Genomic DNA, 144,179 nt, shown 5'->3' with positions numbered 1-144,179 from the left:
TGTCTTTGTTAAATTAGAATGAATGCTGCTCATTTCCCATCTGGTCCTCTTTGACATTACTTCCAGAATATATTCACAGCTCTTATTTGTACAGTACAAATGGCTGGCTGTAGTACCAACTTTACCTTTTATAGGCTGCTAAAATGTTGGTGCCAGATGACAAAATAACGTTCTACTTCTAGGAAGCATCTGTGGGCATTGCTTGCTCCAACAGCTTTCTTTTTTTCTTCTTCTTATTTTCTTTAAGTGTAACCATGTATGTGAAGTGAGTTTGTTGTCAAACCAAGTGAAAGTTGACGGCTTGACAGTCCTGGAGCCTGCAATCTTCCTGGAGCAGCAAGGATGCAGCAGGCTGATCAAGCGAAGTGCTATCAGCACTCTCATCTCTTCTGCACAGCCTTCCCCGAGGGCTGAAAGCACAGATATTTCTCCATCTGCAGCTGCTGGTTGGTGCCTTTGCTGACTGCTGTGCACAGGGATTTTGTGCTCTGGATCCCTGTGTGCTCCGGGTTGCCCTGAAAAATACCAATGCAACAGCAACTGAGCAGCTCTGAGCCAGCGCTCAATCTGGCACTGCTGACCTGAGCTGGTTTTCTGATTATTCCTAAATCTTCCCATCCATGAGTGTTTGTTTCTGGCAGTTTCCTTAGCAGGCTCCCCGTTCCAGCAGCCTCCTGCCCTCCGATGCGTTTCAGACCTACCTTGGTAAACAGAGTGTTGTGATCCGAAACACCCACGTTTTTCTGCCTGGAGTGACCAAGGGCTGCAGCGTCGCGCTGGGAATTCTCACCATAGCAACTACCAGCATTGACAGAATTTGGTACTCATTAAATAGGCTGTTTGTTTACCTCTGTGGCGGTGAGAGTAGACTACAACCAGCACTGAAACACTGCCAGCTGAACAATGCTGGGCTGCCATCGTAACTTCACGTGTGGAACACATAATTACTGTGTTCTGTAAATGAAACAGATATGGAAAGCCTGTGTGGGATGGGAGTGTTGAAGATGTAGGGTGACATGGTGTTATTATCAGAAGATCAGCAAGCGTGCTCGTCAGATGCTGCTACGTGATCTCGATGGATCCAGCAAAAAGTGAGTCCTGAGTCACGTCCCCTTGGCAGATGATCTAAATGATTGTGTTCACAGAGGTCAGTGCATGAAATTACCAAGCAGCAAATGCAGGGGGTGGGGAATAAATTATTAGTACCCCAGCAGAAAATTGTGAAGCTTGCAGATAGAAACTCAGAGCTCAGTGTCTCAGGGATCAAATGTGTGGGAGTGGTTTTTAAGATGGTTGTCAATGCCCAAAGTGCAGAACCACCTAACAGTGCAAAAGTGACTTTCAGAAAACATCCCCCATCACCCATGCAACCATTTTAGTTCCAGCAGTGTGGCATCTGCCAGCCTCTGGGCAACCCTGTGCTTCCAGTGGGACATTGCCCGCGGCAGAGCTGCTGCCAGCTCAGTTCAGCAAGGGATGCAGGTGATAAAAATAAGAGGAAACACCACAGTTGAACTCTTCTGCCCACCACAGAGCTACCCAGCCTCTATAGTACTGCCTCTATTGGGGTGATGGCTTTCAGCACCTTCGCAGGGGTGCTGCTGGGCACCCAACATGGCTTGGGTGGGAGTAGGTTGATTCTCAGCCTCAGCTCTCCAAGCCGTGAAGTCCCATGGGTCATAAATGTCCCTGTCACAAAACTTTCAGGCAGCCCTGTAAAATCAACTAATGAGTTCCCAGCACAGCCAAATCCATGGAGAAGGAGCATGTGCAGGCATGGCCAGGCACAGACAGGGAGCATTGAGCACTGAGCATCCAGCATCCCGTGGCAAACAGCTGGAGTTTCTGTCCAGCACCTGAATGCATTAACCAGTCTTCCACACATTCCCTGCATGCCTCCAATCTGGGTGGAATTCCTGCTTCCCCCTGCCTGCTGCCAGAGCACCACTGAGGTTTAGGAGATTGTTGGCAGTGAGGACCCCAATCCAGGCAGCAGCTGCAGCACGTGGCTGTAAGATGCTGAAAGAGGAAAGAGAAGTCCTGGAGCACACTCCTCATTTGGCATTCCCATTAAAGGGGCCAGGACTGCTGCTCAGGTTCCTGCCCCAGGCAGGGAGGGGGCAGGAGGTGGACTGAAGTCACTTTCTGTGGTCACCTAATTAGAGCATTTCAGAAGAGGGACAGGTCCAAACGCCATCCCCTCTGCCCCTTAGGGAGCACAACAGGTGTCCAGTCACAGCTGGCATGCTCAGCACTTTGTGCAGGCAGGGGCTTGTAGGAAGGAAGGGCAAAGGGGAGAAATACCTCTGAGACAAAGGTGAGACTGGGAGCCAGCCTCCATAGCTCTGCTGACTGGAAAAGGCTGAGGATTCTGCATGCTGTTATTAACACTTTTCCTCAGGTCTTACCTTAAACTAACCTTTCTCCCTTCCTTAGGCAATAATTTTTTCCTTTTTCTTTCCCTAACCTTAACAGCTTGTTAACAGTTCTCCCTTCTGTGCAGGTGCTAACCCTTCTTTTCTCTTACCTTGAGTAATTAGCAAAATTAAACTCCGTAGGATGTGCTCAGATATACCTAGATTGGAACTGCACCTTCTCTTTCAAACCCAAAGAAGGGATTTTAGAGCTCAAAACTTGCCTGTTTTCTCTAACCATGTGAACTTGTCTGATGAGGGTCACTATACTTTCATACAACCCTGGTCTTTCTTAATGGCAGGGAGAAGAAAGCCCTGTGCTCTTGTCCCTGTCCCCCCAAATCTTTCCACATCTGTTCAGTTTTAAATGCAGAAAGCTTTCCTTAGAGGTGCCTTGAGCATGGGCCTGGGAAGCTGTTTCCACTCCCCACCTCCTGGCACAGTTATACTTGTTTCATCATCACTGGAAAAAGGGATGGGGAGCACCACTGCATCCCAGCCTGGTGTGGATGCCCAGCTGGGGACCCTCAGTGGGTTTAGATCCTCAGCTGAGTGTGCCATGGTGGCAGCCAGGGAGTCTGACTCCCACAGCTGGCTCCTCCCTGCCAAAAGCAGCAAGGAGAGACCCCAGAAGGCAGTGGGGAATAAATGATACTGCAGCAATGGTTTCAGCTGCCAGGGCATTGGGAAGGCTTGTGCAGGCTGGGCCACCATGGCTTTGCTGTCACCACCCAGGGCACAGCTCTGAGCCCAGCTGATCTCACCCAGGCCCCGACTTTGATGTCAGGGGTACCACTGCAATTCACTTGGGCATCACAGCTTCAGTATTGCCTGCTTCTGGGTGCCCAACTTCAGGTGGCACAGATCTCATTTTCTGAGGTACCAAACTCTCCTCACTCCTGCTTCAATCAGAGCACAGCAGATGCACCAAACTAGAGCCTCCAGACTGGACAGAGAATGGGGATAGCAGCAGCAGCATGCCCAGAGGGGAGAGGTTATTGCTCTGTTTGAAAGGACAAGGATGGAGTGCAGTGAAGGTATGAAGATTAAGGGAATGCTAACGGTAGACAGGTAAATGGGTGATCAGATTAGAGGGAGAGAGAGCTGCAGGCCTTTGCATGTGGGGACAGGCAGAACTGTGGGGCAGCTGCTGGCCATGGGGCTCTTCATGTGGCTGCTGCTGCCTCTCACAGAGGTGGTGCTGTGCTTTGTTTCCAGGCTGCTCATGGCAGGTTGCTGTGTTGCTCTTGTTCCAACCCTACCACTTATGAGCAGGCACATTTCACATTTCAAAGTATTTTTTTACTGACTGTGATATAAGCAAGAGTATGACAAAATGTGGTCGTGAGTATTTCAGGGTGATCATAAGAACACCTTCAATAGCTAAAACTTCTTCAGTGTCAGACATTTGGTGGGGTTTGAAGATACAGAGGTGTTGAAAGATGGTTCCCTGACATTCAGTTCTGCAAGGAGAATGGTGATGGCATCTGTCAGGCTCTGATGGGGTGGTAATTCCCCAGTTTCCCAGGGGACTGATCAGTCATCCATGTGTGAGACTTCCTCCACACAGGATAAAATTGCAGGCCCTTAGAAAATCATCCCACATGAAAAAGGAGATTTAGAAAGTGTGTCTTTGCTTGAACAGTAAGCAATGTGCAAATTTAATTACATAAAACAGGAAAAAAATTGTGTGTGGGTCATGGTTTAACTCAGGACAATTGGATTTTGTACATTACTTAGGTAAGAGGGAAGATGTTTTTTCACTGGAGTATTTCTGCTTTCCTTCCACGTTTCTTGTGAACAGCAGTTCTCCAACTGCACTTCAAAACATTGAGGGGAGCAATTGAGGACAGTGTGGAGTTGAACATTGGAAGAAAACCGTCATTTTTTATCAATCTGTAGGGTGTCCCAACCTGAATCTTTTGCTGGACTCAAACCATCCCTGAACACCAGCAGTTTTTTCTGGTTACTGGCTTAGACTAACACCAATGGCTTTCCTGGGGCCCTGTCCAAAGCAGGGGCTGCTTTGGATTTCTTCATGGAGAGGGAATGACATGACTTGTGTACATTAACCCTTCTAGACCTTTCTTCCCTGGCCCCTGTGCTGGGCGGCCAGTGAGCCAGAGATTTGGAGCTGACCCTCTTCATTCCCATGCCCTGAGCTGTGGGACTGCTTGCACATCTACCTGCCCACTTTTAACATGCTCCTTCCCACTGTGAAGCTGCACATCCATCCTTTGGGGCTAAATTGAAGCTGGGTTTCAAGGGCAGCTAAGTCCAAACTAGACCTGAACCCTCAAATTTATCCTGGTTCAAATACCTGGGAGAAGACTTCTGTGAATTAGATAATAAGTCCCTTTGTTTCCCATTTCTGACTCATCCTCTTTTACTGCCTCATGTTTCCAGCAATGAATGAATCCAACTGCCAGTTCGGAGAATTATTTTTGTGGCAGAGCATGCCTGATGGAAGAGACACCCATTGCTATCCATTTCCATTAGCAGCCTGTCAATAGAAATTAAATTACATGAATAAGGCACTATCAGTGCCAACATCACTGCAGGAAAACATTAATTATCCTCATTTACATTAGTCAGTGCTACTGTCAAATAGACTCTTCTGTTGCTACCAAAGACATTTCCACAAATGATTGTTGCTGTCTGATAAACAGATTCACTTCAGGTCTGATAAACCTCACTGACTCATTTTTTTGGGCACTCACCATCACGTTTGGGGTCTGAATGGAGCAAATGCTCTGTGGGATCCTCTTCAAAATCCGGGTTGAACACTGGGCCTCTGAATCATATTCAGACACCAAAGAGGTGGGGCTTTGGGCTGTAAAAATAATAAACCCCCAACTAACTTATAACAGTCATAGCAAGTTTATTTTTGCTGCCTGCGCTCTGTCCCTTGGCTTCCGTCTTGGGACATCCTGGGAAGGCAGACTCTGCAAGCTGAGCTGGTTCAGAAAGCACTTAGGAGAGGTCAGGCATCTGATATGGGATTGTAAGCTCCCTTCCCAGGTCTGAATACTGGACAGAGCAATATTTATACTATTTCCAAGTCCTCCCACCACTGTGGAGGAAGCACTGTGACCTAATGGAGAAGGGTTGTTTCTCCAAGAGCTGTGCAGGTGTCAGCTCAGACTGAACCACACAAAAGGTAGAGCTGGTCAGTACAGGTGCCTCTGCCTGTGGTGGAAAGCAGAAATTAAGACAGCAGTCCTGGTGGTGAAAACTAGATGGACAAAGAAGGATGAATGAGGAAGAAGCAAAGAAAACACCAGAACATCTCTAAATCATGGCAATAACTTTCTAAGTAAGTTGCACTGCAGGGCTTGCTTTGCTGGCCACTGAGGTGACTGGGTTTCAGCATCACAAATATTTTATTCAGCTTTGCTGCAGGAGACAAAATGGCCTAATAGGAGGTGGGAATGGATGGAAATTACAATCAGCAGCAGCTTTTGCCAAGAGATAAGAAATGCCATTAGCTACTCTTCTCTGTGACAGACTGCTGCCACACTCTCTTCCCTGAGTGTTCAGGAGAGCATTTCATCCAGCCACCAGCACTGCCAGGGACCTGCTTGGTAAGCACAGACCTGCAAATTCACATCTGGAGTCCTGTGCTCTTGTGCTCAGGGTTTTTCTTTTAATCCATGTGCAAAAGTGGCACTGGTTCAGGCCTATACACTGAAAAGCACTATTTTCAGCGAGTGATGGTGAATAGAGAAATAACAGTAAAAGCAGCCTGAAATCTCTGGGTTATGGTAGGTTTTGAAATCCTATTCAGTGCTTTGGCTATATAGTATCTGGCACAAACTGCTGGTCACTGTAATAAGTCTTTAAATCTACTTTAAGTGCCTTTCCACTTCTTTTCTTCCTTTCACGAGGCTTGTGTTCAGCAGCCAAATGACTATAATGGGGATGTATTAAGCAATAAACAGTAGAGTCCAGGTAAAAAAGTTTAGCTGAGATAAAGCTGAGGCAGTATCCATGCAGTCAGTGCATGCACAGGCAAAAGCAAGAGCAGGAAATGTAGGATGCACCTTAAGAACACAGCACATGAAAGCAAAATATACCCCATACCCCTCCTGAGATTTAGAGTGAGGAAATGGAGATGTAAATAGCATCTATTTATTGGTCCTGTTGCAGCATGAGCAGTCCTGGGAGGGCAGGGATGGGCAGCAGTTTCCACCCTGGGTAGGAGATGCTGCGATGGGGCTGTGAAGCTCTGCTGGTCCATGGAGGGGCTGCTCCCTGCAGAGCCCAGCCTGATCCTGCTGGGTTTGCAGGCATCAACCTCCCACTCCATCTCTGTCTCCACCTTTCTGTCTATGGAGAGAGAGGTTTTTGGTGCATGTTCCATTGACCCTGATGCCTGGAAAGGTCTCTGTGGGAGACAATGGTGAGCAGCCCTCAAAGAAAGAGTGAGTTAAATCTGACTCACAGTGATTGCTTGAAACGTGCTCCCCAGTCACCTGCTACCTTGTACCGAGTGCCAGATTAATATAATGAACCCCTGATCCTTCACTTAATAGCTACACTGTGGCTCGAAAGCTGGGGACTCCTACACCATGTAAATTTGCCTGGATTTGATACGCCTACTGGTGACCTCCAGCCCTTTTAAAAATGGTTTTGCTCCTCAGAATAGAATGGATTTATTCTTTTTTTCCTTTTTTTTTTTTTTTCAGTGAGATAAATGGAACAGGACTCAGGTCCCTAATGTTATGTTAAACTGCATTGAATTAGCTGAAGCAGAAAAATCTCAACTCAGGTAAAATGTCAGGTATTTAGGATTTTTAAATGCTTATCTCTAGCTTTTCTTGAATGAGTTGCTTTGTTTCTTTGTTTGTTTTCTCACAGTAAATAAATTTTTACTCAATTTTCCAGATAATTAACCTTTCTGCTTCAAAGCCAAGGGTGAGGATGTGAGAGCTGATACTCCAAGGGAATCTCACCAGGTGGGACAAGTAAAATTAGAATCATAGAATAACAGAATTGTTTGGATTGGAAGGGACCTTAAAGTTCATCCTGTTTCAACCCCCCTGCCACGGGTGGAGACATCTGATTAGGAGCAATCAGATAAAAATAACGTGGCACCAGGAAAGACTGATAGTGCCAAAAGCAGAGAAGAAACTGTGGGTAATCTTACCTTGGCGTTCTTAAAGATCAGTGATTTAAAGAAGTCAACTGTGGTATGTGCTGAGACATCAAAACCAAAAATTCAAATTACTCATCACCTTAGGAAATGCATATTTACTTGAAAATAATCTCCTTAACTAAACTCAAAGACTTGTTTTCTTCAAGACCCTGTTCCATCTGGTCAAGACTACATTCAGCAGCTGGGGTGTCTCCCACGTGGCCACTATTCCTATGGCATGGTGAACAACTTGGTGTCCATGTGCCATGCACTCCTATTGTCCCACAGCCTGGGGAGAGGCAGCCAAATGGGGTGCAAGGGGAAAACCCTGCTCTGTGGCAGTGATAGAGGTGATTTCCTTCTGCTTTGCTCCTGCACATAAGGTGAATCCAGCTGTAAGGGAAGGTGGGAGACTCACATCCTGTGCTGTGCACCACTTCCCTCCTGCTCTCAGTCTTTGCACTCCAGGAGGGGCTGGGGGCTCACTGGGAGCACACAAGGCTCTGGGGGGCTCTTTCAGTGACTGCTGAAGAAAGCAGGTGGTGGGTTAGATGAGGGAGAACAGATGGTCTGAGGAGGGTGTTCAAACACCAGGCTGGAGAAATCATTTCTTCTCTGCACCTCCCTCATGCAAGCTGCACAAAGTATGTGGCAAACTACTCCCATGCAGTTTTTTGGTGTATTCCTCATTTTCTCTATGTCCAGCATGAGACACTCATTTATTTTTTTGTGATACCTTGCAACCACACTTTATAGCACATGAGTGCCTTCCATGTGGAGAGCCAAGGTGAAGTTGCTGGACATCAATGATCATTTGCTTTTTGCTCTCTTGTCTCTCCTGTCCCTTCATGGGTCTGCTGAACAGGCATGTACAGGTGCACCTGGGGTGGGAAGAGAGGGAAGAGGTGGGAGATATCCACTGATTTGTCTGTGCTTCAGCAGGGCTCTAAGGGCACAAGCTCTGCATTAAAACTTGTCTTCAGATGTCCCGAAGTCTGAGTGCTCACAGGCAGTGCGAAGTCTTTATGTTCAAACCGCAAAGTCTGCTTGGTGCTATGAAACATGGAACATTCAGAAATCTCAAGCTGAGCACTCTTAATAATTGGGAAAGTAGCAATTTTGAAATTAATGTCCTAGTTTCTCCTTTTTTCAGCTTTCCAAAAGAGGTAATGTCACCAGGTCTCTCAGGGAGTCATGCAGGTGGGCTTCTCACTGCTGCAACCTGCTCAGCTGCTGCAAAGAGCATTTGGTCTGAATGAGTCATGAAAATTGAGGTGTTGATGTAGCTGAAGACATCCTTAATGTTGCTGATTTACCTGTGCAGTACTTGGTTTTCCAGTCCTATTTATAGTTTCAAAGATATAAACAGTTCTTTACCAGTCCATGAGAACTTAGATGGGGTGGGGAGGGGGGGAGGGAAAGATCATCCTCAGACTGCAGTTTCATGGCTTGATGCTGGGATGGTTATTCATTGCCTCAGTTAAAGTTACTTGGAAGACTTTCTATCTTTAATGTGAGTTACATCTCAAATGAGACACAGCAGCATGGTGGGCTGAAAGCTTCTGCAGAAAGGAGATGGCAAACAGCCAGGATGGTGAGATGTCGAGTCCATTTGGCTACACCCACTTTTTATGTTGCTGTAACACTTGGAGACCTGGCTGTGGTCCTGCGCCTCGTTTTGCATAGTTCATGTTGGTTCTCCTCCTCTGTTGCACATTTGCATTGAGAACAGGTAATTGCATGGGAAATAGACGCTGGGCAAGAGACCAGGATGTGCTTTGGTTCTCAAAGGCTACCCAGAAAAAGTGAAGCATTTCTATGGATAAGCACATGCTAGACATCCCATCAGGAACATGTTTAATCAGTCAACAGTGACGACCCCCCCTAAAAATTGCCATTTGCCTTAGATAAGACATATCTCTCTGATAACCTCAGTATTTGCCTTATTCAAGATAATTCCCATAACAAGTACAATGAACTTGGTATTATTTGTTTAAGCAAAATTATTTATGAAGGGAATGGCTGGTGCAGTGACTCTCACACTCACAGGTGTTCTTGGGTCGGTGATGGTCACAGCCATGGCCAGCCTGGGGCAGCAAGCACAGCACCTCAGGGCTCTTTCCTGCCACTGCCCCTAGGAAGCTCACCCAGATACCTGCACAGCCCATCTTGCCACGGGGAGACTGAGCAAAGCTGCTGATATAATTTAAGTCAGTGTTTTCAGTGTTCTTTTTCAGTTTTCAGCCAAGGTCTTTCCTGGTTTCTAGGTGCCTTGGCATGTGTGGCCAGGAGAGGGTGGTGGGCTGGGAAGGGCAGGTGTGAGGATGTGGCTGAGTGCATTGTCTGAGGGATGTGGAGGTGGAGTAGAGCTCATGTGGATGGAAAGGACAAGGTTGAGTCCCCAGCCAGGGATGATGAGTTTTCCTTACCTGGTAAAGCAGAATGTTGTACGTAAGAGATAATTCTATGCAAGCCAAGAAATTGATAAAATACTACAGAAGGGAAATGGAAAAAAATTGCTACTGAGAGCAAGGTAATCTTTCACCATCAAGAAAATTTTTGCAAAAGAAACAGCAGAGATTTTAACTTTTTCACTGTAGTATGTATATATATATATGTATATATATATATGTAGGTGGATGGATGTGTGTGTGTCAATGCCAAATCCCCCAGCCCAAACCTGGTATGCTGACCACTTGATTGAACCTGTGAGGAACATTATACAGACCTACAGACCCAGGAATGACAAGGATTTTACAATGGGCATATACACACACAGGACCCTGAAGCCTAATAAGGAAACTCTTTACCATTTGTTTAAAGACGACATAATTTATGTTTTTCATCATCTCACAGGGATGAAACAGAGAAGGCTGTTTACTTTGATTTGTTGATGCAGCAATTTTAATCATACGGTATGGTATGTGGAGTCTATCTGGAAGAAAACACACCTTATTGATCGTGGGGTAACCAACCCAAAAGCCATGGCATGTAAAGAGGGAAACTGTGTAAATGAAACAGAGTACACCATTCTCACTCATATTATATACCAGAACCCTTTATGTGATGTTTGTGATTGAAAACACCTTGCATGACAGAAAAATGCAAAGGGAAGGTTTAAAATGTCAGATCTGAGTTGTGCCTTGAGGGCAGAAGGAGAGAGAGGTACCCACAGAGTCACCACATGCTGCACAGCTCCCAGAAGCCATGGGTTGAGGTTTGAGCTCTCAGGGGCAGGTAGCTGTGAAACCAGAGAAACAGTGAGGCAACTCCACGGAAAATCCGCAGTGATAAATTGTTTGCTCTTAATATAAGCAGGTTCATAAACTAATCTGATCCCTGAAGCTTGATAGAGACCAGATACCAGAAAGCACATTTTCAGCTGCAGAGCTGGCAGAAATCATACCTGGGATCTTGACCCAGGTGTAGCATTACATGGTGCTTCAGACAGGTTGGATTACTCACCACGTCCTCGCTAGGTTACCCAGTGTTGTCCTCTACAGTGAGGCTGCCAGAGCTAAAACAAGCTTTGATTTTGCCTTGGGTGTGCACAGTCTGTCTAATGGTGCTTTGGGAGCACAAGATAACAAGCAGAGCACCATTGGGCATGGGGCTGAGCATGGCCCATCACTGACACCAGCAGCACAGAGGTGGGCAGCCTGGACAAGCCCCTGGGATGGGGCTCTCTCTGCAGCTGTCCTGGCCAGAAGGTCCCCTTTGGCTGCAGAGTGGGTGCAGCAGTGATGCTGACCCCAGCTCGGCCACGCTGGAGGCTGGGTGGCCCCATGATTTCCCTCTGTGTCATCATCCCATCCTCCCCTCAGTCCCTGCAGCCGGGAGCTGACAGCCCCTCCTTTCGCTGCCGTATCCTCACATCTCCTCTTGTTTTCATTCCCAGTACACAAGCGCACTGATGGGCATAAGTGGGGAGAGCAGACCTTCAATTCTTCAAACTTTTTACAAGAAATGAGTGCACTTTGCCTAATATGGGCTGCTCCCTGGGCTCTTTGCTTACATCTGTAATTTTAAACAGAAGGAGTGGGTTTTGCTGGTGGCTTTTATTCCCTCCTTGTTCCCGTTTGTTTTACTGCAAGGAAAATGTAGCCACATCATCTTACTTCTTTGTGCAAAGGGTTTGCATTCAGGCAAGAGATGAGAAGTAACAATTTCAGTTTGATAGCACATTTTCATAGACCTGATAATCAAATAGTAGGTGTACGCTGAAAAAGCCTGATTCTGCCTTCAGTTCCTGAGCCAGGTCAAAGCAGGTAGACTAACTAAACCAGAGATCTAATTCAAACCTCTAGCTTTGTTTACACCAAGTACTTTTTTTTTAATCTGAATGTTCTTAACATGAATTGTTACTCTTTTTTTTTTTTTTTTTTTTGGTAATACTTGTCTTTTATGCTCACATTATGCAGCTGGGAATTTATTAGTATTGACAGTATCTCTTATCAGAACTTCTTGCATTGTGCCAAACATCTACTGAAGAATTTTGTAGAGACAGGAAAAGCAATTTCATCATGCAGGGACTCGTCCTGTAGCTTAACTTTTTATTAGAGGTCATGAAATCAAGATATCAAGCCACAAAGTGGTTAATGGCTAGAGCAGACTGAGAAAATCCTCTCCTTATCTCTTCCTGCCCTTTTCCAACTGAGATATTTTTCAATAAAATGGAGTTTTAGCTGCAGTGAAGCATTTTGGCTTTCCTCAGGAAAACCTAGGCTTTTTTATGGAATATAGAAACACTTTTTCCAGTTTCTTATAGCAAAAATGTCTCAGCAGAAATGTTTCGACTAAATTGACTAATAGCACTGTGCCTCTGTTCCTACCTATTACTAGAATATATTCCAGACAGAACTTGGAATTAAGTAGACAGCTATTAATACAACTCTTTTCAGCTTCTGAATTCTTATGTTCACGATTCCCTCTGAATTTTCTTTGTTCATGCAATAATCCTTCCTTCCCTGCTCAGTACATGCACTTTGTTTACCTTTGATGTTCATTTTGCACTGAAGTTGCCATATGTGAACAGCATAAATATCAAATGCTTTTCAGCATCTCGTCCCTCTGCTCCCTTGGTTTGTCAAGGTACCCAGGCTGTCATTATAAATACAAATATGACCTGCTGTTATGATAAACAGCAGCAGTAAAGGAACACCAGGCAGTGCAAGGGAGGGGAGGCCACCCTGTGTTGTCTCTTTTGGAGCCTTTGGAATCCTCAAGGTGATGCCTACATAGATGAGCATGGTGACCCAGGTATCAGCTTGGTACAGGGTGCCGTGACAACCTGCCTCTCTGAGATCATTAGCTCTGGCCATGCTGAGTTTCAGCCAAAAAATCTTTTCCCACTTCTCCCTCCCTGCAACTTGCACCATCCTCTTGGCCATGCTTCTGGAAGGGTACTGGAGTCTGGTGAGGACAATGTCAGAGATCAGAGTTGTTTGTGGGGAAAATGTGGGGGTTTTTGCTCCTTCCCTGTGTAATTTTCCAGATGGATCAGTTTCCTAGGCTGGCTCACAGACACGCTGCACGGGCAGGTATGTGTCAGGAGGGATTTTCCCCGGTGCTGGCGCAGGATGAGGTGTGGAGAAATGCAGGAATGTCAAGAACCAGCCATGCTGTTGAACAAGACCCCTCATCCCCACATCTTGGCCCAGGTGGCCAGAGCAGCCTCTGGTGAAATGGAACCCAAATGCCTCCAACAAGCTCTTGATTAAGCCATTATGTTTGTGATTAATTTCTTAAATATCTGCTTTCCTTCTTATGTTCTCTCAAGAGCCTCCCGCCCTGCAGTTGACTCACACGCGAGCAGGTGGTGCTGGCAGAGGTGGCACGTGCCAGTCCCTCCACCCCTGCCCCCATACCAAGCCCCAGAACTGCTCCTCCGGTATCTGGACTGTGGATTCTGCCCAGATCTGTCCTGCTGCTGGTGGGGTCAGGGAAATTACACCATGAAGTAGCTCACCGCATCCAAAGACCCATCTAAGTGGGGGAAAAAAAAGCAATTTTGCTGTTTGTTTTTCATCTCAATGGGGAAGAAAGGGGTTTGCAGTGCACAAGGTGGATTCTGGCATAAGAAATGAAAGTATTTTCTATCTGGAAACTTTCTCATTGTTTCTCTGATGCATCCATATTTCAGAAATCACTGTTTTCAGTGCTAAGTACTGCACAGACCAGGCAATGGCATCATGGCTGGGTGATCAGGGCAGGCCTGTGAACAAGCTGGTCAGCTGCACAGTGGGAATGAGAACTGTGTTTAACTGCAGCTGTTACACCACTGACAAATGAACCTGCTCTCCTCCCTGAGTCAGTCTTTCTGAAGGGAATGACAGGAGGGGCCAAACTCACACCATGCTGTAAAGAAATAATCACTGGAGCACTTGTTTGAAAATTGCACATCAAACATTGCCTGGGAGTAAAGTAATCCAGCAGCCTCAGTCCTCTGGGTAGAGCTCACCATGCCCCTAATCCAGGCATGGACACTAGAGCTGGACCTTGCTTTGCATTTATGGGAAGATCAAGCAGGAAGGAAGCCAAGGTAAGGAGATGCATTTCCTTGAGTCACGCATGGGTGAGACGATTTTCACTGCTTGGCTGCTACTGGATGTCTCCTCTGTCTTCTGGCAAAACCCTGCTGTGATTTAAGCCATGATTTGGGGAGCTGTGGGCTGTGCTGGAGAAGAGAAGGCACCTCTGTGTCTAATGCCCTTCTTTGATTGAAGTTCCCTTGGTGGCCCATAGGTCACATCCTGGTGCAGCAGCTCCATCCATCTGGAGAAGGCAAAGAAGGGTTGTGCAAGCAGCGAATGCTGCCGAAGCAGCTTCAGAATCACTCTGTACAGATCCTAGGTTCGGTCCACTGGGACCAAAATGGTACAACCCATTTATTTTGGGAACTATAGATCCTTCTTTTCTCCTGCAAGCCATTTGTCAGCCATGTTCTGCTCTCTCCGCTGCTAAAGGCCCTGCAGTGTGTAAGGGAGGGCCAAGACAAGCAGCCAGCCAGGCAGCAGCAAAAAATGTCACCACACAGCTCTGCAGTGGGGAGAGAAAGGGCACAGACACCTGTCTTCAAATCCTCACAAAACATTATTAAGCTCTTTTGGCAAAAAAAACATCATCAGGAAAGACGTTCCTACGCAGAGCTGAGGCAGGTCTGATCTCTGCGCTGGGACTGTGCTGAGCCAGCTGGTGGATCGATACAATTGCCAGACCCCTTCCTTGCTCGTCCTTAGCTTGGGAGAGCAGATGCAGCACCACTGAGCTCATTCCTGCTTTTTCTTCCATATTAGGTAGATCCCTAAGTGTCATGCCGTTCACAGAGCTCACATCATCTCCAGACAGCAGCAGATGGCACTCGGCGGCTTGTGTGGTGTCCACAACTCCTTAAGCCTGTTTCACCCTTCTGCAGGCTCCAGTTCCCTCTCCCAGCATTGTGCTCCATCACATCATCTCTTGGCAGTGCTACCACTGGATCTCGCCCTTTCTCCTTTTTCAAGATATCTGGGTGCCAGCAGTGCGTTATGGCTCCTCATCAGTGGGTTCCACTTGCATCAAGCTTCTGGCGCTGCGCAGGCTGAATCACTTTCCCGAAGAGGTGGCAGAAATATCTCTGCCTTCGCCAGTGGCCTCCCTGCGGCTTGTAGGAAACTTGGGGCTTTGTATCAAACTTGGGGCTTTGTATCAAACTTAGGACTTTGTATCAATCTTGAACCCTTGTATCAAACTTGAGGCCTTCTATCCAACTTGCGACCTTGTATCAAACTTGAGTCCTTGTATCAAACTTGAGGCCTTCTATCAAACTTGGGGCCTTCTATCAAACTTGAGGCCTTCTATCAAACTTGTGGCCTTGTATCAAAGGCCCCAAGAGTGCCCTCACAAGCACAGGCGTCAGCACCAAGGGAAATGATCCCATCTCATTGCAGGGGATGTCAAGGAGCAAAGCATGCCTGGGTCACATCATCCTGTTTTATTTGTGACAGGGGTTCATGGGGAAGCCCTGGGGCCCAGTCTGGAGTGGTGGGTCTGCATTTGTTGGGTGTCAGGGCTGCGATTGCTCAGGTTGCTCATTTGTTGGGTGTCAGGGCTGCAGTTGCTCAGGGCCATTCTGAGGGGGTGACCTGGGGTGGGACAAAGGGTGGGGACACGCCACAATGAGGGGCAGCTATTAGCAGCAGCAGCAGGCAGTGCTGCCCCTGTCCAGCCTGGGCGAGTGGAGTGCGCACACTGCTGGAGACTGAGCTGGATGAGAGCTGGAGCACAAACCTGAGCATCTGAGACATTCCCCTCTTGCATCCAGTGCCCAGTCCTTCGCAGGAGCTTCTTGGGCACACCACAGGGTGGCTGCATCTGTGGTGTATCTGTGGTGCCTGCCAGCTGCCTGGCTCCCTCTCCTATCTGCCCCTACATCCCTGAGGCTCCTATCCCCACTACCCCTCCTTCTATATCCTTCAGAGCCTTCCTCACCCCTTGTATCCCTTGTCCTGTAGGCTATGGCAGCCATCGTCTTCCTGGTCTGGTGCACAGCCTTATCCAGTACCCACAGGTGGTCAGGGATGGGCTGGAGAAGGAGACACATGGAGCAGCAGAGGACTCAGCTGATGCAGGAGCGGGAGCAGGTGACTTGGGAGCAGAGTGATGACTCCTGGGGAGCCACTCTCTGGGTTGCTTCTGCTGGAGTTGTGGTCCTGCTCTTGGTTCCGTGCTTTCTCCTTCAGAAAAGTAGCCATGAGGCAGAGAGCAGTGGCTAGGAGAAGAACTCCAGCAGCAACATGGACAAGACTGCAAATGATAAAGGAAACAATGCTGTGGCAGAGAAAGTCCTGGAGATGAGCCCTGGCACACAGAGCTGAGCTTGTGGGGGCTCATGCCTGATGAGGGACATCATATATTAGGGGTAAATATTAGGAGTAGTTAATATTTTAGTAGTTAATATGTAGACAATGCACTCATCCCTCACCAATAGATAAGTAGTTACTATGTAGTTAGGGGACGTATCCTCAGTAGGCATAGTTATTGCATTTATCCCTGCTTTCCTGTTTTCTCAATAAAACATAGTGTTCCAGAATCTGGATTGTGCAAGTACGTATTGTACTCCACCAGCCCTGTTGTGCTGAATTGGTTCTAATCAGAAATTCAACCTATTTGCATCCTGCCCATCGTATCTCACGTGATGAGCTGCAACTCAGGGGAGTTTAATTTGTGCTGCATTTCTCTATTGCATCAGTCACCCTATAGCCTCACCAGGGGTCTGGTGCCACCCAAGTGTGCATGCTGGATACAGAGATCAGGTGGCTATATCAGCAGTGGGATTTGCTGCTGCCCCTTTCCTCCAGATGCAGAAGAAGACTATTGATTCAGAGCTGATACAGCAGAGGAGCCTGTGGAAGGTAACATCAGGTAACTGTGCAAGGAGAAATAATTAGAAATTTTTTCAGGTATTTTATGCTTTCACTTTCCATCACAGAGCAGTCTTTGCAGCCAAGGGGAGAAGGTTCGCACTTAGCTGATAAAAATAAACAGTGTTCTCAGCTGCATTCCTGGATTTAATGTTTGCAGATCTGATATTCACTTGTGCTGCTCCGGCAAGTGTAAGTAGCCTCAAATACTAAATATTTACATAGTATGTGTCACGTGTAGACTGGGAGGAGGGAAAGCATCATCACTCCCTCTTACAGGGGAGTTAAGTGACTTTTCCACAATTGATATGGGCCCTAACAGGGCCTGAAATCCATCAGAGCTCTTGGGGCTCAGGGTTGCTCTCTTTCCCTGGGACTTTGGGAGCCATGCTTCTGGGAAATGGCGTCCCTTGAAAGGGATAAAGGAGCAATAGGGTGTTCTGCACAGGCAACTGGAGAAAGCTCCGGGTGCCCCATCAAAAAATCAGGCCCTTGTGTGCACTGTGATAGCATCAGTGAGATGATAGTACCAGGCGGCTGTACCTCATGCACGGCTTAATTTCACACAGGAGACAATGCCAGAGACTTTAAAGAAGCAGCTGCCCCCTAATTCCAAAAATCACCCAGACTTCTGAGAAAACTCATCTCTTCCAGCCTGAGCAGCAAACAAATTGTTGCTCTTTCAGTTGACAACAAGCCATAAATTATCCCGTTATAAAAGGGAACGGCAGCCAGAGGAGCTGTGCTCCAGCCAGCCAGCAGGCATTTTGTTTTAGCAGGGAAGGGCAAAACCCTTGTGTTTAAGGGAGATGCCTAACAGTTTACCCAAGGTGCCCAGTAGCCTGCTGGCTTCTATAGGTTCCTACAGTAAAGGTCGCATAGATGGCTTGGGAATAATGCATTCCCCTTGCTCATGTCAGGCAGATGGAGCTGAAAGTCTCTCAGGACTGGTTGTCTCCTGCATGTTTATTTTATTCAGTGGTGTCATGTCAGTGTGTCTGCCTAAATATAGCTTCTGTGAAGAGCATTTCTAAGTTTCCTGTTACAGTTTCACTCACAGTTACCTTACAGTAAATGGAGGAAAATCAATGTAATCTCAATTACACACTGCCTCTAAATGTGCCTTGCTGGAAATTCTGCCCGGATTGATTCTCCTGTCATGGAAACTACCTGCCCTCTCTTCCTTTCTCCCTCTTTATACCTCCTTTTCGTTGTAATAAACCACAATTTTATAATTTAAAACTCCCTCACTCTCCTTTCTCAGATGTGCCCTGCAGATAAGGCTTTCACAGGAACTGACAGTGCAGAAACCATGGGGTCCCTGGACAGAGCTGCAACTCTGAAGTTGAGATTAATTGACCCTGTGGCATTAGGACATGACAATTTCAGGAGCTTTGACAGAGTAAACTGAGCAGAGGGGTCAAATTCAAGGTAATCTCTGAATGGAAAACATAGAGATCCCTTCTTTGTCTTTTGCAGACAAGATGATCCTACAAGTAGCAAGAAAATGATTGATTAAAAATTTTTTTCCCTTTGCTGCAGTGTTTAAATACAGCTCATTTACCCGTCCCCACTGCCTTCCAGTAACATGTATCCACAGATACACAGAAAAACTACTATTATCAAATCCCTGCAGTGTCAGTGTCAGCCGGTCACCAGTAAACAATCACAGCTATAAAATGATCCAACAGATGTTATGCTAGAGATGAGTAGTCCAAAATAGAAAGTCTAAAAATACATCTGCAGGGCCAAATAGCACCCTTTTTTTATGCCATGCCCTGCCATTTTTGGCCCACAATTGGCACTTTGATTCCAAATGGAGGTGGTCCCACAGCTACCAGCACACTCTGGAATGGGGCAGGATAGAGGGATGCTGTCACATGGGTCCCTAACTGCAGTGATCACCCACAGACTACTCACTATCCTAAACAAGTTTATTGGAGATTTTATTATTATTATTATTATTATTATTCCCTCAAATATCCCTATAATCCAACAGTGGGGCTTTGCTGATGCAAACAGGCTCTCAGAAATGATGCACACTGCTATGTATTTTTAAAAACTCAGACCTGAGGTAGGATTTAATACCCAGCAGGGTTGTATTGATACGTGCAAAAAGCAAAGCACCAAAGCCTCAGCTGCTGCAACAAAGTGGAGTGGGGTTATGGCAGAGAGAGATCAAATCACCATAGGGGATGACACTACTGTGCTGTCCAACCCAGGACAGGGCTGGGGCTGGGTGTCCTGCATTCCCATCATGGGTCCCCAATTCCCCAGTCCAGCAGGGATGTTTCATCAGGAGGTTTTGGTTTTGTTTTGTTTTCACCTCTCGAGACTGAGCCAAAAGGACAGCACAGATCCCTCACGGGCTGAGCAGCTGCTTTGCATTACAATGTCTATTAAAGTCTGGAGATAAATGCAGGGTTATTCTCTGATCTTTTGAAAAGAGGGACCTTGAAGATGTGTCAGGAACATCCTCTCTGTTTAGAGAAGGGTGTTGCAGCCAGGGGGACCCCAAGGAGGGTCCCCACAAACCTGTGACCATCAGGTCTTAGGGAGCTTGTTCCTACAAGCAAGGAGCAGATGACACCAATAATATTGGCCTATCTGGGTACTATCTCGGGCTCTGATCCTATCAGACCTTGTGAGCCAAACAAGACAAGGCTACAGCAGCAGCTGGCTGGGAGATTTCCAGGAAAAAGAAACAAGCAAGCAGACTTTTCAAATCTGACCCTCTGCTCAGTTCAGGGTCCCTGCAAGGAGACTGGGACATGAGGCAGGATGGAGTATTAAAAGCCTCAAATGCAAGGTCAGTTCAAAGACCCCACACCCTGCCCAGATCTGCCACATCCCCTGAGCAGGAGGCAGCATTTCCCAGCCCTCATTTTGACAGCTCTCATTTCCCAGCTCTCTCTTTGGCTTTTTAAATGTTGTGTGTTTAGCTTGGGTCACCATCCAATGGAGGTGGATGGGCACATGTTCAGTGGGTCTGACCCACCAGGCACACTGCTCATGCCAGTGTGGCACAGCCATCAGCCATGCATCCATGGGGCTGCTACCCTGTGCTAGCTTACACTGAGAAAGCTTATAGGAGCTCTTCATGCTCATCCTTCCAGAGCAGGAGTCTGTTTGCTGCCTCTGTTGGCTGCTCCAGGATAGACAGAGAGCAGCCCTTCTGGCTTGCCCTGCCTGCTCGAACTGCTGGGTGAACTGTCCTACGAACTGTCCTACAAACTGTCCTGCAAACTGCCAGATGAACTGTCCCACAAACTGCAGAGCCGACTGTGGGGTGAACTGAGCCACGTGCCACGCATGTTTGCCCATTAGTCCATTTCTTGTCCATTTACCCGTTAGCCGTTTCCCTGGTTTTGTCTGGCTTTAGTCCATTTTTTGTCCATTTTTTATCCATTTTTGCTGCTTCCTAGGCTGCCCGTGCTCCCTGGGAACGTTTCAACCTCCCTTGGGTGCTCCCAGCACCACCTCCTCCTCGCCTGGTTCCCTGCAGGACCTGCAAGGCCTGGGGCTGTCCCCGAGCTGGGGAGTCCCTGGTGCAGCTCAGTCTAACCCTCAGCCACCGACTGAGATTGTCACTGTTCCTCTTCCCTCTCCATAGTGGTCAAAGACAACTCCCACATCCCCAGCAAGATGGGGATTAGATGAAGGCCAGAGGCTTAGCAGCTGTCTGCAGGCATTGCTCCAGAAAGTGCTGATTTCTCATTTCTCATAGACCATTTGATGTGATCATAGCATCCCTCCCTTCCCCACTGCCCTTCCCTGGTGGTGAACATGCTTGTGCCAGCTCAGATTCAGTGACTGAACCATGGGATGCCACCTCCTTGTGGCATTTATAGGAGCTACCAAAGACATGGAGGTGGCTTTGTAATGGAAACTAAACAAGAGGTCTTCTAAAACACACTTTCTGTAATGGTCCTGGCTCAGTCCTAGGACAGGCAATGGCCCTTTGGTTCTGCCTGGCACAGGCTTTACATGAGCTCTCCCTGTCCAAAGTGGATAGTGGGCTTTGGCTGCCTGCATCCCTCATCCAGCACCTTCTCAAGCTGGGGCACATAGCATTAGCTAAGATGCTCATACTCCTCGGTGAAAGAAAATAATAAAACCAGAACCAGTGTTAAGGGATGCCCAGCCTGTGTTTATTTTCTCCTGACATGCTCACACATCTCCAATTTTTCACAGATTAATTATTACTCCCTGTGTTGTGGCTTTTTTCAATTTTACAGAGACTTGAAGCTAAACTCATTTACACTAGAAAGAATGTTTCTTGCTTCAGCTTCCCGACATGGGTTAAAATCAATAACATTAAAGTTTATTTTAAACACTTTAGTTTAGCAAAGCAATTTTCTCAGCATTCCAGCCTGCTGTCAGTTTTTTCACTGCTATTTGCAATGCATTAGGTGTAGTAAAAGAGTGTTTCACAATCCCATCTGCTTTCAAAGACCTTTCTAACAAACCCTGCAATGAGGATATAATTCATGTGGTGACCTTGGTCAAAAACAAACACAGGCCCCAAGGTGCAGCATGTGCAAAGGGGTTGATACACTCACAGGTTTTGTTATAAAAGAGGTTTTATGTGTCACTGTCTTGCTGAAGCCTGCTGGCCTTGTGTACACCCAGCAGCATCACTGCTGCTGGCCAGGGAGCTATTCCTTTGGCTCATTTGGAAGTCCTGAAATACATTTTATGGTTTTAAATAAACCCCCTAGCCTGGGAAATGCCCGTGAGCTGATGTTTGCAAATTCATGATGCTGTTACCCTGTCAGTGGAATAAATGCATGTGCAATGCTGTTCAACAGCAGAACTTAAAAGGGATGATCAGACATTTTTGTGAGTGAGAAGGGTTTGAATGGGGCAAGGAGGGTGAATAAATTTGCCACAGATGACACAGCTCTGCAGGCAGGTTCCCTAAGCAGGGGGCAGTTGAGTTTTCCATGCTGCAGACCTGTCTGACTGGCACAGACCAGGCTTTAAGCAGCTGATTTAGAGCAGCTGCAGACTCAGCTGCTGTCATGGAGCATTGAGCCATACATGGACCAGGCTTGGGAATTTCCCTCCACCTCTGAAAACCAGGTCACCTCTTGGGTGCTGGCGGTAGCATTAAAAGTCTAATTTTAAGCTCCTGGCTGCAGTAAGCATCCCTATAAATGCTCAGTTTCTCTGCCAAGCTTCTGTAGGCTGGAGTGGAAATTTGCATCAGCAGGGCTTTACTGTCTGCACTCGGAATGGAAATAAGAAAAAAGACTCAGGAATATCATCTGGATGGAGCTACCTCTGAGAGGGCAACACAAGCAATAGAGAAAGAGTTAGTTAGTTTGGTTTTCAGTGCAGTTTTAGGGCCCAGTTTGCAACTTCTCCCATCTTTGCACCCTCCCCGTATGAACTGCTGGCAACTGCAGGCTGCCACCACACTGTCTGTCCCTTGGAGCCCCTGGAATAGTCCATGTTCAGCACCAGTTACATGTAGAAACAAAACTGGACCAGAAGGTAGTTGTGAGCTGCTTGAGATGCTGCTGGCTCTGTTGTCCCATCTCACATCTGCTGCACACAGGAAGGGAGATGGGGACTACAGAAAACTTGGCATTTTGTGGGAAGGAGGTGGGAGCCAGAAGGGATGGTGGAGGCTCAGAGGAAGGAGGGGACTGGATAATTGCCACCCTGTCCCCATGGTTCCACATACATAACTGATACTCTGGGATGACCCCTGGGTTATCTGAGGATGCAGATTAGCTAAGGACTTGTTTGAAAGGACAGTTCTTTTACAGTGGTGTGAGTTATCTGAGATCCAGACTATATGCATGAAAATACAATACTTGGAGCTCATCAATTCAAAGCATTGTGATGTGATAGTGAGATACATATTATAGGGCCTTAAATCATGTCTACAGCACTGATTACAAATTCACGTAGTCCTGTCTCAGCATGCACCAGGATCAGAGTCAGACCTGGAAAAGATTCTTTGGGGATGGACTATTCAAGTGCTCCAAATTCCTGCTCAGTCTCCGGGAGATGATACTGCTTAAGTGCTACCTTTATTTCCCCAGCTTTTCATCTTGGAGAAAGCCTGTGCCACCTGCAGAGAAGGTCCTGCAGATATTTGGGTCACACCAGTTACATCCAGCCAGTGCCACTGTCCTTACACAGGAGTACAGACACAGGCCAGCTGGCAGAGAGTCAAATCCTGGCCCTACAATAACTTGTGGCATAGGCCAGGGTTTCACCAGGCACATTCCTGCTCAACTTCATACCTTTTATCCTTGTTCATTAGAACTTAAAATCCAACTGAACAGACCACCCAGGCACTGGTCAGAGAAATGCATTATCCAGTGTCTGGAGGAACAAGGAGGTTTTCCATGTCCCTTTGTCCTGGGTCTCTTGCGCCCATTTACCAGGCAGAATCTGCTGTATTGTTAACTGCAGCACTAACTGCCCTCCAGTTGCTTGTTCCACATTTTATAGCATCTGGACTGCTCCTGCATTTGCTCTCACTCAGGGTCTTGTCTTGTGCCTTGCCAAGGATTGTGGAGGATGAACCTGCAAATGAGCTACCTGGTGTGAATGGGTGGGCTGGTTTCAGGGGATTTCTTCCTTTTTTTTCTTTTTTTTTAATATTGTCTTTATATTTGAATGGCAATATCAAACTTTTGCTGAAAGTTCTGGTGCAATATATCATATCCAAGGATGGGACCTCTGAGGCAACCATGCTGACAGAGGATCCAGAGGCAGCAGGTAAGGAAGGTGGTGTAGGCAGATGGAGAGAAGTTAAACATCTATCCTGACCCTTCCTCTGTATGAGCCAACACAGACCCTACACAGGGAATGCTTTCAGCAGTTGTGCTTTCCAGATTGTATTTCTAAAGGAGAGAAAAGCACTCAAATCTGTGACTTAAGGGCAAAAACTCTTCATCTCCTCAAGCCTCTCTGAAAAAAACTCTGAATGGTGTGAGGCCCAGTGCTGGTAATGCTCTTTTTAAATGAGCCTCACTTAAAGAAGCCCCGGTTGGTGCGCTGAAGATGACTTCAGATAGGGGAGCTAATTACCTTGCAATCCCCAGCTGTGAATATCAAACGCTGGAAAAAGCTTCTTGTTTTACCCAACTCTCCAACTCTACAGAGGAAATAATGGCCATGCACTGCTGGGGTAGCCTCAAGGCAGGGCTGCTGATAAGCAGCAGCAGCATTAGGCAGGCAAACAAAATCTTGAGGGGCCTCAGGGCAGGACTGCACTGGAAGCAGCCACTGACAGATGCTGGAGAGGTTTTCCTGCCTGGAAAAAGGTCCTGCAGGGAGCTCAGAGACAGGTACGGCTCTGGAAGGAGGAAAGAGTGGTTTCTCTGCACATTTCTATCCCCATGTCCTTTTTCTGGTAGGCTCTGTGGTCACAAGTCCTGGAAACACTGTGAGTACTCATTTTACTCAGCAGCAGATCTGGATTTTGGTGTTGACAGCTCTTAGTAAGCTGTTGTTCCCGAAGCTGGGCCAAAACAATCAAGGCAAAGAATAGTAATTCTATCTTTTTGTGTAGCGTAAGTCAACAGAGACCCCTCTCTGGAAACTACAGAGCTCAATTTATTTGCATCCAACCTGGTTTGGCCCTGATTTGGCAAATAAAACCATGTAATTTCCATCAGCGAGCTGCTGAAAATTCCCCTCTGCTTTCAGAGACCTTTTGAAGTGGGTATGCCTCATATTTCATAGAAAATTGATGAAACCTGAAAGGATTAAACCCCAGTTCTCTATCATTACAGAGTGGGACACCTGGACTTCTTTAGAGGGTGGCAGAAAATAGTTATATATAGTTTGAGATGATCAGAAATGCTACCATGGTTGGTAAAGTCACACACTTACTGCAGTCAAAGGTGTGGGGACAAAGCTGCACCAGGCTCAGGCTCCTCAGGCTGATGCCACTGAACCTGTGGCCATGTCTGTGCTGGGCTGGGGGGATTCAGCAGCCCCATGGTTGCCCCAGCCTAGGCACCTCCATTCTGCAGGAGCCACCCTGGTATATTCTTCACTGTGACAGCAGTGAGACACTGGCCCAGGTTGCCCAGAAAAGCTGTGGAAGCCCCATCCCTGGAAGTGCTCAAGGCCAGGTTGGACATGGCTTGGAGTAACCTGGTGTAGTGGAAGGTGTCCCTGCCCAAGGTAGGGGGGTTGGAACTGGTTGATCATGAAGGTCCCTTCCAACACAAACCATTCTAGGATTCTATGATGATATGAGGATGGAGGAAAGGCTTTTGTGCTGGATACTTATGGAGTTATGATCATTTCTGGGGCCCTCAGAGGTGGGGAGTGCTCTGTTTGTGTTGTGGCACAAATCCATCTCCTGGGCACGGCAGAGTGACAATGACAGAGAGCTGTGTGCCTCCAAGCACTTTCCACCCATCCCTGCTAGAGCAGACCCGACCTTTTGGGATGCTGTGTCTTCTGTAATGGTTTTCCTCAGTGCTGAAAAGCAGATTTTCAATGAACTCAGTACAAAAATGTCCCCTTAAGTGTGTACTAACACAGAACCCTCCGGGGAAAACACCTTCCTGAGAAAGGGCCTTGGTTTAGCTGTGTGGCAGCAAAGCTCCCACTGATGGCTGTGAGCAAAATTAAGAGCTTTTGGCTCATGCATCTATAATTAGACTAAGCAGAAGGGAAAATATTCCGTTATGACAACTTCAGAGTTGAAAGAAATAGGTCTGAGCAGATGTTGATTTGCAGGATAAACAAATTAATTCAATTCAATTTAGCCTCCTCTACTGTTACAGTCCTTTGTTCCTTGATTTAAAGCGTCAAATACAGCACTCACGCTGTATGCATGACAAAAAACACATGCCAGGACAGGCACATAAATCTACAAATAGAAAATATATCCAGTATCCTTGAGGTCTGCTGTATTTCCATATCATCCCTTAACCTTCAGGACCTTGGCTGTTACCCAGGGCTGGTGTTCCCCAAACACACACTTGATTTACAAAGCCTTCGCAGCTTGCCAGTGGAAGGATTGCCTTTGATGCAAGGACCCCTAAGTTTATAGAGCTGCATTAGGTTGGCCATTAGGTTGGAGATTGAGCCTTCCAGTCTCCAAATTTTCAGGTGAAAACCATGTCCCTTGTAAAAGGATGTTTGGTGGGAGGGATGATGATCCCTTGATGATGGGAGGGAGCCAAGCACGGGGTTGGGGGGTTGGAGCTGAGTCCCTCCCTGCACATCCATCTGTCATCACCTGGGATGGCTCAGTCCTTTGGGCTGGGATTTTCCTTGAAGCTCAGCAAAGCCCATAAAGTATCAATGCAAATCACTTGAGAATAAGCTTGGTTACAGACAAACAAGCAAACAAACAAATGAGAGATCCCTCCTGGAGTCGAATGCTCTTTCTGAAAAGCTGAGCTGGGGTTTAAAGGGCTTTACTTCCTTCAGAGGTCTTGGAGAGGTCTGTGGCTTCTCTGACTTCCAAGTTTAGACTGAGACATAATTCAGCCCTTTTAATAACTGAAAGGCATTGAGTCTTCTTAGTCCAAAGGAACAGATAAGCAGCTTTCTGAGTACTCAAACTCAGGCTGGTTTTATGGCTTTTACAGCATTAGTGCAATACTCTTCCTGTGCTTAATAATGTATTTTGTAGCCTAATAGGAATATCAGTGTACACACAGGCTTAGAACAATTGTCTAATATTTCTATTGTTTGGCATCCACTTTTCAGAAATTTTAGAAGAATCCATTGGATTCAGAGCACCCATGATCTGCCCACAAATGGCTGGTGGGAGGTCTGAGCACTGCATCTGTTTAATGACCTGGAATACTGCTGAGATGCTCCATGTGAGATGTTGCTGCATGGGATGTGACATCTCCAAGTGGCACAAAGGGGCAGGCACTCTTCCTTGTGCCTCAGAACGACCCAGCTGGCCCAAAACTGGTTAAAGGGAAGGAAATAGCTCCTAACCTGCACAGATGGCTCCTGTTAACTCCCCTGTCTCACCCTTATGTCTCAGTCTGGAGCTGCACAACAGAGTGTGTGCTGCTTTGCTGGCAAAACAAGAGTGGCTGCAAAATTATCTGAGCTGCCTTTGATTGCTGTCCTGCAGACAAGAACTTCTGAACAACGCATAAGATGGATATTTGCAGCTGGAGCATGGCTGTAGCAGTAGGGCATGTCACCAGGCATCAGACTTCAGCCCCAACAGCCTCATGGACTTTTCCCAAGCACAGAAGGCTTCCTCATGCCATGGGAGTGCTGACTGGAGGGGGGTCCTGAGCCCCTTGAAACATTTAGAGTGGTCCTGCCTAGCTCCAGACTCCCCTGCTCCCAGGGGCTCAGCAGTTTCTACTCTTGTTGAAGAGCCAACCCAAACTCTTATTCCACATAAAAGATCTAAATACAATATCTGAGGAAAGAAAATTCCTCTTGCTCTGGTGTGAATTCTGCAATGCTCTCTGCACATTCTGGACGTTCTTTATGAAGCCAGTGAGGCAAAAAAAGCCCTGGGAGAAGCAGCAGCCCTGCAATGCTAAACCACCACTCTCAGCTCAGACCCTCTCCCATCTTGTCCAGAAACAGGACAACCTTACAGAACAATGTTTAGTAACCAAACAACTTCATAAAAATGAGTCATTTAATGTTAGCCTAATTGCATTTCATGTTTCCATCTCCCCTCTGCTGGGCAGCCCGGGGTGGGTGCTTAGGTACAGGTGACAGAAGAAACCCTGGGAGAAATCCATCACCCTGTGAGTGGCAGAGCTCATGGTCCAGCTCAGTGGGACACTTGTGCTGTAACTCCATGGGCTTGCCCTCTCCAGTAGCATCATTAAACTCATCCTGGAACAACTATCCTATCCAAGAGGTGGAGGTGCCATGGTGAGCAGTAGCCAGAGCCCCTGCACTTGCAGGCAGGTTGCATAAGCCTTGTTTCTCTGGAAAAGCAGCTAAAAATAGCCAGGGGGGATGTGCCACAGGCTGCACGCTCCTGCTGCCAGGTTTGTTTTATATTGCAGCAGCTCTGGGACTCAGTCCCAGGCCAAGCACTGTGCCTGGAACCAGGGCTGGGGATGGGGGGGCCAGGGCTGGGCTGCCACTAGCGAGCACCACAGCCAGGCTGGGGCCACAGGAGGTGCCCTGTGCTCTGCTCCGGGAGCCACAATCCTCACTGGGTGGCTGCCCAGCTCTGTGGGACCCCCATTCCCCAACCCACACCAAGAGCTGCTGGGGAAGATTGCTAACGAGCAGGATGGAGGTGGTCTCAGTTTCTTTATCCTTTGTAAGAGGGTTTGCACTATAAGGTGATACCTTACTCCAGAGCAGCCTGGTCAAGTGGAAATCAACACTAGCTAAGTAAATGCTGATCATCCTGCTTAGAGACTTGAATTAAAAAGCTTTGCCAATCAGCCTTGATTGATAGAAAAAGGACAGGGCATTAGGATCAGTCATGAGGCTTCAGAAGGCAAGATATTCTCTTCAATCTTTTTGTTTCCTTGTTTATTAACCAGGAACAGACCTGTATCGTTAACAGCAGAATATTTACTCATTGCTTTTGCCAGTGAGAAAAAACAAATGTACATATTAGAATCCATCTAGGAGCTAAATCCTATGCTAGAGAGAGCTGTCACTCTGCTGTGATCAATAAGCCCGTTAGCCTTCGCTCAGTGCCTTGGCTCCCAGAGAGCCTCTGCAATCAGATCTGATTATGGTGATGTATTGGTGTGATTTTGACTGTGCTAGTCTGAGAAGCTGGGATCAGGTTGCGTGGAAGAGCAATAAAACAAAGAAAAAATAGTAAAAAAATTACCCCAAACAAAGACAATAATAAAGCCATTTCGAAAAATGAAGCTGGTAGCATGACTGGGAAGATGCAGCAGACAAGGACATTGGGTGCAAAGCTGGTATCTGGCTTGGCCATGCCCTGCTCTGGCTCTGGGCAGCCCAAAAGCTGCTCAGCATGATGCTGCTGCTGCAGATGGGACAGACTCCACCCTTACAAAATCAGATCATTGGGGATGTAAAGGCTTGTGGCTGCTTTGGAGGCCAGCCTGAGGCTGAGCAGTTTGCATACACACCCTGCACCAGCCTAACCCTGTTTGCTGTATAAGCTGGCAGCCTGTTGCAAACCCCTCTCCCTGCTCTTTACAGATACTGCAGAAACACCAGACAAAAGGTTGCTCACTCCAGCAAATGGGGTTTTCTGAAGCACTTCCATGACTAAGCACAAACCCTTAATGTGATCTTGGCTGCTTTGCCCTGATGCTGGCCCCCCAGCTACCCTGACCATGACAGGAAGAGAGATCCTGATGCCAGTCCCAAAGACCAAGGAGATTTGTTGTGGATGTGGAAGGTCCCAGCTCTGGTGGCTGTATTCAGACCCCGCAGCCTTGGGGCTCTGCTGTGCTGCTGACACCCTGCTAATCTGCTATAGTGGGAGCAACCAGGCTGCAAACCCACCTGGGGCTCCCAGTGATTGATAGCAGGAGAGCAGTGGGGCTGGCAAGAGGATCAGCAGCTGATGGATTGCTGTAACTCAAGCCTTTGCATCTCTGCTGCAGCACCAGCTCTGGGGTCAGGATTGCTTGGGCTGTGCTACAAACCCAGCCAGGCCAGTGAGCTCCACTGAGAGCCTGCTGAAACTGGGAATCTGTGGAGCAGCAAAACTCAAGTTCTGCGTCTGGGGAGACCCATGAGGAGTGCTGAAATCCTTATGAAGTCCCTTGCTTTCACAGTGACTAGAAAAGAGGTGCTGGAGAGAGCCTGGCATGGGCTTGCAATACCTCTGGTTTTGTTTTCCTGATTTTATTGCAAAAGGAGGACCTCCAAAAGCCAGGGTGGGAGCGGGGGGAGCCTGAAGGACCACAGGAAGGTTACAAAAGCAGCGTGTGGGTTATCGGTGTGAGTGCATTCCTGCGGGGCTGGGCGGGGAGGCGGCCTGGGCCCCTCGCACAAACCTCGGGGAGCTGTTTGCACAGCGCCTGCAGATTGTCCCAAGAACATTTCTTAAATTGTTTCCAGCACTCTTGAGAGCGTGATTGTGCCTTGACCAGTTATTTTAGCGATTGCTGCATGAGCAAGAGTTACCCCAACACCCCCTCCCCACAAAATAGGGCAGGGCTGCCAGGGGGACCCACAGGCTGGGCAGGAGATGGAGGCACCTTTTGTTCACCACCACCTCCCTGGCCACTGGAAACCTGGTTAGCAACTCTGGTCCCAAAGGCTGGCCCCATCCCCAGGTTTGTAGGAGCAGCTGGAGCTCTGGAGGGGACCAGCAGGCTGGAGCACAGCAATTCTCATGGCCCTGGCCCCTGCCTGCAGCCCCCAGGGAGGCTTCAGAGGTGGTGGCTACACTGTGCCACAGAGCACAGCACCCAGCTGTGCCCACCATCACCGGGTGAGGACTTTGGAAAGGGCTGGGGATGGGGCCAGACACCCCAAAGCACTGGGGTAAGGCTCGTCACAGAGGTTTCCATGGCACCTAGGGCCATGTTGTGCTCCTAGGCTTATTGTCAGTGGTATAATGAACTGATCTTTTTTTCTTTCCAAGCTCCTCTCCCCAGGTCCCAGGGACCAGGATTAAAACCAGGCTGTGTTCACAGTGTGATGGACATGCACTCGGATGGCATCCTCTGGAGGGGACAGTCTCTCTCAGGTGGGGCTTCAACCCCAGGGGGTTCCCACACACAGCAACATTTGGCTCTCATAAAATGATCAAATCATGATTCTGTTACTGTTGCATGCTCTACCCATCAAACCATACCCTGAGAACTGACGCACAGGTGGGCACAAGAGGAGCCCAGGGATTTTTCTGTTAACGAGGCTGGGGCATGAGGGCAGCTGTTAATGATGACAGTTGACAGACATTCCCACATTGCCCATTCCCAGCCCATTTTCCTCACAACCAAGCATCCAAAGGGGGTTTCCATGAGCACCACTGCTTTTGAACATTTTATTGGAGACTGAAGCCAACACAGGATATTGAGCACTTCAGCAGCAGAGCAATACAGTGTGTGCTTGGTAGGGTTTAATATGTATCTGATTGTATTTCCAATTACGAGAAATACACTGAAGCCAATCCTGAGGCAGGCCAGAGAGCTCCAAGCGCCACAAATCTGGGCCATTTAGCTGCTATGAATTCTTCCTCTCTTCCCTCATGATTCATCTCGGGACCATTTAAGTCCTTGTAAAAATGCATTGCCAATTAAAAAGTGAGAGTGGCTCTGAAGGATTAGACAAATGGAGAAGTACCTTTTGCAGCAGGGTGGGATTTCAGCATCCCTTTTTTTTGTTCGTATCAAGCAGAATCCTGTGTGACCCAGTGGGAATGAAAACTCCTGCTGGAAACCTAATTCAAAGTCCATGGCATCCTTCCTTAAATTAAAGTCTGGATTGGGGCTGGGGTTTCAGAGCTACACCTTAATGCTGTGCTGTGTGAGATCCCAAAGCAAAGCAAGAAAAGGTCTTTTTGGAGGGGCTGAGCCCAAACAGGGGCTTGATTGCAAATCATTGGTACCTGCTGCCAGGGCAACATCCCTGGGGCTGCAGAAATGGCAACCTGCTCTCTCACAGGATTTCTGTGTTGGAAGAGACCTTAAATACCATCTGATTCCAACCCCCTCCTGTCATGGCAGGGAAACCTCCCATCTGATCAGGTGGCTCTTGTCCCATGTCCCCACTCAGGCAGCAGCACTGCCCTGCCTGTTACCTCCACCCTGGTGCAGCCACCAAGACAGAAGCTGAAAATCCATCCTGTGTGCACAGACCTTGCTCTGATCCCCCTGAAGCCTCCACCAGCTTCAGGCGGTGGCTCCCAACAGCTTCAAACAACCGCATTAATCTGTGACAGCCTCCCCTGCCAGAGCGGGGAGCACAGCAGGGGCGGCCCAGACAGACTTTTATGGCCACAAAGGCCACGTCGCACCTGCTGACGGTTGTGAATAGACTTGCAGACAGCACCAGGTGTGCCATTGCAACAGATTGCACAACTGGGTGTGCCTTTCATCTATGTATAGAGCCCCGGCGAGGGGATGGAGCGCGCTCGGCAATTGTCCTAATTTAGCAAAAATCCTATTTGTCCAGCGGGTCGCCCTGCGCGGTCGGCACGTGTATTTCAGGAGCAATTATCTCGCTTGCCCTTGGCCTGGCCCCGGCCCTGGCCCTGCGGGGAGCACACAACGCCGCTTTTATGGCTGGCGGCGAGGGATGGTAATGAGGGGGAAAGGCGAGCGGCCGCCGGCCAGGGAGCGCTTCCAGCAGCGGGAGCATCCCTGAGCTTGGGGAATCCGCACCCCACCCTCCCCACAGGCTAATTCTGTCGCTTATTTACAGCGACAGCCTTTTCGAGAAGACGTTTTAATCATATCACAGCTCGTGAGAGCTGGGGGTAGCTTTACAAAGAGCAGTAACAGACGAGGTCCATGGACTGGCGAGGTGCTGGTGGCTTCTCTTCTGCCACCCAATAGTGAGCCCGACAGCGACACGGCATTGAGGATTTTATCATTCCAGGCTTCATTAGAAGCCTGAGTCATAACTTCAGGTTCATTAGATTATTTCTACATCTCAAAGTCACATCGTAAAGACGACAGAGATGCTAAGGTTGTGTTATAAATGTGGACCACTCAATTGCAGTCAATAAAAGATGCTGATCGCAGGCGGATGGTGGGATGAGATCCGATCAGAGCTCTGCAGGCTGGAGCCAGGATTCATTAGCAGCAAATGGGGACCCTGCTTTATGCTAACTGTGCACCCTCCATGGATGTATGTGTGGTGGCACGTCCAAAGGATGCAGCTAAAATGCTGATGTGATTGCAAGATTCCATTAGAAGAACTTCTTTCCTGCCCGGCTTGGCTGATGTATATTGGATTTGCTCTAATTATGATCTTTGAAACGAGCCCTGATGAGAGAAGTGACATCTAAATTGTTCTGGCTTTATATTTATAACTATGAATCATCTACTGTTTTGAAAAACAAAAAACCCCAAACTACAACAAGTTCAAGCTCTTTGTCCCACATCTTCAAACCTTTTTAATTGCTTATGGCACTGCTTTTGGGGAGGTTTGGTACATTAGAGGCACAGTCACAGTGCTTGGAGGAGGCAAAATATTTTATTTTTATAAATTACTGCATTATACAGAGAAAGGCTTTTGACATGTATACACACACATTTATTAGCTTGACACTAACCAGATAACAAGCTGCCTGTGAGCAGTAATTTTGATGGAATCAAATACAAACTTTGGTAACTACAGCCTGGAATAAAAGGCATTATTTATTCTATGGACTGTAGTAGTTCATAAAGGCCTCAGCAGCAATCAGGACACACTGTACTAGACACAGCAGTGGAGACCCCACCTTAAAACACCTTCCAATGTAAATACACGAGACAGACAGAATTTATTTGCTTCTCACAATAACTCAGTCCTTGACTTACCACAGACCAGGCCCAGCTCAACACAGCTGTGTCTGAACTTTCACAAAAAGTCTGACTCCACAGACAGAGGCTGCTCCTCCTTCAGTGGCTTTCCAAGGACCTTTCCTCCCTATCAGTAGGAGAACTGGCAAGCAGCAATTCTAAAAGCTTTTTTTAAAAAAACCTTATTTATTTATACACCTATTTAGATTTGCAGTGATTTAAAATCAGCCACTGGACACCATCAGACACCTCTGTTGTATGTATTCCAGCTGTTAAGTTCAAGTTTGCAAATTTCCAGTCCTCTTCTAAACACACTTAGCACCTCAGTACTCCTGGAGGCACATATAATGTGGGCATGTTGATTAAGTCAGTGAATAACATAAACCAGTGCATAATTAAATTGCCAGACTTGATTCCCTTTCATTCATGCTCTTAACAGTTTCCTATGACAAACTGTCCACATCCAAACTACGCTGATAGAACAAGTACTATACGTTCTAATTAGACCACTTTATTAAATCAAATTGTGTTGCTCAGTATGTCTGTGCAGGTTGCACAGGCTTCCCTGTAACTTGCACAAATCATGACAAAATCACAATAAAGCACTTCCAATCATTAGATTCCAAGCAGAGTTTTCTGAGGGGTAAATCCCATTCCTCCCATTTGGGTGATAAGGAAACTGAGACCTCAAAAACCTCAGAGAAAACACTTGTGTTTGTCACCTCATAGTCAAATTGAAAGAATTGGGCCTCTCTGGTCCCTCTCTAGAGGACAAAGTTTGATCTAATTTATCAAGTATTGCCCATAAAGCAAACAAAGAAGCATGTGTTCCAGCAGAAGCCCCCATCCTTCACCCCTCCATCACCATCACTGCTGCCCAGCATTGTAAAGGGAACAAACAGAAGCACATAATCTTACAGCTGCTCCATTGTCAAAATGACACGTTAGCAGAAGGATTTACAGACCTGTTTGCTTATGAAATAAAGGTTTGCATGTTCAGAAATGCAAACGCCTCCTCTGCACAGGAGCCACACACCACAGAGAAAGCTGCTCCCTGAAGGCTGTGCTGAACTCAGGAACATTATTAAGATATCTGTGACTATTAAGGTTTGCTGCTTTCTTCCAAAAAATATCAAAAATGACAACGAATACACACAGTTGCCAGTATGTACAGACCACGGTGAGAGGCTCCTGAGACAGCTGCACTGAGAGCCTGGGCAGCTCTTCAAACCAGTGATGGGAAAAAGGAGAACTAGACACATTGACTTAACCTTTGCACAAAAATCAACATTTGCCTCTCAAAGTCAAATCCGGGCCCCAGCGATGCCAGTGTTTTTCTAATAATGGAAATTGTGTAAAGATTTTAATTCAGATTTTACTTCCAAATTTATTTAAAGAGAGATTTGCTCTGTGAGGAGTTGAGGTGATTGAGGCAGGCAGATTTGCAGCTCTCTGTATCCACAGAACCAGCAGGAAAGCTTTCCTTAAAATCGTAGTGCTTTACTTTTTTGGTAGTTTAGGTGCTATATTGTTGTGGAACCACATGAAGCTGAAGATGACACCCATTGTCTTTGGGAAAGTCTCATCATAAGCAAATTTCATGGATTCTTCTAAAGGTATTTCCACAACTTCAATCAGCTCTCCTTCTTCAGCCTGGCCACCTCCTCCACTGGTTCTCATCTGGTCATTTACTTCTGCATAAAACAATGTCTGCCTAGAACCTGTCACACCAACTCCAGACCTGGAAAAAAGCAGAGAAAACTGTTTTAGATAGAAAGGCAGCAAGAAACTAGGAATGGAAATCTGGGTCCTTAATGTACGAGACAGAAATTGAGACAGAATTACTGAGACAGAAGTTGATTGCAACTTTCATGCAGAAACACCAACAATTTTGAATACAGATTCATAAGAAATAGATCCATCTTCAAATATATTCTACAACTTTGGAAAGATGTGAGTTTGGGAGAAAATAATTTCAAAAAAATGTATTGGTGAACTGTCCTACATACCCTGAAGTCAAGAGAAGTCCTTTCAGCTGACCTCAGGGAAGGGAGAACTGCAGGATGACTCACAGAGATGCACAAACAACAGGAAGAAGCTCCCCAGTGTATCTCAGTGCTATCGTGCCACATTTGTTTGCTTGGTTTTGCACAAATATTTAGATTTTTTACTCTTAAGAGGATTAGGTCCATTCACAGCTGGAGTCCTCCACTCATGGACTGGATAGGTACAAGAAGAGAAAGGCAGTCTGAGACTCACTCTCTATCCTTCCTGAACTTTAGCCTTGACCCAAATGGACCACTGTAAGCACGCACATGGCCAAAGTAATTCAGTCTCCCTGCTAAATTTGCTTCAGTGGATTTAGTTGAGGATATTTTAGATTATGTAGTCTTTCTTCAGCTAGACCGCTTGCTGTGTATTATACTTCTTATTTGTTAATCCTCTATTTCCTTAGGACTATTTAATTTAGGTATTATTAAATAAGGGATAAGTACATAATCCACTCATTTAGTCCTTCCAAGAAAATATTCACATTGTAATCGCAGTTTCTTCATTTCACATGATTACAAGAGACTTTTCACATTAAATCTAGATCCAAAGTTCACTGAAAATATGAATGAGGCATTAGGGCAAGATGAAAAATTAGCTTCCATACTATTACACATACAGAGGATTCTCAGATTTGCAGCAGTGTTATGATCTTAGAGTGTATATCCAGATTTACCCAAATATTAGTCAACTAAATCTTTCAGTTAATCCAGCACACATCACACCCCATAGCAGGAATTAATCATTTGTCTCTCAATTTTCTAAGGACACTAGCAATTATTTTGTTTGGAGAATTAGTAGTGACTATTGAAGTTTGTTTCTAATAGTGCCTATTGAAGGGAGTTTCTTACATCAGTATACACTTCTTAAAAATACTGAATAGGGAGCAAACCAGTGAATTGTTTTCCTAAACTTACTTCTGATACATTCTGTGACTTTGGACAAGATGTGTTACCCCTCTAGGATGATTCCTGTATATCTGTGAAAGGAAACTTAACCATCCTTGGCACCTTCAGGAACTCTGAAGGCTGATATTGGACCTCTTTCATTCTGTGCTCATCACTTTATTCCAGCGTCAGGACTGGGGTTTTTGATAAATGTTTTAACCAACTGTAAAATTTTCAACACACAGAATGCAGTTGGCTGGTCTCCACAGGTTCCACAAAAAAACACAGGCCTGTGTATAATATATTTAATGTCCTGTAATTTGTGATGAGTGTCAAGTCTGACACCTTCATCTGGTGTGCCTTACCTGGAGAATGAAAATGATCCTAACCTGAGTATTTCCAGGTCCACTTGATATTATATAAAGGTTATATATAAAACCAGAGACTTTATTTAAGAAGTCCTTCTATGAGAACATTCTGGCTTGATTATTCACAGCATAATCTCCTTCTCTAGTACCTGTGACCATTTACATATAAACAGCTACAGCTGTGGAAATCAGGAGTTCACTTTCCACACATCTTTTCTTGAAAGAAAAGGAAAACCAGTTGCCAAGGTACTACACTGTAAGACTGAGATTCTTGCCACCACAGCTCAAATAGCAGGGAGTGATTTCCATATGGTGTTATTTCATTGTATTGATAGAGAATATCATATGATATTCTCTTCTTATGAACCAAGTTTATCAAGAGTAACTACTACACTGAATATAGTTGAAAAGATTTAAGTCCTGGAAGTCAAAGTCTTTCCTTTGTTATGATGCCCAAAGTTACAGCATTTCTTCCCATCTACTGGCATTTAATCAGCCACAGAAATCAACAAAAAGGTTGTAACAATACATATGCAAAGGAGAAGATACCCACATGATCATTCTCTTACTTGGTTACCTAACTTACTCTTCTCTGGTGCAACTTTGCTGCAAGATATTAATTAGAAACCAATAAAAACTTCCAATTGAGCTATAAATAAAATTAAAGAATGCTGGTATTAATACTCATGGCATTCTATTCTACTCTTTCCTCCCCAACACAGCAAATCTAACGTTTCTAAGTCTACCTAGAATCCCTACACTGTTTAGATGGTTACTTTGCACACTATTGCAGGACATTATTTATAAACATATTCATTTCTTTTATTTATTGTCTTACTAATCTCCTTTAAGGAAGTTGACAGTTCCTCCCAATTTGATGACACATGGCAGAGAGGACCTGCAGAGAGACCTCAACAAATCAGAGATGGGCAATCACCAACCATATGAAGTTTAACAAGGACAAGTGCTGGATTCTGCACCTGGGATGGGGCAACCCTGGATATAGGGATAGACTGGGGAATGAGAAGCTGGAGAACAGCATTGCATAAAGGGATCTGGGGGTCCTGGTCTATGGCAAGTGGAACATGAGTCAGCAGTGCCCTGGCAGCCAGGAGGGACATCCCTGTCCTGGGGGGCATCAGGCACAGCATGGCCAGCCAGGCAAGGGATTGTCCTGCTCTGCTCTGCACTGGGGCAGCCTCACCTCCAGTGCTGGGGGAGTTTTGGGTGCCACAATATGAAAAAGACACTGAGCTATTAGAGAGTTTCCAAAGGAGGCCACAAGGATGGTGAAGGGTCTGGAGGAGAAGCCATATGAGGAGCGGCTGAGGGCACTTGGTCTCTTCAGCCTGGTGGAGACTGAGGGGAGAGCTCATTGGGTCTTCAGCATCCTCATGAGGGGCAGCAGAGGGATTGACAGTGATCCTTTCACTCTTGTAGCCACTGACAGGACTTGAGGGAACAGCATGAAACTGAGCTGGGGAGGTTTAGGTTGGATATTAGGAAAAGGTTCTTCTCCCAGAGGGTGGTTGGGCACTGGAACAGCTCCCAGGGCACTGGTCACAGCACCAAGCCTGACAGAGCTCAAGAAGCTTTTGAACAATGCTCTCAGGCACATGGTGTGACCCTTGGAGTGTCCTGTGCAGGGGCAGGAGTTGTACTCAATGACCCATACAGGTCCCTTCCAACTCAGTATATTCCATTAGTCTGTGACTCTAAAAGACCATTTCAATGGTTTCAGAAAGAAGTTGGAAGATACAGAAATTTTAATTAATTAAAGAGGCAAATATCTTACCTTTTTCACTTGATATTTAATTCTTTAAATGTTCTGGCTTACACTGCCAGTTGATCATTTTTGCACAGATACACATGGAATGCCCTTTACTAAATTAAATATTCTCCAGTATTGCTTACTGCTGCCTTTCACGACATTTCCAGACTGCTAATGTATCCTGCTTGTCCTTAGAAAATTGCACAAAAATCAATGCTATTCACATTTTGTCTGTCTTAGTACCTTTGGCTATTATAGAAATCAAAAGTTAGGTTTGTTGCTTTGTAGCTGTTCTGGTTGAAGTAATAAAGTGTTTTTTCCATATGGCTTTGAAAAACGTTGTACATTTCAGTGATTTTGGGCACTGGGGCAGAGGAGGAAGAGAGCAGAGAGGGAGAAGGTGGGTCTGAGTGGTGAATAAGCTACAAGGACTATTATATTTGCATTGTGCTTTCAGGTTTCTCTGCTGCTAGGAATTTCCTCTGCTCTTGCACAATTACCTGCACTTTCTGAGTATTATGTCTAAGGAATTTTGATGCACCTTTAATCATATTTATACTCCTCTTTCTGCCACCGTCTTCCTCTATCCCACGTCTGTGACATATACTTTTCCTCACCCCAGTATTTCCCACCACAAATAAAACACTTTTGCCACAGTCTGAAATGAGTCACCTATTAACAGATTACAGCTATATTCATTAGCTTTGCATCTGTGGAAATCACAGGGGTCAGCACACCCGAACTGCAAGTGATGAGTTTCACCCTGGGAAAGCCACCTTCCCGATAAAGGTGCCTTCCTGGGACAAGAGAGGTTTGGCTGGGGGAGGGTGAGCAGGTGTGAACTCAGCACCAGCCCAGGGTGAGACCTCAGGCTGTGGTGTCAGTGCTGGGTTTAGCACGGTGCTGCCCAAACGTGGCTCACACTGACCCAGACCTGCTAAGCCTGGCTTGACCCAGCTGATCGTTCCAGATGTATTCTGATGTGTCTGCACCGTGCTTGACTCATTTGCCACTGTGGGACAAATGCAAATGATCTACACAAAACACAGCTCAGTTTTCCTTGCCTCTTTATCGTGAGGATCAGTTTCCTCCAACGAGTTTATGGTTGTTCCAATTAACAGCTACACGGCTGACAAATACTCCTCGTCAAGTCATTAGGGCTTAAGCTCCCAAGCCCTGTAATTTCAACAGTAAGATTTTAAACCCCAAAACTCTATTAGCACTAAACTTTCTGCATTGCTTCAGAGAGTTAGAAACCTCCATTACCTTTGACAACAGCAAGTCAAGGAATGTAAGCATGTCAAAGTAAGGATACCAAAGTCATATGGTTTTCATCACAATAGTAACTTATATATAAGTTTAACACATCAAAACAAGATTGTATGCTGCCTTTCCATATTTCATTTTGAATAAAACACTCAAACAGTGAGATTAAACCACACTATGGCTTTTAAAGCCCTGGGCAACACCCTTTTAGGCAACACCTAAAGAGAAGGAGTTTCTGCAGAACGACTTGGAAGCACTTCTTACCTCCTGCCCAGGGGTGGGACTGGCTGGCAGCACGAGGCTTTAATTACAGTATTTCCATCTACTTCCTTCTCAGACCAGGGGAAACACAGCAGACAGACTGTCACTCCAATCAGTTTTTGAAAAACAGCAATACCACAAAGCCTTTGTTTAATTCTTCCCTTTTATGAAATGCATGAGGAAAGACACAGCACATGAAACTGAGCTCACAAATTGGGACTTTTCACTGGTCCTATCTAAGTTCACAAGCATAGAGTACATACACATTTTATCAGAAGTGAGAAACAGTATCTCATTGCTTAAAAAAAAGGTTTATTTAGTAGTGTCTGAAGCCACAGGTGAGATAGAGTTGGCTAACACTCAGTGAATTTATTCTTCAAGTGTGCACACATGTGTGCATGTCCACACACAACTACATTGGTAATCAGGGCCAAAATTCAAAGCTTGTATCTCAGATGAGCTTTGCCTTTTTCTCATGTCTGGGTGCTCGCCTATGCCAACCAATTATCTCATTTATAAGTATTATGTTCATAAATATTACATTTTTAATTTGAAGAAACAAGCATGTATGAGAAAAAAACCAATATTTTATACTCTACTCCACTGCTGCAACATGGGGAACAAATAAATTGACTTATCCTTGTGAAGACTTACTACTTGAGTTCAGATTTCTGATAGACAGCAATTAAAAGCTAAATTTCTCATAATGTGTTAATATTAAAGAAATACAAAAATCTATAAACAAACAACATTCCTATCAACACAGAAATACATATTTTTTATTTTTTTGTTTTAATCTTACATAGTTAATGTGCAATTTCCTGAAAGCAATCTATCCTTTTATAAGACATAAGCCATCTGGATGCAGAATTCGGGTATATAGTGAATACATAATTCATGTTTACAAATAAATGTGACACAAATCTCTGTTATTTATGCTTAAATCAAGATCCAGTTAGGCATGCAACATGTAAACTGATGATCAGTGACATGCAGCTCCTATTGTCACTTCTTAGGACCTTTGTACAGTTCTGACATTATAAGCAGCAGGTGCAGGGAAAAAAGCACAGAAGTAATTAACATAAAATTATATTACATTATGCCATCACCCAACAGGTGTACTAGCAGGTGATCTTTCTAATTATAATGCACTTCAGCATTTTCAGGGCTATTATGCCTTCTACATAAAAACCTGTGAATACAAACCATTTTTACCTCATTGCACAGAGGCTAAAAGCCATGGCACAGTAATTGGAACATCCAGTACTAATTCTCTGAACGCTCTTCTTGTACACTTTGGGGAAAAAAAATCAAATGCAGGAAGATTAAAGTAAGCACCTATTTTAATATATTCAGGCCTTTAAACTAATCCATCTGATTTCTTTTCAGCAGGGCAGAGAACCTACAGCTCCTGTTGTATCCGGGTCAGAGACAAGAGTTTTTTACAGCCTCTGGGAGAAAAATAAAGATGTAATGAAGGGAAAAGGAAGTTGAACCAGAAGCTCTGGTTCAACTCTACCCTGATGTTCTGAGGTGTTACTGAAGTCCAACTAATTATATATATATATTCTTCAAGAAAACCAAAATTTTCAAGAAATAAAAGAAAATACTTTGCAATAGCAATAATAACATCTTTAACAACAACAACATATTTCCCTGCCCCTGTCTTGTAAGGAAACAAGTCTTAAGGAAGATAGCTGGAAGTACTTCAGCCTAAGAAACTAACTCACAGCTGAATTTCAGCACATGGGATTCAATCTGAAAACTGCTGGGACACCATGACAGATAGAAAATTAGTTATATCTGATACGTGAGTAAGTCCAAGGTAAGTTGTTCACTTTAAAAAATTTGCATTTGTGAAAAAAACCCCAAAGATTAAGGGAAGCTCACAGATTTCTTTCACAGCTTTTAAAAATGGACAATTTAACTGGCAACCTTCAAACTTCATGAACCCTCAGTTTATAATTATACTATCATAGGATTAGCTTCATTTTGTTATTTTATTACTGAGTCAAGTGGTTACTTTACACCCCTCACATCTACCACCTGTGCTATTTTTGACTGATGCCATACATACAGTTGATGAGAACTCAGGACACCAATAGCCACCAAAACTTTCTGGAAGCCTCCAATAGTGAATTAGCTGCTGCCAGAATTTAAACCAAACTTTTTGCAAAACAAACATGACGTTACTGAACGCCAAGCACAAATGCAGAAATTTTGGTAGCAATGATGAGAGGAAGAAACTCACCACACAGGCTGCAAACAATACAGATTCTTTTCAGAATGATCCCTCCTCTGTCTACACAGCAACATGAACCATCTGCATTTAAATTCACTTCCTGTCTGGCATTTCTCTGTAATAGGAACAGATATTTCTGATTTTCAAAGTGTGACTCCTCTGTCCTCCTCCAGTCAAGTCCCTCTAAATATGTTTGTGCTTCTTGTTATCTGCCCCTAATCTAGCCTCCTTCATTCACCCACACCATACTGTCCTCCTGCTGCTGGAACAATTTGTTCCAAAGACTCTCATCCAACTGGTGTAAACTCCCCAACTCCTGGCTTCTTTCCTGATTCCTCAGTGACTCCACAGCTACACTGTGGATCATTCAAGGTAATTAAGTGTGAGATCTGCTTAATTCAATGTGTGACTTCTATGTGGTGAGTATTAAGTCACTGGAGCTTTGACAGAGCTTAATAATGGGGTCCAGTGGGTTACTTGCATGTGTGTGAGTCACCTGTGGCAGTACTGGGGTCACACTTTCCAGGTTAGCTGGCAAATACTAAAAAAGAAGTCCCCCAAACCAGTGCTACAAACCCTGATAACAGATGAGGAAAGCCCCTGCAATCTTCAGATTACCTCTAATCTATACAGTTCCCACTGCTTGAGAACAAGGTTGAATGCAGTCTAAGTACTTTCCTCATTTCCTTACAGAGAATTCTCCACCACAATGAATGTACTTTTTGTATGGTTCTTCTCTGCATTCTTCCTTCATTTCTTCTTCCTCTTTTTCCACTCAAGGTTTCTCTAGTCCATTTTTTCCCACAGTCTATTCTCCATATGGATTGTCCATGCTCTTATCTTTCTTAATCCATTAGGCACAGAACTGTACTGACCTCCCTAGCCAAAACCACTTCTCCCTCCACATTTGATGTGTCTTCTGCTTTTCATGCCCTTCTGTCAGGTCTAGCTCAACTCCTGCTTTTATTCCAGGCAGGCAATTTCCTTCTCATGACCATGATTCCAGAAAGGGGTGTCATTAGGAATACAAGACAACTCCTTGCTTTCAGATGAAAGGCTGTGATGACACCAATACAGACAGGAGATGAATGACAATGCAGAATCACATAATATTCTGAGTTGGAAGGCACCCACAAGGATCATCAAGCTCAACTCCTAGTTTTGAGATGGGGGAGGCATTGTGGAAGATAAATTGTATCAATAATGGAATGCCTCTACAAAAAAGACAAGCAACAAACTACAGTGTATAAAGAATGATCTGTAAGACTAGGGAGATAATGCTTCCACTCCATCTAGAAAAGTTCCCACAAAAGTACTGTGCTCCACTTTGGGCACTAAGTTTTTAAGAAAGATGCAGACCAGATGCAAAGAAGGCAGAGGACTGCAGAAGGAATGATCAGATATCTAGAAAACATGATCTAAAGAGAAGGACTAAATCAACTAAAATAGTTTTACACAGGCAAAAATGAAATAAAGGCAACATGTTTTAATAAATAAGTGAAAGGTGCAGAAGTACTTCATGTCCACTGGGGACAGAGTAGTAAGTGCCAGTCTTGAAGTAAAGAAAGGGAAATTTAGGCAAGACATGAGGGAAAGGTTGGTCATGGTACAGACAGATAAGACTCTTCAGACAGAATGCCAAACCCCTCCAAGAGAAGCCATGGAATGATCAGATTGGAGAGAAATGAGGCACATTTGTCAGTCCAGCTGAGGCTGATCTTTGGAAGAGGAGCAGTCTAGAGAGAGCTCCCCAAAACTGACCTGAGGCACTGGATCAATAAATAATGCAGAACAACTATTACACAGATTGCTGGGATGGCAGATAAAAGTCAGGATGCATTGTAATTTTAACAGCACGCATATGCATTAATGCAATGCTTTATGCCTGTGCTTTGTATTGACAGTCACAGCATGAAACAGCAGCAAAAACCATTTGGAAAAACCTGCTACACTTGGAAAAAGCCCAGAAATTCTTACATGTAATATAGCCATTACAGAAAAAATGTCCTTAGCAGACCATAAGGGAGTCGATTACTTCCTGTCTTTGCATCAAATCCTCAAGGATCAGAAAGATATGCCAGTCCTTGGCTGGAGGAAGAACAGGACACTCCTAATAGGAACACTGTAACATTTAGAATAAAATCCCAATATAGAGCATGGGAAATCAAATAAAAAAAAACTGTAAAATACCATCTTTGAGGCTTCAGCCTTTCCCATTAATATAAAAATTTAAATACTACACAGGCCCTTCTGACTTCAGCATGGATCTCCATGGGCAGAAAGCTGTGTCCACATGGACAATGGAAGATTATGAGCCCTTTGCAAAAGTCTCAACAAAGAAACCCCCAATTGTTACACTCTTCACAAACTGGTGCAACTACAAAAAAAAGGCAAATGAATGAACAACCACCTGTAACATACAAAGACATTTATCAACACCAGAACATACAGAGTTTTAGGCAGATATAAATCATTGAGTCAAACTTACACTGGAGCTACAACCTTCTACAGCTACAGAAATTGTATTCTACTTTTCCTATTTTGCATTTGTATGCATATACATATGTACATATACATATGTATATATCTGCATGCTACAGCCTGTCAGTGTCACCCAACCTATGAAATTCTATAGACAGCTTTTGCTCATAAATCTAGAAGACACTTTTTCTTTCAGCAGAACAAACCCTTAATCTGGTTTCAATGAGTTGTAAAAGACAGCTCCTGTGATTCACCCCCTCCCCTCAACAGAAGCACTGCTTGTTAATCCAGCAGGAAATAACATTTGCCAGGATTGACAGCTGTGGATTTGTATTCAATTCCCAAATTAAAAACCAATGACAGGGCCTAGTTCAATGGAGATGTCAAGTAAAATAAAGAAAGTAAAAAACCTGCTGCTTTCTTTGTAAAATACAAACATACATACATTTTGGATAACAATACTAAGAGCTGGGAATGAGATATAATAGGATTAAAGCTGTGTGCAAAGTTTCTCTTAAGGGTTTTTTTTTTTCACCAACTCACATTTTGTATTTTTTCACTTACATATTAATTTCTCCCCTTACTCCTAATAAATGTTTTAAAACATGTTAGAAACTATTTCAGTAACTATTAGGAACCCTGCAAAAATGCAATGTAACAATTTTCACAGTCAAATCAGCAAAATCTTCATATGTAACAATAATTATTGTCCAATTCAAAAAAAGATTTAATTATACACCAAATATTTTGAAGAGATCTAATGGCACAGGTTCTCATGCTTCTGCAAAATCATGCTAAAGGTTAATCAGAGAGCACCTTGGGCAGTTTCTATTGTCAATCTGAATAATAAGAATCAGAGATGGAAAACACCTGATACAGTAAAGATAGGCTGTTTTCTAGTGCTGTAACAAACTGATCTGAAGAGCCCAATGCAACTTGCCCCTGTTCTAAGAGTCTTTGGAATAAGTCACAACAGCACGATTCTTCCTGGGGATTTAATCCCATAATTATGATATTGATGATATGATATTTGTAATTCCTTACATTTCTGAAAAGACTCCTCTCACTTTTGTTGAAAACTACAGCTTTTTTTTGTAGTTTTTGTAGAAACTGCAGCTTTCTTGTACCTTCAGATGTCCATGTTCCTCCAACACACTGCTTAAATAAGGGAAGAGGGAACATTCAGGCCACTCCAGCAATCTGAAACAACGAAATGCAAAGGGTTTTAACTTACTGCTATTTACCTGTAAGAAGTGATCCTCGTGAGGTCTGCAATGGACACACAATAGCCACACTCCTCCAAGACTTCCTCACAAGCAATTTCCTCTAAAGAAAGGCCTGGCTTGTCCACAATGCCAGCACAGAGCTCATAGGTCACTCCAACCACAGCAGGTAAGGGATTCTCCAGGGAAGGGAAGCTTTCCTTGTCCTGATTCTGAAAGACTTGAGGATGATGCCTTTCTACTTCACACATGTAAACAGCTTTAAAAAAACCAAAACACAAAAGAAAAAGGAACAAGGGGCCGTATGTTAGTTTATTCATATTAAATAGAAAAAAGGGTGGTACACAAATTTTGCCTGGAAATTAACAGCCATGAGAGTACTTGAGAGTAACAAGGAATTTAGCTGTGTTATCTGAACAGCTAAAATAATGACACACAAAACTGGAATTTTAAAGAACAAAGGCTCTCCTGCCATCTCTGTAAAATTCCTCTTTAAACTCTATTTTTGCTTACATCATCTGAAACAAATTCATGCACACCTTAAAATAAATAAAAATTGAAAAAGGAAAGTAGTTCATCCAAGAAATCTAAGTGCCAGAAAGTACCATACAGCTTCCATTTGTTGGGCAATGCGGATATTGGGAATTAATTTAAACTATGCAGTTATCTTGCAGGAAAGTTGGGTTGCACATAAAGTACCATGTGCACAATGATGACTCTTTCAGCCTGTCAACTCAGCTGTTATTTAGAAAGGGTATGAAAAGCATTTATGTTTGTTAGGAAAAAAAAAAATCCTCTTTTGAATATATAGTTCCTTGCATAGATTCCTGTGTGGAGTCTGAAAAAGAGTTCTTGAATTAATCTACAAACAGCTGCCACTGTAATGCACTCCTAAAGAAAGTGCAAATGTCAGATTTTAGTCCTTATTTAAGCAAAACCTCTCACTGATGTCAACAGAAATTTTGCCTGATTGAGAACTGCAGGACTGGATGTCAACACACAAAGAGTCCTTACTGACAGACAACTCCAGATCATTGTAACTTTAATATACAGGTATAATTCCACTTGTCTTTTCCTTATGTCTATCCCCTTGCTTTCATGAAAGGTTACCAAGAGAGTGTTATAGACCACCCTGAATAAAACTATTTTATGCTCTGAACCTATTTTTATGCCATTAAAATATTTTACATGCATATTTCACATACACATAACATGGTTTCCAAATAATTTGCTCTTTTATTTTCCGTTTTAAATCTTGCAGAATTGATATAGAAGAACTCAGGTTTAACAGGCAATGTTTTGCAGAGTCTACACCCCAGAAATTTGTGCCTGGGCTCCTTCTGCAAAGCTCGTTTTTGACACCTCAGAAGTGTGGAATAGCAAGATCAGCACTTGAAAGGGAGAAGTCCAGATCAGTCCAGTGTCCAAAATCTAATCTTTCTCCAGAAGTTAAAACTTTAAAGCTGCTTGTCTTAGGTACATCCAAGTCTTCGAGATTCAAACAGGCACAGATAGGAGTTCCCATGTCTTACTTGAGAGACATAACTTAAGAGCTCAGTTTTCTTTTTAAAGCACAGCATGAAGCCAGAAAAAAAAATATTCCCTGCCAGCTCTAAGGGACAGCTCCTTGAAGGGTGTCTATTGTCATTATTCCAAAAACTTCAAAAAGCTAGGAAAATTACCATAAATGACAACCACATCCAAGATTTCTCTGAGATGAGCCAAATCCTCTGAAAATTTTATTTCATTTTTAGTACTGCCATACCCATATCACATAATTAAAAAAGAAACAACATATTAAAGGCTTTGGGCATTAAAACAGGATGCAGGTAAGAGTGTGGGCTACAGAAATATGACACTGAGACCTAAGACTATTACAAGTCTTTTGTATCCCTGAAACCCATCCTGTCATTCCATTAGGCACCTGCCATTCTCCTTCTCCCTCAGCACAACTGGGCTCCACGTAGATCAAAACCTACATTCCCAGAAGGACTTAATCCAGCAGTCCTCTTCAGAGCAAAGTCTTGAGATATGGCCACACTTAGAGCTCAGGAACAGCTTTTCTCTGGAGATAAGGAAGAAAATAAGCAGTACCAGCCACTTCTGTAAGAGCCCAAATATTAGAGCATTCACCAAGGAGTCTGATTTTGAATTTAATATCACCTGGCTTGCAAAGGTTCAAACTCAATTTATCTCCCACTGATAAGCAAAGCCTAGAAAGCCAAGCTGCCTGCTAATATCAGGGAACATAGAATCTCCCATACCTCTCTTGAAGGTGCAAAACTGATTGCACAAGTGATGCACTGGGTGATAAAGAACCCACTGGAAAAGCAGTGTGTGACCTCCTGGCTAAGGCACACTCTTCAGAGGGAAGCCTGTGACCCTCCTCTTCCTCATCACAGGTTGTCATCCTACTGGAAATCCACAAAGTGTTTGGAAAGCAGAAGCCCCAGCCACAGTCACCCACACACTTGTCCCATGTCCATTGTTCCCTTGTTTTCTAATGCTTCCTTAACCAGGAACTGCAACTTCATCATTTCTTAATCACCAGACAGATAAGTGCCATGAGGCAGCACAGCGAGGAGTCAGCCTGTGCCAGGGGAACTCCTGGTTGGACATCAGGAAGAATGACAACAGAAAGGGTTGTCAGGCATTGAAAAAGGCTTCCCAAGGAAGTGGTGGAATCAACTTCTGGACTAATTACCCTGGAGTCACTCAGCTGTAAGAAGCCTTAGAGTGGAAACTGCAGTAGAATTGATGTTCTCACCTTCCTTTCTGTAAGGTGGGACAATGGATAGATGGCTCAACCAAACTGAGCAAATAAGATCACAACTGTTATTAAAAGCAGCCTTTGTAGGTGATACATACAAGGACTTGTTTTTTATCTCTAAATAGAAGAAAACAACAGTAGGGACTAAGGAGCCAGTGGGGTTTGGCTGTCTGGGAGAGGTGCTGGCTCCACTCTAAACTTCTGACAGCACCAGAGTTTCATACCTCCTGAAACGGAACATGGCTTATGATGAAATCTTTGATACCATTTATTTTAAGTCAGTGGAAAAACAAACATCACAACCCACTGAAAGGTCATTCCACTTACAGTGAATAAACCAGAGTACATGTTCATAGGTCCCAACCCCAGCCCTTCCCACAAATATATAATTTTATTATATCTGAAAATGTGTGGTCAATTGCCTACCGAAATTAGCATTGACTAATACCTTTGTAAACTATTCACAGGTAAGGAACATATACAGAGACAGATATTTAACTTTCTTCTCTCTCCTCCTCCCAAATGTGTGATTTCATGATCATTCAAGATGACCTAAACCCAGAGCACACTGTTTGCCTCACTGGTTGTGTGCTCCTGCCACTCTTCAAGTCAGCACGAACTCCTTCAGGCCAGTCAGGTCAGCTGATGATCCTCAAAACCTCCTGTTTGCAGCCATTCTGCTGTGACTGCATAAAAGTTGGTGCTGCCAAAGGGAATGGGGTGGGAGTATATGGGCAAGGAGGGCTGAGTGCCTTTACAAGTAGCACAGACATCAGTGGGAAAAGCTGCTCCTGACAGCACAGCCCAGGGAAAGGCAGCACACATGGCACCAGCACATGTGCAGGGGATGTGCCTGGTGAGCGAGTGGCAGCTGTTCACTCACAGCAGCCAGGGATTGGTGGGACCCTGGTAGGATCTGGCAATGAGAAAAGCCTCAGCCTTTGTCTCTGCTTTGTGGAACAGGCACCAGGGCAGACAACAACCACAGAATGGAGATATAAACGTAGGGATGGGAGTAACGTCAGGCATGGCTGTGATCACTGAACTGCTGTGGGGTGTGTGGCTGACCACTGTGCCTAAGGCCAGGTGTCTGAGCAGCTCCAGCCTCTGGAATGGTTTAACTCCAGAAACAGCCCAGTCTTCTGAGGCTGATTTGACACTTCCACACAGATAATGCTATGAATGTGTTGCTGCTCAGCATATATATATATATATGTATGCACACATATGAAGGTTTCTCCCCAAAACTGCCTCAAAGAGAGCAACAGCTATATGAGCCATTTATTTGCTGGCAAATAAAAGACATTGGATTAGTGATGAACAAATAACCAATCACTTTATCCAAGTCAATTAGCACTTTGTGAGAAGGATGCACTGTCAGTGTAACACTGCTGCACAGCACTGGAGAGGCTGTAATCACTGTCACTAAGAAAGGGCAGTGTGACATAACCCTAGAAAGTTTCCTATAAAGTCTACCATGAACAGTCTTGAAATGGTCTCTTAGCAACAGACAGTGAAATACCTTGTGATTTCTTTTAATTAACATGCAGAGAATATGCTTTTTGTTTTTAACTTCCAGAAAGTAAATATTGCTTTGAGTTAAAATTATTGATATAAAAACTCAGGGAAAAAAAGCATATTAACCTAAAATAATAATAATAACTGGTAAAATAAAAATGTCCACATACTGATGAAAAAGCATACAGCCCTGAATTTCCCTCATTTTAAATTCCCAACTATACAATGCACAAGAAGACACTAAAATGAAAAAAAAAGAATATTTAAGACTAAACAAAACAAAAATACTGTGCTTCTGTACAAGTAGGTCAAAAAGGAATTTCAAATTAAAGGAATTTCTTGCACCATCATTGTAGAGCTGTTTGTAATTTCATCCAAAAAAAAGGACAATAAGCAGCCCAAAAGCAGAATGTAAGGCTACCCTGATAATTCATTTTATCTGTAATGGAAATTTCCCTGGTTAGAAATTCTGACTGACTGAAAAGGATAGGCTATCATACAAAGAAACAGAATACAGAACAAAGATTTTATCACCACAGATGCACCAACTTTTAACTGCTAAACCCTTGAAAGCTTGCTTCACTAGAGAGCAAAAGTAAATCTAAAAAAGAGGATTACCTGGGCGGAACTGCTTCACCACAACAAAGCACTGCCGAGAAGCATTAAAGATCAGGATTGACACACTGAGGAGAAAGATAAAAAACCAAAAGATCAATGCTTTATGAAGGATTAATGCAGAACTATTAAACTTACATCTTGTGAATTTAATTTCAACTTCACAAATACATGTAAGATTTACTGCTAAAGCCATAACACAACAAATTCCTTGTCCAAAATCCATCTAGAGGGATACATAGTGGGTCATGTTCCCAAAGCCAATGAGAATTTACCCAAAATTAAGTCCCTTTTGTCTCCTGGCATGCAAAATAAGCACCAATCAATTCCTTCTTCCCAACAGGAAACACATCCCCCCTTCCCACCTTCCAGTCTAAATAGCAAAAAATCCGTAAAAATAAAAATTTTCTCCCTTTATATCAGTCTGAAATTAGGATATTCAAAAACTCAGGCACAACCTAGTCTCATTCAGAGCCAGTGACTTCTGTATCAGCACAGAGCATCACCTATCTGTAGCTACTTGCTGAGCACAGGTTTCAAGAGATACCATCCAAGTACAATTTTGTACAAATTTAAACCAGTAGTTTCAACTGCTACATCCAGTGGTTCCTTGGTTGCTTGCAATACATGTCATGGGGACACCTGATGGGCTTAATATTTGGAGATGCTCTGGAAGTGTGCAGTACTGATGTTCTCTGCTCACTTAACACACTCTCAGGTTTTACTAGTTTAAAAAACTGCAGACAAAAGTTTTTCTCCTTAGTTGGTAGCCCACTGGCACCTGAGAAAACAAGTGTATATTTTGCTCATTACCATGGTAGCATTCTCTCATTTTTTCTGCCTCACTGTATGCAATCGAGATGTTAATTCATTATTCTATGAATTCTACAATAGATTAGACTCACAATGGCATATTTGCAGGGCTGAGTCAAACTTTCAACTTTCCTTGTAAAAGAGCTGCATATTTATTTTCACTATTTGATTTAACAATGAAGACTCAAGCTGCCAAAGAAAATACTATCTGATGATTATTAAAAATAATGTTAATGTTTATTATAATAATATATAAAAACCAAAACAGAAGGGAGAAGTCCAGATGTTAGCATTTATATTCATGGTTGCTATTCTCAAAGACCTGTACTGCATATTGATGGCTTCCTGCCCTGGGAGATGCCATTTGCAGGCAATTTTAAAGCAAAGGTTTTAGCCTGCAGAGAGGCTGGAGGAGAACATTCACTCTATTTACTGGCACAGGGGCTCTTTCTGGAAAATCCAAGAGTTTGTCTAGGTTGCTGGAAGAAATTAAGAAGTTAAACCACAGACCATAATATTTTTAATGCTACTTAAATATTATTTTTTATTCTTTGATTTTTTTTCTTCATTATGTCTGCTGCTCTTCCCAAAGCAGCACTGTCTGAGGGCAGACACTGCACTAAATAAAAGGGGAAAAGGAATTACTGCTACTGAACCTTTGTTGTTTTGTCCATGGGCACTGCCTGAAACTGGAGACAGCAGCAGCCTAAAGCTGCTGATGAAGAGAAAAGAAGTTTCCTGAAGCAGATGGTTGCCCTTTACCTTTCTTTACATCCACCACCCCAGGCCCAGTCTTTCCTTTGGCTTGCCTTCTTCAGTACGTCTCATTAAATAACTCATACCAACTCATTAAAAATGGCTCAGCTATTAGACATTATTTTTTCCTAGGAGTCAATCACTTGAGATTTTTATGGAACAGATGGGAAAATTAAAAACAATCTGTCAGAATTAAGGAACAAGATCAAATTAGCTGGAAAGGAGTAGCAGCAAGTTATTACAATTGTCTGCTTCTCACACCATCTTGAGATGAGAGGGTACAGAAATGGCACAAATCTGTAGAACTTTCTATTTAATTACTTCTAATTTTCTGAGAGACTGACAAAATTTTGAGCAGAAATTTACATTTTTTAACAAACCACAACACACACAAGTTTTAATATTTCCTGTCAGAGTTGGAGAGTCATAGAAGAGAAAGTTCAGAATTGAAACTTCTTAAGAGGGGTGTAACATTGGGAATGCCATGTTTCTTTGTTCACAAGAAACAAACACAACATGAAATATTTCCACATATCACCAGGTGTGTCACTTTGAAAACCCCCTGAAGGTTGGATTCAGGACAGTTATTTGAGCATTACACAAAGTTAGAGCAAGACAGTTCAACTGAGCTAAGTGGAGGAGCCTCAGTTTTCAAAGTCTGCAATGACCCACATATGTGGGTTCAGATGTTTGGTCTGGCCTATAAGGAAAACATTTATTGTCTGCAGTTTTAAATCATCATACAAAGAATTCACTACAAGATTAATGTGAGATTGCTATTTTTACCCATGATACAGGCTACCAAAAAGAACTACTACAAATCCATTAACAGGACCAAATACATCTTTCAGTGATATCACACCAGGGGGTATTACAGAGGTATTTGATGTTTCAAGGCAATTCCCTTTAAAATATTACAACCAGACCTATTTTAGGGTATTATTTATACAGCTTTAAAGTGAAGAGTAAACATGTAAAATAAAAAATTAAAACATTACAAGGACTTTTGTGAGTATCTCCATAACTAAAAGATACAGAAGATAAATGAAGACAAAGCTGTACATTTGGGAAAAAACACAAAGAAGCACTAGAAAAGAAAAAAAAAAGCCCAGGCCCATTTCCTAAAAAAAGGAAGTATTCCTAGGCAAGGATTTAATCTAAAATGGATATCAAAGTTCCTAATGTAGCAACAGGCTTCATGTACCCATGTCTCAAACAGGAGCACAAGACCACTTTTTTGTTATATTTTACAAAGGAAAAGAACACCCAGATATAAAAGGATCGTGGTAAGTCCCAAGCTTCCATCCATGCCTTAAAACAAGCTACACCTCTACACTAAGAAAGCACTGTCTCAGTTTAGACCTGCTAATCTTTACAGTTTTTGTGGCAGATTACCACTTTTACCATATTCCACAGGCGTGTATCTTTGCTGGTTATTCCCTCAGCAGGTGACTCTGATGGAAATCAGAGATGTAAAAGGAGAGGTCAGGATGCAAACGCCACTGACCAGTGAAGGAAACTTGGCTCCTCCACCATGTGTCAGTAGCTGCATGAGGGACAACAACCAGAGAAAGAACTTCCTAAGAGATGACAGGGTGTGTACAGTGTCTCCCAGGGCTGGTGAAGACCACAGACCAGCTCAGCCTTCAGCCCAACCCCTCCTCAACTTCCCACTGCAGTTGCTCCCAATCACTTTATAGATACAATAAATCTCACTCTAATTACAGTAGTTTTGCCCAAAGAAAGCATGCATGTAAAGAGCTTACTGTGCAATGATGTAGAATATTGTTCTTTCTATAAATACAGGAAAAATTGGAGTAGCTTTAAAATATTTTAAGAAAGATATGCACCTAAAATGTTACCTGCAATGAGAAGCAAACCTGTACTTGAGCTGTTATTGTACTCAAGTTTGCAGTTGAAGTGTGTCAGGTCTTGGCACCTAACATAATGTTTTGTGAAAGGGATTCCAACTGTTCAGCCAAGGCTCTCACGCAGCATTTAATCATTTAAACTTCAAAAATACCCTGACTGAAATAGGTGTTAGGATTCTCAGATGGATATTTGACTTCCTTAAAATGTCTAAGTCAATGAGCAAAAATTACAGACAGCTGACCCAAGGATACTGCAACACAGAAGTGCAGAACCTTAATTCCTCCTCCACCTTTAAGGCTCTTATCAACAGAGGAACTATCCACCTGAACACAACCTTTGCAGCTGAAAGCACCTCCTAGAAGAGTTCAGAAAATGGCTCCATTGTGTGCCATAGAAAACTACTTCTACATTTTTCCTTCCCCCAACATAGTACACCTCTGTATTAACTGAAATCACAGTAACTGATGCTCTGTGATATTCCAGCTCAGCAGACATTTAGCTAGAAATACTACAACTTCACACTCTCAGACCTGAGAAAGGATGGTGATGTTGTTTCATGGAGCAACACAAGAAATGCAGCATTTGACCACAGCAGTTCTGAGGTTGGGGACAGATGAAAACTGACATCCTGTTAAAATGTGCACACACAAATATGGACCATGCAAAGTTAATTCTTTTGAAATACATCCTAGCCATTAAGATCAGCAAATGAACTTTGCCACAGCTTCTTAAAACATGTATTTCTGGAGCTCTAATAGCTGAAGGAAGGGGTTTGGGGATCAGGGCGCTTTGTTTTTTGGTTTGAGTTTTTTTGTGGTTGTGTTTTTGGTTTGGTTTTGGTTTTTTGTTGGGTTTTTTTTTTTGTCTGAAAGTGTTTTTTTGTTTTTGTTTCTTTTCTTTTTATTATAGTTTATTTTTTCAGGTAGTCATCAATTTGGTAATGTCTTCATGATTTGACAGCTGTTAACCTGGGCTGAAGTTAATCCACAAGCAACAGCTGAAATTTACTAATTTCTTGAGACAAACTTTCAAAATCCTTTAATAAATAAAGATTGATTCAGCCTTTCTTTAGTCTTAGACGTGGCCTTAATGATGACTTTGCAAATGTGAATTTGTAAAAGTGAAAAAAACCCAAAGACTCTCCTGTACTTCTTTCAGTAAACTAAGACTCTCAAGGCTGGAGATGAGGATTTTTAATGACCATCTTGTAGTAATAACTAACATACTAATATGTTAAGTAATTGATGAGGTAACACAGGCAAAGAAACTGACCTTTCTTAAATCCTTGTAAGAGCAACTCAGGAGCTGCTTGTGTCAAGCATGAGTATATTTGTGGCACACAAACTGTGAGCAGAAATGAATAATGGAAGATAAAGCACATAAAAAAAGACTGGCATTAACATTGAAAGCCAGGACTTCTCAGCTATTAACCTCAGCCACTTTCACCTACTTTTAAAGGTTAAAAAGTATCTCAAAATTAGTTTAAAGCCTGAATTACTGGTAAGTGCTGCCTACAAAAATAATCTCAGCTCCATGGGGGAGATTTTAGGAACTAATGATGTATGATTTTATAAAAACCACAACAAACAAACCAAACCAAACTACCAAAATCCCTGCAATACTATTAATACAGAGTCTGCAGCATTTCAGTTACTATTCTCAAAGAAGACAAAGAAAAAAGAATGGCAGATTCCAAAAGGAGACACAAAAATGGCATGCAGGAATAAAAGCAAGTAAGTGATTTAATCAGTCCCCTTGACTCTCAACAGATATTTGGTTTTAAAAATCCCTTTGATAAAATCAGAAGAAAATAATCAAATGTAGTGTGCAACCACAGAAGTATTCAGAGATGTATTCATCTCTGCTGGAGAGCATGTGAATATAAAACATACATTTCATATTTTTGCCCACATAACTCATAAAGGAGAAAATGTCAAGATTTATGAACCATGCTAGATGAAAAGTATGAAAATAAATAAATAAATAATTTAGAAGTCCCATAATTGTTTTTGCTTTAAAGTATAATTTTTTTCTTCTTGAATATTAACTTGGCTTTCTTTGTTCATAGAGGGTTGACAAATTGATTATTCATAGTTTCCCATGTCAAGACTATAATGCCATCTAGTCTTTTTAAAACACTGTGTTTGAGAAACACCTCAGATCAGGATTAAAGTATTTTCATAGAATGTTAAGGGCTTGAATTGGACCTTAATGATCCTTAAAGATCCTTCTCTCAACTCCCCCTGCCACAGGCAGGGACATCTCCCACCAGACCAGGTTGTTCAAGGTATTATCCAACCTGGCTTTAAACACTTCCAGGGTTGGGGCATTCCCTCTCTGGCTTCTCTGAGGGCTCCCTTCAGATCCTGGCAGGTGCTGGGAGGTCTCCCCACAACCACGTTCATGTTTGTGAACACATGTCCTGTTCTTGTTAGAATTAAAATGACTATGCTTTCAATTTTAAAGTGACAATCAAAAACTACCTAAACTTGTTTGAGAGCCAGCATTCATAAGGAATTCTCTAGGGGGAGTCATCCTTCAGGATGGTCTACTTCATCTTGTTTCAAACCCATTTTTGATGTCCTTAAGAAAAAATTGTATGTAGCCCCTGTGCCACTTCTGTATTCAAATTAACCACCCATTTAACAGCTGGACTTGTCCCTGAAAACTTATAATGTGGTGCCTAAAACACTGTCTTCTTCCTTTTATCAGCACAGCACTCAGAACTTAAGGCAGAGAAAACAGCCCCTTCATTTTCAGAACAGAGATGTAATAAAGCTGTACCCTTTGATTATTCTCCAGTGCAATTCCTTTAGTCTCCCAGAGCTTTAACTATAATGCAGATAGTCCTGAGATTAAATGTGTGTGCTTGCACAATCTTTACTAGTTCATTTAAAGTCTTCCTTCAAAGCATTTTGCATCTTTCAAAGGCCAACACCAATCCAATTGGCTGCTTAAAATGCAGCCTATTACAAAAGCAAAGCTATAAGCTCCTGACAAAAACATTCACCCTTTCATACTAATCACAGATAAAGTGGATTTGGCAATAGATAATTAGAGACGTCTAAAAGACTTCTGCATTCTGACGAAATTTGAATGCTTTCTCCAACACAACATAAATATTTAATACTAAATAAACCCAGAATAAAGTGGTGAGCCACGTATGCTTAAGAAAATAAACTTTACTTTGGAAAAAATCAAAAGGAATATTGGTTTCAGTAAACTGAACTGCAGCAGGAAGTTGTTCATGACACCATAAAGCAGGAAGCATATGTTTGGTTAATCATCAGACCAGCGTAAAAATGAGCTAAGAAGTGGTAACAAACCCATATTATGTTTTAAAACATAATTTATATCTACTTGTAAAATGGCAATTTGTACCCAGCCAGAGAATATGACCAGGACAACTTCTTTGGAATACACAATTCTCTCACCAACCTATTTTCATATAACAAAGCAAAAAACAGAAAGAAAATTCAACTGCAAAATAAATGAGACATCAAAGCACGCTGCTCTCAATAACATTTCTTAAGTGTCATATTTTGGCCAGTATCCCAGGATACCCTTGGAAATGACACATGGCATCTCAATGGGATTCTTTCAACAAAATATTTTAATAAATAAATTCAGGTTTTATGCTAACTTATTTGATTAAATACAGCTTTGTGGGCATTATGTGCAACAGATGTCAGAGCCTGATGGGCTTTTGTTCCAATTCCTAATTATTTGTGAAACTGCCATTTATAAATGCTATCTTATAGTAAGACCAATAAATAATCCATCTAAAAGGTCTAAGTATGACTCCATTCTGTTCTGAAATGGCAAAAGTCAAAGTTTAAAACAACATCAGGTTTCAAGGACAGTTCACAAAACAAAAAGTTCAAGTGTTCTGCACTAAGGTAAAGAAAACCAGCAATTTTATTTCTTACCTTCCAAAATCCAACTAGAAGTGAATAACACAACATTTTGCCAGGTGTAACTGCACACTCTCAGTACCATCAGTGAGAAACTGATAGTTGTTCACATTTTCCCCAATTTTTCCATTTTTAGAATAACGGTTTCAATAGCTTCATCTTTTCCAAGAGGTATTTTCAGCTAAAATTCTAAAAACACAGGCACTCCAACTATAGAACATTTCCTAGCTTTCCCAAGACTATCTTTACCAATCCCAAATGCAGGCCATGATCATGCTACCATCTCTAGGCCATGTACAAACTCCTGGCACCCTTCACACAAAACAAATTTATTTCAAAATCACCTGGAAGCAGAGCAAAGACTTTTCTTGATTTTTGTAACCATAAGAGAATAAACATTTATTTTACATATTATTGGAAACACTAGAAAATTAAATCCCTAAACTTGTAAAACACCAAGATCTTTCTAATCTGGACAACAGAAACCTGTATTTAGAAATTTATGACTAACCAGCCAAAATTCTTGTGCACCTGCTTAGTTATAAGAATTTTCATGGATTCTATTCTTAAAATTAGGCAAATATTTAACTTCCCAATGAAGCAATGATTTCAATAAAGATTTTACTGCTCTTTTACCCTGTTTCAGTGATACAGCAGAGAAGAGATTATATGCTATAAGATGCTTTCATATCACATGCTTATAAAGAGGAAATGAGATTCTGAAAATTTGGCTTATGATTTCATGTTTCTCTCTGATAATTTTACATCATCAAATACAGTAATGTTTCTCTCATTCCCATGCTTTTATTTAGATTGGATCCTAAGGTAACAACACAGTAACTCATTTTAAAAGACAGTAAATACGCCTGCAGAATTCCTGGCACAAAAGCAGAGGATCTGTCAAGTCTTCACTAAAAAAAGCTCAAAAAAGGAACAACAAAAAACACAGCATTAAGTGCATTTTATTTGCAAATATCACATGCAAACAAATAGTGTAATTACTTAGGTTGAAGGAAATTTATAGGCCACTACATTTTTTCCTTCTAATACCAGGAAAATTATCATCATCCTGATAGCATCCTTGATAGACAGATATCAAGCCTAGACCTGAACATTTTCAATGATACTGATTACAAAACATGCCTTTCTGGATTGTCTTACTGCCTATTGGTAAAAACAGTTTATTAGTGTTTAATTTAAAAAATACTTTCCTCACCATACATAATTTCTCATTCTGTCATTGATTACTGATGAAATTAAATGATTCTGGCCTGCTCTGTAACATTTCATTACATTTTGTGATAAAGTGATATTTTTTCTCCTCAGTCATGTTATCCTTTGCAAGAACATGCCCAGCCTTCATTACCTCCTCTCAGCTATTATTTCCCCAAACTTTTCATCATTTTTGTTTGTTGAACTACCTCCACAGTTGATTTTAAACAGTGCATTATCTTCTGCATTATCTTTGAAGATAATCAAGAAAATTCCACATCACTGACACCCTGGAGGAGACATTACAAAGGCAGACAAGGTTTACAGAACAACAGCACATCTTTGCATGTAAAAGGCACATGCCACCCAAGAAAAGCTTTTTTTTTTTTTTTTACCTATAAGGATGTTAAAAACCTGTATTTTAAAGCTACTGTGATAATTCTTGCACAAAAGAAGCATCTGAGTTAAATTTTATGGTGTCTTATAATACACTAGGACATAAACCAGAAAAATACATACAGGATTAAGTTTCCATAAAGCCCAAATGATCTGGCATATGAAATAGGAGAAGGAATTTAATCCACTCCTATAATGTGGTCAGGGCACATGACTTCCACCCTGTCTCCATAGCTGCCTGCTACAGCCACTGAGCCAGAATAGCAACCATGGCTCCTGCAGGTCACTTGCCTGGCTCTGGGGACCATCCCTGGGTGGCTCTCATGGCCAGAGCTGGGATGCAGCCACCTCCTGGAGCAGCTGTTGGGTCACATTCCTCACTCCCCTGGGCAGCCACACTCCTGATTTCTGCCCTCGGCCAGGTAACTGCAGAGCACAGAGCCTGGATGACTTCACCTTCTCCTCCTGAGTTATGCCCATTTTTGACCTGCCTCAAGAACCTCTTCCTGTTTGCCCCCAGGACTGCCAAGGTGGAGATTGCCTTGGTTTCCTTCACCCTGTAAACTCACTCCTGACAACTTTTCAGTTGTCTTTGTATTAGATAAAGTGTAAAGTCGTTTTTTTTCTGAGGAAGCAAATTAGATTAGGAACTAACTTATTTTAAATGTGAAACAAATTAATCTCTTTACTTAACAAAAAAACAAAAACCAAAAAAACCAAAAACAATGAGCAAATTTTATAAGGCAGGAATATAATAATAAACTTTTTTTTTCATTAAGAATTTTAAAGTCAGGAACTACTGCTGAGTCACTGTGACATACATGCTGTGTAAAACCACAGCATGAATGGGGTACAATGCACATGCAGAGTTACAAGTTTTTTAGTCCAAAAGCTTTTTACTCATCACATGATATTTTCAGAGTTGAGAGGAACTCGCATAACTTTCTTGCACACAATTCAGTCTCCTGAAATTTGTTTTCTTTTAAATGCAGTGAACCCTACAGTGAATTTTTCATTCTTTCAAATAGAGAAGCAGGCATAATTTTGTTTTGTCAACTAGGAAAAGGTACAGTTGTGTCCCTGTTCTCAAGGGTTATTACTCAAAGCACAGAAGGGAGCACATGACTGTACACTGACCTTCATCTGTTCCCAAATTATGCCTTTTAAAAGCCTTGAATCTGTTTAAGGGGAGCTGCTGAAACCTGAACCGAATGTGGTCTATTGCTTTATAAAGTAGATGAATGTAGAACTTAAGTATTACATTTCAGGTTCTTACTGTACTAAATATAGCAAAATTAGGATGAGGGAGAATATAACTGTAACCTGAGTCTGGTTTTAGAGAATAATTTTTTGTTACAGGTATCAATGGTTACTCTGTAAAATTCATTATGTTTCTATTTCTAACAGAAAATCACCACAAATTTGCAGAAGAAAAATGTTCTCCTGATAAAGACTTTTATTTTTAAAAGCAGAGTCCTTAAAAAAAATTAACAGCTCTTCAGCCCGCAAATCACACCCCCACAAATTGCTAACCAGTTCTGACAGACCCAAGTCTAAAAAGAATCTTGAAATACACCTTGTATCCAAATTTTCATCGCTTGCACTCTGCTTGATTTTCATCAGGATATGTTTAATAATGACCAAACACATCGTCTTGAGTATTAAAGAGAAAATTACATTTAATTAGAAAAGTAAGCAGTGCATAACTGCAGAAAGCACCTTTTGCTGTGTGCCTAACACAACAGGCCAGAATTATGTAACGCTTAGGAGCACCACCTCTAGAAACTTGTTCAATAATTACAACAGAGAAGAGGTAATCGAGGATTTTTACTTTTCTTCATTCATTTTTAGTAAACTTCAACCTTGTTTCTAATGATGCAATAAAACCTTACAACGAGCTCTAATAATATTCATTTGCATGTTTCAAAGAAAGCTTAACATAACTTTAACTCCACAGCACAAGAACAATAGTAAGCTCAGTATTTTCTAATAGAAAAATGGCTTAGAAATGGAAAAATTTCTTGATAAGTTTGCACATTTTTGAGTTTTCAGATGGGAACTGTGACACTCATTAAGCATTTAATATCCTTGTAAAATCATAGAAACCTTCAGGTTGTAAGAGACTTTTGGAGATCATCTGATCCAACCTCCTGTTAAAAGTCAAACTAACTTCTAAGTTAGGCCTGATTTCTCAGAGCCTTGTCCAGTCAAGGTTTGGATTTTTCTAAGGATGGAGATTCCACAGTCATAAATTGCATAATACTATTTTTGTTTTTAAGTGGCAGGAAGGGATTGGAAATAAGCAATTCTTTGTTAAACATAAATTACAGAGGTGACTTCAGGACTGATAACTCTGGTTCTGAATGGTCTTGATCTTAAGTAAGCTCTGGAACCACATAATGTAGACTCATGCCCAGATCTGTAGTAACTAAAAGAAAGAAAAGGAAGAAAAGGAAAAGTAATACCAATTCTGCTATTTTAACTTGTGCTGGAATGACACCAGCCTGCATATGGTTAAATGACCTTGCAATATATAGTGAGATTTTAAAAGATGACTCACACCTAAGGCAAATGAAGTGACTACTGCAGTCCTTGTGTTTTTGTCTTTGTATAATTTAATCAGCTGTTCATCTGAACAGTTGGAAACAATATATTTTTACAACAATAACTTCACGTCTCTTGGTAAATATTTGCCTGTATCTTCTGATACAAATCTATTAAATATTGGCTTACACTGACCTAATTTGGAATGAGACAGAACATTGGGGTCCCAAAGGAACCCAGCACACAAGCTCTCAGTTCACTGTCATGCAGCAAGGAAGTCAGTCTTAAGCATGTTTACTTGTGCTGACAAAAGAGGACGACAAAAAAAAGACATGGTTTAGGCACAATATCTAGTTTTGTATGATTACACAGTTTTTTTTATTCATCATCACAAAATTCATTATACATATCAATTTTATATAAATATATTACATACATGTTCTTTACAGATCAGGCATTCCAACATGCTCAGTTAAGGTAAAAAGCCCTATGACAAAAACTTGTAGCATTTAACAGTCTTACAATAACTATTCATAACTAACTACCTACTTTCATAAGGAATAAGTTATGAATACTTATGAAAAAGTATTATGGAAAAAGGATCTTAATTGCGGAAAACATTACAATCTTCCAGACATACACACTAGGAAATCCTGACCAACAGAATACATGTCCCAGAAGCCTTTGCTCTTCTTCAATATTTGTCCTTCATTAACAGTAATGAACCTCTAAGACCTCTCTAAGCATGGAGCCCTCTAAAATCTTCAGCAACTAGTTAACATGACTTTTCCATATAACAAGCATCACAGCTATTAAAATACAGAAAAACTTAGAGCTTTAATGCATTATAAGCGATTTTGTATCTGACTAATCTATCTGATGACAATTGCCTTCATATTCACAAACAAAATTTATGTAAACCCATGGATTTCCTATGCAGAAAGTTCACATTACTACCTTTGGTATCAGAAGCTGCAATGAATTTCCTCGTGAAAGAGCGTTAGACATTCCGCAGTTCAACAGTAGTCACTAATAAGTTGGGGTGGCAGCTGTTGTACATCTGAAGCTAACAAATGTTATGTGACCAGAGATGACTGGCATGACATGTGGCCGTAGCCTTTTTATAAAGTTATGTTCTCAACTATTTTAAAAATGTCCACAAAAGTCCTTCAGAAATACTGTTCCCAAGAAGTTCAGGGAAAACTGATCCTTTAATACTTACCCCACTCGGTTAGTTGCATATATTCACACATTATCACACAGTGATAAACTGAAGTTTAAACAAAAATAGTCAACCAAATTCATCTGGAAGTCATGTTCTTAGCACTGTGACTTCAGGCTGGATTCACTTGCTTGAATGGGCATATATTAAATTTCCAGCAATCAATTATCATTTCAGCCTTTGTATCTGCCATCATAAATTCAGGAACATGCCCATATGGACAGACAAAGTGCAAAGACAGAACTGTCTTCCAGGCAAATTCCAAAAGCAAGTGTGAAGTTCAGTATTGAAATATCACTCCCTTTTCTGTCCTCATTCTCAAGCAGTACACGCATTTTTAATCTAGCTAATACTTTCCCAGTCTTCCTGAAAATTTTACCTTCAGAATCTTTATAAAGATAAAAAGTGTTGCTAGAATTTTGTATCCCTTCCAGGTACCAAAACATATTAAGACTCATGTCACAAAAAGACTCATGTAAGGATTTAGAAGATTCCAACAGAGGAGAATTTTCCAAAAGGCAACTGATTTTATTTTTTTAATACACAAGAAAAACACATCTCTTGATGTGGTTCTGATTATGTTATAATTTCTTTTGCCAGTAGTGTTTTGCTACATTATTTACATTTAATAGACTTAGAAAAGCTTTTTCTTGGAAAAAGTTGTTATCCTTCCTTTTCATTATTATCTTCTAGTACCTGAATTTTCAGCAAGCAGATTAAATATTAATACTTTATAAAATACATATAAATATTTTAGTTTTTAATAATACTGAGACTTGATCTGTTTCATATATACCTTGTTTGTTATAATCTTGTATGAACTGATCTCTAAAGTCAGGAGTTAATTGCTTTTCTTGCCTGATTGGAGAAATACATTTGGAAAGGCAGAAGAAAGTCCTTCCTTAAGGTAATATATTCCCACACAAAAAAGAGAATTTCATACAATCCAAACTTTCAGTTCCATCTTCTATGTAATCATTAAAATGTACAATGAATTATGTGTTGTAATGCTAATATTTGAACAGTAAAGCACAGACAAAACTTACTGAAAACATAATAAATCATGAGGAGATTTTTAAATTTCTGCTAATTCTGTCTTACACAGTAGACAACCACCTGCAAGTGTTACACAAGAAATGAGAAATGAAGAAGAAATTGGAGGAAAAAAACATCAACAACACTTGACCAATGAAAGAGAATAAAGTATGAAATCCAACATGAAGACAATGGGAATTAACATGATTCCATTGTTACCTGTCATGTGTCCTCATAAAATCCCAGAACTTCTTAGTGCCGTTCTGAGGAAAAAAAGAGTAAAAACTCCCATCAGTCAAATAAACTCCAAGTAAAAAATTACTATAATGAAATTTAACAAAACTGAAGAGGTATTTCTTTGAAAACTCAGTATAGCTGGTTTTATTTATGAGGCCACTATTCTGGATTTTGATAGTAAGTATTACAGACACTGAGAACTGTCTTAGGAGAGTTCAAAATCTTAGATTCACAATATTGTCATGACAGCTAACACAAGTTTATTGTAGTCTTCAAGCCCAGGATCAATTTCAGCTGCCCAATCTAACCACTCAAGGCACCAAGAAGCTATAAACAGCCACACTTTAACCACTAAAATAACCCACAGATATGTTCCTCTATGTCCAGAAATGGTCTTACCTTTAGAACAGCCCAGCACTTACCTCCTAACTAAACTCACGTGGCATCCAGGAACAAGACACCTTCCCTCTAACCCCTTATAAGGCCTAAAATAGGAGTTTTATCCACACCTAACATGAAAGGGTCACACTCCACTCTACACAGCAGCTGTTCTGCACTGCTGGTGGTGCTAAGGGCACTGTCCCACAGTAGGCTTGAAGTCACAGCACTTACTCAAGAACTGGGAGACATAAAATGGCTGATTTTCTAAAGCTGGGCCAATTTCTATCCTCTGCCAGCTTAACGAGAACGATATCCACTACAGCACAGCTGACAGCGATCTCTGAAAACAACCACTCTTTCACAGTTATAATGAATACACACACACTTGCTTACATTTTTATTCTACCTTCTATAGTTACCTACAGCAATTCATACACACCAGTTAATGGAGATGCATATAATTCTTTATTTACTGGAAGTGTGATGGCATTTTTCAGCTCAAATACAACTGAAGAGATTTCACTCCCAGGTCAGTTTTAAGTCTATGTTAGGAATCAGTATAAAACCAGAGGACATTCTTGTGGTTGATACCTTTTTCTTATTAGCAACGCAAAAGTGAGACCTGCTGAAGACCTACATACCTAAAATATGCTTAATGTAAAAAGCAGCACCTGACTTCTATTATAAAGTATGGTTAAATGGGTGATCAAACCCTGAGCAACTGGTTAATGATTTAAAGCAGGTAAATGTGAGCAATGAGAGAAGAATCAAGTTCAGTTGGTGGGTAAAGGTGCCAACCAATATAGACAGGCCCTTCAGCTCTATTACAGATGTCATGGCTACCAAGTACACAACAGCTGGTGAGGATTAGATAACAAGCACTCTGGTTCAGAGATTAAGCCCCTGAGCTTTATGAGTTTACCAAGCTTTTTGGAAGAGGGGCTATTTGCTTGCTAGCTGGGTTTTTCTTCATTCCCACAACTCTAATTATAAACAGTTGTTCACCTCAAGAGAAACTCTAATCCATGCTTCCACTGGTGTCTGCACATACCTTCTGTTAGCACCAAAAGGAATTGAAAGTGTACACTACAGGAGAAGCCCTGTCATTGTTTAAATGCAATATAATGTTGAAAGAGAAATAAAGACAGCAAATTCTCAGTGTTAACTGAAATATTAAAGCCATTCTTTCCGAAGCTGAATCTATATCCAATTCATTCCACCTGGTGAGAGACAGAGGAACAACTTTGATTGGGCTATGATACAACACACAGTTGCAACATAGGCTGTGTTGTGTGGTAAGATAATTTAAGGTATTAAATGTGCAAGGTCAGCTCAATCTTTCTGTAGTTTTATTTCTACCTGTAAGCAAGGTATTTGTGGGATTTGGTAGCAGATTGCTGAGCAATTTTCCATTTAACACAAATGAGCTGGGTAACTGTGGACCAAGGATAATGTCTTCTGCATGTAACTTCATATTGTTTCTCTAGTCTCAACCTTCCTCTGCCCCAAACTGTAAGATGTGCTAACATCATCCATTCTTCTTTCACAGTGTTCACTTTGGAGAAGTGTGGGTGTCCAGCTGATGGACAAAAAAGCCTGAATCAAGTCTCACCTTGCATTAACTTAGGCTGTTAGTCCTGCATTCTAACATACAATCCCAGCAACAATCTTCCTGGCTCTTTCCTCTTGCCATCATTTTGCAAATTATAGAACCTGATCGCTTTGGAGCACTTATGAGAGGGTTTCAAATAGCTGAGGAAAATTACACCCTGGAGAATCATCCTCATACAGATGGGATCCATCAGCATTGAATGACCTCCTCCCAAGGATGAGCTCTATTAACAGAATCTACCTCACAGACGTGCACGTCATCTTTAGCAGAAAGTAAAAGAAGGAACTTAGTACCTAAAAAGAAATTAATCAGAAAATAAAATTTATATTCTCTATTTTCTAAGCCCAGGTAAAGCACTTTCTACAGAACATTATTTGATTAGTTTAAGACCCAAATTCAAAAGCAGCCACAGGCAAAATTAATTTGAGTCTGTCCAGTCAAGACATTGGTTAGTATCATAGGTTAGTATCGTATACTCTGACTGGACAATGCTTATTAAGGCATTTTCTGCCTGTATCTGAATAAAAAAATTATTTCATATGATCAAGTTGCACCTGTCCAAATAAATAAATCAATAAACAAATGAAACATTCCAACATGTCTTTGTTTACAGTGGCAGAAACTCAAATGAGCCCCATTCATGCCCTATTGTCGAAGTCAAATGTAATTTGAACCCAACCGTATGGAGTTGAGTTTCTATTGTACCCAATGCATGGTTCTTTCCTAACAGACAGGTAGGAAGGTTGCTAATTATTAATAGCATGTAAACAGTTACCAATGGTTCTTATGCTGCTTTACATACTTTACAGAACATTAATTCCAGCCAGCTCCTAACCAACTACATCAAGCTGTATGCAGTGTCTCTATCTTATCTTTAAGACAAAATAATTACTTGCTGAACTGATCACGATTCTTACTTTTAAAAGCCAAGTAGCTATGATTACTTGTTAAACTGTTCCACTCCATATATCCTGGTCTTTTACAAAGCTCTGCTATCACCACAGTTACAGATAGCTGGAATATTAAAGGTATCAGTGGTCAACATCATCCCTGAAAAAGAGAAGTATCTTTGTGAAACACAAAGCCTCTCTCAAACCCTTAACGTTTTTCATTTTAATAAGCATATGTAACTGCATTATTACAAGTAGTCCATTCTTCAATGTCTAATAAGGAACAATCACAGTATCTCTCAATGCAGTGAAGAGAACTGAGGATAACTGATTGCTGGGAGATCTAAACACTGATGACAGGAAGGAGAAAGGATTATATTATGACATTTGAGAAAGATTAAAAAATTAATCTTCAAACAGAAAATGTGTCCTGGGATGTTTATAAAGACAAATATGTCAGAAGTATTTTATACTAGTTTTAACCTGTTCAGAATACCAGTTTTGATACTGCAACAATCTTGTGTAACACATAATCAATTTGGTAAATCTTTAATCACAAAGTAATCACACTCTAGTTCTGTGCTCAGTGCTCAGGTTCTGTGATGTTGCAACATTGAACTAGTGCATATAGTATGTGTAAATTAATAGAGCTGTATTCCAGGAGAGGCAGCATGTGAGACAACTTCGTTTCATGTTACACAGAAGACAGATCACTTACATAAGTACTAATTGCATAAGAAAGCCATACCAGGTCAGAGGAGATGTCCATCTTGTCTGGCAACCTGTCTCTAAAATTTAAGAACAGAGAAAGCACACAGCAATGCTCCACCAGAACACTCTTCCAAGTCTTTGACAAAAAAGCAACTGAAGGGTGGCAAAAGACAGTGCCTCAAAAAGGCATCCAAATTAAACACAGTTCTCCCTCAACTCCAAAAAGCAAGCACAAATAGCCATTTCTGTACTACTTGAATGTGCAAAGTGTGTCACAGGTTCAAATTGTCTGTAAGACTGACTTGGTAATGGCATTGATAACTAAATCAGAATTACAGCAGCTTGCTCCCAGCTTGACAGTCTGCACAAGGAGACTCCATGCCTTTTGTTCAAGTGATTCCAGGACAACCAGGCACTGCCAAGCGTTCTCTGCTAGACAAGTGTTGACAGTGGATGAAAGTTCAGCAGATGTGACTCCTACCTGCACAGAGCTGTTTATGTCACCCATACTGGATCTTCACATTCTCTGTCCTGATACCATCCTTGAAATCATTTTCCTAAGACTCTTCCTGCACCTGCTCAGTGCCATAATTACAAGCAGGAGTCTCTTCACACTGTCTGTTATGGGTGGACTGTTAGGGTTGGACTTGTCTGCAGCCTATCAAAATACCACTCTTTTTCCCACATACCCTCTGGCTCAAATGCCTTAAGAATCACTGTGCCAGGGATATTACTGTCCTTTGCTTTCCTCCACTCCCCGAGGCAATATAATGTCTGAACAACAAGGTCAAATCACTGCCAGGATGCCTAAAGGATAACTCTACTCTTGCTTGCTAGAGGAACTCCCCTAAGGCTTAGCCCAGGCAGGCAAATAAAGAAGAGAAAAAGGACTTGCTGTGTGAATGGTGTAGGAAGAAACATTCACTGGCACTGATTGTATGTGATATTGGGTATGCTGCACATGTGACAGACCCTGGACAAGCTCTGACACAAGTCACTGGGAGTTTCTACTCTTCATTTGGGGACACTTGAATGCCTTCCTCCTTCCTTTCCCTGAGGGCAGTGCCCATGCACAGTCTGCCACCTGAGAAGCTCTTGAATCAGCTCTTACAGGAGGTGAATGTGTCTGCACAGGTACTAATATTCATCATGTTAGACTGATACCATACTGGGCTTTCAAAAAAAACCCAACCCAAACAAACTAATGCCCCTCAGTCTGGCTGTGGTCCCAATCCTCCTGAGACTCACAATTTCTCTGTAGATGCAGCTTTTTCAAATGAAGTGAATAAGTACTTAAACACAATTTTAGAGAGTCAGATGTAGGCCTTTCCTCAAGGACCCTGCCCAAGGATCTTTCCGAAGAATGGGATTTTTTAAATAAATAATTGAATTGAATTAGAGCTGAGGTACCCCAGTTAAAAGATGCTACTGAGTTTCAAGGTGAGGAAGAGAAAGGACAGTGGTGCTGTAGTCCATGCAGGTTATGGTAACCTTGATACAGTGCCACACTAAGGGCTAACACAGCAGAAGTCTGTAAAACCATGAATGACACAGAGATGGTGAATGTGAAACAATTATTCACTATTTCTCTTCATACAGAAGCACTGTGTCACAGCTGGCTACCTGGGAAAATGGCTGAGGTTCTTCTCAGCACTGATCTTCCTCCTCTCAATGAACCAGTGCTCAAGTCCTGCAGCTGCACAGAGAGGTTTGCCTTGCTTATGTATAAAAAAATTAACTGACAGCTTCTGAAGCAGCTACAGACAAATTGCATTACATGTATGCTTTAAACATGCATAATTAAAGGCTTATACTTCTTAGATTTTATTTAAAGTTTTATTCTGAAGAGTAAACTGAAAACGTGTTGGTGTAACAGGTGAAAGAACAGTCGCAAAACTGCTTTAAATGCTTCCTTTAACTCTGTGTAATAATTTTTTTCACAACATCACACAAAGGTGTTTAAAATAAATCCTCCACACACAGGTTTACAGTAACTGATTTCCTGTAGTTACTCTGTTGAGAGTTCAGATTATTGAACAAAGTAAAATTTACATTGGATTGCCACTTATTTTATGACTCCTTGAAACAAGCACTGGACAAACAACACATGACTGAAGGAGAAACAATCTTTACCCAAATTTTACTTAAAGCTTCTCCTCTATCATTTACCTTATGTAAGTATTTAATAATTTTAAAAGTGACCAAATTCAAGGGTCTGCCTTATGTTATCTCCCATGTTTATCCACAGAAAACTTCTGCTTGAACAGAGAAAGTCTAAGTGGCCAAGAACTGTAATGTTACACCAAAACCACCTCAGTAAGAAGGTTTTATACCTTGTATTACATATTTCTGGTGAGAAAGGAAACAGGCCATGCAGAGATATTGCTTCTAATGCAGGAGACGTATGTCCAAAATAAGCAAACTAACTTCACATATACCACTTAAAGAAAAAAAGTCTGTCCATGACAATGATTAACTTCTTTCTGTTTACATTACAGGAGAGACAACATGAGGTTTGGTGATCCATTGTGAAAGGCACTGAACACATGTAGTGGGAACAGTTCCTGTTCAATGATCTTACAATTCAGTTAGAGCCCAGACAAAAGTTGATGTAAACAAACAGAGGCAGTTAAGAAAAATGACAAATACATTATGATTTAAACTACATGCACAAGTTATGAGGGTTAAAATGACAAACTACAGTCATGATCCCCCAGTCTCTACCAGCTGGATTGGGTTTAAAGCAGTCACCCAAGAAGTAAATGTTCTGCATTTGTGAAAAAATCCAATTGGAGAAGTTGGAGCAATTAGAACATAAAAGTAACTCTGTCATTGCTCCATTTACTCTGTTTCCACACTTTGAAGACACAAAAGCAGTTAATGTCCTTAATGCAAAGGGATAATGAGAATTTCTTCGTGTAATAAAATAACTATACTACAGGTACAGAAAAACTGATAAGAGAATTAATTGGTAAATAATGGTCTTAAACCAGTCAGCAAAACCAAGCAAGTATGAGGTCCCTGCTTAATGATTTACATGGACCAAAGCAGTAAACCTCCCTAGAGAAATAATCAATTATTTGCTTTTTTTCTACTTTCAAAAAACTTTTTTTAAGGTTTGAGGGTTATGCTTTTTTTAAAAAGTGCAAAACTTGTTTTTCTATTGCAGTTATTTTCACATTCAACAAATCTTCTACAAGTGTATTCACACAGGTTAGCATCAATGTGCAGAGCAATGCCTGTATCTGGAAATTCACCATGCATTCTCATGTTGAGGTGTCTACTTGTTGCCCAGAACTTCATGGCAAGAGAATACTGAACTTGTCATTTTATAAGATGGGGTTTTGTCAGGTTAATCCAGATAAGCAGTGTGGCTGGGGAGTCAAGCAACTGACTCATGAAGACAAAAATCTGCACCAACACAGCCAGCTCCTGCTGCCTTCTGCCACCTTTATTTCCTTAAGTGGTCTTACCTTAATGCTTTTCAGACATAGTCACCTTTTTATGACCAGCAAAAGCTGCCAGGAGATAAATTTGAAATAAAAGCAACTCAGTAATTCTGAACTTTTTGGTTTGTAAAATAAATGGTTCTACAACGGGAAAGATGTGCATTAGCTGCTGCTTCTTGAGTCACAGATGCTGGGCTAAAGAGAGTCGACTTCCCCTACAGAAAAGCCACAAAAGCTGTCTTCATCCCTCTGTAAATGAACCTTTCCCTTCCTTTCTCCATTCACTACTGAAGAAGTGCTGCTATCAGTTGAGGTTTCCTTGTTACATTTCTCTTTTCAGCCTAATGGAACCTGATGTCACATCTGTAGTGGTTTTCAGTGGCAATATATGAGGATTTACAACCTAATATAAACCATTTCTTGTCAGCTGAATTATTAATGCTGTAACTCTCTGTTCTATAGAATCAATACATAATGTTTCCAGTGCCCACAGAAGCTGCTCTTCCAGAACAAACTCAGTACTTCATGCTTTTCACTTCACTATCAGAGACAATTAGTCACCAAATCACCTTGCATTGTCTGAACATTTTTCACAGCATTTTCAGCACATGCCACATACAAAAACCATGTGAATAAATAAAAAATTACTTTACCAGCTCTTACCCTCAATAATATAATGTTTGGAATTGTTTTAAAGAAATAAAGCATTGGTAGTCATCACAACGCTGTGGAACATGTATGAAGAACAGAAATCAAAGTGAGAAGGCTAAAGCAAGCTTCTTGTTGAATATTTTTATTGGGTTAATGAGTCAGTGGGGTGGATTTTTGTTTATAGAAGCTAAAGAACTGCCATGCTGTATCTAAAAATCTTCATCCAAAAAAAAAAAAAAAACAAGTGCAAATGAACAGTCAAAAATTCAAGGACAATTAATATTCAACTTTTTCATCTAAAAGAAAAACCCTGTCCTGACAAGACTACTTTGCATTTGAAATCTGTTTGAAATAATCACTTATAATAATTTTTTTGTCTACTTGAAAGGTTTGATTTGTAGCAAGCAGGGAGAATGCTGTCTTCTTTTTATATAATTACAGACTTCATAGAAAATCCCACATTATCTTTCAAAATGAAAGGAAGCACTTTCAGTTGGCATAAAATCATGCAACTCAGTTAAAGAATATTAAAATCAATAAAATAAGTTCAATTTGCATTAGTTGAGCAACCTTCTTTTTCCTTTTGAATGTATACATCAGTATTAGGGAACTGCCTTATGCTGGGCTGTCTTATTACTTAACTACTAATTCAAATGCAAAGCTGAAATCACTGTCCTGGGGTGCAGTCCCAAAACAGTGTAAGTCAAACAAAACCCAGGCTGCCCCTTTTCCTACTCCACCTGCACACCTTTACTCCTACCCCACCATTGATATTTGTGTCTGGGAACTGACCTAAATATTTTTTTTTTGCTCTAGAAAAAAAAAAAACTGATGCAAAAATTATTTAGTAGAATTAAAGTGAAAAATTAATGATGAAAAATTATCAGTCAACATGAATGTAATGCCATTATATACATTGCAAGTCCTCAGCAGTGGCTATTAAACAGAACACGCTTGGTTTACTCTCAACTACTCCAAGAGGACAGAGATGTGTGTGATAGGAGTGTTCTACAGAAAGACACATGCATACAAAAAAGCCTAAATTACAATTTCAGTCCACACCCACTAATCCACTCCATCAGACTGCACACGCTGGAGCAAATGAAGCCTCATCTTCAAAAGCAATTTGCAGAATTACTTGCTGATGTTGAAAAACTACTTCAAAAGAGTTTAAGTGTTATGGAATTTTACTGGGTTTTTTAAACAAGCCACTGTTTAAGCTCAAGAGGAAGGGGGGGAGTGTTTGCTTTTAAAACAAAGCTTGTAATATTTCATTACTAAACTATCCAGAGTGTTTATTTTAAAAGCATCATGATTATAAATAATGGCATTTTTCAGTTTTTAACTTCCCTATTCAAATATTTCAGTTAGAAATGACGGAGTTTAGTGCCTTTGTGGAATCTGCATCCAGAAATACACAAACTGGTGACTTTTTAACAGTATTAAAAGTGCATATCCTACCTGAAGCAAAATACTACTGCTGGTAATTGGCTTTAATTGACAATATTAACAATTTCAGAAGTAAGACTGAGCTAGCAAAGTCCATGGGGACAAAACATCTTTTACAATAAAGGACATCATGCCAGCCCCAGCTGACACAGCAGCTCTGGCAGGGCAGGACAAAGCTGCTGTGGTCTCACTACGCCGATTTTAAGGCTTGAACAAGAGACTGGAGTGCTCAGCTCTGTGTGACAGCCCACTCTTTGATGCATGGGCTTCTTATCTGAAATTAGCTGGAAGACATAAAGGTACTTCTTGAAGAAACCTTAACACATACCAGTGGAGACCACACCAGGGATACCTCAAGAGACATAAAACCTAAGGTCATAGACTGTAATTTTTACAACCCATATCAATTTTCTCTTCAAAGAGAGGGTTATTCTGGTAGGAGTGTGTAATGAAACTGCAAACAGATGGTTATAGCAATAGAGTTTACTGTTCAAAGGTGCAATTTTTTCACACTTTGGGAGGTAAAATAAACAATAGAGAATGCATTAATTTATTCAACTGTTAATGCAATACTGGGCCAAGCCACTTTGTTCATTTTATGTACATCAACTGCCAGAACAATTACAACTAAGATACCTGATGTGTAAGTAAACTTTCTCCTATAATCCTCTGGAAGTTTACTTTTCAGGTCACAGTTTGGTTTTTTGTGTGTACTTTTCAACAATGGAGTTGTTGCAGTTTACCTTGGCAGTCAGCTATCATTAAGATAGCTTACCTTTAAATGAAATTTATAAAACATGAGAATTAAGCATATATAAGTACATTAAATTAAATCAAATCTCCTTTCTCACCTCCTTTTTCTGTTTTTAATACAAATCATTATCAAGAACAATTGGATGTACAGATCAAACATGCTTTATTCCAAGACAAATCCACAGCAGTGCACTCCAATCTATACTACAAAGAATAAGGACATTAAGAAACACAATATGCACAGAGGGCAAATTTATGACTTTTCTCACATCATTTTACTGCCAAGTCAGCATATAATTTAAGGTCATAAATTGAGATACAGATGGGGATTTCCTAGTATTAAGTTAAATCCAATTCTGTACAAAGGAACCAATTGCTAACAGGTAGTTTTCAGACTCCTCTGTCATTGTATACAAGTGATAAAATTTAAAGTGAATATTCAACTGTTCTTTTACATAAATTTCAGTTATATTATTGAATTTTGCTGTACGTATTTTGCCATTTTCACTAAACTGTGCTGTCCCTTTGAAGCCTGTGACACACTTTCTTATTTTGCAGGGATAAAAGGAACATACAGATTCCATATTTACGAAATTATTTACACTACTTTTTCCAGAACATTATAGTAAAACATAAAACCTGAAACTTTGGCTGGACATGGGTAAGGAATATATTCCTAATAAGAAAAGAAGTTTTAACAGAGACAATATGATTTGGAATCTGTGCATTCAGCTCATGTGACAGCAAAATAGTTTAATGTAAATAAGTGCTATACTTTCAAAGAGATGTACTGCACATCTCACACTTGTACCCACACTTGCTGAAAACCTCCCCAGCAAAAGCCTTTTTCTAATATTTTACCAATACTTTTCTGTTATTAAGAAAAAATCTCACACAATTTGCAGTAACTATAGTAAGAGGCTGAGAAATGTAGGTCCAGGAGGCACAACTGCTGGTTCCAGCTCAGAGAATAACAGCCAGGGAAATACCTCAACAACAGGCTGCTGAGAACCCCTGGGTGTTCTGTGCTTCATTTCTTTTTCTGGAGTTTTCCCTATTTGTATAAATTGTTGCATATTCATTTAGCTGGAAACAAACAAACAAATTAGCATGGCCTTTGTACTTCGGTAATAAATAAATCTGTGGAACACAGACATGGGTTCATAGCCCTACTCCCAATTTATAATAATTCATGAACAACTCCAAATTATGAGATTTAAGAAAGCACTTTTTAGCACTCAATAACCTTCACCTTTAAGGCCCTCACTGGAAAGATGGCAGAATTGAATTTAGACTTTCCTCTGGACTACTGCAATTTCACCAAACGCCAGAACCTCCAAATAGTATCAAACATCTTTAATGAATAATAAAATTTCTCTGGTGAGATTTTAACTGCAATGTTTGTCTAGGATTACAGAATTATTTCTGCCCTGCTACCTGATGGAGCGTTAGTGAAATGCAGTGAGACTGATTCCTGAAAATTCCTTTGCAAAAAGGCACTTGCACTCCTAAGTTACTAAAGACAACATTTTCCAAACTTCAAAATTTTACTGGGACACATACTATAAGAAAAATACATTTTGTTTTTATTTTTTTTTAAGAGAGACCAAAAGAATTAAAAATATCTCCAAGAAACCAGTTTTCATCTTTTCTTGCCCACTGGCAGCTGCTTCTTTTGACAAGTTACCAAGACAAAGGGCCTGACTGAAATTTCAGACTAGTGATATTTAATGGCAGGCAAGGGCAATGATTCTGCACTCATCATAACATACCTTGATCAAGCATGTCTGTCTGTAGTAGCTGTTTCAAGACAGAATGAAATTCAATATGAAGCACCCATTGCAAGTTCGAGACCCCACAGTTGATGAGAATTCCCACTCAATATTCTTGAGCTCCTTCCTCTACTCATCCTGTGCACTCATTAGTCAAAATAACCTTTCAGCCCTTAAGGAAGAGGACTCTCCAAATGCTACACACAGGACAAACACTGCTTTGGGCCACATCACATTCCCACAGCTCGTGATTCCCCGGCCAGTTAGTGGTATAGCACAGCCTCATGTAGGATCTCTGACTCAGAGAGAGATTCACCCCCCTGGCTTTGCTGGGATTTAGGGTTTTCACCTCATCTCTGCAGGCACAGCAGGGAGAGAAGCAAACACAAGTATAGTAGGTAGAAGGAGTAAATGAATCTTAAAACCATCAGTCCCAAGGCAACCACTACGCCTACAAGCGTAATTTCTTCTTTGCTACCCTAGGTCATGACCCTCATCTGAAAGAGGAAGAAACTGTCCTTTCATCATTAATTTTGCTATGTCATTCAGGAAAACAACACTGACAACACCATAAAACCACAGTTTAAGTTGCCACTGGTATTTCAGCCAAAAGCTAATCACCACCATCAATTGTCTAATATTTCTCATTACCTCTTTAGTCATTCTAACAATCCACTGCAACTTATACAGGATCTGATAAAAATCTTTTCTGGCTGACAAAGAGCCAGCAGGAAAATAAAACTATCCCTCTGCTACCACAATACTGGGCCACTCCATATTTAAACAGATAATGAATCTGCATTCAAAAACCATGTAGTTGATGAACGCTGTTCTAATTAAAAAAAAAAAAATAAATAAACCCCTAATTTTAAAAAAACCTACCATGTCACATGAAGCAGAGTGCTGATAAGAAAAACCCTGTCCATAGACTGTTGTATCATTAAAACTGGATTTAAAAAAACCCCTCCAAACACCACTGAAGACAATCCATCACGCATAGCTACAAATCGTTTTCCTAATGCACCTGATAAGCAGTATCGTGGATCCCATGAGTATGATTTTAAAATAGTTAACAAATGTATTCATTTATATATATAACTTACAAAGGACAAAATAATTCTGATGCAGCATTCAAATCAATGCAGCAAATACAGCTCAATGAACTGTACACCTTGCCTCACACACTAGGCTGGTACCAGCCAACAAAGAACCAGCACTAAGAAGATTGACCAAGGTTAGTAGGGAGCATGTGGAGACTCTGAGTTTCATCAAAGTTGGGAACAAAGCCAAGTGCAGCACTGCCACGTCTCTGTGGTGATGTAAGCAGGGAAGGTACACATCCCATACACCAAATCCCACAACACCAAATCCCACAGGAACTCAACGTTACCACTTCCTCCAAGTATGTTCAGAGACAGGGTTCCAGGACTTTGAGCATGTCTCCTCAGCAATACAGAATGCTGTTAGCACATTAAAACTATTTACTGTTGCTTCCGTTGGCTCCTTCAATAGAACAACAAGATACCTTAAGCTCTAAGACTTTAGTCTGAGCCTGCAATGGCAAGAGCCCAGCATATACAGAAAAGCCTAAATCTTAGCCAAAGAATGAAGGTCACAAGTTCACAGGGTCAGCAGAGCTGGTCTGAGGATGAAGATTCAACATCCACAAGTACTACAGGCAATTGCACACCTTCCCTTGCAAGAGCAATACAAGCTTTTCTCACTAAAAAGTACACAAAACTTAGCACTGCAGAAAGTTGTTTCTTTTCCCTTTCATCCTCTTCCCAAGGCATAACTGTTGGGTGTGGTTTGTCATCCCACTTACTGCAGGACTGGAAGGCATGACACTGCTCTATCCTATGGGCTGCAGAAGAATGTACAGAGGGGAGGGAAAACACAATGCCAACTGGCATTCATCTAGGTTTTTTGAGAAATACTTCAAAAGCAAATATCCCAACAGTTTTTCCGTTTAGTGAAATAGTTTCCCTGACTAACTTTTTTCAGCCTCTGGGTGTGATTAAATCTCTACTCTCCCACCCCCCAACATAATTCTTACACTTAAATCTTGACATTTATATTATTACCTTTACAAATTAATCTTTCTCTGTGGAGTGAACCATAATGCTCTAGGAAGGCTTGTATGTTCCCATGAGCCCTGTGAGAATTCTGCCAAGAGGTTTGAACTCCTAGACAGATCAAAGTGAAAGCTGTGAGATAAAAAGAAACGAGGTTCTCCAGACTGACAGGTCAACCACCTCTCCTTGACAAGAAATAAGGGTGGTTTACAGAAACAATCAGGGAGACATTTACGTTTCAAATTTGGTGTAACTAGCCTGTAAAAGAGTGGTAATTTCTGTACTAATGATTAGTGATTGGTTTCACTGAATAGCAGCCAATATTCACAGAATGATTCGGACAGGGAGAGACCTTCAAGATCATCAAGTTCCAAAGCCTCTGCCATGGGCTTGGACACCTTCCACCAGACTGGGTTGCTCAAAGCACCATCCAACCTGGCCTTGAACATTTCTAGGGATAGGACATCCACCCACAACTTCTCTGGGCAACCTGTGCCATTGCCTCACCACTCTCACAGTCAAGAGTTTCCTCCTAATGGCTAATCTAAATCTATATCTGTCTTCTTTCAGTTTAAGGCCTTTCTCCCTTGTCCTACCACTACATGAAATAATCTCACATTGCTTTTTAACTCATCTGAACAGTACAAATCAGATGAGTTACAGATAAAATTTTAGGCTGTACAAACTGCAGTGCTATGGAAATGTCACTCTGAAGAGCAACACAGCCTTGCAAAGTAAGCCAGAAACTGCCTGTGTCCAATATTTTCAAGTGTCAGAAAAGTTACAATGCTGAAAGCAGAGTGCTAAGTGCAGACACACATATGAAATTCTAAGACAGATCTGCCAAAAGATTTGATTTTTGAAAGCCAATTTTTCTTCCAATCCTGCTGCTTCCAAAGCTCAACAAATTTAAGTGGCATAATGATAACAAAGGTAGGTCTTGAAGCCAAAATGGAACTAAACAAAGTCAACAGTGATAGTTTATTTCAGCAGTTCTGGATAAGAATATATACAAGAGCTATATAGTGTCATAGCATAATTTTTTTATTTATTATTTATAATGTTATAGTCAATATACAAATTTCCTGTTTTCCCCTGTTTTTTCCACGTCTTTACTTCCAGCTCAGTTTGTCAGAGTAAATAATTTCTGGTTACAAAGCACTGAACTGCTGCTACTCCAATCAGCTCACCTACTAAGTAAAAAAAAAAAGTCAAATTGCTATAGAATTTGCTTATACTAGAACTGAGTAGAAACTATGTAAGGGATGACCTGGTCTCATCAACAAGAGGAGCTAAATATATTTTAATCAGCAAGGTTGGAATTTCAGAAGGTTATAAAAATTCATGCTAAGGATCTCAGGATCTGGCCAGACACATTTGTAGGCTAGAATCTTTTTATGCAGCAAACCAAAATGCTACATCCATTCTACATTCACAAATAACCACTACAGCTAATTTAAGCATCATCTAATATGACAAATATCATTAAAGAGAATCCTTAAAACAATAATATCAAGTGACCAAATTCTATGTAGTAGATTGGATAGTCAATATTCTTACTCCCTATTTAAATGATCTTGTAAATCATGAAAATCTTACAGAACTCAGTCACATAATGGCATGTTTTTTGGTGAAACATACCATTTCTAAGCCTTATCATTTGCCAAAAATCCAGTAATTGCAGTCATCACATATTAGGCTCTTGGGAAGAACAATTTTCGACATTTCATAGAATCAGATCTAGAGTCAGAATCATGCACAGACACAGCGTTTTACTCCAGAAAGAACTTGTGAATTAAAACTGGAACTACAATACCGAGTATTTTTGAAATCTGAAGATGGATATTGTGCTTTATCAACTTACTGAGGAATTCTTCTAGTCTTTTAAAAGAATTGTATTTGCTTACTAAATGTGTACCTTGATCATATGCAGCAGGAGATCACAAAAAGCATCTGGTTTAAAACAATAAGGCTCAGAATCTCAGTGGAAATGCTGTTTTCAATGCACACTTTTTTTTTCCTACTGTTTTTTGTATAAGATCTACAACACAACAGTAAAAACCATGGTATTTACTGACTGGGAGGACTGTGGAGGGAAATGACAGTGGGGAGAGGAGAGGAAAATGAGAGGACCAGGTTCCAGAAGAAACATGCAATTACTAGATGATACACAAATGCACTTTGCACACACTGAACACACAGAACAAACATTATGCACTGCAACACAAAGAAAAACAACTATTTCAGAAACAGATAAGAATTTTAAACACTAGTTAATTAAAAATACCAGAAAAAGACATCCCTAAAGACAGACAGAAAATTAAAAAGCACAGTAACGACCACCTACATTTTTATGCTTTGGTACTTTTCCATCTGTACATTATGAACAACTCCTGGAAAAAAAAAAATCTTCAGACACACAGAGGGTCACAAAAGCTATGAAAGAGATACTTAACACAGGTTCCTGAGCAGATGACAAGCCATTAAACTTTCACCTTTAGGTAGTTATGATGATCTGATGTCTCTTTTATGATATCACCCATTTTTTAATTAAATCTACAATGTGTTTAACAAGCAATTCTTCCATCAATCTTTGATGTGTTTTACTTATAAAGCAATGACAGTTTTCAGTTCAGGCTCCTTAAAGTTCCAGAGAAACCATTTTCCACTCACTTGCTTTGAAAGCCATTAAAACAACTTGATGAAGAACAGCAGCAGGGGGCTAACAGAAGCCAAGGCTTAGGAACAATCTTTAGATTTTTCTTCTAAGACTTTCTCACAGACCCTCTTCACAAAGATCCTCAGGGCTTTTCATCCTCTTCTTTCTCCCCACCCCCCCAAAAAAATCAGTTCAAAGTGACAGATGCAACTAGCTCCAGACTCTGCTCTTTTCTTAATTTCACTTTTACCTCTCAATTTTGATAGACTCAACTGAAATCTGATTCCCATGGTAGCAGTCATCATCTTCCCACTGGGAAAAAATAATACATAAGAAGATTCAAGTAACTTGTGAACACCTTCTAATCTGTCATCCATTCTAATAGAGAGCACTACTACAGAGAAATGTACCTGCTACTTAAATACCCCATTCTACTGGCATTCAGTAAATTGAATTAATTGCTGATTAATTGATTAGTGATTCTAATAATACAGTTCTATGTATTACTGCAATATTTCTGAAACATTCATGACAGTGACCCTGTAACTGTTTCAATGCTGGGATATAAAGAACTATGCAAGCTAACTGTGATCTTTAAAATGGGAACTGCCAATAAAAAATGGTAAATTTGGTTACAGTTTCATGCAAATGCAGAAATCACAGTTTTATGGAATACACACTTCTTAGGACAGTACTTACGCTAACCAGGATCAGTAAAGCAGATTATTTTGTCTCTGTTTTGCTGTGCTTGTCACAATTTTATTTCTTTGATTATGGCCAAGTGAAGGACAAAGTTCATTGAACACTAACTTTGGGGAACATCTGTAACTCCAGAGCTCTACAGACTCTTCAATTGCTGTATTGATGTCGCTGTGGCCAAGATACCACACACAGGATTTCTCAAACATGAACAGCTAATTCCATGAAGCAGGGCTATGGGACATATTAATCCCAGATTCTGGTTACAATCCCCTGTTCTTTTAAAAACGAGAGCTACAGTTACAGTACACACATGGCTAGGAGCAAACAGCAACTGAGAGGCCAGCCTCATGTCTCCCCAACTTGAGGACAGGGGCAGGACACATGAGGGATTTGAGGTCAGGAAGGACAGATGGTGGGCATTCCCATTACAGCTAAGTCACCCCTTGTCCTTACAACATTCAGCTTTATGTTTTCCAGTTGGTGACTCCCACAGTTTGTTTTTACATTATTTCACCAAGCTTGTATTTGTAACTCAAACTGTGAGAATACATTGTGGAATAAATTTCTAGATGTGTTGTGAACAAATCATATTGATACTTTCTCAGAACATTAACAGTTATACTTTCTGCATCTCCGCCCTTCAGCTAAAGTAATACACTATTAAAATGTTAGTGTGAGACATTTTTATTAAGTTTTTCTTTTAAAAAAATATGAATAAAAGAATCTCATAAGAAATTCTAAGTCAGAGAACTGACATACAGCCCTATGAGTAAACATACAAAAAGTTTCTGTTGGCTTTCTGACATAATTATATCATAAATATTGGAAAAGGATCCATTGAGAATATAAACTAAGGAAGTCCAAGAAGTAAAGAAACAACACCCTAAGGAACAGGAAGAGTTATGTATCATTTTCTACGAGCATTCAATCAGTTTACAGAATTGAAAAATGTTAAGGCTGGAAGGACCTCACAAGATCACTCAGTAGAAGTCTCTTAACAGTGGCAGGATCAAACATATGTTATGTGAGTGCTATATAATACACGCCAGATACAGAATATGCTTCTAAGCATTATCCAGTCAGAGCCTCCATTCCAGGCTGTTCCATCATTCAAACTATTCTACCATTTGTGCAATCTTATGACTAAAATAAACACTTTCAATCCTATATATGAAATAGCACTGTAAGATTGTCATGCTAGAAGTACATGACCTAGAGTTTATCATGAACACTCTGGTGGAATAATAATTTAATTAAAATTATCATTAGCATTACTTCTTTCTATATTAATTTTCAAGAATGTTTACATTTCCAGAGGGGTAAACTTTTCCCATATTTTCTATTTTCAGAGAAAGAACATCCCTCACCTTCAGGAGTTTAGCCTCATTTCCCTATAATGTATTCATCACCACTCAGCACATCTGTCCCAGCAAATCCCATTTCCTGTTCTATTCATGAGGCTCAGCAACCTGGAGCTTTAGTGATTGCCGCCACACTTTTCCCATGGCCTTCTCACCTCTCACCCCCCCCACGCACCCCGCTCCCATTGTTTATCATCTGTTCTCCCCTGCTGCAAACTGCTGTCAGATGTTCACTTATCCCTAATCTTACTCACTGCCTTTGATATTCTTTCTAATCCAACAACCTGTCAACTGGGGCATCAGCCCATGTCCACACCAGCTGCTCTGTCACAGGCCGTAAGATTCCCTCTCTGCTCCAAGAGGTATTTAAAGGATTTTGACACAGCAACCGCAACGTGAAACAAATAATTAATGCTGTTTTGATCAGTGATCAGGGCTTTAGAGTGACATGAGCTGACCACTAAGAAAAACTGAGCTTTACTTTGTTTAAACTTCAGTAAACTTTAGCGTTACTGTATTAACAAGATTTTGATCAATGTCTGAAGGACAGTACCAAAAGGGTAAGTTCTTTAACTTGTTTTAGTTAAAAATTATAAAGAATAATTAATCTGAATGCAAGTCAGAGGGGAAGATAACATTATATGCCTGCTGTGTAAAACTTGCTTATTTATGCAGTATCAACTTGTGTAGAGTTTTCAAAGCATGGGAGCTGACCTTTTATGAGTTCCAGCTGAAAATACAAATGCATTTTAAATACGGCAGCAGTTGAGATAAAATTATTTAAAATATACTTCTTTTCAGGAATAGGGCAGGATAGTTTCATCCCCCACAGAACATCAAACCCTGACATTTTAAAGAATACTGCCATTTATAGAAAATGTCTAATTTCCATGATATTCAGATTTGCTATAAACACTTAAAATTTTACAGTGTTCATCTGCCTTAAAACATATCAAGTACACATAACATTATAGCTGAGATTGTGATTCAGCTGACAGATTTTTTGTATGGGGAAAAGTTACTGCTATTTAAGAAAATGCATGAATTTTGATCCAAACTGAAAAATACAGCATTTAGTTGTTGGAAGAACATGAGCACTATTTTATTTCTCAGCTCTAACTGCAATTACTACAAAAGAGACGGTACCAAACAAGACTAAAAAAGCCAACTTTATACCCCACAGTAGCTGTATTTCACACACAGAAGTATAAAAAAACCTCAGTGATGAATTTTATAACATGGTTCATTCACTTAGAACTAAACCACTTTTACTCTTAGGGCTTGTCTATACCAGGACATCAAGAAAATGAATATGAAATAAGTACCTTGATGAACTTGAATTCTGCTACTTAAACTCCATTAAACCCCTGTGTGGACACAGTCATCCAGTTTAGTTTACTGCTCCCTTAGGGCACGCACTGGAAAGTTAACATGGATTAAGGTAGAGTATGAATTCAAAGTGCAGTTGTACTTTGAAAATGGTTTAACATAAACAGAACCAGACTCTTTGTTGTAGAATGAGACATGGAGTTAATCAGGAAAGTCCTGTGTAGACAAGTCCTTGCAGATGAGGCTACTGCTGTGGTATTGTCAGAGCTGATGGTTTTCAACTTCTTCATCTGCAGACCTGGAAACATCTTCCACGGAAACTGCAGGCCTTGGTAGCATATTCAATCTGCTTATAATTGATCTGCTTTTCTTGCTTCATATCGATGACCTACAAATATCACAGTGGCCCTCAATGAGCTGCTTATCAGAACTTGAGAAGTACTGATTTAAACTCACTACTACTTACATACCTCCTCCTACCCTCAGTCTTAACTTCACACTTACTGTGCAGCAACCCAAGCAGTCTGATGGCATTCAATGAGACTTTACTGATCGTTTATGTAAGTGCAGACACATGTCAGCTGCAAAAGATGCTCAACAAGGCCTTATTCTTTCCACTAAGTGACATTTGGTGTCACAAGTGTGTTAAATCGTAATATGACTGACCTAAAAATACAAAGTTTTGTCACCGTCAGCTACTTTTCATGCGTTTACTTCAAAGCTTACAATCACTTGTCAAAGCATGTTGGATAAAGAAATTAAGACTAATTTCACTGAAACAAAAACAAGTACTAGTGTTCTCTTCAACTACTGCTCTTATTAACTAATCCTTCTCATTTCCCCCTTCAGTAATTCATAAATGTCTCATACAAAAAAATAACTTGTACAAATTTTCAGAGTTGAATTCAAAGGATATGGCAGAGCCAGAAGCAGATATGCCTAGATTCCTTAGTTCCTTTCCTTAAATCTGTGTTCTAATTGCAGAGAACACCATTTCTCTCAAATGAAATAATGTTCCCTCAATACTTAACTCCCTAATGCTAGCTTTGCAAAAACTTTTCCTCCTTTTCTTTCACTCATATAAAAGAACTATACTGCACCTCAACCACATTCACTATTAACACAGCAGCAATCAGATAAAAAATCAGTCTCATCCAGGATCTACCTCTGACAGAAGCCAAGATGCCCATGGAAGAATATATTGTTAAAACACTCTCAGACTCCTGCAATTTGCAGCTCAGGGACTCCCTGAGCTAGTAGCAGTATGTTTCCATTTATATTAATACTCAACACTGACATAACAGACTTGACAAGCTCAAGAAAATGAGACAAATTTCACAGGAAAAAATGGCATCTCCTTTCACTGCACTACTGCTTTAAAAAATGAACTGCAAATAAATGTGTTACTTGGTAACATATTTCCTACTACTGGAACCTTTTGAAGATTCAACAGAAGACTTACTTGTTTGAACAGGTAACTAAAAAATCTGTTTACTCCCTCAACAGCATAATTTTTAACTGTCAAAACAGAAAAGAATGTTTTATGTTTATAAAAAAGCAGACGGAAGTTCCAGAGAATATTTCAGACAGCTGGGCACATTCATGTTGCTATTACCATATTAAAAAAATTCTGAATGCAAAATAAGATTGTTAATATTATTGTTACACTGCTGTGATTTGCTTCTTCATCTTCAAAGTTTTCATGACATTAATGATAAGTGGTTTCACTTCTTTCTCCATATATACATATATTCTAATCTTGATGACATGGCTAAGACAGTTAAAATTTTAAGACACAGTGGTTGCTCATGGTCACAAAAGAAAGCAGTAGCAAATCTCAGTTTAGAAATAAGAAATTCCTTCTTCACTGATGAATTGCACTCTGCTCATGAAGCACATTTTCTACCCATTACAAAGTTCATGAGGTGTTCAAACCTACAGCAGTCTTGCAAATTACTTTGGAACTGTTGCAAAAGTCAAAGATATAATAATTTAATTCCCTTAACAGTGAATGAAAAACATCATGCTTTAGAATGAACTTGAAGGGAGCATTTTTCATGTTTAACTTTAAAATGAATTATTCTAAGCATTAAATCAATAGAGGAAATGTGATGCTAAGGCACTGACCTGCTCTGAAGTGTGGAAGGAATGTGAAGCTCAGAAAAGAGCAAATAGTTCCAATTTACCACAACTGACTGCATGGTTCAGTCGATATGCATGGAGTTTGAGGTTTATCCCACCCGCATCATTGAAACAGATGGCTATTCACCATTCCACAGATTCAAGACACAAACTCACACACAAACACACTGGGAAAATTACTGACGGTTGATTCTAGTCTGGTGGCAAACTTCTAACAGTTGCTGGGCAGAATGCACATATATGTTTATACAATGCAAGGAAACAGTGGCAAGAGCTCCCCTGCCAGAACAACCTTCGAAAACAAAGCTATAGGAGCCTGGATGAGATCCACAAAGGCTTTGATATGTGAGCTCTGGACAAAAGTTTCTGTAACAGCTCAAGGTATTATTCCCGCAGCTAGATGCTTCCCCCCAGCTGATGGATGCTCTGCCTCCCCTTTGAAGGGTGCTGTCCCTAACACAGAGGTCACCAAAAAGAATATGCAAAGGCAATTCACTCCGTTCTGTGTAAAGCACAGTGATTTGGCTTAAAGGGCTGATGGCTGTGGGTTTGAATTGGAACAACAGAGCAAGAGCTGGAGCAAGCCACCTTCTGCTCATTCCCAGGGGATAAGAACAACTAACACAGGGAAAAAAATCACATCCAGTAACTTCTTAAATTACTACAGCAAGATGCACCTCAGCTCTGTCAAAACCCTGTGTAAGAACCAAATCCAACATGCAGAACCACTGACATCCCTGATCAGGTGCTATTTAAGAAGACTACATTGTATCTAAATTCCCATTTGGATAGTTAATACTGCTCAAAATCCTAACGATTCTCCTTAATTGTTACTAGTCAGAGCAGACTTCATGTCTTGGAGTCTCAGCAGAGTTCTTAAATTTGGTGTTGTTTTTTTTTTTTTCTTAATCTAATATATAGGCTAGTGCCTGGCTAGCATACACAAAAGACAGCTGAAGATTTACACACAAATGTGTTTCCCAGCAGTGAGCACACTCACCTGTGATGTGGGAAGCAATATTAATTGAAGTGAGATCTTGCAGCCTGACTCTACCACATCCCAGGGAAATGCCCTAGCCCTTGGGCATTGAGTTAATCTCTCATTAGCCATCCCTCTGGTCTCTTGAATAAATTATTTATGAAAAGCAGAAAAACTTCAATAGGAAAAAGTGAAAAGAGATTTACCATGGAGTTTCTGGTAAAGAAGCCAATTCTTCAGGAGGTGATGTATGTTTTTTACAAAAGCCAATTTAGATAACAAATCAATTTGCACTTTGGGGGCAAGTACACATTAAAGCTGGACAGATGCTATCCTATATGTGAGAAAAATGAGTTTTCTTCTCTCACTACCAAGCACAACCAAAATATGTAGGAACACAGCATTCTACTGACAAAATGAAGAGGATATTCCTCAGGCTAAGTGAGGTACCTTGTCCACCTCTCAACCCCAGGCCACCTTACTTCAAACATGGCTTATTTGACTGAGGGTCCCACCTGGAGCAGGGCTGACAGCTGAAAATCCTAAGCAGAAGCTGAGGTCCCTTTCGAAGTTTTGTCAGATGCCTGTTTTGAAGAATATAATTTTAATCTGTACCTTACTCCTCCACACTGGCCCTCACCAAAATCTGACTACGTTTTGCTGAATTCCACACCTTCTTGGCTGCACTTCCATTTCTACCTTAACATTATACAAAGACAGAACTAATCATTTAAATGAGTGACTGGTGCAGTGATTTGTCCAGCAAGGCAGGCTGTTCTCCATAGCTCGGATGCCCAACACCAAGCTGCACGGTGCCTCAAATCTGCAAGGTTGAAGTGTATACACCTACTTTTATGCTGTACAGGAAAAATTCAGAGCCCATAGCTTTTATTTTAAGTACAAGTAGGAAGAGGATGATAAAAGACCTCGTATGAAAAAATCTCATTACCCTCTTTGGAAAGAACAGAATCCAGCATGGGCATAAATTGCTGTAATTTCAGGAACTGAGATGATTTCTAACAATCCTTACTTCAGCTGAAGAGCCAGAAACTGACATTTTTTTCATGGTCTTTTGGAAGATCGTGTAACCATACAACATGTTCTACATGTAAGCAAATACAATCTAAAGGATGACTCAAACTCTTACAACACTGGGAAACTCTGGACTTGAGCACAGACCTACAGAATCACAACCACAGAATATCCTCAGTTGGAAGGGATCCATAAGAATCATGAGTCCAACTCTTAAGTGAATGGCCCATACAGGGATTGAGCCTGTGACTTTGGTGTTATTAGCACCCCACTCTGACCAACTGAGCTAATTTAGTCAGCATTTTCTTTAGATTTCAGCCCCCAAATGGATCCTTTTCTGATGTCTTGCAGATCTTGAGTGGTCTGTAAAGCTGCTAGAACCACAGTGGTTTACAACTCAGTGGTGTGCAGGTTGAATGGATAAAATCAGACTAGCAGGGTATACTGAGATATAAATCACCAATCTAAATTTATCTAAATTTACATTTATATTTTAAATACCTTACTGTATTAGCTATAGAAGTGGAATTGAAATTATCTCCACACAAGTAGCATAATTTCGATACAAAATGTCTAAAAATCAATGCTGTAATTTAGGTATTCATGAATGCTTAGAAATAATCTCAAAATCCTTTGCTGTATGTAAAAATTATTTCAATTTCCTATTTGTACAGAGAAGCAGTAGTTGTGAAACAACACAAATTAATAAAAAAACCTCTCACTCTCTACATGTGTAGACAGAGACAGAAGATATATATCCTTGGACAGAGCATATATGTTAAACAATCAATGCCTATTTCAGGAATATACCTCTTTGAAAACAGATTTCAGATTCTCAGTCTTCAAGGCCCAAAGTATCCTTCATTGATATTATATAAACACAAAAAAATGCAGCAATTAATCTTCTTCAGACTACAATGAATTATAGGGGATGTGACCTATAAGACCACCCCAAGCCTTCCAATTACAGCATAATGCCACATATTGCATAATTTAAGTATCCAAACTAGTTTCAGTTTTCACAGTGCAACAGATGCCATAATTCAAGTATTCTCCATTAGATTATTCTATTATTCAGAAAGACTTTTTTATTAGATTTGGGTCAAGTTCAGCAAGCAAGTGCAGGGAATTCATGGAAGAGGGAAATTACTGTTACTGTAAGATACAGCAATTAGGAGCTGGGAAGAAGAAAAGTTTCTTTTCTTTTTCCAGCTAGTGAATTAAAATAGTTGGACAAGGGAAGACCTACTCAGCATAAAAGCATTAAGATCAAGGGCTAGATTTTGGAAACAATTGTCAGTTTTAGAGGAGTGGTGGAATTTTCAAAAATTCTTAAGCAGAACAGGCATCTACCTCTCTCGGATTTTAGACACTTCACTCTTTAATGGGGTTTTCAGCAGACCTAAATGCTTTTGAAACAATTAGTCAAATGACTGAAAATATTTAGTATTTCCTCTGGTTAGTAAGTCAGTTTTTAAATGCAAAATGTGTTTTAATAAACGCAGGGGCTGTCTCTCAGGTCAGGTACAGACAGTCATGCTCACATTGAGCTCATGCTCTCAGTAGGCTGGACCCAAGCCAGTCTCTGTACAGATGCCATAGAAACTACATTTTCAAGTTCATTTTAAGACAGTGCTGCAGCCAAGAGAAACAATCTCTGCCCTCAACAGGCCCCAAACACTCATCCCTAACTACCACATTACCACCTCCCCTCTGCCAGCATAATGAATTGAATCACTCATCTTGTTTAGGTTAAAACTGACTTCTTTTTTTGGCTAGATTAGGTTTGACCCTGGTCCAGCTCACTCACTTGCTGCACAGACACTTGTGCAAGGAAAGGAAAACACAAGAAGGGCAAGTCTACTTCATTTGGTGGCAATGCTGGTCTCTGTCAATTCCCAGCACATGACCAAACATATCCTTATTTCTTCTTTACAATACTCATCACATTTAAGGCACATCTATTCAATTAAATGTAATTTTGCAATACTGTTTTGTACATTTTAATTAAATCCCGTTTTTCATGTAAATAGAGCATGACTCAGAAAGGAAAATGAAATTAAGTAGTAAGACCCATCACTTGTCAGCTAAGACAGCAAAAATTCAGAACATGAAAGAATGTTTTTCAGGTTTACTCTGTATACCTAAAAAAACATAATCCAGTGTAAAGCTCTCAGCTGCTCATGAATCAAAATGATTTATCCCAACCAGTGAGAAGAGAGCTTTCTTTAGGAAAATAATGTACAAAATATATTTTACAAAATGTTAAAAATCAGCTTGTCTGCTTTGATGAAATCTATGTGAACCTTTGCTTTTCATTTTCTGTACTTGATCTCTCTGCTGGACTCAATACATTCCTGTTCTGCCTTTCCAACTGATGTGTTTAGAAGCAAAGCAAAGAAGGAATGAGAGATGTGTTCTGTAGCATCCATTTCTAGTGCTGTCCAAATTCTCCTCCATTTCCCCTTCCACCACGCTGCTGGGTAAAAGCTCACCCTGGACCAGCCAACAATCAGGCCCAAGGAAAGCATCCAAGGAACATGCAATGCTCTGCGCTGTGAGCAGTGCCTTTCCTTTCACAGCTTGCATTCCCGCTGCTGTTGGAGGTACCAGCTCTCAGTGATCCTTCGAAAGGTGACTCATGTTGATACAAATATGATAAGGGACAGGATTTCCTTCACCGCTTCCCACCTGCAGGCACTGAAGCTATTCACGGAATCACAGAACAGTCAGGGTTGGAAGGGACCTCTGGAGGTGACCCAGCCCAACCACCGTGCCACAGCAGGGTCACCTGGAGCAGGTGACACAGGAACGAGTCAATGTGGGTTTGGAATGTCTCCAGAGAGGGAGATTCCATGACCTCCCTGGGCAGCCTGTTCCTGCTCCTCAACGTAAAGTTCTTCCTTATGGTCAAGTGAAACTCGTGTTTTAGTTTATGGCCACTGCTCCTCTCCCTGTCACTGGGCATCACTGACGAGGGTCTGGCACCATCCTCTTGGCACACACCTCTGAGATATTTACATGCTTTAATGAGATCCCTCTCAGTCTTCTCCTCCCTGAACTGAACAGGCCCAGCTCCCGCAGTCTCTCCCCCTCAGAGAGATGCCCCAGACCCCTAAACACTCGTGGATATGATAGCCTGCTGAGGTCTGGCCAGCAAAGCGTTCGAGATGTGAACAATCCGCAAGCAAACGTGAAACAAACCAGAGCAAGGCCAAACCGAGCGGTGAACCCAAACACCAGCACGGGGTGAAAGTGACAGCCCAGCCCCGAGCGGGCGGCAGGCACAGGGGACAGCCACGGGGACTCAGGAGTTGGTGGCACCCAAGGCAGTGACCCCACGGTCTCTCGGGCCACCTGCGGGCCGAGGGGCTCTGACGGGGCTCTGCGGGAGGAGCGGGGCGGGCGGCGCCATGAGGCGACAGCGGCGCTGCCCCAAAATGGCGCAGGCGGGGCTGGCGGGCCGGGCGGACGGGGCCGGGCGGGAGGGCCGGCGGTGCCACTCACCTGCCGGTAAGAGAGGCGGAAAGGCCGCAGGTAGAGGGAGGAGGTGCAGGGCTGGACCGCCAGCTCCTCGATGGCCTCCATCCCTGCCGGGGGGCAGCGGCCGCGACAGGAGGAGGAGGAGGAAAGGGAAGGGGAGAGGCGTGCGCAGCCGCCGGCGGACGGGCCGGGAGAGGCTCCGGAGCTGACGGACGCGGCTGTGGCGCTCCGCGGCCTCTGCCCTCGGAGGGAGCCGGCATCGCGGAATGCTGCCTTTCACCCCCGAAACGGGGCACAGGAGCATCGCCGCCTTATTCACAGGTTCACCGAGGCTGGAAGAGACCTTTAAGATCATTAGGTGTTCACCCAGCGCTGCCCCTGTAGCCCTTAAACCACTAAACCGCACCTCCCGGTGCCAGATACAGACACCTCTTGAACTGGTGACTCCACTACCTCCCTGGGCAGCTTGTTGGAATGCTTGACCATTCTAACAGTGGAAAAATATTTCTGATATCTATTCTGGATCTCCCCCGTCTCAGGTTAAAGCCATTTTTTCCCTTTCTCTCACTGCAGGCACGGCAGAAGAGACTGTTCCCCATCTCACTACACCTCCTGTCAGGGAGTTGAATTATTCTGCAGAAACACCTTTTTATGATCCTGGCTTCTCAGGAGCTTAGCAGGTGTTCTCGGGGGGTCAGCTATTTCCACGCTTTACACCAAAATTTATGGGGTATGCCAGCACTGAAGTGAAACCTGCCCCTTCTCCTCCAAAGCCTTGATACAACCTGCGTTCTCCCAGGTTATCCCATTCCTGGACATTTCCAGGCTTTGCACAATGAGCACCTGGCTGAGAAAAGCACAGTCCCTTCTGCCTGCCTGCCTGCCTGCCTGCCTGGTGCTTTCAGGCCAAACGGGGGTTGTATGAGTGGTGTGGAAAATGCAGGTACAAATGCAGATTCATGGATAGCCTGCAATCATCGCTCAGTGTTTCTCCAACTTTCCTTTTCAGGGTCAGCTTCCAGTACTGGCCATGCACCCAACCCTTGGCAGAAGAATAAACACAGCTCAGTTAGACTCCTCTGGCTATTTTCTGCAACAAAATTACAAAATAGTTATCCTCTCCCCTTTCACTTCATTATTTTTTAAGTGCATTTTTATTAGAATTTTTATTAGATTTAGCAATTTCCAGATTTTCATAGGAGTTTGCTCACAGTTATGCAACATTAGGTTACATTACCCTGGGTGCTTTAATACTCCTAATAATGATTTTCTAGGTTCATGAACAACAGAGCTCACAATTTGTCATGGTTGTTGTCTCTCTGATCTGAGATCACTTTCCATGCAGGTGTGCCTGTGTACAGCTATTTTAGTTGCTATATAAATCATAAATTATTTTGTCAATGTATCGACCGCGCTGAGAATAATCTGAAATTTCTTGTGTCTGTTTCTTTTTTTTGTCTTCCTCTGTACTTCCACTGCACCACTAAGAAAGTTTATTGTCTTGTCATGTGGTATTCAGAATTTCAGCAGTATAGCTAAAAGGAACAGATCCAGCAATTACAAAACTCACTGAGAAGTAAATGAGGCAGCACTTACATTGCAGAATGCTTACCATCAGTTCTGATAACGCAAGTGGCAAAAAAAATGCTTGGTGGGGCTGAAAAGTGTGGTTTTAAAAGTATGTTTGCAAAGCTATCATAAAAAATAGGCAAGGAAATGTATTTTATTAGCTGACTTCGAAAATATTTGTGTAAGTCTATTTGCATCACTGTATATGTCTACATATTTCTTTTTTTTTCAGAATGATCTCAAGGTCATTCAGAGCGCCTGGGAACTTAAGCTATATTTTTCTAGTAAGTTATTTCAGTCTTCCAAGTCCAATTTAAGTATAAACACAGTTTCCATGCACAGCAGGTTTACAGTATCTCTGTTTGCTTATGTTAAAAGTTACCAGCTACCCAGGTCGGTTCAGCCAGTCAGATTGCCCTCTTCAATAAACATTCTGACACCACTTTCAGGTTTTGAGTGTGTGTGTGTTTTGGGGAACGTGTCACACTGTGTGATGGATTGCTTATTCCATTCCTAGGCTTAGGTGGGAAGCTTTTGGGGTAGTGGTGTGTCCCAGACCTGATCTCATTAATGTACCTCGAACAGTTGAGCACAGTGTCACAGGAAAACACATTTTGGGATGCTCTGGTGTTCCAATTGCAATGGAAAGCTGTCAATTTCTTTGTTGGAAAATCTTCTTTGTGAGTATGCCAGCTGAACCAAGGATTTAACAGGCTGAGATTGAGGAGCTGCCTTAGTGTTCCCATTTTACAGGTGAAATCTGAGCAGGAAAATAAATAGGAAAAATATGTCCTACATAGTAGGACTGTCGTTCAGCACCTGGACTTGAATTTCATTACAGTTCTTTATTAAGGCTTAAATGCCCTGTGCAGCAAGTGGCTTTGCATTTGATAGTCCAGGAACAATCCCAAGAAGGAAATTTCTTTCAGCTACCATTTATTCAAAGGAACAATAACGAAGGGGAACAACCTGCTTTTGGATGGGTGAGACACACTCCTACTTTCCTGTTCCCTTTCACTGCTTTAGTGGCTTGCCTGTGCTGACTGGCACAGTGACTCCAACCTGGCTCTAAGTGCACTTAATTCACAGCAAGAATTAGGAGATGATACAATGCAGAGATGCTGCTCAGCCCCTCAGCTCAGGGGTCAGCAGAGCTCTGTTCCCACCTTTGTTCCTAATGACATGGCATGTTTGCTTGGTAAACTGCCCCAACTACTCTTGTGTGTTCCTTGACATCCATGTGTGTTTGTTCCTTTTATAAAGGAAAAATAGTAGTGGTGGTATTCCTCCAGAAACTTGGGAAAACAGGCATCCATAATTCCAAAGTATTCGAGGACTGTGTTCATGCCTATTACCTCCAATAAGATGGTTCCAATAGTTAAGTTTATAAGCCCATGTTTTACTGCTTGCAGAATCTTTTGGGTTTGATTAGCACTACTGCAGTAAGTGTCATGTACAGTTCTACAATCCTGTCCCTAGTTCATCAGTTCCTAGGCTTCTTACATCCTGGATTACTCTTGTCTGTCACAGTGTTTTTGCAGAGCACTATCCAGGTTTATCATTGCATCTCTAATTGAAGTAGCTACCACTGACTGGTTTCCTTCCACAAACCAAGTGCCTTGTGCCATTGTATCTTCGTTGCTGACTGTTACTGTTAAATTTGACTCCCAGAAAACCAAGAATGTGTCAAAAGGACAGGTTGCCTTTCATTACATTAAATACACTAATAAATTCCTTTTTCTCCCTTAGCAGTGGTTTCTGGATGACATGCTGTTTTATTTTTATTTAAAAAAAAACATATATAAGGTTTTGAATGCTGTCATGAGTGGTTTGCTTATGGGTTCTTCAGTTTCCCAGAGCTGCTGGTCTCCTGTTGTAAAATAGTAAGATCTAGATGTTTCTCCCTAGGCTGTAATAGCTCTGAGAACCGTTTGTGTAACAGTATGATAAACAGTCTAATAAAGAAAAGGTTCTATTCACAGAAAGTGTGAATAGAAATTAATGGCTTTCCTGGAAAGGAAGATCGTCAGAGTACGTCAGCAGGCAGAGAGGAAAAAAAGAGAAGTGTTCTGTCTGGAGCTGAAGAGTCTTAAGGGAAGATTCACTAGGATTTCTTAGAAAAAATGAAATGTTAACATTAGTGTTAAAAAGGAATTCTTTCTGCAGAGTAAAGTTCTTTGTTAAACAGACTTCTCTTTCCTTCAAAACCGTGTTTGCTCTGTGTTACTTCGTGAGTAACTTTTCTTACCAGTGAAGTGCCCAAACATTTGTTTTTGGTGTGCTTTTAAAAAAATCCCCTTGAGCTTGAAGTTTCTGCCGACACTGTCCTTCCCTTCCCCTTACAGCCACACAGTCCTTGGGCATGCACTCTGCAGAGGGTCAGGTTGCATGCTCATTAGCAGTTTGTTTTATTGCTGTTTGCTTTGGGACACAACTGGGAATGTTTCCATCCCAAGCTGGGTGCTGCTGCCCATCTGCTCACGGTGGCTCCAGGAGCCAAGCACACCCTCTCACCTCTGCCTGCATGCAGGCTCATGGTGAGTGGACACCCAGGAATGTCCCTTGCAGTACTTCCCTCTTCCCACTGGAGCTTAGCAAGGTGCCTGAGCTGTTGGGTTCATTCATGCAGAGTTAGGCAGCACGTTTTCCATAGTGATTTTTGTCTGTGTACGTGTCTGCGTGTACTTTTAATCTCTGTCAATCCCTGCCAGGCTCACTTTGTTCTTTGACTTGCCATGGCTTATGAACAAAAAATCATCAGGTCCTGAGCCTTTCATCTCCAGAGGACTCCTTAATATATTGCAAAGTATCATTACTTTTGATAGCTGGGAGTACAGTAGGTACTAAGATACTACAGGTATGAAAGCCTCAGTAACTAGAAGCACGTTGACTTGCAATGGTCAAATTTCATTTTAAAAAAATATTTCTAACCCTCACGGCTGCAGAAAAAAAAAAGCCAGAAACTGTAAAGGATGGCAAACCTAATAGTTTGTGAGTTGTTAAGCACAGGTCCTGTGCTGAGGTGATGCCACACATTTGGTAGAAAGGCTTTGCTGTTTGGGTGACAGCCTGAATCCCCAGCTCTGGGCAGAAAAATGCCAGCAGAGACTGCTGAAGCCAAGAGGCACTGGCTGACTCAGGATCCATCTGTGTGCCCACATCAGCCCCATCCAGCTGGGATGCCATCAAGGATGTTGTCTTCTGCCTACAAACTGCTCCAAGAACTTCCTCCTCCCCCTCAGCTCCCTGGGCCACGTTTTTGTTAAGGTCACATAGGGGTATTAGGAGAGTTGGACACCTTTGCTGTACAGGCTTAGGGAGAAAGATGGATGAAAGTGTCCAAAACGAAGCCTATTTTGTAAACTCATGTTGGGAATCCTTATGGTTGGCAGTGTGAAATCATATCTTCTTCATGTGGGCCATCCTTGCATGGCCACAGAGACTTTAGTTTTGAGTGCCTTTCTGGGGATCAGAAGCATGTTCTTTCTGTAATGAAGTGGCTGTTGTGAAGTTTGCCTTCTAAAGTTTACCCCTTAGGCTCCTGGGGAAAAGCAAGCCTGAAGCTGCCAATATCTGACTTTTAATTATTATTCAGTTCTGGGGCATAACCACCCTGGTTACATTCATGAAAGTCAGGAATCATGCTTATGCAATTCTTTTGGCATTGTAAATAGAGCCCTAGAGAAATTTGTTTTGATTTTAGTAGTAAATTTTCTGAGAGATTACTTTCTTTTTTAATAAATTATTTACATTTCAATCACAAAATATAAAATTAGAGGTCTACACTGCAGTAAATAGCATTATGTTCCAACAATTTTATTCACCATCAATTGGTTCAGGGCTGCTTTAATCCCATGAATAGCCTCAGTCTGAAGAACTTGGAGCAATTATTCCTGAATTTGGTTCGTAAGGACTGACAGCATGATGAAGATAGGCATGGTGTGTGGTATTGCTGACGTGCACCGTAGCAAGTTAGGGGAGTTATTCAGTTTGTTTCCCTTGAATGTTTTGATTAACTCCTCCTTGTTTTCAGAAAAAGTATATCTCTCTTAATGAGAACAACCATCTTGATCTTTACTTTGCAAAGTCAAGAACTGTCTCCTGGCTGTAGTAGGAAACTCACCTGTGTCTAGTTAGAGCAGTGTGATTTCCCAGAAGAACTGAGATTTATCCATCTGCCTTGTGAAATGAAGGTCTGATAAAAGGCTCTTTTTTTTAGTGCATATCATCATTAAAAGCCTTGAACTAAATATGGTAAGAAAAAAAATTTGAACATATTCAGTATAAATATAGATACAGATATCATGACATGTGAAATTGGTCTCTCTAAAAATAGCGAAGGAAAAAAGCTCTTCAACATAAATGTGTAACTAATATGTCAAATAGTTCTTAAGTTATTCACAATATAATATGACAAGTTGCAATATGGTATAAAGTAAAGGGGGGGAGGTGAGAACATGGGAAGTAAATTCTCATTTTTAGCTTTTCAGCTGGGGGAAGAACAACACACAGTCTGTGAAAAAAATAAGAAACAATATGCATGCAAAATTTAGATGCTTTTATATTATTTTAATTACTATCCAACAAATGTTGCCTACAGCTAACAGTGAAAATGATTAGAGGGAAGGCTTTGATTTTTCAATAAACTTCTCTCTAATGAGGGAGAAAAGAAAATGATAACACTGTGTTGTTTGTATTACAGAACCATATACAACCAATATCTGGATCTCATTATGCTGGAAACTGTTCAAATACAGGTAGAAATATGGTGTCTTTCACAAAAAAGCAGCAAAATCATTTGCACAGAAGAACAAACAAGATGAATGTAGGGTAATAAGGAACAGCTGAAGGAGAGCAAAAGATCAAGAAGAATCTTCTTTTGTTTGCCACATATGTATGCAATAGAGCTGGAAGGAGAAAAGTATTCTGATTTCTCAGGGAACCTTGATGTTCCAACAGTTTGAAATTGCCTGTAAAAAGGGCTGGAGCCAGAGTTGTTGGATACTTGAGTGTTGGCCATGGCTCTAGCCATGACCTGGTATCTCTGAGGCTCCCCAGTCAACACAACACTGTGCTCTGCCTGCTGCTCTGCCCTGGACTGGGGACATTATAAGCCTAAGGTCCTTAATCTTCAGGCAGTTTGTCTAGCCAAATTTGTTGAAACTGTGGGAGCTGGAAGCCCTGGTCCTCAGGAGACTACCAGCTAGGCTGCTCAAAAGCTGGGGCTGGCATAGCTCCAGTGGAAGCTTGCCTGTTTTTCAAAGGAATTTAATTGAATATTTGTCTTGATGAAATGTTTCTGTTTGGGAAATTGAGACATTCCAAAATAAAAATATAGTTGGAGAGGTTTTTTTCACCAGATGTAGGGAGCAGGTACCTGCTTTCTATTTTGCAATATTTAAATATAAATATCTGTAGATGTGTTTTATGTGATAGAAAGGTAAAGAGACACAGCTGGCCATTTTCCTGCCTCCTTTTCGTTAGGCATCTTTTATTATTTTCATATTTATCTCTATTACGCCAGTGCTTAGGAACCCAGAGTTCTATTGTGCTCATCAATATCAAGTCAGAACAAAACAGCCTAAATGCTCTAGTGAAATTATTGTAGTTGGAAGTGAGTTGGAGAAGAGATCAGAGGAAGGACAGGGCAAGCACCCCACAACTTAGTTCAAGGAGCTGTAACTTTTCCTCAGAAAACATGTGGTTGAAGGACAGCACAGACAATGATTCTGGGAGTGCTGTGGCAGTGTGGGATGTGGGCTGGAGCTTTGGAGCAGCAGGATTTCATTATCAGAGACTTGAAGTCAGGAAGTGATATAAGGGTTGGACTGAGTGAGTTGAAATGATTTAGCAAGTAACCTGCAAAGAGTTGAGCTAATTTGTTGTTGAGGACTAGCTGGAAAGTTAGGGTTTGGGTCTTTGAAAGATTGGGTCTCCAAGAGATTGGATCTCCATAAAAATCAAAGTTCTGAAAAACAAAATCCTAGGCATTTTGTACTGGACTCTCAAAACTGTTGGCACTGATATTTCCTAACATATGAGTGCCTGACTTTGAAACCTTGACAATGTATTTTTTTCTAATAAATGTTCTGCATATTTGGACATTTTCAATTCTTTAGTTATAGTTCAGAAAAAAAAAACCCCAAACCACAAAAATCAACTCTTCCTCCTCTTTCCTATTTGAGATCCATCTTGCTGGAATTATTATTTTGCACTGTGTTCTTGTAGGCTGCAGAGTAGGTTTCCAGAGCATTTCAATTGGACATATGGGCATTAGTATGCTCACAGTAAAACTGAGCCCAGGTATATCCAATCCTAATCTCTGTCGATCTCCCGGAGCAGCCTATTTTCATTTTACTTTTGCAATGCTCCCTCTCTTAATGCCTCTTCCTTGCCTGCAGCCACTTCATTAAAAAGCCTGTGGAGCAGGAGAGGCGGATGTGTTTAATGTTGACAGGTGTCAAGACCAAAGGAAAGGCACTGTGTTTTTGGCTCCCTGCTCGTGTGTGAGGAGTTTGCACCTCGAAGGGCAAGGCATGGGGCATTAGGGTATGAAGTTGTGCTGTGCAGGGGATATCATTGCTTTTAAACTGATAGGGATCTATTCACTGCATTGCCTTTTTGATCTGAGATTCCCATAGCTAAGCAATCTGTAGGAAGAAAATGCCCTCCTCCATTAAGATCAGGAATTATATATCATTTTAACCACAGTGCTCATTTTAAAGGTATACAGTCCAGGTATGCTAATATATCTGCATGAGAAATTGTCAGGACTTAGAGGCAGTCTTTGGCAGGGACAATAGAACAGACTCACAAACAGGTGGTTTTCATCACTGGATGCAAAATGCTGTGAGTACGAATTTTAGCCCCTTGCCTGATGCCCTGATGCTGTAGAGGAGGCAGTTCCCTCTGGACATAAATTGGGATGCATTTGCTGGAGAGGGTAACAAAGTGCTTCCTTCACCAGGCATCCTGCCTGGTATCTGTAGAAATATCTCTAGGCAAGCAGGTAAACCAACAGCACATAATCTGTCATTGCTAAGGACAGCATTGCTGCTCTGTGTACATAAGAAAGGAAAATACATTTACAGTGAATGTGGATGTTCTGTTCTTCATTCATGTGTGACCAAATTCTAATCTCTTTCAGTGTGCCGTAAATCCAAAATAACATGCTGAAGTCAGTGCAGTTCCTGGGGATTTGTGCTGCTGTAAATGAGAATAGAGAATTTTTTTATCCCTCTTTCTTGTAACAGTGAGAAGAAAAGCTGGATTGTCAGCCTGGCTATGCTTCTTTGCTTTGCTGACTTTGTCATAAAATGGACATCACTTAAACATTCTTTATTTTTTTATATTTAGAATATAGCAGAAGGAGAGCCTTGATGGTTTTTTATTTTACAGAAATATAAACATGAAAGTCATTTTTCTTTTACACGTGACTTAGAAAGCATAAGTGACTTGAAAGAACCCTATTATATACTCTGTCCTGTATTTGTTTATCTAATTGAATAGAAGAGCATTTACTGCAGTTTCAAAGTTAAGCCAATAAACATTTGTCTTTGTATTGCAGCAGCAGTGTTTGACAATTGGGTTGGGCAACACCCTTTTTAACTTGGGTTTATTTTATAGTATTGACGAAGCAAAACTCCCAAGTACATTTTCACTCCCTTGCTTGCACTGTTGCCACAAGTTGGATATTTGGCAAAAGATTCTGAAAACCTTTCTTACAAGTTGCCTGTGTTACTTATATCATCCCTGTTCCCTTTGCCATGAGATCAACTCACAATTCTACATTTTATTTCACATATCCCTGGATATCCTGGATCCCTGGTGTATGCAACAAGAGATAGAGATATGAGCAGTGGGATTTTAAATGGACCTACATTTATATTCCCAGATAAAATCGAGAAGAAAGCAGTGAAAAATCAACTGAACCTTTTTCTCTTATGTGCCATGCTCACACCAAAACATCTGTCCATTAATTCTACCTGCTTGAAATCCAGGAACACCTTGGTTTATAGGGGTGCTTAAAACATATTTTCACTGTCAGTTAGAAGATGCTGCTGGCATTCTTAGAAATAAAAATACTTAACAATCGCTGTATTATTTTATTTTTTCTCTATAAATGGCATTCTGGATTGTGCTGCCTGTATCAAATAGCTCCTAGAACATCCCTCCTAATCAGTTCCTTTTGGGAGCAGGATGGTCAGGCTCGTTCTGAAGCCGTGCCAGTGCCGGCAGTGCATGGGGACTACAGACAAGATCTTTGTTACAGAAGCATGAGATCAATTCACCATTCCAGGCCATGTAGTAAATGCATTCCTGACTGAATGTTCCATCGTTTTTATGTTCCTGGGACAGCATTGTACTGTGTCTCCTCACTGAAAGAGCCATGTTCATTAGATGCAGGAAGTCCTGCTAATCATCCATAACACGACATTAACAGCTGCTGGTAGATCTCTGAATGCCCACTGATCAGGGGAGAGTTTGCAGGAGATTTGGTGCTTCTTTGCTGTGATTGTTTTCTTCAGCAAGCTTCACAATCTGAAGCACTGTAAAAAAAAATTTAAAAATGGGTGGTTGATCCTTAAGGTTGTGAGGAAAACTTTTAAAACATGCACCAGATGGAAATCAATGCAGTAGTGTCTGCAGGCAGACAGGCTGAGAAGCAATCTGAAGGCTGATACTCTTGGATTAAAGGCAAAAGAGCTGCAAAGTGGTCATGCAACTTAGATATCATCAGTACAGTACAGGGACTCTGCAATTCTGCAGTGAGCCCTGTCTTGTTTCACATGGTTGATAGCTTTGTTTTTGCCAGTGGCTCAAGATAAACCCAATTTTCTCTCCTGTTGATTTGTGTTCCCTTTCTTTTGTATAGACAACTTCCATTACTTCCTTTGGCAGTGTACACGGATAGCTGACTCAGGAATGGAGCTGACCGGAAAAAAAAAGATTTCCAGTCTATGGACAATAAATTTATATTTCTCCACTTGTTTTCTGCCCATTTTCTCACAACAAGAAAAAATAAAAGAGAAAACAGCATGACTGATGAATGGTGAGATGTTTGTTTTGAACTGTTTTGATCTATATGAAACCCTTATGCTGGGGTTGATTAGTCTAGTGGCTGCTTTGTGTGGAATGAAGTCTTCAGGAATCTGTCCTGGGTGCCAGCAGTTATTCCTTAGCTCCAGCTTGGAATCTCTGACACCTCACTGTTGGTGAGCTATAGCAGGATTTCGACAGATTATTCTCCAGAACAATCCATTGCTCGTGCAGGAGTCCTGCATGTCCAGCTGCCATCCAGTTTATGGGACAAACTCTCTGCTGACACAGAGTGTTGCACACAACAAAGTGTTGCTGGTTTTGGTAGAGGAAATATTAATCCAACATCCTCCTGGTAATACCAAAATAAATGGTAAAATAAATCCCAATGTGGTTTACAGTGTTTGGGAGGAAAAGTACTTAGCCAATCACATTTTGTACCCTTGAATCCAGATGATTCCCCAATGTCAGCAGTGAACAGGGGATGTGGTTTCAGGGAGCTGGATACTCCATGTAACACAGAGGTGATGTGGGCCGAAAGCACATGAAGCCACCTTCATTCCTGGTCCCTCCAACACACAAAAATGACTATAAACTGTAGCAACCTGCTTAGGAGTGAGAGCTCTGCCAAATGAATAGCACAGAGCTAGTAGCAGCTGCTGGCTAAAACAGGAAGGCAGCTGGTATCTGTGGATAATGCCCATGGAGGGGAACTGCCCTAAGGGATGGCAAAGGTAAAACAGAGCAATAATCAAAGAAATGCCCATCTTCTGGGTGGAAATGTTTGCATGCAGCACCTTGCTACACACCTAAGTGCTGAGCTTGAAGTTGTGGAGACTCTGCAAGACCATACATGGTACCATTTGCTTTGAAAGTAGTAATTAGTGGGCCAGTAGAATAAACAATGATTTTGGGAAAATGAGGACTGATCCATTCATGGATGGATATGGGACTAAGATTGAATCCCATGCTTGTTGTAAGTCAGTTAAGGTGTTCAGTGTCCAGCCAGATACGACTGCAAGATCCATACATTAGACCATTTATTTTTGTACATTAGCTGCATTGCACAGTATCCTGGGCCTCCAAAGCAGCTCTTTGCTGTCAGTCATACCTGCTTTATGCTGTAGTGCAGGCAGGCAGAAAAGCAGGTCCCAGAACCTGCTCACAAAATTAAAAAACAAAAAAACCCTAGTATTCAAGGTGTGCCTCAGTTTTGCCAATTCACCCTTGCAGGGAGATGCTGTATGGCATTGCAATAGTCAGAATTTGCAGTAGGAAACTACACTAAGGCAAGTTTAAATGAAAACTAAGAAGTGTGTTTCCAACAGTTGGCATCACTCACCACTGATGCAGAAGTCCTAAGGGAAACCCTTGTATGGTTGCTGATAGTTAATATGATAATTTTTGGTAGTTTGTAGGCAAGATGATAGATTCCACCAAGTTTTATCTATTAAAGACTGTGAGCAAGGCAAGTAGGAATTTATCTGGGGAGAAGTGCATGGCAGAAAACACATTGGTTCCAGTCCTCTACTATCTCCTGTCTCCTCTTACCTGGTGTCCCTCCTGCATTCCCAGCAGGAAGCCTCAGGAGGACAAACTGCAGGGCTGGCAGCTTTTGTGCCTGCAGCTCAGTGACAACAGGGCTGCTCCTGTGGTATTCGAGATGCTGTAGGGGGAAGAGGACTTAGGTTTCATGTTTCTGCATCTTACCCCTTTCTTTTGTCCTTCCCTCCCTTGAATTTGGGAGTTCAGTGCTGCTGGGAAAAAAGGGTGGGAGATCTGGCTTTGAAGGAGATAAATCCTAGAATAGAACTGGAGTCTTCAGGCTGTTATTTCTACCTGGTCACAGAGAATAAAGTCAGTCTCTGCTGTTACTGGATAGTACATCCAGACAGGGCAAGATGCTTGAAGCTTTAAAATGTTGTTATCTGCTGTCAGCCAGCAGTATAAAAAATGGGGCACTCGAGTTCCAAATCCTGGAAATTGGCCATGAGGATTCACAATAAATAAGCATTTCAGTTTCTCTGCACTAGGAGTCTTTAATGATTTTGTGTTTTTTTCACAAACTCAGAAGCTTGGAATTAATTATTTAGGTGAAAGATGGGTCTTCCTTGCAATTATGATTTCTTTTCTTTGTGTACTTAGACACTCAGCACTGTAGGTTAAAGAAACATATCTAAAGATTTGCTTTGATATCCTTAAACATGGAAACAATGGATTTATACCAGAGAACAAGGTTGTTGTGAAACTGAAGTCTTGGCTTTAGCTGCAGAAGTAATTTTAACAGGCGTCCACATGCGTTTAATAAAATCAGATTTCCACCTTTCCAACTGGAGCTTTAGTCACAGCAGTATATTTTGCAGTTCCCACACAAGCCAAGCAGTATATGATAGTAAGGACACCGTTGCTGGAGCAGGGAAAGTAGAGTTAAACAGTATTGCAATTAACCTCACACTTCCCAGCTAACAAACTGAGCAGGAAAGTGTTAAACCTCCCCCAGCAATGCTGTGTGGGAGCCTGCCAGTCATCTTTGCCTTTTTTTGCAACCCAAGCAAAGAAGTAGATCCTCCAAATTGGGTCATCTGTTTGCTTCATTCTGAAGGATTTTTATTAAAATTAAAAGTGTTGTCTGTTTCTTCTCCCAGAGAGAAAACAAACATTGGCATCTAAAGTGGTGGAAGACAAACACTTGGTGTTGGGCAACTTGATTAAAGTGTATTCCTTGTAATGAGCGGTGCCTCCCTTATCCTGCCATTGTGTTCAGACAAGAAAAAAAAAAAGGAGGGCCTGCCCTTTCCCATTGTGTAGTCACATTTTCCAAGTGCAGTGAAAATGGGTTTTATAAAAAGCCCTGAAAAAATGAAAGATGAACTCTGTCTTTTAGTAAACCACTGAAGCAACTCTTCAACTAAGACAACTTTGTGCACCTTGTATGCAGGAAAGCTGTTGAAGTTGGTGCTCTGTCTAACCCACCAGAGAAAGAAGATAATACTGATAAAAATGGTCTGGGATAAATGTTAGCTGAGATTTGCTTAAGAGTTTGTTACTAGAATCAAAGCTGAATTTTACTTGGGAAAGGTAATAAAGGAAACAGTGATTTGCAGCAGAAGGCTGTGTTTGTACTTCTATATTTTTATCACCACCATCACCAATGCCAACATCTGCATTTATCTACCAGGGTACATTAACCAGCAGTCCACTAATATATGAACAGACATTATTAGCTGTAATAGCCCAGTTCAGTGAGATTTAATGGGAGAATCACAGAGTCTCTGTATCATGTTTGCCCTTACCCAGAGAGAGTTGCTTGTGGGCATTCACCTGTGTGCAAACTGGGCACAAAAAATGAAAACTGTGCATTGTATGCTTACATTTTGGAAACATTAAAAAGAAGCTGTAGTCAGTAGATATATACACCTATCCTCAAAAAAAAAAAACAAAACCAAAAATAAAGAACAACCCAACAAAGAAAATTTGAGACTTAGGCTAAGCCATGTCCTCAGCTCTGTTTTGTGGCACTTCTGTTTGTTTTAAAGATTCAGCATGGATTTTCCTTGGTGTCTTTGTGTGCTGAGTTTTACTGTACTGGTTCCACCACCACCAGACTCAGTAAACAAGGATGTGCCCAGGGAAAAACAGACATGGTTAAAAAGATCTGTGTTGCCAGCCAAAATCTGGTGAGGTTAGTTTGGGCTTCTAGCAGCCAAAATAAAACAGTTGTGCAGGGCCAAGAATTTTGAGATAGAGAGGGTTGGAGGAATTCTAAATATGCTACAGAAGTGGAAGCAACAGGACTTGGCAAAATCCTTGGTCGAGATAGAGAAACAACTTGTCTCACTAGCCAAACAACAGGGTGGTGTTGAAAGAGAGAGTGAGATGGCAAAACCCTTGGGGAGAGAGAGGATATCCAGGAAAGAGTGTTTGAAACTCGGGCCTGGATGGAGATTAAAAGTTAGCTCTAATGAAACACCCATTTGCTCAGATATTTGGTTCATTGTCAATATAAATTCTTGACCTAAAAATTTTCTTTAGTCTGATCAAGGGATCTGAACTGACCAAATAATCCTGAGATCAAACAAAAAAAAAAAGCACTCTTGAGGTATATTTAGATAAATATAAAAGACATACCTCCATCCATACTTACAAATATGTGTGTTAAATGGACATGGTTTTGACATAATAGTTGAAATAATAGAGACAAATATTTTGTACTAGAAGAGTATCAAACCATTACAGTAAAGAATCTAATTTCCTTGAGCTTAACATTAGTTCTGTATTGACACATTTGTTTTTAGGTTTTCTTCTTTTCCTTCCTAATTTTAGGGGTGATTACATTCCCTGCAGCTGCTTCACTAATAGGAGGAAATTTATCTATGGAGCCTGAATCAGAGAAGCTTAACATATAAATTCTTGTACCTGTTTGGCAAGAGAATTAGCAAAGTGATGCTAATTGACCCTGAACACCTTGAGGGGGGATATTTTTATAGTGACCAATTACATACTAATGTGTATTGACTGAGAGGGGAGCAGTGCACACACCAATTCCTTAGCACAAAAGAAAAATGCACTCAGCCAGCATGGCATTTTTGCTGTCTGATTTTCTTTGTTTTTAGCACCAAGTCCAATATAAAAGGCAGGTACTTTCAGTTAATTAAAATTACACATTTTATCCAGGAACACATCAATAGATAGGCGTGTAAAAGGTAGAGATTTTATCTCGCTCAAAGAGAACATGGGTTTGGTTCACTCTTACTCTTTGAATTTGTGTTTGTGGCTTATTACCATTGTAATCAACAAAATATAAATCTCCTTCCAAGCTCTTGCTTGAGCCTGACAGCTCTGAGGGAGCATTTCACAACAGCACCCTTCCATCCAGACCCCTGGACTGCTCAGGGTCTTTTTTAATTCATGTGTTGGAGCTGTCAGAGCTCACAGATGTAGCATAGGGGTTAGTCAGCAAAAACTATCCTCGTGTTGCTGTGCTGGTGTCTGGCATGCAGAGCCTGGGCTGCAGGAGCAGAAGGGATGCACGTGCCCTGCAGGGCCTGGAGCCCGCCGAGGGAGGAGACACAGCTCGTGCCAAAATATGCAAAGAATTGAAATGAAGATTCTCCTAACCCTATACAACATGCATTTGCAAAAAAAAAAAAAAAAGCCTAGATCTCTCATCAAAGTAAAATGTAATTAGGGATATTATTGCATGCCTTCTTAATTGGAACAGCTTGTGACAGAGAAGTATTTGGGAGGATAACAAAGTGCAGGCATTGTGTTGCTCGGCTCTGCTGGAAATGCTGCCCAGCAGATCCATGTCCATGCAGAGCAGATGAATGGTGAGGGTCTCTGGGACTGCCCAGGTGCCCAAAGTGGTTCATGTGCAGAAAGGCTGGCTCAGAACTTATGCTGTAATCACAGTAAGACATCATTAAGATTCCTCTGGACTAATCAAGAGTATGTCATTCCCCTGTGAGCAATAGGGAGTACTTTAACAAGTCATGTATAATCTAAGTGACACCTTTTCTCCAGAAGTATGAAGGAATTATCAACTTTTGCCCTGTCTTGAAGTTTTTGTCCCAAATGCAAAGCTGGTGCTCTCAACGAAAGGATGAACAAGTGTGCAACCATTTCAGAAAACGATTCCTGTGATACCCAGCCATGAGAGTGAGACACCAGCAAATGGATGGGAATAATTCCCACAGACAGGGCAGTGGAGAGGAACCATAGATGGGATTCAGGCACAGCTGGGGAGGGGTTGACACCAGGGGGGTGAAAGATGCCTTCATTCTTCTGGTGTGGTTGGCTCTGCCCTGCCATGGCCAGAGCAATAATACCCCAAGGGACTGCTCTCCCAGACAGTCTGGCCACGGGCCAGGTATTAATTTCTCTGGGTTCCTGTGTGGAAGCAGGGAAAGTGAAGAAAAGTGTTAGAAATGAAAATAAGATGAGAATATTAATTATGTCTGCCACAGGGTTTCTACTTAGAGAGTATGCTGCTTGCACAGCCCCAGAGTAAACATAGAAACTAGTTTGTTCTTTTCATATGATTAATAAAGTATTTTTTTCTTTAATATGTTTCTTGGTGGAAGGGAAGTGTAGCTGGAAAGATTTATTTTAATGTGGTCCATTGAGAAGAGCTGTTGCCTGATATTCAATAGTTAAGTTGAAGTATCGGACACTGGAGTAATAAAAACCTACTTGCTTTGATCCTGTAGTTAAAAAATTATTAAAGTATAGAATTGCATGTGCTGACATTAGACCTCCACCCACAGAGAGATTTAAAGCTGTCGGGGGAAAAAGGAGAGTTGAAAGACAGCTTAAATATAATAATTCAGAAACTGAGCTGCTTTGTTATTTCAAAGATGGTCAGAGTAAAGGGGATTTTTCACACACTATTTGTGATGCTAGATCTAATAACTTTATCCCGGGACATTTCCTGTTGCATACAACCAAAAAGATGAAAATTGCCAAGAAGAGGTAGCATAGGAGAGACCTACATTTCCATATTTTCCGTTGAACTGAACTCAGTGAGTTTACAGCCTTGGGGATTCCCTCTTCCTCTCCTGGTACCTCCACCCTGTGCAGGGTGACCCCTGCCCTCCCTTCTGCTGCATGCTGCAAATAGAAAAGATCACAGAATTCAGTAATATGGTTTGCAGGGATGAAAAGCTTTTTTCTTTTAATTGTATGCATATTGTCATCTCCCAGGCACATGAAATTACCTTGTGGAATTGCAATTATGAAGTTATTATTGGTTTATCTAATTGTTAAAGAATACAGAGACTTGTTGAGTTGGGTTTCTGGCCTCTAACATCTAAACTGCTCCAGCAAAGGCACACCCTTACACCCACACACAATCCTGATTTAAGTCAGTAGGAAGCCTCTGGTTTTGCATAAGCATTTTGTAGCCAGTATAGAGACTTACAAAAATGTATTGGCTGATGCTTGCATGATTACATCTGCCCAACCAGGTTTCTTCATTCTTTTGTAGCGACAGCTTTACTTATGCAAAGTCAATATTTGATCTTGCAGTGTCCTTGATGATATAGATAATTTTGATTTTCTGGCAAATTACAGACCCTTAGCATTTTGTCAAACATTCTTCAATAAAAGGACTTGTGTGATAAAAAACCCACAGTGGTGTTCATTGCAAATGACCCTGGAGATCAGACAGAACATTAGATCAGTGAGTTCAGTTTCACTAGAATTGCTTCATTGCTATTAACATGAAGATCCTGATCAGAAATTGCAGTGTGACTGAGGTTAATGTTGCTGTTCTCTGAGAACAAAGACTGAGAAATCACACCATGTCATCTCCGCGACATGAGATATGCTAGGACAAGAAGATCCCAAGACAGCTTTCTGGAATCAGCCTCATTCACACAGGATGCAACATTTTTGCTTTTGAACTGCCTCCCATGTTGGCAATGCCCTGCTGTTCTTCTGCTGTATTCTTTACCAGATGTTCATTGCTGAAGCACACACTTCAGAAAAAATGTTGGTTTTAGAGATCAGTAGGATTCTTGCAACTCAGTGGTGTGATACACATTGCTCTTCTCAATATCAAAGTTTAAACACTGTGTGTCTGGCTGCTGGGGTAGACAAGAAGTTCATTTCATCCTTCCAACCAGCAAGGATCCACTTGCCCCTTGAACAGGTCCCAGACTCCTGCAGGACAAACTCCTGAGACTCAAAAGTTGTCTTTTGGGAAAGCCACTCTCATCATGCCTGTGTGGAAAAGGGAACCTTCCAACCCTGCAGTTTCCCCAGTGGTGTTTGCTGAAAGGATCATTCCTTTCCTGATCATATGCAAAGAACACTGAGATCCACAGCAAGAAGCCACTTCAGGTGAGAAAATTGTGTTAAACTTTCCAATTCTTCTATCTGAAGGTTTGTTTCCTCATTAATTTCGAATTGTCATTGTTCCATGAGATGGAAAGGACAACAACCTGGCATGATGAGGCAGGGTTTGCCTCTTGGAAGTGCAGGTGTGCTCTCCAGCATCTCAGTCCCTTGGGGGCATTGAGGAACTGGTTTAGGATCTTGCTTATCCTAAAGCAATTATTAACAACAGTTGGAAGTTTAAAATCACAATGTAATAGGATATAGCAGCAGTACATAGCACATGGATTAGGTATAAATGGGGAAAAATGAGACAGTTCCACAGAAAAGCATAGCAAAGTAGATCTCCATGCTTGGCCAACTTCATCTGCACTGACTGTGGCTCTAAGGAAATATCCACTGGGAAATGGGCACTTCTCAGGCAGTGGTGTCAGAGAGAGGTACCCAGTCAGATTTGCAGAGACCAGGACATCACATGCCTTTGGGCTGCTCTGAAGATTGAAAGAATGAGATATTTACAGTTCATTTCAGACAGCAAAGGTTTGTCTTGGGGTTTTACTACAGCATGGTGGAAATGGATATATTTTAAATGGTCACATTCTCTATGCCAAATGCAAATAAATAATGCTTTCAAGTGAAAATAGCAAAGAACATCTTGGAGCTTATATCTGTGGAAATAAACCTTCTAAGCTAATAGTAAATGACTATTTATAATTGCCTGTTGGGATGCCTGACATCAGATGGTTGTACTACTAACATGAGAATGGTATCTGACAGGTTGGGAAAAACACATGGCAGGAGATGGGAATATTGAATCGTAGGCAAAATTTGGAAGGAGGGGGAGGGAGACAACGGCCAAGAATGTGCTTTACTTTTTAAGAAAGTGACATTCCTACCACCAAAACAAAAACCTGAGAAAGAAAGCACATTCCAAAATGATATCATCACATTCCTTCTACACGGACAAACATACGGCACTGTAGCTGCTGTTTCCTGCATTTGTGATTTCCCTCAAAGAGTGTTGCAGTGAGAGATGTTTTCAAATAGGAAAAGAAATTCAGTTTCAATGTCCTTAGGAGCCTCTTGGCAAAGTTAGACCATTTCTCTGAGGCCAAGACTGGCTTAAACAATGTCTGGGTTGGCTAATATATCAACTTGTAAATTTGTGATGGAGGTAGAAAGCAGGTTTTTCTGTCTTTAGTGACACTTTTTAGAAAATATCCACATATTCTGGTGGATGATTTAGGCTGACCCAACATGAGATTTTTATTTGTATTGTACTAAAACAGAATCTGCAAAATGCCTTGATTTCCAGGTTTTCAAATGCATAGGAGGCCTTTGAGACTTGACAGGATTTGTGTTAAAGTGACTCACTGAGTGTAGCAAACCACAGCAATACCTGACCAGGGATGTGGTGACTCTCCATCATCGGGAGACTGGAGTAAACCATACCTTTTAAACCACCAGCAACCACAAATTGAGACCTCAGGGTTGAGCAGGAGCTTCTGCATGAATTTCTCCACCTTGGGTTACTCCAAAGGTCAGACTGTCTGATCATGAGATCCTGCGGTGTGAGAACCTGAGCTGCCACAGCCAGAGATCTGCGTGGGGTTTTGCCTATGCTGTCAAATTCAAGGCAGGGAGAAAGGGATGAGGAGATTCAGGCTCCCACTGAAGTAGTTTACAGGCTGGCAAATGTCTTAGAGCAGCAAAGCAGGCAGAGTCTCACTGCAGCTGCATCGCTGTTGGTCTGCTCTCTTCTTAATTCCATTCTGGCATAAGTCAATGGTTTCTCACAAAGGTGACCCTGCTGTAACTGAAGGGAGAACAAATTCATGATAAATTAAAAAAAGTCTGAGATTCCTGTGCTTTTTGGACCACAGACTGCAAACCCATGCCTCTATCTGTGTTATTGTTCGGAGTGTGTAATACTGAATTCCTTTTTTTGAATAACACAGAGTGTTATTCAGACACCCTGAATTTCACCATCAACTGTGAACACCTGGGAGATTTCTTTAAATGCTTCCCCATGTTCCTACTTTCTATCATTAGCATCCTAAAATCATTTAGGCACAACCACTGACCTCTTGAGTGATTTATGATAACCTAATCCTGTCCATTTCTGTTACCTTTGCCATACAACCTCTCTCTCACTGATTTCAAATGCAAGTTTGGAGGGGCAGGGTCTGCCTCTGCAAGTATGAAGAGGTCTTGTTCTCACTCAGGGTTGCAGTACAACCCTGCAGTATTAATACAAATATTATTATAAGAAATAATATTTATTTTTGAAAGGACAAATATTTACCCAATCCTTGACTCAGATCAGTAGCTCAATCCTTACACCAAATAGGTACATTTTGCACGAGTGATGCCAAATAATGGTGTCTTCACAAACACTGGGGTCTTTGTAATATCTCTCTTGGCTTCTAGATAACTTTTTGGGTGATGAACCACCAACCTCAGCAGAAACCTGATGGTCCAGCAAAGAGAATTGCCATGACAAAACTGTGCCCCCCACAGACATTTCCAAACCATTCCCCTGATGATTGCAGTTTCTCTCCAAATGCTATTCTGCTTTTATAGAGTGTGTGAACCTCTTCCATCCTGCTGGCCCCAGACTGGCAAGCTGCTCCTTCTGTCCTTGAAGCACTGAGGGAAGCCTGTGACTGGTGTGTAGCTCTTCCTCCCCTCCAAGCAAGTGATGAGGTTATATGACAGATCCACACTTCCTTTCTTATCTTTTTGTTTGAAGAAACAGGAGTTGAGCCTGACAAGGTCTGCAGAGGCATTCAATTAAACAAAGACATTTTATTTTAGCCACTCTTTAATGAAGAGGAAACCAATAGAGAGTCTTCTCTTCCTCTGGGTGAGGAAAGCATTGACAAGTACTATATTTAGTTGTGAACTAATGCAACCTGCAGAAGGATTATCAGGAAATGAATTCCCCTTCACTTCTAACAATTTGAACTTCAGGGAATGTGAGCAGCTCACACTATACTGGAAACTCACGTTCCTAAATGCATTTGAGTTTTAAAACAAAACAAAATAAAGAAACACCCATACAAAATGTAGACCAAAAAAAAGCAACATTTATAGGCAACCAATTATTCCATCTAGGTCATAATTTGGGATACACTTGCTGGCACTGGAAGGCAAGGAAGCTTTTTTTGCCTGTTCCTCTCTGTGCTGATGGCCATGGGGCAAGGATGGCTGAACTGGACTGGATGAGGGATTGCACGAGGGATGGCATGGGCACTGGAGCTGCATCTCCAGGGACAAGCATTGACCTCAGTTGTGCCAGACAACAGTCCTGAGCTACAGGGCTTTGATGTATTTATTGCTGCTGATGATTCATAAGACACTCGAGAAGAGAACTAGTTCTTCATATCCCAAAACAAGTTTCCAAGTCTGGGTAGTGTATCTGTAAGCTGAGCTAATTAAAGATAATTTTTGGTATATGACAGGAAAATGCTGATAACATCAAACCCTAATGGAGGGAGATGGGAGAATTTCCCTGAGCTACGTGCTTTGCTGCTGAGAAAGTAGAGGTTGGCAGATGGAGGAAGATGGAACTGATTTCCAATTTAGCCTTCTATTAATGTTTTATGACTTTAAATTTAGCATAGCAATTCACTCTTCTGTAATCTTTGCAGGACTCCTATTTCTTTCTATGGGCTGCTAAAAAGAATTCTGCAAAACTATCTGTGTATGCACAAATCAGAAGTCTATCCTGTCCAAAGGAGCAAGAGAATCTCAGTACAAATTCCACAGCAGCTGCCCTTCCTACCAAATGAGGCTCAACATCCTCACTCTGTCAAAACATCCTCTGAATGCTATGGCTTAGATCCAGGATTGTCTGGGTCCAGCTTTTCAGGTATACATGGGTAAGAGTGAGCAGAGGACGCTGTTATTCTCTTAATCTGTCTGAGCAATTAGGCTTTGGCAGAGAAAGGGTGAGAGATGCAGTGGGAGTCCTTTCCTCCCCACTCTGCGTGGGCTTGAGCTACAGGCTGTGAGATTTTATCCAGTGCATTCTTATGGCACATGGGGAGTGCTCTGGCAGCAGGCCATCAAGGCATACTGATGGCATCCCAGGAAATCTCTTTAGAGAAATGCAGGGAAGTAAAATACAAATCCACCCACCCTGGGCACTAGGGACTGTCTGAGAGATGGATGCTGATTCATTCTGCTAAAAAAAGGTACACGGAGAGCACAGCATGAATTACCTTCTGCCTCTCTTTTCATTGATTATAATTTAATCATGTAGTGAGCTGGCTTGGACTCAGCAACCGGAGATTTAGGCAGATGAAGTTGGACAAAAAGCATTCAGCTCCAAGGACCAAGATAGAAATAAGAAGTGATTTCTCTTGGGGAGTGTTTCACCCCATGATTGATACACTGCCAATGTCTCAGACTTAATCCCTGGGAGCATCCCCGTGGCTTTCATACTGCCAGGCACTGTACAGTCTGAGGGGCCACTGGGTGAAGGTTTTAGCACATGCTGGCAAGTTAATTGGGCTTTTGGTTACACTGGCAGGAATCTAGAGCAGCTCTCCCAAAGCCAACAGCAGTTGCTCTCTGTCTGTGCCATTGACACTCAGAAAGCAGAGAGCAAAACGGTGTGAATTTGGGAGTTTCAATTAGCAGTTCCAAAAAATGATGGAAGCCTTTGAGGTAGTGCGTCAGCCAAAAGCAAGCAGAATTCCCAAAATATAAGCATGATTCTGTAGAAAATAAGTAAGAAAACGAGACTGGGGAGGGAATTTCGCCCAGCAGGGTCTCCCTGGCAGGAAGGGAATCTTTATTTGGAGAAACATAACTTTATTGTGTCGATTGTAGCACTTTTTCTTATCTTGTGCTGTTGCACAAAGAGGAGAGAGGCGTCTGCAAGAAGGCCTAATATGCTGATGCTAATTTAGGTGTGACTGGGTGTAAAAACACAGTCATTTCAGAGCTGGGGTAACTACTGCTGGCGATTTAGCTCTGCATATCTCAGGGTCTGTCTGCTCCAACTGGCTTCCTGCCGCTATCCACCATTATGTATCAGCAGGAAATTACACTTTTATGAGTGATTTACCTTTAAACAAACACTACTACACAAACAATATGGTATTGAATTTGGTGGTTTGCCTTTTAAGTATTACAGTGAAAGACTGTAACAGCTGTCTAAGCTGATAACTACTACCTAGGGTAAGAATAATGTTGACTGAGTTATTAGTCAATTGTTTAACTAAATCTAGCTGCATCTCTCTCTTTTAACTGTGTGGCATTTACAGTTTCTTTAAACAATATAGTCCCTTGAAACATGAATGTAGCTGATTCCTTGGGTGGGAACTTTATGGATAAAGAATTGTTTTGGAAGTCAGATCACATTTTTAATTTAAATTTTTGTATTTTTGTATTTATTCATTTATTTTTCCTAGACAATCCCCGGAGGGAATAGTCTCCTAGAAGTGAATTTCCATGTGGCTTTCTAAGTTTAGCAGATGAGTTGCAACCACAACTTGTGGCTAAAGATGACTAGACTGCACAGCTGGATGAATTTTGGCAGAGATGGATTGAGACAATCTAATGAATCCACTGCGTATCTTCTCACTGCAGCGGCTTTTTTGAGAAGGCTTATCCTAAGATGGGGATCATTTTGAAGGTGCTGAATGCTTGCAGCCTTCAAAGAGACCCTCAAGCCATTGCAAAATAGGACACAGCATGTGTGGAGGAGGTTGACCTAGCAAAATTCTTATTCTGTTTTCAAACAATGAGGGTTAACCTCAAGCCCAGCTGAGACTTCCAGACTTCGAGGCTCCACAGTTTGGATCAGATCCAAGGTCCAGTTAAGTCACCTGGAGATTTTCCACTGACTTCACTATGATCTGGACTAGGCACTTTGAAAGGCTATTCCCGTGAATTCAAATGCCTAAAGTCAAACATGGCTTTACACAATTGAAAATCACCTGCTTTGTATGTTTTCAAAGGCAGCTCCACCACTCAGCAGTAACAATGTAGAATTGGGTTGAAAGGGTGAAAATAGATGTGGATGTGAAGTGACTCTTCAGAAAGTCCATGGCAATGGTCCAGCTCTGCCACACTGAAAATGAGAATTTTTAATGCACACTTTTTACAGTCATTCCTGAACTACATTTAAAGGGAAAAAATCTTGTCGCTGTTGCAGAACGAGCACTCTCCTCGTGTTTTATAGATTTGAACAATCCTTGCTGCATTCTTTGAAAAGATAAATACTTCAATGCTTCAAGGCATTCCTTTTGTTGTATCAGTTCCACTACCATTTTAAAGCCAATTTTTGGATATGAGCTCTGGTGATACTCTGGAGTTGGTCTATACCAACAGCCCGTTTCCATCAAATCACACCTGGAGTCGTTTGCCCATTGCAGGGAGAATCAGTGCTATGCCTCAGAGACTAACTGTTCTCTGCAGCTTTGCATCTGGCAACAGCCTAGCTCCAAAGAGCCAGACTCACCCCTGAATTCATGTACAATCTACAAATAAAGACAACCTCATGTCTTTTGTCCCACCATTAGTTTTTTTGAAAGTACAGCTCCCCTTTTGCCTATAAGTACTCTTTGTAACAAATGTCCTGCTTTTTAGCTTAAGCTAATATCAGTGTCTTAATGTTTTTTTCTTTCAAACAAGGTCAGTTTTGAAAATTCTTGTACATTTGTGCATTAAATATGTGGGTTCTGATGTAAGTGCCCAAAAGCTTAGAGCACTAGGCCCTTCTTTTTCTTATTACATGGATGAAAAGGAAGAAAAGAAAGGTTACAGAGGCTTTATAAAGCCTCATGATCTACTTCTATTGCTTATTTCCTGCCCACATCTAAGTTTTTTAAGGGTTCTTTCTTCATTAGAGGGCTTATTATTTTGTTTAGTGGGCCAAAGCATAGATGCATATTGGATTAACAATGCCCATTAACTCTCCCTCAGCAGGTGGAGGATTTTATTCTGATCGGCTTGATGGTGGTGTAAGGGAAGAGTCATGACCTGGAACCAAATGGATATGGCAGGGTACAAAGGAGGATGAGATCAGAAGCAGTTTCTATTACTGCTCTGGGCAGCTTCCTGCTGATTTAGCCATCCTTGAAAGAATCATAAAGTCTTACGGTTGACTTTTCAGTTCCTCGTGTATTTTGGGGTACAAGAGCTATTGGTCATAGAAAACAGAATTTTTTTTTTGAGTCCATACCAAACTGGGAAGAGCTGCAGGTAATGATGAGCATGAGATTCTTAACTGCATGAAAATGGCAGAACCGTCTTGCAGGCAAATAAAAAAGACTGTAAAACAAGTTGTCAAAAGCACTGCCTCTTAATGCAGAACAATAAAATAATCTTTCCAACCAGTTTAATGGCCAGGATGAATGAAAGAATCTGTGTATGCTTTACAAATGACCTGATTACTGCCAGCTCACATGCTTGCTCTGCAGTTGTAGTACATTAGAATTTGAAGTAGGATGTTGTTAGCAACTCTTTGTGTGGGGTGGAATTTGAATCCAAAGCTATAAATGACCTGTGACAGCAAAAATGAAAGTGCAACTGCTTTCTCACATGACCTGTTTCTTTTAGTGTCATTAAACTCAATCAATGATTAACCTTTGGTTTAACCATGCTTGTCATTTCATAGCAAATCAAGTAGAAAAAATGTTGTCTACCTGAATAATTCCCTAGAAAATGTCTCTGAGGTACATTAACAGTTTGAAAGGTGAGAGGCTGGCCTAATTCTGAAGTGCAAAATCACTGAGTGCAATTGAGGTAATGAGAAACATCTGACTATCCATTTGGCTTGTAGAAATACTGCATGTAAACCCAGATTTTAGGAAGACCTGGTGTCTTCTTGCACTAACAAGACAATTTTACTCACAAATAACGCATTAGAAATAGTAATGAATGGTTTCACAGAGCCTTCATCTCACTAAGATTGTTTTTTGCATAATAACTGTATGTAGTAAATATATACAAACAATGTGTTGTAATCCAAGATTGTCTGTATATAGTTGTGTTTTTTTGATCTTCATTGAGATCAAATGAGTTACGTTACTCTACACTGAATTAAGTTCTAGTTGGAATGAATTTCCTTTTGGCAACCAATTAGGATGTTTAAAGAATTTACTTTTATTTCTTGATCTCAAAAGTATTTGTGGACATTTCGCATGGACTATGTATTACTGTGCCTAACTGCTATCAGCCTGTTTAATTATGCCATTTGCATATGCTAACAAGGTACATTATAGGTATGGTGTTTTCACATGCCTTTTATCCAATTAGCTCATTGTACCCACCAGTCTTGTGTTCTGCCCCTCTGTCACCAAATTATTAAGAGTTGTGAATTGAAAATGGTTCCATTCATATGGTGTGTCTGTGCAGACAGACTTTACTCAGAAGAAATGTGGCTTCTGCTGTTCACAACCCTGATTTATTCATTGCACACACAGGGAGGGTCTGCAGGGCCCCCAGATAAGCTGGGGGGCTTGATGTGGAAGATGCTGCCCGAACTGAGAATTTCACAAGAAGTTGTGCTCTAAAAACCACCAAATTCTCAGCATGACTTCTTGTGTTCATCAAGCACCTTTCATCTGAAGGCACACGGAATAATTAACCTTTGCTCGCCTTCATTCATTTTGTTCTCAAAAGGAAAAGTTGCACACAGTGAGATCTCTTTCCTCTTTTTTCCTACATCCAAGTGTTCCAAAGCACTTTGTGTAGCATTACTAGTTCAATCCCATGGAACTGGGATTCATTCAGGTGATTCAGCCATGCTCGTGTGTCTTCCTGTGCAGAATCATCTGCAGCTGTGTTTCTTTTAAAAGAAGATTTGCATGTATGTTTGCACCAGGAAGATAAAAATTTTCAGTAAATTTTCTGCCTAAAATTTTGGCCCAAAATATGTATGATCCTGCACAAGAATCCTGAGGAAATCATCACACTGTTAACAGTGTTGTAACATGATAGTAACTGTCATCATGATCAGTGAAGTCAGAGCAGTGATGGAAAATGTAAGGGACAAAAAGGTTAAGCTTATTATCCCAAGTGCTCTTTTCTATCTTATCCTTGTTTAAATTGTGAATATTCCCAATGAATGGGAGTTTTCCCAAAGAAAACTGCAGTGTCAGTTTAGGAACATCTCCTGTTTTATTGTCATATGATTAAAACCTCATTGACTCAATGACAGCCTAATTAATGGAAAAATGAAAAGGGAAAAATTGGGGCAACAATTTGCAAGTAGAATGCAGGCAAGAGGGAAATGGGTTAAAAGAAGTGTGGAGAGCGTGGTTTTCAGCTACTCTGTTTTCTCCTTTTCCCTTCTTTCTCTCTCATCCATGTCACTCCAAGAAAAGCAGCTGGCATCTGTAGCCTGTTGTGCAGATGGGTTGAGAGGAGCACATATTCCACTGTGTGTCTGGCACACTTCAGAAGTGGCTGGTGACTGATTGTGTATTTGCCAGCAGCCAGTGATTAGGGAGACTTGCTGCAGCCATGGATGTCTGGCAGCACACGGAGTCCAAGAGACTGAGGGCATAAAGAAACATCACATTAATGTCTCTCAAAGCACTGCCCACATATGCAGCCACTTGGTAGACACAGCCTGCAGGGTGAGTGTGTCCCTTATCCAGACTTGTCGGCTTTACAGGAGTCCTAAAGTTTCTTTTTTATTCCTGGATGTACAGAATATGCACTGGAATATGTTGTGTACACGCCTTGTGAGAAATGATGCTTGGCCTGAGCAACTTGCAGTTTAAATAGGAAGGAGCAGCAAAGGGTGGGAGATGGAAGATTTCCCTGTTCCACAGGGAGGGAACTGAAACATGGAGAAATAGCATTGTTGGGTGACACGTGAGAGTTGTGACACTGGTGAGAGCTGAATCCCTTTATTACAAGCCTTTGTTGAGGGTTTTAGCTTCAAAATTATTCTTTGCCTGTATGTACAAGGCACACCTCTGACTCAAAGCCACTTGACTCTTTCCTCCAGCGAGGCAGGGCTCTGCTAATCTTGAACATGATTTAGATGCCAACCTTATCATGGTTCTGTGCCTCTCCTCAATTTCCACTGTGGCCTCCCTGTCATCACCACTGTGCATCACAGCTGGGACACAGTTCTTGCTTTCTGGAGGAGGCACAGCAGCCACTTATCCCTTTCACTGTCTGCTCCCTGCCCACCCAGCCTGGTGTAGCACCAGGAGAGAAAACAAGGCACAGGCAGGCAGATGGCAAATGACACTGAGAGGATGCTGACATGGCTGGAGCAACATTCCTGCAAAGAGCCAGCCGCTGGCAGACAGCTTTGCCATGGACTTTGCCATGCAGGCAGGACATGGCATTGCTCAGGAACTCTCTGGAGCCTCTTACTCGTTTTTCTGGAATGGTACCAGCACAAAGCTGCAGCAACATGCTGGTGATTCAGGCCCAGCATGAATGGCAGGGCTGGACTGGTAACTTTGCCTCGTGCCAAGAGGGACTCTGCCAGAAAATTCACCGCCAGCAGCATACTTCCACCACATTCAGCTTTACAGACACCTTTCCAAAACAAATATATCTGTTTAGAATGAAATTCAGTTCTTTGTGAAGCGGCGTCAGGCTTGGCTGATTGGGGTTGTTTACGGAAAGTCAGCAGCTCTCCAGTGGTGAGTTCTCCAGCATCAAATCCAATCTCTGCATTCCTCATCATAAAATTGAGAATCTTCTTCCAACCTACACACAGGACTCAAACTTGGGGCAATCCTCAGGCTAAGGTAGAATATCTTCCTCCCTTTCCCCCATCATTGGGTGATCTTTGTTATTATAAGACTTATGCACTTCCAGTACTGTGCCCCTGGTGAACTGACCTGTTCATTGGTCACTAAATCCACCTCCAGCCTCAGTTTCCCGTCAGATAATCCCAATGGCACCTCCTGCCCAACCATTTGGCTCTGACAGAACACCCATGGGCTCTGACAGGACCTCAGCCAGCATCCAGTCACTGGAAACAAAAAAACTTTATTCTGACCCACTGTCACACCTCTTCTGCACTGATGTTCTCAGTGAGATGACCCAGGAGGAGGATTTGGGACACCACTGACAAATGGGTGTCCATGCTCCTCATCCAGAAGTGCCCAGGAGGCAAGGACTGGCTCTCTGCCTCTACTCTGGGCACAGAGAAGGACATTTCTGTGGCAGCACACCCTCCTGAGCAAGAGCCAGGACCAACCTCTTTCACCAGAGGAACAAACTCAAATATTTGCATAAACAGAAATAAAATAGGTGGCAGTGAATTGGGAAGATTGGGTTGCTGATCAGTGTAAACCAACTTTCTCTGCAATGGGAACACCTGTGCATCAGACATGGAACCTCAATCTTTAGTCAGTTTTTATACATTATTCATTGTTAGAAGTTGCTGTTGTGTACCTTGATATTGTAACCTGACATTGGTTTCATCAGGTATGATGGCTACCACCAGCCTGAGCCCTAGCATGGAAGCCTAGAGTAACTAGGATATTCACCAGGTGCTTTTAGGAGAGAAACCTTCCCACAGACAAAGCTTGAGTTAGTCTATGAGGAAAGAAAAGGAAATGCAAAGCTGGCATAACCTCTGCTTGGAAAAACTGACAGTCAGACAGCAGTCCCCAGGGAAAATATCCAATTTTGGAAGAGCAGGAGGAATAGCTGCGGATTGCTTGGTGCAGGGTTGGGAATGTAGCCAGGCCAGAGCCAGGGCCATGGTGGGAGCAGCTGAGCACATCCCTGGCTGAGGGAGGGCAGGCTAAGCAGAGCCAGGGGCTCCACGTGGATGTTGGATGTGGCCTGGAAGAGCCAAGAGCCAGAGTCCTGGTTGATCCAAGCAGTAACACAGAGGGAAGCAGTGCGGGGGATTTGCCTCAGCCTTGCCTTCTCCCTTGCAGAGGTAAACTATTCAACCCTCTGCACTCCAGCCCCCCGGGGGACTTGCCACCCAGCTCGAGAACAGGAGCATTAATAAACCAACAATATCTGTGTCTGCATCTAGATCTAATCTATGGCTGCTCGGTGAGATTCACTGCTTCCCACCCCCAGCAGCACCTTGTCAGTAGTTTTGGAGCTCAGTTCTCCACCTGCAGTTTGAACATCCCATAGAGTGGGGTCAATTTGGAGCCCATTCCTCCACTGTCCTGTTGACTGGAGTTAGGGAAGTCCAGATGATTTCCATCCCTTCAGAGAAGGGATGCCTTTCCTGCTGCCAGTGGTTAGTTCAGCACATGATTCTGGCTTGCTGGATAGACAAGCCCTTGCTGGATTTTGTCAGCTAAGCTGCAGCCCTTACCTGCTTCACTCAAAGTTCCCCAGTGGCCATTAATTTGGCATCAGTGTTTCCTCCTGAGGTTGCTGCCAGGTTTGCCATGGTCTGACAAATTCTGATCTCTGTGGAATCCTCCAGAAAGGTTTTGATGGCACACAGGGCCAAGCAGAGTCCCTGCTACCCCAAGATGCCTTCCTGCCACCTCTCTTCCTTGTTTCATCTGAGCTCCAGCCTCACACAACAGTGTTTAGTACCTTCAGATTCATTATTTAGCTACATTTTGGGCAAAACACTCCAAATATTAATGCAAACAAGGCCTGTTTCTTTTAACTGTTTCCCTCTGCTTGCTGATAGAAACAAGAGGAGAGCTATTCCCTGGGGACAGCCTGCCCATCTGGAGTATTCATGCTTTTAGGAGCTGCTTTTCATCCTCTTCTCTGGCAATTGCTTCTTGCAGGGCTGGGCTGCACATTCACAGGTATATGACATTACTGCTAATACTGCAACAAGCTGGCATTCATCAAGCATCTGGGATGAAAGCTGTCTTTAAGCAGTCAGGTAGGGGCCTGTGCCATGGGAAAAATGACCAAGTTTTCTAATCACTCATATGGAGTTATCTGGACACATGGCTACCTTTCATCACTTATGCTGATGCCAAAAAAAAAGGGATTATAAAGCCAACATGCCTGTTGAAATGTCTGTGTGTACTAAGCTGTCATGGGCTTGTTTTGGGTCAGAATAACACGTGTACTTGATTTCTTTGTTTTTAATTTTTCTTTTTTTTTTTTACTGTCCTGATTTTCTTTTGAGAATGTGAATAAAGAAGACACAACTTGTCTGCAGAAAATGTAAGTAATATTGCCATTAACCAATACTACATCTTGAAAGCCATGTATAACCCAAAGCATACTATAATGGTAGAAGTAAATACAAATATCCAGGTAATTTTTCTCTTAAAAACTGAACACTTCAGGAAATTGATTTGACCAGACTGGTCTAGTGGAAGGTGTCCTCCCTGTGGAAGTGGGGCTGGAATGAGATGATCCTTAAGGTCCTTTCCAACCCAAACCATTTGTGATTCCATGAACTACAGCCTCCTTATCACCACTCTGTGCATCACAAACATAAAACCATAAGAGCTGCTGTACCATGTCACATCAAGGTCCATCTAACCTGGTGCATCCAGATTTGGACAGGAGAACCATAAACAGATATCTTGGGAAGAGGAAGGAAGAGGAAAACCTGTAAGATACATTTCCCTTCCAGCATCAGCTGTTCTCAAGTCAGGGACTCCTTGAGCAAGGTCTGCTTTTTCTCAGTGCATTTCTCTGCTGTGAACTTGTCCAGTCACTGGCTGAACCCTTATAAACTTTTATCATCTACAACATCCTTTGGCAAGCAATTCCACAGATCTACTATCTATTGCATGCAAAACTACCACTTCTTGTTTGAACCCAGTTCATGTACAGCTAAAACCAATTGACAGTCCATCCCTATCCAGCTTTTCTGTGATGATATTAAGGAAATTAACATCAATGGCATTTTTCAGATTTGGCTTTACATCATTCAAGAAGCTATGCTGGCATATTGCAGAGTAGCAAATGCTCGTCTTCTGCAGAACTTGCTTGGAAAAGGCACAAACTCCCCAATAGGTAATAAAAGAATGTGTTCAAAAGATTTTCTGGCCTATACAAATAACTGTGAACAATTTGTACAAGCTGTAGGGCTTGGTTTTGCATTGCATAGCAGTAGTGGTGCAATAATTGAAGAAACTGTGTAAAAAGCTCTATGGGTTGGAAAGGAAGTAATTTCCATTAAAATCCTTCAGAAAAAAAGTATTATGCTGCAGCACTGGACAATGTCGTCTTCAAAAATATGCTTCAAGAGACAGAAAAGAAAGAATATATTCATTTTTTAAATGTCATTGTTCAAAGTTATAATGTTAATCCTTCCAGGTTTTCCTGATGGCAGTGAGTGATAGGACTCTGCTTTGCTCCCCAGTGAATCAATGGTGTGCACCACCCCCCAACAGTTATGGCTTTTCATTTATCATTGTGCAGCATTTAGTCCTCATTCTTGTGTGTTTTGCTCTGCAACTGCCATTTGTGTCATTCCAACGGAGGCAATTTTAACTGGGATGTTAATAAGCAGCAGCAAAGCAGGGAGGCCCTCTGAGGAGAGAGCCAGCATCTCTGGTGGCCCCAAGGAGAGATCTGCAAAGAATGGAAAGAGGATGCCAAGCCAGAGAGTCACTCCAAGACAGAGCTGGGAGAGTCACTGTGGCAAGGGAGGAACAAAAAAGGGAGGAGAAAGGGAGGGAGCTTGCCACCTTTCCCTGCAGACTCATGCAAACTACTGATAATGTGTGTTTTATTCATTCCTTGCCTTTGTTGTCTAACCATCTCTTGAGAGACATTTCAAAGAAAGGGAGGTGAGGAATAGACTAAAAGTCTCCTTTTAGATTGAGGAATGCAGGCTCCACCCTTGCTCCCAGCTCCATCCTTTTTGTGCTGCTGCAGCTGGGGAGTCTCCCTTGAGGCTCTAACTTAAACCCAAGGTTGGTCCTAAGCCAAATGGTCCAAGGATCAGGGGAGCCATTTTCTCCCCAAGCTCAGGGCTGGCCTTTCATTACGGTTCTAGGAGGTCAAAGATCCCTTGGGAAAGGATTCCATCCACAGAGGAGCTGAAAAGATGTAGGGGTGACAGTAAGCAACCAGGTGAATGTCACCTCCTCGTGTGATGCTGCTGTGCAGAATGTCCTGAACATGCCCAGGAGGAGCCACGACCTGGATTTATTTCTGTGCACAACAGCACGGGGCAACCACGGGAACGCTCTGTCCCTTTTTCAAGTCCACACTTCAAAAGAGATGTTGACAGGTTGGAAAGGCATCAGGGAAAGGTACATGAGCAGCCTGAGATCTGGAAAACTTTATGGTGCAAGACTGAGAGCTCAGTGGAATTCTTCTGTTTGAAGGAAGGCTGAGGGGTGACTTGCTTGTGGTCTACAAGTATGAGCATGGGGAAAATGCAACAGATGTTCCAAGCAGAAAAGAAACCCATAATAAAATCTGGTGGTTGGTTGTTGATGCTGGATACATCCAGAACAGAAGGCAAGTAAAAAAATTGAAGGTAATTAGCCACTACTTACTAGAGTAAAGTTGGATTCTCAGTTTCTCTTTTAAATCTAGACTGGATGACTTCCTGAAGTCTCCTCTGCAACATCTGAAGATGGAGAAAAGCTCATGGGAGATGGTTTTGTTTCGGGGTTATACAGCAGTCCAGATGACCATCATGAAAGCTCCCATGGCAAAGCTGAATGTACAGCAGAGTTGATCTTCCATGCCTAGTCCCTTTAGACCTTATTCTGACAACCCTTGTGTGACTCTGGGTGCACTGGGAAATCCATATGGTCCGTGTTCACAGTGTGTTTATATAGAGAGATGAATGGGAGAAATGTTTCCATACTGGGTAATCAGGATTAAATCTCACTGAGATTACAGCATGCAACGTCAGTGCTTCCAAAACTGAGATAAAGAACAAGTAAAAAAAATAGCCCCCTTTTTCTTCCACACAATGGATCTGCTATCAGCAGTAGCCAATCTGCTAGCAATGATACTGAAATGTATTGCTCTGTTCAGAAAATGTACCATTTTTGGTTATAGTGGGTGCCTTCACCTAAAACCAGTGTGATCTGGCCTACTGGGAGAAGTGAGTGCTGGAAAAACATCATGTCTGGTCATTTGAACTCCAGAGAGATCCACTGGGCTACCTGGAGGCTTTGGCACCGTTTGGATTCACATCTGCACAAGTCTAAATTGTTTTTCAAAAAACACCTAATGTGCGTAGGTTATCATGTTCATGCCTGGGAAGAGAAAAAGTCTTTTTTAGTATTTGGCTCGAAATGGTTCCCAGGTGAGTTCACACTCCATTCTGCAGTGACCTCTGCTGGCAAGGGCAGCACCGGGCTCTCCCTCCCTCCCTCCCACACCACACTTCGGGGCATCAGCAAACAGGTTTTTTTTTTATTAGCACCTTTATCTGAACGTGTTTAGTTTCCCTCGGTGTCAGTGAAGGGCAACACGGGTAAGGTAATGGAGCTGTCATACAAATGTAAAAAAATGCCATGGGGCGTATGAAGGTGGTAGTTATTCAGAGATGGTTAAATCTGATTAACAGCAATGATAGAGGAGTGTCAACATACGCCAGTCTCGATGATTAAAAGAGAAAGTAGCTGGAAATTAGCAATTGTTATAGGTAGCTTAAGGATATTGTTATTTTTTTCACCTTTTGAAACATCCCTACGGGCATGTGTCTGCCAGTGAAATCATGAGATATTTTTCAAGTGTGTAAGGAGTTGCTGTCATGCAGCGACTCATCAAAGATGCCCCTTGCTCTTCTGGAGGGATCTGTGCTTTTAGTGGCAGAGTCTCTGTTGCTATAAATCACATTAGTGCAATTTACTTCATTGATTGCTTACCCCGACAAAGAATCTGGCTCCAAATCTTTACAGTTGTCCAAGAGCACCTACGAACACTGTGTTAGTTCTTGGCCCTTGGACAAGTCCCTAGTGTTCACTGTTGCAACTTGCCTTCTTATATCTGATTGATTTTTTTTTTTTTTTAGTATAACTTGTTTTTCTTTCTGCGATCACCATTTGTTTGCCATTTCAGGAACACTGTGTTTGCACTCCTGCAATCAATAAAGTCATATTTCCATGCAGAATGCAGAGAGGAGCAGTGTTTCTAGGTGATATCCTCAACTCAGTGCAGGTGGAAATGTTAAAGTCCTGGCTGCCTGGCTGTCCTGAGCTCTGCCCTCCTTACCGTCACTGTCTAAATATGCATGGCTAGTTCTGACTGTGAGCAGCAACTCAGAGCCAGAGCACGAACAGAGCCAAGAGAGCAAAATTAGCTTACAAATTAACATGCAATGTGTAACCTGAGTTTTGGCTGGGTGTTGGTGCTCTCAGGGAGCAGCCAGGCGCTGGTGTCTGAGGAAGAGGATAACAGCAGGGCAGCAGAGAGCTGATAGTCTCCAGCCTGCTCTGCCAGCCACCAGTGACTAATCTGACCCAGGTGTAGAGACTGGTAATGTATAAGGTGTTGAGGAAAAATTACCCATTTTTCATCACCAGTCTCTATTATGCAAGTAGCTCCAGCTTTTGGAGACATCCTGATCTGGAAGCTGGAGGCTACAAGAGCTTGTCTTCAGAAGGCTCCCCCTCCCTGGGCCAGTTTGTCTCCATCTCCTTGGGGTTTCAGAGGGAAATGGAGGTGGGATGTATTCCCTTCCCTGCAGAGGAAGAGGCTGATGAATAATTGTGCTCCCTGAGGAAATTGTTCAGAGCCAAGTGCTGGAAGGCAAAGTAAAAGGAGAGAGAAGCTTTATGACTGCAGCATGGCCAGGATGGTTGAAAGCACCAGCAGACAGCTAGGTTCATGTCTGCTGGAGTTCTTGCCATGGGGAAGCCCTTCAGGAAAACTCAGTTTTACCCCTCCATGGCAGAACACCCTGCCACCTCCAAATTGCTCCATGAGGGCTGTCAGGAAAAAGTGGTGCATCAAAGCCTGACCACCATGATTTCTTCATGTACCCCCTGTTAGACAATTCCCTGGACATTCTGGTCAGGGCCAAACCTGGGAAGAGACCACCAGCCCAGCAGTATTGCTGCCTTCTCCCCTCCTAGATGACCCCCAGTATTTAATCTGGATCACTGACAGTCCTGGTTAGCTAATGTGGCTCTCCAGGGGCTTGGAGAAGACTCACAGCTCTTCAAGTCTCTTCCAGTGAACTCCTGGGATTTGATGAACTTTGTTGCAGCCAAGGTTCAGGGGAATCTCGTAAATCTTCCCCTGCCCTATTGTATGTTGTTTAGTGCATCTTATCACGTTCGACATCTCTAGTTATAGTAATCACTTTAAAAAATGTACTTCTGCGATGTCAGTAATTAATCAAATGCCTTTGTTTCATTAGCCATAATAATACCTTTGGTTTCATGTTCTTAGGTGTTCCTCTTTATAAACCCCTGCTGATGAGTGTCTCCTCTTTAGCACCCCGTCACTCCAGATGCTTTAACATTGCTGATAAGGTGTTTAATGGAAAAACTATGAAAATTTCTTTTCTCATATCAGACTGGGATCTAAAAGGGTTGGGATCAGCATCAGGTCTGCTTTGCAGCTGCACATACTGGCTCTGCTCTTTGATCCCTGTAGCTCCTGACTCTGGAGAGCTTCCCCTGCAGCTCCCAGCTCAGCCCCTGCCCCTGGCCCACCCTTCCTGCAAGGACTGGTGTTGGTTTGAAAAGAATAGGATCAGTCCCTAGAGGTGAGGAAAACTCCTGACAGTCTGTAGGGGAAAAAGTTGTGAGTGAACAGGCAGTGTGGATTTTGGTAGAAGTGGAAGAAAATTAAAAGAATGTCTAAACCCAATGCTGCATCTGTATTGATAAGAGAGTAACAAAGGAGGAGACACATCTGCAAAATGAGGCATTGCTTATGTCCCCCACTGAGAGCTGGTGTGTGAGCACCTCACCTGTCACAGCAATGTGCACTGAAGCAGTGCACACCAAGCTGACTGCTGAAGCCTGGTCATGTATTCAGTATCTCTAACTTCACAGTTTGTGCCACTGCTGTACACTTCAGAGTCATGCTGTACAACAAGGACTTTCTTCTCATTTTCTTTTTTCCTCTGGGATCATTCCTCTTTTTCTCTTTTTTTTTTTTCTTTTGACTTTTTGAATCAAGGAAAAGAAATTAATTCTGGCATACTTCTGGGAGTAAAATAATTGTATAAAGTCATTGGCAAACAACCTCTGCCCAAACACGCATGCAGAGAGCGAGTTCTCACAATTATGGTTAATGCAAAATGAAGTCAGATTATAGAGGCCTCCAGCGTGATTCCTAGCATGATAATGATGAGAAGAGAAGATTAGGCTTATCACAGACAAAGCTTGTGTGCCGAGATTTTTAGTAATTCAAAAACAGCCGCCCTGTTACAATGCACTTACACTACTTATCTGCAGCACAGCGTTCACAAACGCTGCAGCTTTGCAGAGTGAGGCAAAGGAGGGCTTTTCTGCACTAATTTACACCCTGATACTGCAAAATGAAGTTCAGGCATCATCTCCATCTCCAGCACGTGGAGCAGCTCCACAGGCTTGGCTGGGAAGCGCCGAGTGCCTTGAGGTGCACAGGTGCTGCTCATTACCTGGGTGCTCAAGCGGTTTGGGTTTGTTTGGTGGGTTTTTGTGTTTTGGGTGGGTTTTTTTTGTTTTTTGTTTTCTGATTTTTAAATTTTGGAGTGAGGCCTTGTCTGAACCTCCTGCAGCTCTGTGCATCTGCCATGGGAAGGCAGGGATGTCTTGGAGAAGGCCTGGAGCAACACTCGCCCCCTCTTTTGTTTAGAGCTCCAGTGCAAAACCCAGAGCCGTCATACCCTGGTAGAACGTGAAGTCGGCAGAAACTGTGTAAGTGCTGGGCATGGCATGGATCCAAAATCCCTTACACGTCCATGTTCCCACTCTATATGGCACTGGTTTGTGATGGGGACTGTCTCAGAAGAAATGAGTCTGAGTGAAGTTTCCTACACCCCAGTGAGGTCCTGCCAGAGTGCTCGTCAGGTCATGGCAGGTCTGTTTTAGCTCTTTGTCACTGCTTTTCTTTTGCAGCTCCATCAGGACCCTTGACCTCACAGTACCAAGTTTCTCAACTCTGACCATTGTGTCTGAAAACTTATGTCCCTTTGCCTTGATCCCAGTGAGGGTCTGTCTCAGCTGGCAGAGAAAAAGCTGCGTTCTGGGTAACCCAAATTACACAAGACAGCAGGACACAAAGAAATGCAGTCTCTGAGCAGCCATCATGTGAATTATCCCAGCTGGAAAGGAGCCAGGCTGCAGGAAGGGCAGTGCTGAGTCAGGCTGAGGGGTCACCTAGACTGCAATCTGAGTTTAGGGACTTCCTGATCCAGAGCTGTATCTTCATCTCTGCAGCCTAGGAGCCTTTGATGGACTTTTCTTTCAAGAATTTTCTAATTGCTTTTTTAATTCTTTTATACCCCTGGCCTCAACGACATCCTATAGCAATGGGTGTCACAAAGTGCTTATGCACTGGGTGTGTTTGCTTTAAACCTGACACTTAGTCATGTAAAGTCTCTCCAGTCCTCACACTATGAGAGACACATTTTTGTCACATTCTCCAGGCCATTCTTGATTCACATACCTCTCTCATTTGCTGTCCCCATGGTCTTCTTTCCAGCTGAGCAGTCCCAGCCCATATGATGCTTCTTTATTTTGAAGACTTTCTATAGCTTTGATCATCCCTGTTGATCTCCTGTGAACATTTCTGGCCCTGCTCTGTTTTTCCTGGGCACAGAGAGCAGCCCTGCCTGCAGGGGTACACACCATCAATGTACACAGCAACACAGGGATGAGAACAGGTGTCTTTTTTTTTTTCTCTGTTTCTTTCCTAATAGTTCCTGATGCTCAGTTTTGCTTTCTGAGTGCTGCTAGAACCTGAATTATGCACTTCCCAGCACTATCCACGCTGATTGCAGTGTGTTTCCTGAGAGGAAATAACTAATGTAATGTCCATTACTGTATAGACATTATTGGGGTGAGTTTTTTCCCTGTAAGAGTGAGTTTGCATTTGTTATCATGAAAATTTTATTTGCTATTTCATCGTTTGCTAATGTCAGATCAAAGTCACTGGTAAAGTGGGATTTTCTGTGATTCTTCACAACCAGCATTAGTTGTTTTATTGTTCAAAGTCAGCCTTCACCTTTTAGTTACTGGGCAAGATTAATACAGGGCTAATGCTTAGGGTGTCATCCTTCAGGGAAGTATTGGATAAAAGCCATCAGGCTTTGGGGTTTGTGCTTGTAGGATGCTCTTCCTCTGTACAATTTGACTCTGTAAATCCTCAGGGTGCTATGGAGGAGCCATGGATCGACTGCTGCCTTGGGAAGCAGGGAAAGAGTGAGGCTGCGGATGATTTTTTTGGCTCCTATTTGATCAAAATTGGCCACTGCAGGGTGGGAAGAAGAAGCTGGCTTTCCTTGTGACAGATGCTGGCGAGGCAGAGCCAGGATAGGTCGTTTCCGATGGGAGCTCACGGTATGAAATAAATAAGGGGAAAGTGAGAGTGAAAGACACATTGTATAAGATGTACAGCTGGCAAGATGCCAGCATAAATATTCATTGAGTATGTTAATTAGCAACTATTGCTGTTACTCATTAACTAATTTATTCAACAAATAGCATTCAGGCCACTCTAGAACACTGCATACTGTTACTGCTAAAAGGGGTATCAGTTTCCCTGTCTGTCACCTGGAGACATTGATACTCCCCCACCTTTGCAAGCACTTTGATGTGTGGAGATGAAAACTGCTGCAGCAGGCTGATGGAGGACAGCTTAAGGAGTAGGAGAAGTCCAGTCCCATTCCCAGCAACCTTCATAAGAGATTTAATTCAGTAGTTCAACCTCAGCTGGAGAAGAATGGCAAGTCCATGTTAAGATTTCTGTTTGGACAACAGCAATAGTGTGTAGGTTGGAGAGAATCTGCAAGGAAACAGATAGGGTCCTTTGTGAAATGACTTTTTTTTAAAAAGAGAGGAATTAAAGATGCCATAAAGAGTCGAATTTGGGTGTTTCCACCAAATCTGGTAGGTCCTGCCTGTCAAAACTACTTCTGGCAGCAATGAATTGCAGAAGAGATTGAAATTACTGAGTGGTTGGATGATAAAACAGAAATGGAATTCAGTGTTGGAAAGTGCAAAGTAATGCACTGCAGAGAAAAACAATCTGAATATTACATAGGTAATGAGGGCTTCTGATATACCAATTACCAATCAGGAAAGGGAAACTGGGGTCACTGGGGACAGTCCTATGAGATTATCACACCACCAGTGAGTGCTCAGTAGCAATCAAAAAGGCAAATGGGATGTTGGTAATTACAGGAAAGAGAATACAGGGGAAAAAAAAATTATATTATTAAGCCATTACTTCAATCCAAGTACTTTCAAATGGTCTGGTTCCCCCATCTCAAACACACAGAGCAGAACTAGATTACATCTGTAACTGTGACAGAATATGGTGTGATATTTATGGAGAAATAACTTGTATGCAAAGACTGAACAAGTAGAAAGGAATCTACCTTATGGGGAAAAAAGTGATGATGAAAGGCAACATCTGAGAAAAAATGTTTTACATCCCAAATGGCATAGAAAAGGTAAATAAAGACAGCTGTTTTTACAATAGAAGAACTGAGACACATGCAAAGAAATGATCAAGCAGCAAACTCAAATAAGAAGAAATACTGCTTCATACCACATCTAATGGATTGGTGGAACTTCTTGCCCAGGGTGTTATGGAGGCCAAGAATATAACTGGTTTCAGAAAAGGAACAGAAACATTCATGATGAAAAATTCCTTTAGAGTCTACTAATGCAGAAGTTGAGGGAGCTGTTGATTGCCAAAAGCTGTGAGGAAGCCATGCCCACAGGAGGATTACTGCATCGTGCCCTGCTTTGGGCTCCATAAACCTGCTGCAGGTCACTGTCAGAGAGAGGCTACCTGGACTCCTGGGTGGCCTTGTGTAAGGATTTTTATGTCAGTGCTCTTCAGTGGGGACTGAGATCCTTTTGACATCCCTTCCACAACATCTTCTCTAATTAGACTTTGGAGAAGAGCCAAAGGATGAAGAATCCTGACCTATCAATCTATCTAGCTATCTACTTACCTACCTACCTGCCTACCTATGCCTCCAGATAATATGTATCACTTAGCAATGGCTTCAGCTTCATGGTGTAGATTACAATACTTAAGACAAATAGACCTTCCCATGCAGTTGAGACACCAGTGGTGTGCTGCAATATCCAGCAGATGAGGTTTGCACCACAATACTACCCCTGACTCAGATAAAGCAGTGGGGTGATCCTTACAGGCTGCTCCCTCAGCACAGGCTCTGTAGAGACTCAGGCAGCAGCACTTGTAATGCAGATTTGGCATGGCAGTGCTGGGCTGTGCCTGCACTAGCAGACTGTTAGAGCATCCCTGACATGAATGGTTTGGGTTGGAAGGGACCTTAAAGATCATCTCCTTCCAAGCCCCCTGCCATGGTCAGGGACACCTTCCACCAGACCAGGTTGCTCAGAGCCCCATCCAGCCTGGCCTTGAACACTCTAAGGGATTGGGCATCCACAGCTCTCTGGGCATTTGCCATTCTAACTCTGCTCTCAGGCATAGCACTTAGACCAGTGCAGGGTCCATTTCCAGTAAGTGGTTGCCATGTGAACAGCTTTAACCAGGCAATTCACCAGCACAGACACTGCCTTTTCCAACTGGCCTCCGTGCCCAGGAGCACTGCTGCCCATGTTTAATTTACCAGTGCACATGTAGCTTCTGTGTCTAGATCCAGTTACAGGATTAGGTCTCCAACCACAAGGGAGATGAATTTGTGAATCAAAGCGGTGCAAATTTATTTCCTATGAAGGGCAACATTTTCATGTGAGGCCAAAAGTAGATCAGCTCCTCAAAGAAAACCCCAGCGATTCTTATCTCAGCTGCAAAGAATGTGTGCGTTTTGGAACTGCATCATGAATGATAGTAGGATGCTGAGCTGGAAAGTAAAGAAGCTGGAACAGAGGCTCGAGGACTCTGAACCTCAAGAAGGAATGGCCTGGAGGAAAACCCTAACAGAAAAAAAAAAAAAAGGAAATAAAGGAGCAAATGAAAACATAGCTGACATTTATGCAGTACCTGGGATGATGACCTCCTAGTAGAACTTCTTAGAACTGGTGTATTTTAAATAAAATATAAACTCAAGTAGCAATTAAGTAAAAAGGCAATCCAAGTCCAGCCCCTACAACAAGTTGCAATACGTAGAGAAATATGTATAAAATTCTTTGATGGGGGTTTAAAGTGTGAGATAAAAGTGGTGTTGAGAAAACAATATTCTTTCTCTCCTATCTGGTCCATCATCACCAGCGACTGTAGGTTGGTCATGGTAACTGCCTAGCACTTGGTCCTGCTGATTTTTAGGGTGCTTGAGACTTAAGGGAAAAAATATAGATGCACACTGTTCCCAAAGTGTTGGATGCATTTTATTGAAGCATGAGACATATCAGTGAGCTGAGATTACTCACACTCAATCTGACCAAAAGCACTGCAAAAAAGTTAATAAATAGCTGACCCTCTCCCTGCAGTCACAGGTTGTGATGACACAGATTTTCAGAGGAGTGTGGATCTGTTCTGCTGAATCTGTACCATGTTCTAACTTTGGAGCAGGGTAAATCCACACCAAGATTTATGCACAGAGCCACCACATTTCCTGGTGTGGGAGCAATGGATGGATCTCCAGTTGATGTGGCAAAAGAGTCCCTGTGTGATGGGGAAGAGCAAGGAGGTGTGGGAGGACTCTGTACAGCATGGGAGTAGGAGTGGAGGGGCAGGAGCTACACCAGCAATGCTCAGGCTTTGCCCTAAGAAAACCTTGGGGACCCACTTCAGGAAAGCTCTCCCTTGCTTTCCTATTGTAATATGCTCACAAAGTGTTTTCTCACACCATGCAGCCTCTTTATTATTATTTTTATTGCCAATATTTTCCAGGTTTATTTTTAATTTGGTGCAATGGCTCATACCCAGAAGGGCTCTTTTTAATAAAATGAGGAATCTTTTATCTTTGGATAAAGTCTTCATGGGAGAAGAAGGTTTGAAAGTAGCCCAGGGAGGGAGGGGAAAAAAACCCAGCAATTGTTTTCTTTTAAAGAAGAGCAACATGTACCTACGAATCAAAAAGATTTCTGCAGCCTACGCTTAAAAACCCTGGAGAGTCCCTCGCAGGGAGGATATCACCTCAGGGATATCCATCCTCCTTCCCTCCGTGCTGGCTCTGGGTGAAAATGAAATTCACCCCTGCACTGGAATAGCTGCAGGCCCTGGCTCCAAAACCCAGCCAGCCTCTGTTCCCTCCTGTGGGAAGCTGGACAGGACAGTCCACCCAGGCTGGACACCACACACCTCCCCCTGCTGCCCACCAGACATGGAGATGTTTTGGGGCTCCAGTTTTTCCTGGATAAGCTTTGGAAGGCTGTCCAGGGACAGACCTGCCTGGCCCATCTGGCCTGGCAGGAGCACCAACTGCAGGCAGTGTCTTCATTAAGGTCCAGAAAGAAATAGTTGAGCAGCCTGGGATCCCATTTACTGCTCCTCCCTTGGGAAGGTCCCTTCAAGGCATTATTTTTGTGGATGAACCCAGGCCAAATAATTCCGTAACTATGTTTGCAACAGAGGTGAGGGAAGTGGATGATCCTGAGGGAAATGTATTTGAAATAATGGCAAATACTGTAATTTCTAGGTGATGTCTAATTCTATTGCACACCCTTCTTTTGTCTACTTACCAAAATAAAGAGTATTCTTCAGTAGCTTATTATTAAAAGTAGACCAAAAAAAGGCTGATTTTTCACTCAGAGCAAAGACAGTGCTGTGGGTGTTTTGTCTAGTGTCGTGCATAAAGACTTTTTAATGTCCCCCAAGGAACATCTCTTTAAAGCAGCCTGTCAGCTTTACACTTTAATCCATTAGACTACAAAATACAGATAAATGAACAGAAAAATACCTATCTTTAAGCTACTGTTGCTTAATCTGCTTCAGTATTTACATATTTAGCAGCAGACAAATAATGGGCTTGCTCATTAGCAAGGAGTTTATTTTGTGCCACTTCTATTTTCTTTGCAGCTTTGTTGGGACCTGATTACCCACCAACAATACACTGGGGGAGATAATGTCATTTCATATGATTTAGCTGCAAGGCACATCTTGGATTCCCAAATGCTTGCATGCATTGTTCCATTCACAGTATATGCTGTCCCACTCCCTTTTGAATAAGCACAAATATTTTTACATATGCAGGTCATCAGCCAGCTCAGGCCCATTCTGTTTTGACTGGGTGCTGAAGGGCCGTACTCAGAGCCCAGTCACATGGATTCCCGCTCCTGCCTCATTGTCCACACTTCCTGACAATCAGTCAGTTGTCCTTCTTGGCTTTTTTTGCCGGGAGCAGCTGAGTAAAGCCACATGCTCTCTGGATAATCAAACAGCTGATCCCCGGGGCGTGCGTTGCCAATCGTGACTCAGTAGATATGGAGACAGTCGCTAGCTGCCCTTATGATTTGCTCCTCGTGGCTCCTGAATAGGCAGCAGCACAAAGGGATGAGGACAGACATTCAGGTCACATGCACAACCAAAACCATGGCATGGCAAAGCTCATCTTTGTTTGCAAGCCTTCAGCCAGGCCTTCATTTGCTGCACCTGGATGTCACATCCTTGAATGCAGCAGCTCAGCACCTACCCATTGCACCCACAGACCCAGCTCTTCTCCATCCTCTCTCTCAAATGCTTATCTTTTGCAGAGGGAACTTGCTGGAGATCCATTGCCCAGCCTAAGGACAGAACACATGCACAGAGACCCCATTCTTCCCTTTAATGAGATGCCATCTCCATTTAACTACTTTCTGGCAGAATTCTCAAGCGTTGCAGATCTCACATTCCAATTACATCAGTCGGTATTTTGCTGCTTGGCAAAGGCCACAGGCTTCAGCAGCTTGCTGCATTCACCCCCAGTAGCAGCCATTACCTACAAAACAGGGCGACAGGCCTAAATAAGCAAGTTACACGCAAGGAGCCAGAGACTTGGCCCAGCTGGGGCTGCTTTGCCCAGCTAAGGCAGCACAAAGCTGTCACCAAGCCAGCCCAAACAGCTGTTGGAGGATTCCCTTGGCGCAAAAGAATTCCTGTATGGCAAAGAGCCACTAAAGCAACTCCTACACAATCTCACTCACTGGTCCCCAGAAATCCCTGACAGCTGGGACGGCACAATGGGGCCAGAAGCACCTGTTACCATTCAGAGCGGCCTAAAGGCTGCTCTATGGGGCAATGAATGGCAAAAGGAGCACCCAGTATCTTTGGGAGCCCTTTGGGAGCACACAGAGGCATGCCTTCATCACCTCCCATCCACAGCCGGAGGTGCACCGTGGGAATGTTTTTTCCAGGCAGAGTCAGAAACTCAAGGCACTCGGTGTGTGGCTGTGCTTTCTGATGTTGGTGAGTGGGGAGATGTGGAGTGAGGGAAGAAGCAAGCCTGGAGCTCTGCAAGGGGGAGGATTCTGCTAGCAGAGCCAGTATGGACCCACTGGACCCACCTCAGATGTGAGCCTCCTTCCAGGAATTCAGAGCCATCTATCCTGAAGGGAATATTGTAGCTTGGCACCTTAGCTAATTTGGCATTTCAGGTAAAACCCAGAGTTTTCTCTCAACCAGGAATACCAGAACCTTTTCTTGACCTTTTCCTTCATCTTTCTTGCCCTCATGGTCAGTTGGCCCTTGCCAATTCCCTCTTGTCACAGGCCACAAAGAGTCATCTTGCTCCTGGCTCATCTCTCATATTAATACAAACCTCTCTTATTTAGTGCCTATCTGCCACAGTATTCCCCCTGATCATAGAGTCATGAAATAGTTTGAGTTGGAAGATCATCTAGTTCCAAACCCATGTCTTTTACTGGGTTGTTATTCACCAGATCACTCTTGTATTTTCTGTTCTACTCAGGTTTTGATTCTGATGTCTGAACTTCACCAATCCTTTGGCACATGGGAACTGATGAGTCCCTTAGAAACACAGAGCTATCCCAGGAGAGGATGCTTATTCCTCCAAAGGACCGTAAAATTCTCTAAAAAATTTTCATAAAAAAAGGTTGTGGTATGTTTCTAGAGGATGTGTAAAGCAGAACGAAGCCCCAGATTCTGCTCAGGTTCAAGGCCATTTTTTCCTTTTTTCTCCCAGGATCAATTTGTGTCTGAATTTCTAAAATGACATCTTATAAATGGTGCACAGTGAAAAGCAAAGAAATCAGTTGTTATTTTTTTTTCATTACACACACACACAGAATTACAAATAAATAAATAAAATATTTCCAGTTCTGTTAATAATCCTTTCCTAGTGCTTATCATGGGGTTCTTCCCCAGCCCTAGACAGACTTCACTCAAGTGACAGTATCAGCATCAAGATTTCATGCAGCATCTGAATGGAGCATTGTCTCTGTGCTGTGCTCTTTACACACTCTTGCTCTTATTAATTGGGTACTTAATAAGAATTTGTGAGGAATCCACCTTTCATATACAGCCAATGTGAAAGGGATTAATACAGAAGAGATCTAACAAAGGAAACAAAGACAGCCCTGACCCGGAGACCTCCTAATCAAGGATTTAGACAGTACACAACAGGTGAATACCCCAGTAGGATAAATGGAGACAGGAAGCAGGAATGGAAGACAAGTGCATTTGCCTAAGCTAATAATCACAGTGATCTCAAGAGTCACAGGTGGTCACTAGCTGAACCCATGACTCAACAGCCAAAAAAGTTTAGTCCAAAAGCTTACAAGATGAATGTGCTATGTGAGCACAATTTAAAGCATTTAAAAACCACTGGAAAGACTCCCATTAATGAGGCCTGAGGAGCTGAAATATTTAGCCCTTGTCTTTAATCATTATTGGATGCAAAATTTGTGGATGCAATGAAGACAGTGGTTTTATGGCATGTTCTAATCCCTCAGTAACTATTCTCAGCAAATACCTCTGTGCTCCTGAGGTGATAAATTACCTCTTTCCCTCTGAACCACTGATGCCCTTCGGGACTCCACTTTTAGTAGCAGTCCCTTCTGACACCGACAAGCCACAGGCACCATCTACCTTTCATCTCAAGTGATATCTCTTCCTGGTGTATTAACTGATTTCAAAGAAACACTTTTCAACCTGTACCCGTTTTTGAAGATTGGGACTTTCTGAAACTCAGTGGTGTCCTTAAAAACTTGTCTAGCCCTTCCAAGCACAGCAGGTGGTCTAAGAAAAGCTATTCCTTCTCCTGACAGATTTTGACATTCCTAGCTATTCATTGGATACTAGGAAGTGTAGACTTTTCCCTTTTCTGGAAAACTTCTTCCAAATTCAAAGCAAGCTGAACATTTTAATTCATCAAGTCAATAATTTTGCATTGCAGCACAGAAGAGTCAGCCAGAATAATGCAGGTGGGATCAGGTAAGCATGCAATGAGGGAGAAGTTAAAATTGGGATAAGTTGTTGATGGAAGACCACTCATTCATACAGGAATATGTCACCAATCATCTTTGGTTTGTACAGGTTATATGTACTCCCCCAATACATGCCAGAGGGGCATCTCTGTGACAGTAAAACTCTGAGAACAAACTCCTCAGCAGTTTTGTGTAATTCTGTACTAAGATATGGCAAAAGTAAACCACAGAGGTAGCCAAATTCAAAGCCAGTGGGAACAGACTCCCAACTCCTGTCTGTGCTGCAGAGTCACTGCTGTAGCAACATCAGGCAGTGCACTGAGACACCCCTTCCTCACACAGGTCTTTACAAACAAAGCCCCTTGCTTTACTCTTCTGGGATAACATATTTGCCTCTGGGCTGCGGGTGGAGGTGAAACAAGTCCCACTGCCAAAAGCGCAGTTCCCCTGATATGAGCTACACTCACATTTTGCTGGTGGAGAATACTGTTAAAGCTGTATTGGCAGAGTAGAGGGATGTGGACCTGATCCGAGAGAAGCTGGCAGGTTTGCATACTGTGAATTATCCCTTTCCAACCTTCTCTTCTGAATAAAAAATGGTGTGGAGTCTAATTTCCTCTCTGAATAAAACATGAATATAGATAAGACAAAGTAAGGACCCAAAGACCACAGCAGCATACTTTCTTGTTCTCCTTACTATTCAACATCATGGCAGCTCACATATAGAGCAGCTCTAGAAACCATCTGTCATTGAGCAGCTCTTTATTCAAATGAAATCAACTGTGAAGTAATCATGGTTCTCATTTTTATTATCTCTCCTTACAGTGAACTTGATTAAAATCCAGCGCACGGTATGCAAACAGGCTGTTGTAAATTTGTACTCTGACAAAAGGGAAAAGTAAGTGATCTGCCCACATGCCTAGAACTTTGTCATTATACATGGGGACAAAAAAAGGAAGGGGCATACTGGGTTGCATAAACAAGTTTGTCCGGACACAAACTGTCCTAGCCCTATACAAAGGCCACGTCTGCTGCATGACACCATCAGAGGGGCCGAGGAGAAGCTAATTTTACTAGCACATATAAAAGGCTGGGGCATGTTCTGAATAAACCAGATAGCCTGGCTTCAGCAGCACGTGCTTTAAAGTCTTTTGCCCAGGAGGATGATCTGAGCTTCTGAGGAATGAACTCAAAACAGACGTGATTCTCCTTTCACTTCTGGCGGTGTAAATGGGGAGTGATTCCATTGTATGGCTGGTATGAATGAGACTGGGAAACAGTCCCAATCAGTCAATCATTCCCTGCTTTGTCTATTCATTAAACCCCTCTTCTCCTCTGCACAGATGGCCAATGTACTATTGTACTCTAAGAACTGGCCAAGTTAAAAAAACAACAGAAAGGAATATGCCTGACAAGTCAGCAGTAAATGTTTGTTTTTCAAAAAAAGGGGGCATATTAGCCTGTTCTTCTACAGATAAGGCTTAACCTGTGCATGTACACATACATGTAAGATGACACAGATCCATATATACATAGATATGCAGAACTTCTATAACATGCATACACACAATACATTTGTGTGTGTATATATAGATCTTGCCCCAACGCCCACAGATTTCCCAGCACGAGGCAAAAGGTGTGATTTTTCAAAATCATAGTAGCTGGTGCTGCATTAACAAACCTTTCTTTGTGCTTTGGAAACAGCATAGCTGGAGAGTGAGGCTGCAAGGGACATGAATTCAGCAGAGCAGTGTTTTGCAGCCATCTCCCCCTAAAACTAGGAGCATGTCCAGGAGCACAGCTGAACCTGGTGCATTGCTGGAATGTGTGATGGATGTACACAGGGAATGGAGAGGTTTGTGCTGCCTGAGTGGCCTCTGCTCTCCTCAGGATGGCACCTGGCACCAGTGTCACTGCCTAAATCATGAGCTACAAGCTATAAGGAACTTTCATCCCTCCCTACAGGGCCTTTGATGCCCTGCAGATACAATTCACTGAGGATGGATTTCAGAGGCTTATACTCAGAGGAATCTCAGGCCTGATAAAACTGGACAGCTTCGTGTAAACCAATGAGTTTTCAAGCCATTTTGGTCCGAAAATATGGGAATATTCTTAGTGGAAAAATAAGCATAGGGAGCATTGCTTACAGATAACAGGATGTTCATGGTAACCCTGGTATATGTCACTGTTTCCTGTGCAAGATAAATGTTACTATAGCTCTTCAGTGAGGAAAATTATGCCAATAAAGAGAAAATATGGGAAAATCTGAGAGCACAGGGCACTTCTGAGTACACAGAATGCAGCTGCAAGAACAAAATGCCTGTTTTGTCTGTGATAGGTAGGAACCCAAATATGCAGCACCCAAGAAATAAAGGGTTTTACCCAAGCAATAAACAGAAGATGATTACTTTGGAGCTGCACATAAACGCTGAAATTCCTTGGCAATGATTTCATACCTTTTCCTGAGGCACACTCTGCTGGTACGTAAAACCTGTATCTTCCCATGCACCCACAGGGATTTATGTTTTTGTTAGTCACTCGAGGTGGGACTGTGGGCAGGGTCAAGCAATCCACCTAGAGGTGAAAATGTGGGAGCAGCTCTCCCTCCAGCTTCTTCTCCGGGGGTTTTTTTGCTGCGTTTTTAATAATGAAAACCAAACCAAAACAAGAACGCAGCATCTGAAGTGTTTAGAAAACACAGGGCCCCGCTCAGATGAAAGCAAACTGTGCTCCCTCATCAGGTGTATGGAAGTCTGCGCCCTCCTGCATTTATCTGCTCCCTGCTAACCTCAATTCACCTCCATGGCATCCAGGGAATCTTTGCTACAGGGCTCAGGTATCAAAGGCTTCATCTTCTGAGCGTCTCATTGCCCTGTGCTCCATCAGATTAGGGCTCTGCACATCCTCCCATTGATCCGCTGGGCTTTGGATGTGGGTCCTTTGTGCATTTTCCAACCTGCACAACTTGGCTTTTCTGAGTCCCTGACTTCATTTGGATGTATGCAGCCCACCCCTCACATAACCCTGGATTCTTTAAAAATACCAACACTTGGAAACAAGACACAAGAGGCCCCCAGACCCCTGTCAAGATAATTTCACCCACAGTTAATCCACACAGAACAAGAGGCAGCAGAAGAGGAGGAGTGCTGAGCTGCATGGAACAGGAGACAGTCAGGAACGAGGGAAAAGGAAGCTTTGGGGTTCTCCTCAAACTCTAAACAAATCATTTATTCTGCTGCTGAATGGCAGGGACTTTTTCATACATAATCTAGAGGGTAATCTAAGGGCAAAAATCTGGGAGGTTTGGATCTGTCTGAACTACAGACCTGCCCTGCTGGGTCAGACACTCTCTGAATGCAGGATGCACAGAGATGCCACAGCACTGGGGAGATGTCTTCATGTTGAACAGCTGAGGAAATAAGACATCTTGAAAAAAACAAGGTATAAAGCCTGGATTCTTGCATTAAGTACATATAATCTGGATACATTTATTACTTGTGCAAAAGAATGAATCACAGGGCTGACACGAGGCAAGCACAGCTCTCGGGAGCTCTTTGAAGGCCATCACTGCTAGCAAAGATCTTCTTAGTTCTGACCTGAAATGTCCTCTGCTGTCCCAGACAAGAGATTCTCTGCACCAGACACAACCATTTCCAGAGAACTGAACTGTAGTTTTTCAGTCTGTGCAAAGTGGACTATCCCAAGGAAATGAAAATTGAAATTACTTTTGAAATTAAGTTACAAATCCAACTTGGAGAATTTCCCTTTACACTGTATTTTATTTCAAAACAAACTCAAATTTCATTTTCCCTCAGTCTGTACATGTCCTTCATGCACGTTTTAAAGCCTAAGCTCACATTCTTCATTTTCTTAAGTAATTATATGCATAGAGTCACCATCTCTCCATCATTTAGCACTGCAGTAATTATGATTATTTAAAAGATCAACTGAAGATGACCTGACATGAAAAAAAGCAGACCTGAGAAAGTCTTACGTTCCCCAAACCTTATCTTTGTTTTTCCACCGTTATCAGCTGTCTTAATAAAGAGATGCTATCTCACCTTCCAAACAACTGCCTTGTTTGTATCACTAGATCAGCATTACTTTAGCAACTCTCACATCTTGCCTTCACCCTTAGAAAGAGAGACACTATTCAGGTTGCTGGCTACAGGTTCTGTGCTAA

General features: G+C 42.0%; 1 protein-coding gene across 4 annotated transcripts; it reads right to left on the bottom strand.

Annotated features, from left to right (window-relative positions):
• Positions 1–33,013: 33,013 nt before the first annotated feature.
• NUDT14 (nudix hydrolase 14) lies at positions 33,014–92,582 on the bottom strand. Of its 4 annotated transcripts, XM_085061180.1 has the most exons (6): positions 92,247–92,387; positions 91,235–91,364; positions 64,775–64,818; positions 50,795–50,859; positions 45,910–46,147; positions 33,014–35,081 (listed from the first exon to the last, which is right to left on the bottom strand). In XM_085061180.1, exons 2-6 carry the CDS (start codon positions 91,268–91,270, stop codon positions 34,841–34,843), a joined length of 624 nt encoding a protein of 207 aa, XP_084917306.1. In that variant the 5' UTR covers positions 91,271–91,364; positions 92,247–92,387; the 3' UTR covers positions 33,014–34,840. The 4 variants fall into 4 exon arrangements, with proteins under 4 accessions (XP_084917306.1, XP_084917305.1, XP_084917309.1 ...); XM_085061179.1 differs by lacking the exon at positions 91,235–91,364 and having other exon boundaries at positions 92,247–92,582; XM_085061183.1 differs by lacking the exons at positions 91,235–91,364; positions 92,247–92,387 and adding an exon at positions 65,302–65,406.
• Between the last annotated feature and the right edge of the window lie 51,597 nt (positions 92,583–144,179).

The sequence above is a fragment of the Lichenostomus cassidix genome, chromosome 5 (genome assembly GCF_008360975.1).
Source record: "Lichenostomus cassidix isolate B80296 chromosome 5, HeHo_3.0, whole genome shotgun sequence".
Taxonomy (NCBI): domain Eukaryota; kingdom Metazoa; phylum Chordata; class Aves; order Passeriformes; family Meliphagidae; genus Lichenostomus; species Lichenostomus cassidix.
Note: the sequence above shows the minus strand (reverse complement) of the source record. Positions and strands in the feature narration are given on the sequence as shown.

What these genes read in the sequence shown, in the direction of transcription:
- NUDT14 (XM_085061179.1), bottom strand. Translation starts at nt 92,327, where the DNA reads ATGGAGGCCATCGAGGAGCTGGCGGTCCAGCCCTGCACCTCCTCCCTC. An exon ending in TCCGCCTCTCTTACCGGCAG is followed by an intron (nt 64,819 to 92,246) that starts GTGAGTGGCACC and finishes TTTTTTCCTCAG; the next exon opens with AACGGCACTAAGAAGTTCTG. An exon ending in TTTATGAGGACACATGACAG is followed by an intron (nt 50,860 to 64,774) that starts GTAACAATGGAA and finishes CTTTCTCCTCAG; the next exon opens with TGTGTCAATCCTGATCTTTA.